This window comes from Gopherus evgoodei, chromosome 3 (genome assembly GCF_007399415.2).
Source record: "Gopherus evgoodei ecotype Sinaloan lineage chromosome 3, rGopEvg1_v1.p, whole genome shotgun sequence".
Lineage (NCBI taxonomy): Eukaryota > Metazoa > Chordata > Testudines > Testudinidae > Gopherus > Gopherus evgoodei.
This window is the reverse complement of record NC_044324.1, coordinates 107,480,317-107,606,366: the sequence shown is the minus strand read 5'-3', so window position 1 is coordinate 107,606,366 and position 126,050 is coordinate 107,480,317. Positions and strand designations below refer to the sequence as shown.

At 43.3% G+C, this 126,050-nt stretch overlaps 1 protein-coding gene and 1 pseudogene across 4 annotated transcripts; one reads left to right on the top strand and one right to left on the bottom strand.

Annotated features, from left to right (window-relative positions):
• The first annotated feature begins 17,396 nt into the window (after window positions 1-17,396).
• Window positions 17,397-108,284, top strand: ECHDC1 (ethylmalonyl-CoA decarboxylase 1). 4 transcript variants are annotated; one of them, XM_030556257.1, is made up of 7 exons: window positions 17,404-17,435; window positions 23,166-23,277; window positions 78,042-78,263; window positions 83,961-84,103; window positions 88,065-88,117; window positions 93,160-93,240; window positions 107,179-108,284. In XM_030556257.1, exons 3-7 carry the CDS (start codon window positions 78,044-78,046, stop codon window positions 107,582-107,584), a joined length of 903 nt encoding a protein of 300 aa, XP_030412117.1. In that variant the 5' UTR covers window positions 17,404-17,435; window positions 23,166-23,277; window positions 78,042-78,043; the 3' UTR covers window positions 107,585-108,284. The 4 variants fall into 4 exon arrangements, with proteins under 4 accessions (XP_030412118.1, XP_030412117.1, XP_030412116.1 ...); XM_030556256.1 differs by lacking the exon at window positions 17,404-17,435 and adding an exon at window positions 20,948-21,033; XM_030556258.1 differs by lacking the exon at window positions 23,166-23,277 and having other exon boundaries at window positions 17,397-17,435.
• Window positions 52,440-55,885, bottom strand: LOC115649392 (annotated as a pseudogene).
• Window positions 108,285-126,050: the final 17,766 nt, after the last annotated feature.

Genomic DNA, 126,050 nt, shown 5'->3' with positions numbered 1-126,050 from the left:
CATTTCTGAGGGGAAGTCTTGGGACTGGGAGTTTGCTGGTGTTGCCCTGCAGGGTTATTCATGGGTGGCTGGCTGCAACACTCATACAGTATAGCTGGGATTAATTGACATGTTAGAGGCATGTGTGGGTAGATCAGGAGTGGTTGCCCTGAGAGCAAAGCAATGTAAAAGGCACTCCAGTTGGAGAATGGAGGGGGCACAGCTGTTCAGCAATTCAGTATCCAGGATAATGTCACAATAAGGCTCTAGCAACATCCATCAACAGTTAAGGGCAAGGACTGATGGAAAAACTGGGAAACACTTCTGAATCTACACCTGTGGCAGATTAATAGGGGTCTGTCATCTGCCAACTCCATTCTGTTTTGTGAACATTTGACTGTAAGCTGTTCTCTGCCCTTCACTTTTGCACTGTATCCTCCAGCTTGTGCTGGGACACCCAGGAGATGTCAGGAGACACACTAGCAGAGGGCCTAACAATGGGAAAGCCATCTAGAATGATCAACTCTCAACCTGGTGGACCAGAGGACTGCTTTTGATGTGGTCCCCGTTCTTGGATTTGTCCAGCTTGAGTAGCCCATACAGGAGTTTAAAACTGTTGCTGTTTGGGGCCTGAAATTTAAATTATAGCTTTCTTGAAGATTAGGTATTTCCAATAGGACTCAAAAAGCACATATTAATAGAATTGGTAGATCTGTTGAACAAAAGATATTAGGCAGTCCATCTAATTTCAACACTACTTAATCATCTGATCAGCACCTGAGACCTTGTTAACAAGCCCTAGAGGTCTTGCAGAGCTAGTCCACACTGTGGGATGGTTTCCCTGTTGTACAAGTCTCATTATAGCCCACTTAGCTTTTATATTTTGTTTCTCTAGAAGTTCATTTAACAGGCAGCAAAAGTACCCTAGCTATTCATTATTTATATAGTTAAAAAAACATTCATGTGAAAGGACACGGTCTTTTTTGCTTTAAATAAACTTTCATTTCATTTTGTATATCAGCAAGCAGTGAGTGCTAATGAAACTCTAAGAACCACATTATATATTAAATGATACAGTTCTTCCTTGAGCCTCATTCTGCTTCCATTAAAGTCCATAGGAGTATTGCTGAAGACTGGTAGAAGTAACATCAAGCCCCCTGACACACAAGCAATAAAATATACATGGGGAAAATAAACTGAAAGCTACACTTGAAAAAACAACTACTATTTAAACAATTAGCCCTGTTCATAAGGGATGCAATGTGTCTTCAACTAATTTTAAATTGTTTTTGTTGAACAAGTGCTTGATACATTTCAAAACAAAATAAACAAAACAAAACGCAGTAAACAGCATCTAATTACTTAGGTCTTGATCCTGCGAGGTGCTGAGGACTGTGGTCCCAAGCTAGCAAAGCACTGAAGTGTGTGTGTGCATTTAAGCATATTAGTGCTTTATTGGATCGGATGAGAGCACTTAGCACCTGCAGGATTGAGCCCCTAGAAATGTAATACAAATCAAAATGGTGTTTTTTGAAACGAATAAACTCTCATATTTGATATGACAGATTGTCAGAAAGACAAATATAAGTCAATAATGCTACGCTGATTTACAGCATCCGAGAATCTAGCCCAATATATACGTGTGTGTATATATACAGTGCAGTTAAATATTTTCTGCCATTTCACAGGTAATAAATAGGAGTTGAGCGTATTCAGCATTGCCCAGAAGCAGATCTTACAGACACGAACAATACAGAGCAATAAAATGGATGGAGAGAGGAACGGTCTTGTTCCAATGCTGAAGGTTTGCATTCTGGGCAGAATTAGATGAAAACTATCCTTGTGGAAGACAAGAATCTGAAAATATAAATCTACAATATGTATAACTAACACTTCCACCAAGTCTACAACATATGATTACACCAAGAGGGATCCTGTATCCTGGTCCTCTTAATATTTTGTTTTCATAATTGTAAAACACTTTGATGCAAAGTGAGATTAAATTTCTTCAAAATTAGCTCAGACTTGACTTAAATTCAAGAGCTCAACAATATCCCATTTGGGATGACCAAGTAATAGCAGATGTATTGAGAGTGTCAGGTGTGATCACCTCATATTCTCCTGGATTTACCTATTTACCTTAGTGATATTGTTTTAATAGCTGTGGATGTTCTGTCCCCAGAGTACCTATGCAGGCCTAGGTACTGCATGTGCAACCTAAGTTTATGCATCAAACATATTATGTGCCATCATTTAATGTCATTGATCCTTTATAGTTCCTGGCACTTACATGGCATTTTAGATCTCTTAATATACTGTGCAAATGTAGTTTAAAAGTTAATTAACATTAGTTAATGTAGAAATCTCCATTGTTCGACACTCAAGCAAAGTGTAATGGTTGCATAGCAATACGTAGCTTTCATAACTATATAACTACTACTAAGAGTTCTCTGAAGCAAAAAGTTAAAGTTTCTGCCTCTCAGTGTGGCTGCAGTAATACCTAAGTCTGACTGAGGAGCCAAAAATATATCCTAGCTGCGCAATTCAGGCTCAGGCACACCCTAGGCTAACATGGAACACAGAATCACAACTCCCACGTATATCCTGCACTCTCAGGTGTGGACTAATCTGCCCGTCCCCTGGCTTATGATGGTTATAGTGCTTGATCTACTTTTATCCATAGGCTAACAATGTCTAGGAGACAAATGATCTTGTGCTTTCATCTTTGATTCTACCTCACATCTTGTGTCCAGAATCCACCCGTGATGTTGGCAGACCAGTGCCTGCTCATGCTAAGGTCCATGGGCCTCACAGACCATTTACAAATGTCTTGCTTATCTGTGTGTTAACGTTATCAGAATAGATTTTAGAGTTATAACAATGTGTTTAGTGTTTATGGAACACGTGTAGGATACAGCATGTATTAATCCTACTTACAACATCAGTATCTCATGGAATAAGGTAATGTTTACATGTTTGCTCTGTAACTATAAAAATGTTTGTAAATTCCCCACAGTCAGAGGAGAAGCGTTACCAAGTGTGAAATATTAGTTTACCCCAAGAGGCGTTATTGCCTGTCTATCAGGAAGGACTGTAGAAATCAAATGGGTCATTGTGGAACAAAAACTTTGTCGATTGCTTCCCCTCCCACCACCAATGAAAAGGTTACTTGCAGGAGCATGCGTCGCATCATCTTAGATTCGGGGAGTGGGAGATTAAATATCCCTGACAGGGAGAAACTGGATCTTTTATGCTGTCTGGACTCTGAGGGGCAAAGATTCCTAAACACAAGCAAGAGATCCCCATGCTGCTTGGCATGGGTCAGCCCTAAAGGACACACAGAGCTGCTTATTATAGAAGCTTATATTACATTTTTAAATCCAAAACACATCTCATTTGTGTGTGTGGTTCATGTCTTAACCTTGTGTTTCATGTCTTAACTGTCATTTCTTTTCTAGTTCATAAATATTTAGTTTGTTACAGGATTAGCTACAGGCGTTGTCTTTGCTTTGAGATCTGAAGACAATTGACCTGGGATTAGTGACTGGTCCTTTGGGACTGGGAGTAACCTGAATATAGTTGTGGCTTTGGTGTAAAGTAACCATCTATCATAGTCCAGCTTGCAAGATAGACTGGAATGCCTCAGAGGACTATCTGTGACTCCATGGTAAGACTGTTACAGAGCTTTAAGAGTTCACGCTTGTTACTGAGTTGGTGAAACCTAAGGTACACAACATATGATCAATTTGGGGTTTCTGGCCTGCTTTTTGATATTCTTCCCTTAGGTTGGCACTCTCAGTCATGACTCACATCAGACAGCGTAATACTACCTTCCTTCTCTCTTTTATTTTCTTTGTCTTTACCTTGTAGAAGACAAAAAAGTGAGGGCACAAGAATTGTCTTGGGATTTGCCACATTATTTCTTTTGTTTTCATGTACCATTAGTTGTCATAGCAACCATCTTATAACTGGCCATGCTTTTCTGTAAGAGAAAATACATCCTGGCTCCTTACTACAGTTGGTCAGAAAACGGATTTTCCGGCCAGCAAAATAAATATTGAGATCTCAAAAGAGAGTTGTCACAAATCATGAAACAGGCAACATTTTTAAAATTTTCACCAGATTAAATTATTTAAAAAAATTCATTTGTGGTCAACTGAAACATTTAGTTTCAATTTTGACACTTTAATTTTTATTTTAAATATATAATCAATTAGATTTTGAAAGTCATTAAACAAAAATCAACATTTTTAATTCCAGAAGTGTTGAAATGGGAACTTTTTTGACATTTTTCTAATTTCAATAACAATATCAAATCTTATGCTGAAATCAGTATGATTTTGCCAACAATTTTGATGTGGTCAAAATGGCATTTTCTGACAGAAAACAGTCAACTAAAATGTTCCACCCAGCTCTACTCCCTGCTTCCCTCACCCCCCAACAGGCAATTGCCGGAGCAATGTGGTCTTTAAGAACCACATACATAAATGGTGCTATGCAAATATGCAGAAATTACATAATCATAATAATTGTTCATACTCACTGAACTACAACTCATGTTTCCAACTTGTACCTACCTCTTCATGAAGCTGATTTTTTTTATACATTTAAGCAAACTCCCTTAAGCTGTTTGGAAGCTAAACAAAAAAAATAAATTTTCCCCAATGTTAAATAATTCTAGATGCATTTCTGATGAAGGATGCAGCAAAACTGGCTGGAATTTGAAACAAGTTTTGGGGCATGGACCTCACTAACGACTAGTGCCCTTGTTTGGCTTGCTATAGCAAAGTGATGAGCATTTGAAAACTGCACACTGAGCATGTACACTTGAGGAAATTTGCAGTACAAGTGCATATTTAAAAATAGCTGCATTAATTGCACTAGACAGATTGAGTGACTGTGTCACTGCACTGGGAATCAGGAGACCTGGTGGGGGGAGGGGGTCTCATCACAGCTCTGCCACTGACCTGTTGTACAACCTTGGGCAAATTACTTGACCTGTTGTGCTTCTGTTTCCCCTCCCACCTCTTGTCTGTCTTGTCTTTTTTGAGTATAAACTTTTCAGGGCAGAGGCTTTGAACACTGTTTAAAACAATTGGGTGCTGCTTTTTGCAGGAGTTCCTAGGCGCTATCATACAAATTAATAATGAGGCATGTATGTGCATGTAGTTGTGCACCCACATGGTTCAAAGACCTCAAACATATCCCAGGGAAGCCAGCAAACCTTGTAAACTACACAAGTAGCTTTGGAGACAGGTACCTACTTATTGTGCCAGTCACCATTGTTGCTGTAACGCCTGTGTACAAAGGCAGGCCTTTAAAAACAGTAGCCATTAGTATGAAATATTATTAAATAAATTTGATCCCTAACTGAAACATTGCTATAAATAGAGCCAGTTCTGAAATATAAAGACTCCTCTGTCAGATATAATAAATGTAATCAGAGACAGACTGTTGATTAGAATGCATTACATTAGAAAGCATCCTTTTTATATCTATTTATAGGGTCTATATCATGGGACAGTCTATAAAGCTTTTCCAAGCCAGTTACACCACAGTGAACAAAGCATTAGAAACACATTCCAGTAAGTGCACTAATGCCTGCCTCTAAACAACAGGGAGTAAAAACACTCACTAGGAAAGAGATTCTTTCAGATATGCTAACTGAGCCTACAGAAGCAGCAAAGAATCCTGTGGCACCTTATAGACTAACAGACGTTTTGGAGCATGAGCTTTCGTGGGTGCATCTGGGGAAGTGGGTATTCACCCACGAAAGCTCATGCTCCAAAATGTCTGTTAGTCTATAAGGTGCCACAGGATTCTTTGCTGCTTTTACAGATCCAGACTAACACGGCTACCCCTCTGATACTTGAGCCTACAGAGTGACATAGGGTTTGCAGTGTTAAGTTATATAGCTAGCTTTTCTGCGAGGTTTTTGCTCTTACTGTATGGCATATGAATTTATATTGACAAAGACATTTTTAGGGCAGATGGCCTTCAATGAGTCTCTTACTCTTGCAGAAATGACTCCTTGCCAAGCTCAGCAGTTTTCCCTACAGCAACTTGAGGGGAAATATTTTTGAAATATGATTGCAACAGAAACAGACTTGTGCTTTGCCATATTTGTTACATATTTAACTCTAACTAGGAAATATGGAAACAAATATTGTTGACTATTGTGCATGTAATAACAGAATGCATAACAGCTAAGTACCTTTAGGCTAAAGTAGTGTGACTATTGACCAATTCATGTCCTCTTAAGGTAAGTTCCCTATACCTCAATTCAAGTGCTATTGAGGGTTTCATTTTTAAAGCAGCCTTAACTGGGGCAGATTGGTAGTCCAGTGGCAATGCTATGCCAGTGGTTTAGATCCTACATGGAGAGATCGTGAAGTTCAGTTCCTGAGCCTGGTAGTTCACACCTCCAAGTGCATGAATCAGCCAGGTGTGCTGCCAGGGCAGTGTGCACAGTACCTAAGGGGAAAGAGCACCTTGAAATGCTCTCTAGCAAATCCCTTTGGGGTACTGCTTACAGCAGTTCTAATTGGCTCCAGAGGGAGGGCTAGAGAGACAGTATAATACAGAGAAAGCCCTTTCTAGTGATGATGGGAGAGTAAAGGGTTAAGGCCTCAGTTCAGCAAAGCATGTGACTAGCTGTTTAAAGGGCTTGGCTGAACTGGAGTCAAATAGATGTCAGCAGAGCACTCAACGAAAACACTGTCATACCTTGCTGGATACAGTTAAGAAAACCCTTCACAGTTCCTAAGCTTAGATAAAGCTTTCTTCTTACCGTTCTGTCCTATAGCATAGCCGTGCCATCTTGGGACTCATCTTACAGGTGTCTGCATTTGGTAAGAGGGGCTATGTACGAGTATGGGGCATTATGATGATGATTCTTAGTCACAATATCTTTCAGACAGATCTGAATTTATTAGATGATGACTGGACAACGGCAGAGGATAAGCGATACTGAACAACAAGTAAAGTCACTTGCTAAAGGAATGAAACTTGCTCCAGGTTTTACAGGTCCTTCTGCTGTATTAGAGTCCAGTCGTGAAAGTATTTCTGAAGCACAGAGCTCTCTGTTGGGAGTAGCACCGGGAGGTTAGACAGGGTGGGAAGCAGCACACCACTTGGTAGTAAATGTTTTTAGGATCAGGCCCTTCATTTGGCCGTTCATGGTATTATACATTATATTTACATGAAATATAGTTTGACATTTTAAGCCTGGTTCTTATTTACACTAAAACAGTCCTCTGACCATAAAAGGGCCTGACATTTGGCATAAACATACATCTACTTCAAGGCCTTTTTATACTGCCAGAGTTTAAATGAGACTTGGACTGTTGCTATCAGCGTCCACAGGTGTTCAGTCACATTTCTCATCATGGCTTTGTCTGCTTGACACACCTGATAGACTCCTTATTTCCCAGTGTCCTCACTCATGTTTGTGAGCAGGGCCAGTCCCTAGTGTGCACTGTCTCTACGGTATGTTTAATGATCGTGTTGCATTTTGAGTTTCTGGTTAAGATGGCTCTAGGGTCAAGGAAACAGATACATTCAGATGAAAGAATGCATGTCATTCCTGATTCACACAGAGAAATGGGATATACCCAATAGGATTGCTTTCTATGGATGCTGGTGGGGGAAGGGTGAGAGCCAGTGTACACATTCCCACATCACACATACATTGCTTCCTGTGAAGGGTTAGAGCACAGGCATTGCCCCTGTGTAAAGGGCAAGCATGGACTTGCCCTGCTCCCGGAAGAGCCCAAGGAAGGATTGTGCCTCAGGATAGCACCCTCTACTTTGGCTAATTCACTTAACTCACTTCTGGCCTCATTTGAGGCAATATGTGCTAGTGAGGTGTGATGAAGCAGTTCTGGCGGGACCCAACTGAGAGTGCCAATTCAGGACCAATTGCTCAAACAGGGCAGTCACAGCCCTAGGCTGGGGTTTTTCCACCTCTAAGGCAAACCAAACCAGCCAGACGAAAAGGATTTTGGTTTCACCCCACTGGCTAACCACAAGTCACACAAGCAATTTCCTTAGACACTCCAGTCTCCCAGTATTACCACCAGTGCCGCCCCTCCTGGGGATGAATGGTTATGAAAACCAACACCCCAGTAAAAGAAAAAGGTTCTCTCGATCCCAAAGGACCAAGCCCCAGACCCAGGTCAATATACACATTAGATCTTACCCACAAATCACGCTGTTGCCAATCCTTTAGAATCTAAAATCTAAAGGTTTATTCATAAATTAAAAAGACAGAGATGAGAGCTAGAATTGGTTAAATGAAATCAATTACATACAGTAATGGCAAAGTTCTTAGTTCAGGCTTGTAGCAGTGCTGGAGTAAACTGCAGGTTCAAATCAAGTCTCTGGAATACATCCCCAGCTGGGATGGGTCATTCAGTCCCTTGTGTAGAGCTTCAGTTTGTAGCAAAGTCCCTCCAGAGGTAAGAAGCAGGACTGAAGACAAGATGGAGATGAGGCATCAGCCTTATATAGGCACTTCCAGGTGTAAGAACACTTTGTTCTTACTGTGGAAAGTTACAGCAAAATGGAGTCTGCAGTCACATGGGCCAGTTTCTGCACCCCTGCTGAGTCACAAGGCGTATCTGCCTCCTTTCAATGGGTCAGTTGTGTAGCTGATGGTCCTTAATGGGCCATCAAGCAGGCTAAGCAGAGCTAACACCCACTTGTCTGGGATCTTTCCCAGTAACACAGCACAAGTTTAAAATATAGACAGAATAAAGCCAATACTTATAACTTCAACTACAAAATGATACAGACATACAGACAGCATAATCATAACCAGCAACCCATAACCTGGTCTTAGACACCTTGTATGACTTCCTTTACCTAGGATTTGGTGCCACTAAGGACCTTGGTTGCAACCCATGTTCTATATGATCCCAGTTTATATCAATGACGTCATATGAGGTACATCAAGGGAACAGTTCCTGTCCTCTCCAATCTAAAGGGACTGCAATTACTCCTGGTGTCATGGGCAATCTGGTCCCAAATAAGGACAGGACAGGTTGGCGTTGAGCAGCAACAGGAATCTTCCATTGGCTCCAAGCCTGCAGCAACTGGAGTCAATGGCAAAACTTCTATTGGCTTTAGTGGGAGCATGACTGGGTCCTTGCTAGGCAGCAAGCTCCTCTCTGGGCCCAAACTCATGGGGAAAAAAAGGTGGGGGGATCTGTATTTGTTAACAAGACAGGAGAACAGAATATCTCCATTTTACTAGTAACTCCATGACACCCCAGCAAGCTGTCACGAGCACTAGCAGCATCCAGCAGTTGAGTAAAGGAAAAGATCACTCAGGAAGGCAGCCAAAGGGACAGACACAGTTCCAGATGCTGCCGCTGATATCAAGCGCATTTCAGCTGGCATATGAATCCCTGCAGCTGCCAGACATATCCCATGTGGAGCTAAGGGTGCCTTCCACTACTGGACCAGTGAAAGAGAAAAAAATCAATAGTGGCAGCAACAGGAGGAAGCATTGCCAAGTTAGGATAAAAATAATGTGTATGAGCCAATTTGCTTTGTAGTTTCTTTTTTTTGTAGATGAAGCTACATTATGCCTTCAAGAAAGGAAATCCATATATCCGAATGCCGAAAGCAAGATGCTGGTATCATTAGCACTGCTGTAAATCTGGATTAAACTCCATAGAACTCAGATGAGTTACTCTGGATTCATGCTGGTTTAACTGAAAGAAGAATTTGGCCCATGGTGGTAATCTCTGACAGTTGTAGCTTTACCAGGTGGGCAGTTAGTGAGAAGGAGGTTGTTGATTTAAATGTTCACTTCGGACTACACTAGAGAAGTAAGCAATAATCAGGAAGTACCTTTTATAGATCCCCTATTAATCCAGGATCCCAGACTTCTGGATCAGCCCAAAAGCTATAATTCACTGGAGCAAGTTGTGGTCTGCTTCACATTGCTACAATATAAGCTTCCACTTCTTAAATTATACACTCTTGTCTAAGTAAAGCAGTTTGAGAAAGCTCAAAGTCTATTTTTATCTTAACTAAAACCTTAGGGATATTTTGCAATGAATTTTAGTTAGAACACTTAAGATTTTTCCACTTCTGCTCAATATAACAGCAGGGTGTTTACCTTCACCTGTCTTGGTGTAGGGGTGACTATGGTGTTGAAATAAAAGGCCCCTCTTCCCTGGGCAGAGCAGTTAGCCAAACTTTAAAGCTTTGCTGAGCTGCTTCTCTTAGGATAAGAAATCAGCTATATGAGTCAGGTATAATCTTAAATGTAATCTTTTTTTATTTATAAAAAATGTACACATAGTCCTGTTTCCCTGAACAGGGTAGAAATAGGGTGACCATCCATCCCATTTTGGCCAGGACAGTCCCTTTTTTAAGCCCTGTCTGGGCCGTCTTGACTTTTTTGGCAAAACTCTGCATTTGTCCCGCTTTCTCTTGCTAACTCATGATCTTTTGGCAAAAGCAAATGGGACAAATGCAGTTTTGCCAAAAAAATGGGGTGTGTCCCCTAGCAAGGCACAGAGGAACGTGGGGGTGGGGGGGCAGAGAAGCAACGCCAGCCCTGTACGGGAGGAAGGGCTTGGGAGAGGGGCTGGGACAGCCCTGTATGCAATGGGTAGAAGGGGCCTCAGGCTGGCCCCACATGAGGGGAGTGGTGGGCCTTTGGCCAGCCCCATGTGGTATCCCAGTTTCCCTTTGGGAAAATATGGTCACCCTAGGTAGAAACAAACAGCAGGCAGTTTCCTTGCTCAGAAATCCCCAAATCTGTCACTCTAATGAGGTCTGTGTCCTGCAAATCTTATCTCTCTACTTCCTCTCAGGACCACACTCAGAACTCCTCCAGCACACACTGCGGCAGCTCCAGGCACCAGGCTCCAAGCACGTGCCTGGGACGACAAGCCGCGAGGGGCGCCCTGCCAGTCCCTGCGAGGGCGGCAGTCAGGCTGCCTTTGGCGGTTTGCCTGTGGGAGGTTCGCTGGTCCCGTGGATTTGGCGGCAATTCGGCAGTGGGTACGCCGAAGCCATGGGACCGGGGACCTCTTGCAGGTGCACTGCTGAAGGCTGCCTGACTGCCGTGCTTGGGGCAGCAAAAAAGCTGGAGCCACCTTGAGCACACACAGCCTGCAATTGATATCCTAGTCCCTATGACTGCAGTCAGGAAATTCCTGTGTCCACACAGCTTAGCGCTGACCTGCCATGTAGCGTATTGCCTTGGGGATGGGGGAGGGTAGCACTTCCATTGTCTGCAGCTGCTTATACTACATAATAGGGCTTCACGCTTTTGCTGTTGAGCCAGCAAGAGTTTGGCATACCCTATGTCCCAGAAACATCTTCATGCCAGCTGGCAAGGGGGCACAGAAGGGATGTATAGGGGTCACAAAGATCTCTTATGTCTGGTATTCACAAGGCACTCTTTTGGTAAACTAGAGTATAAAGTCTCTAATAATAGCCTGTGTCACACTGGTTATTAGTATGAACTCAAAACACATGTAAGGATGTTGTGTAAGGAGTTAAGTATATACACTGAAAATCACATTCTTAAGGTCTATGTCTAGAGACTGGTCACCAGGAAAGCTGAAAAACAAGCAAGAAATGTTTATCTTGCTGTTTACATGCAAGTATTGTATGGCTTACAATCGGCCTCCAGTCACCAGTCTGAACCAAATGCTGCTGGACTGTGAATTTCTTCTCAAAGTTAGGTAAGAGGAAGAATTAAACAGTGGAGGGGTTGGGGAGGGGAGGAATGAGGAGGACTCTCTCTTGAGGTGCATATGAAAGGTTTGTTCTGGTATATTTAGGGGATGAAGACAACCTAGGAAGTAAATGGCCAGCCTGTCTCCTCCAGGCTTGGTTGAAAATGCTGGTGAGAACTTTGGGTGACACAAGCTTCTTTATACAGGAGGATAACTTGTTAGTTAAGTTTAGTCTTTATAACAGTGGATGGCAACTGCAGCCCGAACCACTTCTCACAGCTCCCATTGGCCGGGAACAGTGAACCACGGCCATGGAGAGCTGCGGGCAGCCATGCAAATGTAAACAAACTGTCTGGCGGCCTACCAGTGGATAACCCTGAGGTGCCGCAGGTTGCCCACCACTGTTCTAGAAAGTGTTATGATTTTTGTTTTATGTGTAACCGTTGCTTTCCAATGCTCTTACTCACTATCAGTTGAATATCTATTGGGTTTTTTATTTTGTAACTTAGATCTAATTACAGTGAAAAACAATACTAATCTGCTGGTGTGTAGTGTTCCTTTGGGAACAGCAGGCCTGCTAATTCTGTGAGTGTTCTGTGGGTAAGGGACTGGACACTACAGAGAACGCTTCAAGGACTCTGAGTTTGGTGTGTGTCTATCACTAACCTGTAAAGAGCATAAGGCCTGGAAGGCAGTGCTTGTCTTGCCAGTTGCAGGTGATTTGAGGGAGCTGACCCCTGACAGGCACAGACACTAAGGGCAAGTGGTGGTGAGGGCCTCACAACCATGGGTGCTCCTGGGGAGTGTTTCTCACCCAGTGGTTTTAATCTGTGATTGTCTTTGGATCCAAAACTCCTTAGTACCTTTCATCCTATCGATACATTTTCCAAGGATTAGCCTGATTCCTCTGAAAATAAATGTCAAAAGATTGATTGAGAACTTTAGGATTTGTATTCCCAAATGGATCTACAGTTAGTATCAGTGCAATAAATCCCAGATCTAAGCATAGCTCAAGGCTCTAGGGCTCAATTATTTAGGCTCCTAACTTCTACTGGTTCCAAAAACTCCTGTTGAGGATCTGGGCCTAACTGTTTGTCTGCAACAGCAGATATTGCACTTAATCCCGTGTACTTGTATCAGCTTTTGGACTTGTACATGCCTCTTATTTAAGGCTGCTCACCTCCATAGCCAGCTGCTAGGCGCCACCAAACATAGCCCTTCTCTGGCTCCTCTCTTCTAACTTATGTTGTACACTTTTGTCTAATTGTTTGTAGTTTTTTCTGTATTATGTTTAATGTTTCTTTTCAATCTTTGTTTATGGGTTCCCAGCTCTCTTTTTGTTTGTTTGCTAGAAACAATTGTCTCAATTCCCCTTTATTACCATATTAACTTTGTTAGCCATCCTGTGCATAATGACAAACTGCTTTCAGGGAATTCATAATGGATTCCAGTGGAAGGAAGACAACAGATTGGTGGATGTTAAATTGCCAGTAACGAGGGGCACTGGCCAAAATCTTTCCCCAAAACTCAAATGGACTCTGAGCTAACAGCTTTTAATAATGCTTTATAAGAAAAAGAACTCTTGATATTTTAAAGCTTTTGATTAGTTTGTTTTTTCCATTATTTTCATTGTTCTGTCTAGTGCCTGAGGCTCTGTCTGCTTCTGCCCCTCAGGTATTTGTAAAGAGTCCATCACTTAGCATTTAGGCATCTAATGAGTAATTTCAACAGATCATTGATTGCTTGTCTGTGAAGCAGCTATTCATTCTGATTCTTCTGGAATATCGAGGGTGCAGGTCTTCAGAGAGTGAAATCTCACATCTGCATGTGCACGTACGCACTCACACCCTGATGGAGTGGAGGGAAACAGGCTTACTATTGGGGCAGGCCTTCTCAAAGCAATTCAGCTTATCGATTTTTGCTTTTAGATTCAGTTTTTGAAAACTGAAAACCTTAATACAAAAGTTTTCAGGTTTCAGCTTTTTGTCACAATAAACCTCCAAAATCTGCTCTGGAAAATACATTTTCTGAGCAGCTCCCTCTACTCCCCTGTGTCCTGCTTCTTTGCTCACCAAGCCTCATTCTGACTTGCAGGGCCATGTCTCCTGTGTGGAAAAGACTTGAGTAAGGCTGATGTGTGACTTTAGGAAGATCAGTTCCACACTCTGTGCACTAGATGTTACCTGATGTGAAAAGATGATGACACTACCCACCTCACAGGAGTGTGCTGAGGATTAATTCATTAGTGTCTCTACAGCCCTTTGAGCTACTCAGACGGAAGGCACAACAGAAATACAAAGTACTATTATTATACCCACTACAGTCCCCCAAAGCAGCCTGTTTCAAAATGCTGCCAAAGAAAAGCCTGACTGGATCAATGGTTGAATGGGATGCTCTGCCCTCTAGTGTTGGGCTAACAACTAAGAAGTTCAAAAAAGATTGCAGTGGGTGTGTAACATTTGCCATTCTTCCAGATCTGATATTGGATCTGATGTATGTGTTGGAAGAGGCAACTTCCCCTAATCCAGCAGTATTGTTTTCATTATGAACTGTCTTCCAAGAACAACACTGCAGCTTGCTCTGCTTTGAGATGGCTGGCTCTGAAAGCTTTTGCACAGTGCAATAGGAAGGTGGAAATAATACAAATATAAAAATGAGCAAATTTCATTTTGCTCCAGAGCTTCGGGATTTCGATACTATAGCAATTCTACTTATATAGCATTAGGGCTAAATGGCCTCTACACAAACAGAGTGCCACATCATTACAAGTGTTGTGTGAGTGAGAGTTAGTGGTTAATACTATGGGACAGCAAATCACGTCCGCTGGGTTAGATTCCTGGTCGTGCCACTGACTCAAAGAAACAGAGCCATTTGGACTGGTATAACAGGGGAAGGGGAAGCTGGATGAGTGACCAGGGAAAGGAATAACCAGAGGAAAGGAACAAACAAGGGAAGATGGTGGTTGTTAGAATGGGGTTGGGCAGGGGGAAGGGAGAGAATTGCAATGGCAGAGTGGGGGTGGAAGGGACAGAAAGAAAATGGGGCATATGGAAGTGGAGAGAAGAGGGAAGGATTTGAGAAATGGCTGGGAAGGAGGTCTGACCTAGGAAGGAAAAGGGTGGAGGGAGGAATAGGGAGAGAGAATGATTGGACTCAAGGGAAGGATATTACAGGTACAGAGAGGGAGGGAAATGGATTGGGAAGGAAAAGAGAAAGGGGTCAGATGTCAAAAAATGGGAAAACAAACTCATTGAGGAAATTGCATCATAGGCTTAAAGATATTGGGGGGGTCAGATGGAAATGGATGGGCAGAAGAGAAACGGGGTTATAGCTAGAGTAATGGGAGGAGAAGCATAGAGGATGAAGAAAGATGGTGGGGACAGAAAATGGGAAAAACAGGAGAGAGGAAATGGAGGGAGAGAAAATGGAGAATTAAAGATAAAGTGGAGGATTAAAGAAAAGGGAATAAAGACTGAACCAGAAAGAGCAAGGGAACACAGGCAACTTTACAACAGTTACATCTGGTATTTATTCATATTCATTCCTGCCCATTTCTTACAGCTAGCGCTCAGGATATTAATTTTCTGCTCCTAGCACTCCAGTGCTCTGTGACAGATGAGCCCTGCTTGTAGGAAAGTTTCCTCTAATATGGAGCAAAATGCCTGCAAATTGGCATATTTCCTGGGAGACACTGGAGATATGAAGAAAGGGAAACAACAAATTCTTCTGCAAATACAATAATTATAACCACATGTCCACACATTAGTCAAAGGCATTTTAAAAATTATTCTAGTATTTGTCATTTTAACTGCCACTGCGGAGGAAAAGGAATTTATTATTGTAATGAACTGGATGGTGTGTATTTGTACCACTGGCCTATACTGCATGGAATTACAACTGCTCGTTTGTGTCATATGCCTTATACTGCTAATAGCAAATTGAGAGTATTCTTTACCTCATGTAGTGTACAGGTCTGTGCATCAAGGGCCTAATCCAAAGCCTGCTATTGAAGTCATTTTGGACTAAACTCTGAGTTGGAGGATCTGATTTCTATCCTTGCCCACTGACATTCCAAGTGCCCATGCTATGCAATGCACTGATAGCTACTAAGTTCTTAAGTGGTTGTGGGTTTATATTATGAATGCAATGAGCAGACATAGTGAATTAGAAATGACAGTTGACCAATCCAACAGGCCTGGTGGGGCACTGCGAGTAGGAGAGAGCAAGGGCATATGTGAAACAAGATATTGAAGGGATTCAGTTTGAAGACAATTACTGTGAATCAGGGAGACAGACAAGTTTAGGCATTTTGAATGCTTAAAAGAGTCGAGCAGTGTATGTCCATTCTCGGTGCGCTCCACTGAGGTCCTGCAGTGGAGGACCATGTTGGCAGTGGATCTGGCTGAGAAATGTCAAATTTAGAACGTTTCCAACAAAAAACTGCACACATTGTTCATGAAAACATTTGTGAAAAATGTATCCCTTTTTTCAACCAGCTGCAGGTGTCAGTGCCTCTCCTCCACCACTCAGAGAAACTGTCACCCACCCAGTACCCTTGAGAACAAGGTCCTTCTCACCTCCTTAGCAACCCTGCTAAGTGCCGGACTATCTCACCACTTCCTTCATCACACTGAGAGCCTCATGCTCCCCAGCTATTTCTCCTCTGCCATCATGTCAGCCCTATTGAACTGAGTTGCTCCATTTCACTTACTTCTCTGCCCCAGGCCAACCTGCCACTCCAACCTACCTGCCTACTGTAAATGAAGATGAGAGGACAGGCTGGGGAAAGAGGGAGTTCTAAAAAGGGAGGAGGCTGGAACAAGAAGGCACTTACCGTGTCTTCATTAAAGCCTTGACCTGCCTTGCATCTCACTCACTAGAAGTCCTCCTTTCATTTCATCCCTTCCACAGGGTCAGGCAATCTCCCATCTGTAAATAAATTAGCTTGTTCCTAGGTGACATTCACCTGGAAATTAACTAGTTTCCAAAAGATTACGGTTCCTATTTGGCATCTCCCATTTCAAAAGTCTGAAAAAAGTAAGGGAAATCAGAATAAAAAGGCCCCAAGTTCCCCTGTCCCTAGCTGAGATATTGCCGCATTCTCAGAGAACACACCCTGTAGATATCGTCAGTGCTTAAGAAACTAATCACCATGGCGCAGCTTTGAATGTCCCACTTTGTGAGTTTTACAAGTTCCCTAAATGCTATTATTTTAACATTGGTTTTAATCTTGAATATGCTTTAAAGCACTGAGTGGTTGATCTTCAAATGTTTAATTCATAATTTATCCTATGAATAGAGTGTGGGAAAGAAAGATCACATAAAAAGACAAATGTTTGTGGCAATTTTTATGGAGGATTGGTTCAGTTCTTCAGCCACTGTCTAGAGAAATACTAAGCTGAAATTCCATTGGAAAAATATTGCAAAGAAATAGAGAATAGCTCTGTGTGTGTGTGTGTGTGTGTGTGTGTGAGATACATAACAAAGAGATGACAAGCTTATCTGAGTGATTACATTGCAGAAAAAACTCCCAGTCATGGTAGAGCATAAATGATCCATAACCTTTTCGCATAACCATTGTATTGTGGTTTTCCTAATGGCTACAAACAGGCATATTGCCAACACCACCAATCATACTTTAGGACTTTTGAGTATAGGCTGTTTACGATGCCTGGAATGAATGAAGTCAACAGATGGTACCATCAGCTGACTTGTACTACAAGACACAAATTGCTCAAAGGCACTTCTCCAGTGAGTAGAATTATACTGCTATGGAATTACTGTATGTTTGATGTGTTGAAATGATGATTTTAATAAGTACTAGCAAATTTTATAGATAATTACTCCTCTGTATTTAGAATGTTGTTTGTTTTATGCTGCAGGTAGTATATGGAGATTCAAATTTTAATGTTACCTCTGAACCTCATTTTCCTATTTTAAGAAATATATAAATAAATATGCATTGAAATATATGACATATGCTGTGGAAGAGAATATATACAATGACAACATTCACCAAGGCAGTAGTTAGAATCCACTTTCCAAAAGGAAAGAGGTACAGCTAGAATAATGCTAGCGTGAGGACCCTGGGATAAATATCTTTGTAGAAAGGGTTTTATATTGTAAAATTCTGCATTTAGCAATCACTTGTAAATCTTGTTTGAATGTGTGTTCATGGCTGTACTTGTATTGAGTGTACATTTGGTAATAGATGTAGCAAGTAGGCTAGCTGAAAATTTTCTCTCAAACTTCTATTTGTGTGTTTGATTAAATGAACACTTTCATAGAAATTGTCTGATTTCCTTGAAAAAAAAAGTTTAAATGGAAATTTGAAAACCTGAAAGGAAAAATTTTTTCAAGAGCTTTTTTTGGTTTAGGACTGACCTCTTTTTGACAGTTAGCCAAAATTCACAACCGGTGGGGGAGAGTCCAATTTTTTGTTTTTCAAGCAGTTTTCAATAAGTTCTAGTACCAAGTATTGTGTAATTCAGGACTATGAGAATAACTGGGTTTTTTTTTTCCCATCCACAGTTCCAAAAAACTGGTGGGGAGTGTGTCACTTTGGGGTGACCCAAAACATTTTTTAAAACCTTTTTGTTGAACTGAAATGTCAGGAAAATTAGGTTTGGATTGAACTAAACATTTTGTTAAACCTAAAATGAAATGTTTGCTTTTGATTTCAAGTTTTTTTTACATTTTTTTTTATAAAAAGGAAGGACATCTTGAAATAAAAAGTTGGCTTGAATTGAAAAACAAAAAGGTTTCACTTAGAAAATGTCAAAACAAAATGATGATTTATTTTTCAGAATTTTTTTAATGAAATAATTCAGTGAATTTAACATGAATTTGCAAAATGTTTCAGCTGACTGAGAAAAAGTTTCAGTTTAAAAATTTCGTCCATTGAATGAAAGTGTAGGAATGGCAGCTACCTCTTTAAGAGAGGGTGAGGCACTTTTATTGCTGATGAGAAATCCAACTGCCTCCCTCTCTAGCACAGGGAAGCTCCAGCCTGTAGGAAGCTCCATTAAAAGACCAGTCAGAACTCACATAATAAAATTATTGTTCAAGGGCCAGATTTTCAAATGGCCTCAGCACTTCATACTTCCCAACGTGAAATCTGTGGTCAATATGCTGAGCTCCTTGAAAAAATCTCTGAGAAACAAAATTTCTTCCTTGAAGGTGTGACGTTAAGCCACTTCCCAGCATATAAACTGTACTAAGTGAATTATAGCTGAGATCAGGGCCGACAAGAGGGTGAGGGGAAGCCGGTACAAATTACCGGGGCCTGGCGGTCCGGAAGGGAGCCTGGGGCCTGGCTTCCTTGGCCCTGTTTAGCCGGTCTGCCCTTGCTGGGGGGCCTCCAAAAAATTTTTCACCAGGGCCCGAACCCGCTCTCGGTGGCCCTGGCTGAATGGGAAAAGAATGCTAACAGCAAAGGAGTAAGGTTAACAAGAGGGGAGGGAAGAGGGAAGAACTTTACCCTTTGATCATGTCATCTGGGTCTGTTTGGCTCCTTAGAATCACCTCTGTTTACTGACTCAGAAATAGAAATTACCCCACCACAAGATTTCATCCTGGTCTTCTGGATCTTTCCTTAACAATGTCAGCAATGTTAATAAACCATCTGGGCTACAGTGCTACATTAAAAATAAAGTTCGCCTGACTGTCTGCTGACTGTAAATAAACCTGACTGTACTCATGCTGTCTCTTATCCCCAGATCCTCACAGTGAAGTACATGCTTACACCCAGTCACGTGCACACACTTGCACCTACACAAAAATGCACACTTACTCACACACACATCCATGAACATGCAGATGCTGTCTCCTAGCAGAGGCCCTGATGCTGACAGTGGATGCGTGCCCATGTATGTACACGTGTACATGCGTGCACATTCAAGTGCACACAAGTAAAGAATGAAAGCCATATGGGATGATTCCCAGAGGTCCTGAGTGCAAACAACACCCATTGACATGAGTAGGACTTCTGAGGTTTCAGAACTTTCAAGAATCAGGGCACTAATGTGTTGCACTGAAAAATCAGTCAGCCTGGCAAAAGTAGCTCTCACCTGACCAACATCCACTTTCAGATTACATGGGCCTTCCATAGACCTTTACTTCCAGTGATGCGTTCAGAATTTGAACCCACTCTGTACTGCAAAGACATGCATTTTCCTACTCTGATGTATCTGTGCTAGTCTGGTCATCACATATTTATTGATTATTTGTATTGGGCTGCTGTGGAATTTGCCCTATTTCAATACTTCTCATGCCCACTTATGCCTCTCTGCAGGCTTGCATGTCCAACTATCATATAGCTTTTGTCATCACAAACTGACCTGGCTGTATGCCACAACTGCATCTTCTTTGCTTGTACAAATCGCTGACTTGAATGGGGCTACCTATAAGTCACAAATGTGCTTAAGTGCTTTGCTGGATTGGGGCTCGGGTCTGTCACTGCCACATTCCTTCCGCCCCAGGCTTTTAGTGCTCCTGTTTCTGCACAGGACATGAAAGCATTTGGTCCATAGCATACAGGAGGCAGTTTGCACAGGAAATCACATGAAACAGGCAAACTATGCCTATAACACCTAGACACTATAATTGCACCACGTTGGATCATGGACCACTTGTCTTTTAGCTGAATGGGGGCAGAACTTGGTGCAGTAGTAAGTTTGGACAAGAAGAAATTGTTCATCATCATGTTAGCAAGCTGAAATGAAACCTTCAATGTTAGCAAGAGAACAAATAAAACTAAAGAGGTCAGATGAATTTCACTTTCCTAGTTGCAAGCACACGATAAAACTGGCAAAAATGGTGGGGCAAAGCAGAAATTCTTTACTGAGGCAATTAACGCTCTTATTGGGTTTCTTGTTGAATCACAACAAACTTTCATGGGTTAAAGAAATAAGAAGGGACAGTGTAGCAAAAATATTTGGAGCTCGATATTACTGGCTTCCTTTCTTGGATTTTTATGGAACTGTGCGCATAAGTATGTTACCTGTCATCAACACATTGGGATGTCTGAAACAGATGGGAACAATGTGACCCTAATCATTCCCAACCAAAGCTGATTGCAACACACATGGTCTTATATATTTCAAAAGTGTGTTTGGCTTCTATAATTCATCCACGGGAAAGAGGAGCATGCAGCCTGAATGGATTAATCTTCGTTTTCAAAGGGAGATCGTTCAGATTTTAGATTTATTTGACAATCTGAAAATCATTAACTTGGTGAAGATATTTTTTTCTGGATTCTAAATCTTTGGTTTTCTGTTTAAAAGCCCATCTCTAAATCATTTCTGAGAAAAATTTTAAATGGCAAACAGCTTTTCAGGACCTACAAAATGTAAGAGTGTGCGAGCTCTCTTTCTTGGTTCTGCAATATTTAATTAACCAATATAAGCCCCAGTGCTATGCTGACATCATTGGGTACATTGGTGTGCGGGGAAATAATAATAGTAATTGGTTTCTGGATGCTGGAGGAATTATGGGATTTTGCAGGAGGGATTGTGGGAGAGTTAAGAATTTGACATTTTCTCCTGCAGTCCCTGGGAACGAGTGCAATACTCCAGTTGGAAGCAGTGCTAGGCACTCTGGGATGCATGCCCAGAAGGCATTCCCGCTTAAACAATTGAATGGAGCATGAGTGTGAAACTGCGCATAACATAGAGGGTTAATACAGTATGGGCTTGTCTACATCAGAAAGTTGCAGCGCTGGTGAGGGAGTTACAGCGCTGCAACTTAGGAGGTGTACACATCTGCAGGGCACCACCAGCGCTGCAACTCCCTGTTTGCAGCGCTGGCTATACTCCCGTTTTGTCTCGGGTGTAGAGGATCCAGCGCTGGTGATCCAGCGCTGGTAATCAAGTATAGACACTTACCAGCGCTTTTCTTGACCTCCGTGGAATAAGCAGGTATCCCAGCATACCTGAGGAAGCCTCTGGTAATCAAGCTGGTCTCCTTCCCCAGCTTGCTCTCGCGTTCCCCGAACCCCCGAGCAAGCAGGTCTCCTTCCCTGCGGTTTGCAGGGTGGTTCGGGGAACGCGAGAGCAAACCGCGGCGAAGCTGGTCTCCTTTCCCGGTTTGCTCTCGCGTTCCCCGAACCCCCCTTGAAGCCGCACAACAGCGCTGCAGTGTGGCCACATCTAACACCACTTGCAGCGCTGGTTGCTGTAAGTGTGGCCACTCTGCAGCGCTGGCCCTATACAGCTGTACTAATACAGCTGTAACAACCAGCGCTGCAAAATTTTAGATGTAGACATGGCCTATGTGTGTGCAATGACTGCTAACTAGCACAATTTAAAAACCATCAAGGTAATTCTAGAGTGTGAAGAGACACTTTCATGCACAAACAAGGGGGTTGGATTGAGCATTACTTTTGAGTATGTACTAATGGGGGTGGGGGTGAGGTTTCTTGGTTACAATCTGTCCCTGCAAGCTGCATAACAGCTCAGAGTGCAGCAGCTGAAAGAGCAATAAATACATTCTAAGTTGTGGTCGTTCTTTAATTTCACTTCTGTCTTCTTTGCTTTTCCCCAACCCTGTTCTGCTAGTTCACATACAGCAGCATGTGACAGGGATGGAGGGGGGTAGAAAAGTGGAGCAGCTGAAAGTAGAAGAGTTGAGCAGGGGGAAAGTGTGTGTGTGCGAGGGGGGTGATCAGAGGGAAAGTGGAACACACATTAGGAGTGGGAAGTAATCAGGAAATAAGGAGGGACGGGGAAGAAAAATGAGAAGCAGCCAGGAAATAGGATAAGAAAGGGGAGTGAAGATGAACCAAAGGATGGGAGAGAAGTAGTTAAAATTGATGATGAAGAAGAGAAAACATAATACTTTGTAATGTCACAGTGGCTGTCATCCGAGGATCTCAAAGCACTTTAGAGATATTAATGAATTAAGACTTATAACAACCCATGAGGAAGGTAAATATTATTATTCCCATATTACAGATAGGGAAACGGGTGCAGAGAGGCTAGGTGATTTAGCCACCGTCACACAGAAAGCCTGTGGCCATGGTGAATACAATCCACATTTCCTGAGTCCTAGTTCTGTCTCTTAACTCAGGAATACTGCCTCTAGTAGGAAATGAGGATGGGAGCTTGGGGAGTGGTTATCTCTTCTCTCTACTTCCCTCAGGGTTGGGCAGATCAATTGTTGGTTGGTGAATGGGGGGCAGGGGGAGCCAGAGTTGTGGGCATGGGTTGAGAGGAGAGAATATAGAAAAGGCCAGAATTGGTAGAATAGACTTCAAGTTTTGGGCCTCAAGGGTCACACCCAAAGCTTATGGCAGTCACCGACTTCCATGGGCTTTGGATCAGTATCCCTAAAGGGGAATTAGAAACAATGGAAAGAAAAAAACCTTCAATTCTCTTTCTAAAAGTACATGACAGTGTTCTGTTAAAGGACTTTGCCCTCATAATACCAGGAGCTTGAAGTGCATGTGAAACTATTTTTCATTTTATTTCCCTTCTCTCATAGAGTCTTTGTCCTTCATTTTTGTATGCAGAGTTGAGAAGTTGCAATCTGAGTACAAAGGAGGCCAAGTGCAAAAAGAACAGCTGAATACATCAGTAAAATAAAAATAGACCAGGTAACAGCTTGGTGCGGGGGGATACTGAAACCCCCCAGTCTTATTCCTGGAACCTCTTAGTTCAGAAAATCGTAGACATTTGAGATGAGAGGGAAATACTTCTGTATATTCTGTCTTACAAACATCATGCAGCGAAAAGGATACTGTTTCTTTAGAAATGTGTATCTAGTGAAAAAGGAGCCACTGCAGTAAATTGTGTGTCGTAGAGATTATGAAGTTTTGTTCAGTTTTGTTTTCTTGAAAATGTTATGATATAGATGTACCAGTTATTTCTCTTGCACACTTATAGCGTATTAGAGAGAGAAAATACCAGTGAAGTCACTTACTCCATCCTGATGGCAATGAGGTATATTCTATAGTGCTCTCCAGTGCTTTGGTTTTACATTTCAGGCCACTGAACTTCCACCATGTGCAGTTGAGATGAACTGACCCAGCTGCATCCAGATTTGGATCTGTATGTTGCAAAAGCTAGGATTCAGGGCAGGAATTTTTATCTGAATCCCAATAGCAGAGTGGATTTGAATCTGGCAACAGAATGAAAATGATGTAATCCCTAGCAATTGTGCAAGGGCTTCTGGAACTTGTATTTCCCACAGGCAGCAACTGTAATGATTCCTGCCCTGTGGGAGGGTGTGAAGGAGGACAAGGTGAAAACAGGTATGTGTGTTTAGTAGGCTACTAGATCCCAGAATCTCCCTATGTAATGGGACAGCCCTGACTGGGACTAGAACCTCTTAAAGCAGCAGGCAGTTGGGACCACTGAATAGTTCTGGAGATAAGTGGTTTCACACTTGCATGCCCAGCTTTTCCCAGTTTGATCTGTGTGCCCCATCTTAGAAGATAAAAATGGTGAATGAGGATGAGAGCAATCGTGAGAGAGGGGCCTGAGTAGGGTCTTTTTCTGTTTCTGAATTCTGGAGGTGAAACTTGTCTTTTTCCAGGTTTTTAAATTGATTGTAGTTAAACCTGGAAGATGGATCTGGTGTTTCTGATCCCAACCCCCCAAAGTAAACATTTTTAGATTAGAATTCCAGGACAGGCTTTACTTGGGAGATTGTTCCAGGGAATGACAGATCTGACTGTCAGGAAATTTTTCTTAACTTTCAGCCTGATTTTCTCTTTTTTTAATTTCATCTCTTTATTTCTGGTTACATTTTTAGCTGTGTTACATGTTGTTAGTATCACATTGTTGAAAAGAGAGAGCAGGGGATTTCCTTCTACCACCTCCTGGATTACGCAGGAGGACAGACAAACTTCCTTGAGCAGGAAGAACATGTCCCATCATGAATACAGTGCTGTTGCAGGTTAAGAACCAAAATCTGTCCCTAATCTTGCCATCCCAGCCAGTATGTACAATATTGCTTTGCTAGGCATGCAAAATTATAACAGAACTATCATTGCATACTTTTTAGAATTGGGAGTAATACACCTTGAAAGAACAAGCAATGGGAGTGTGGTTAAAATGAGGATGGAAGGAACTGGGTGGGGGGGCAGGATGCTGATAAAATCAGGTTTCCATGTTAGCTTGTTTTTCATTACAGCTCTGGGAATATTGCTCTAGTTCATTCCTGCAGTCAACAGGAAGACTGTAAACATATTTGTTTGGGGCATGGAAAAATTATGGGGAAAAAAAGCCAAACAAGTATATATTAGACCAAAATATATTAGTGGGCTTCCCACTAATCACCCTTTTTGGCCTATGACAACGGACCACTTCACCTTGAATGGTCCCTATTTATGCTAAACTATCTGGTCGGTCTTGTTTTCAGCTGTGACATTCCTGGTATCTTTCCTAGACCTGAAGAAGAGCTCTCTGTGGAGCTTGAAAGCTTGTTTCTCTCTCACAAATAGAAGTTGCTCCAATAAAAGATATTACCTCACCCACCTTGTCTCTCTAATATAGATCAGGGGCAGCTGACATTTAATTTGTCTAAAGAAAATGACCTTGAAGAAAAGAGTTCTCTTGACGAGGGAGGTGTGATGGTGGCAGACCAGGTGCCAGCTCTTGCCAAGGCTTTAGGCCTCAGCCGAGCACTGGCAAATTCATTCCTGGAAACCAATCCAGTTCTCCTGTACATTAGTATGGTTAAGATGGATATTGGAATTATAACAATATGTTTAGACTTCGAGAAATGCTTGTAAGTTGCTACAAGTATTAATTCTACTTATAAGGTCTGTATCTCATACTATAAGATAACATGTAAGTGTTTCCTATATAGCTGTAAAACATTTGTTCTGAACTATATAACCAGGGCCCTACCAAATTCATGGTCCATTTTGGTCAATTTCATGGTCATAGGATTTTAAAAATTGCAAATTTCATGATTTCAGCTATTTAAATCTAAAATTTCAGTGTTGTAATTGTAGGGGTCCTGACCCATAAAGGACTTGTGGGAGGGAGGGTTGTAAGGTACTGCTACCCTTATTACTGCACTGCTGTGCTGCCTTTGGATCTGGGCAGCTGGAAAGCAGAGCCACGGCCAGCAGCAATGTAGAAGTAAGGTCCATGGTATGGTATTGCCATCCTTACTTCTGTGCTGCTGCTTCCTTCAGAGCTGGGCACCCAGTCAACCGCCGCTGTTCTCCTGCTGCCCAGCTCTGAAGTCAGTGCAGAAGTAAAGATGGCAATACTATGATCTCCCTTAAATAATCTTGTGGCCCCCTGCAACTCTCTTTTGGGTCAGGACCCCCAGTTTAAGAAACGCTGGCCTCCCCCCTGAAATCTGTATAGTGTAGGGTAAAAGTACACACAAGACCAGATTTCACAGTCTGTGACACATTTTTCATGGTCGTGAATTTGGTAAGCCCCAAAATATAACTCACCAAACAAGAAAAAACTTTGCCTAGTGCTAAATGCTAAATTCTTAGGAATTAGTATTTTCTCTTGCCCATCAGGAAGGACTATCAAAACTGAATGGGCCACTGTGGGACAACACATTACAAAGACTTTTGCACGTAGCCTTTGCACGGGCAATTAGCAAAGGGCTTGTCCCATCAGCTTGAATTCTGGAAGAAGGAAATAAGATAGATGGCATGAATATTTTTCTTCTCTTTGCTGCTTGGACTCTTTCAGGGTTGGTGCTAGGAAACAGAAGCAGAGATCCTTAGGGTCAAACTGGGTTAGTCCTAAAAGACATTCAGTGCTGACAGATTGCTACAAGTATGTGACATTTTGGGACCATAACGTGTAACTCATTTGTGTATACATGTTTGCCTGCTTTAACCTGTAAATAACTATCTCATTTCTTTTTTCCTAGTTAATATATCCTTAGTTGGTTTACTGTAGGATTGGCTACAAGTGTTGTCTTTGGTGTGAAATCTGAGATACAAATTGACCTAGGATAAGTGACTGATCCCTTGGGACTGGAAGCAACCTGAATCTTTTGTAATATTTGGTAGGTGGCAACCAACAATTACCAAGTCCAGCTTGCAAGGTGGCAAGATAGAATGGAATGCCCAAGGGGACTGTCTGTGACTCCATGGTAATACTGTTATAGTGCTTCAGCAGTTCACACTTGTTACTGGGTTGGTGAAATCTAGTTATAGAACATACCTCCAGTTTGGGGTCTTTGCTCTGCTTTTTTGACAGTCTGCCCTGAAACTGGCACTCAGAGTCATGAGCCCCTCCAGAGAGCAGTACAGATGTTTGTGTGCTCTGCTGGGCAAATGTATAAAACAGGCCACATCTGTGGGCAGGGGACATGGGCCTAGCTTGGAGGAGCTCTGGGAGTTTTACTGCGTATTTATGTTCCCTCATACCTAAAACTGCTCCTTTCTCCTCTTAATGGCTACATCGTCGTTTTCTTGGTAACATTTATATTACAATGGGCATTCCACAAAACAATCACATGCTCCTTACTCACCTTAGCACTCTTCATGCCATGTTTTACTCCTTTGCCCCATAATGCTAGCTGCCCCCTCTATCTGCCACACTAATTTGCTCCTCTAATATGTAGGGCTTTTCTATAGCATGCTGATACTACACTTTAAGGTTTCCTCTTTCATTCATCCATCTCTAGCTCTGCCAAACCTAAACAACATTCAACAAACATCTAAAGACCTCTAAAACTATCACAGAATATCTCTGCCCAAAGTCTCAGCTGGTATAAATTGGTCCATCTCCCTTGAAGTCGATCACTTGCACCAACTAAGGATCTGGCCCCTTCTCTTTACCTGTGTGTGGGGCAGTGAAGAGGCTTTCCCCCATTTCCTCCCCCCTAAAAGGATTTGATGGATGGGGGTAAGTCTGGGCACCACCCTCCCAGGATTCCTAACTCCCAGCAGTATGATGAAAACCATTTTCTCCTGGTCACCTGGTAACATCAGTATCTGACAATACCTGCTAGCCAGGTACATGGTGGTCACACCTGAGATTTTCTGACACTTTTACTTAGGTCTTATTGGGGCCATTCTCTGTGTGCTTTTCTCTCACTTAGGGATGAGATCACTCTGAAGCCTCTTCCTTCGTTCTACTGAAAGCTCAGCCAAGACAAAGACACAAAGTTTACAGATGTAACCTGTCTATGGTAAATGACATCTCTATTTAAAATCAGGTGATTTATCTAGTCAGACATTTGTGATTTGGAATTATACTGCACATGGATAAATGCCAAGTAGAATTAACCACTCAGAGTACAATAGCTCCCTGAAACAAATTGTCTAGGGTGTATTAGTGATATTATGACATACAGAAATATAAATACATCATATGAGGTGCACTGTCTCCCTCTGGGTATACCTAATAAGGCTGTAAATCCGTCAGAGAATGATGGTGTTATAACAAGCCATGATGCAATGTCCCAAGGACCCCTGAGTAGAATCTCTGTGTATTTTGAGGCTATATCTTTAATTTATGTCTTTTGTCTTCCTCCTCTTTCTCCCTTGTCTCTTTCCCCATTCTTTGTCTCCCTCACACATTTCTTATTCTTGACAATCTAAATTATAAACTTATTTAAATTCCAAAAAAGTACATAATAGGCTTCTTGGGATACCTTTATCATGCCAGTATATATGAATAATAATGTTAGAAGCAGATGTTTTTACGGAGTCGAGTGCAACCTTTTGCTGCGGAACTGAAAGACGGTCAGCCAGCACCAATTGTGTCCTAAGGCTGAAAACCATTTCATAACTCATATTTAAGGACTGATGGCTAAAAGTGAGGAGAGTCTTCATAGCCTTCCCATGCTGAATATAGGGCAAGCAGGTCAGTTTCTATGAACATGCAAGCATGCCTACAAATTTCATTTTGTTCCCAGAATATACCCCCACATATGTCCATACATGACTCTGTATGTACTGAAAGAGGCCAAAGACGAGCATTTGTTCTGATTGAATATTTGTCCCAGGACCTGATTCCTGTGCAACTATTGCTAATGCTATTGGTAAAAGTCCTGAGATTTATTTAATAGATTCATATAAGTTTAAGGCCAGAAGAGGCCTTTTGATCATAAAAACACAGGCCATTAAATTTCACCCAGTTTCCTCAGTATTGAGCCCAATAAGTAGAGTTTGCTTAAAGCATATTTTCCAGTGTGGCATCGAGTCTTAATCTGAAGATATCAAGAAAAAGTCACTTGATAGTTTATTCCAACAGTTAATCACCCTCACTGTTAAAAACTGCACCTCAATTCTAACTTGAGTTTGTCTGGCTTCAACCACTGGTTGTTATTATGCCTTTCTCTGCTAGATTAAAGATCCCTTTAGTATTCAGCATTTTCTCCTTAAGAAGGTATATATACTCTGTGATCAAATCACCTCTTAATCTTTTTGGATGAGCTAAAAAGATGAACTCCTTATGTCTCTCATTGTAAGGCATTTTCTCCAGCCTCAAATCATTTCTGTGGCTCTTTTCTGCATTTGCTCCAGTTTTTCAACATCTTTCTTAAAATGTGCATGGCAGAACTGGACACAGTATTGCAGTATTGCTCTCACCAATGTCATATATATAGGTAAAATCACCTCCGTACTCTTACTCACTACTCCGATGTTTACATCCAAGGATCACATTAGGTCTTTTTGCCACAGTATTGCACTGTGTGATGGGAGCTCAATTGTTTGTCCACAGGTATCTCTAAATCCTTTTCAGAGTCACTACTTTTCATTCTGTAGGCATGACCTATATTCCTTGTGCCTACATGTATAACTTTGTATTTGGCTGTATTAAAGCTCAGCTTACGAAGTGATCCAGATCATTATTTACCACTCTGCTAATCTTTGTATTATCCTCAAATTTTATCAGTAGCCATTCTAATATTTATTTCCAGATCATTAATGAAAATGTTGAACAGTGTTGGGCCTAGGACTGAGCCCTGCAGGATTGTACTAGAAACCCCTTCACCTGCCATTCAGTGACTAGTTCCCATTGACTCACAACTTTTTGAGAACTATAAGTTAGCCAATTCTTAATGCATTTAACATATGCTTTATTGACATTGTATAGTGTTCATTTTCTAATCAGAATGTCGGGTGGTATTAAATCAAATGCCTTACAAAAGTCTAAGTATATTATAACTACACAGTTACCTTTATCAACCAAATGTATAATATCATGAAAGAATGAAACCAGGTTTATTTGACAAGACCTATTTTCCATAAAGCTATCTTTGCTGGCATTAATTATATTCCTGCCCTTTTCATTCTTTATCAGTTGATCATATATCAGCTTGTCCATTATTTTACCTGACATTGATGTCAGGTTAACCATCCTATAGTTACCTGGGTCATGGTTCTTGCCCTTTCAGAATATTGGCACAACAGTAGCACTCTTCCAGTCTTCTTGACTTTCCTCAGTATTTCAAGATTTATTAAAAATTAACATTAGAAAGCTAAAGGTCTCCTTAGCCAACTCTTTTAGGAATCTTGGACGCAAGGAAACTTAGTCTCAAAAATACACCCTTTCGTGTGGTAAGATGGAGACATTTTTGTTTTACTAACACATACAGCAGCAGGTATATCCATACAGCAATCCATGACTGCAACTACAGAGCAGAGAAATGTGGTGTGTGTGTGTGTGTCATTTGTTGTTTGTGAAGTCCTAAAAGGTAGTCCCCGGCATGTATCAGCTTTAAAACCAAGGTGCAGCCATAGCTGTAAATTGTTCCATTTTTAATTAGGTATTGTCTTTGGTCCTCCTAGTGTGGAAGAATTCTTGGCTGGCATCAAGGGTGTGATGGGATGGCATGAGACAAGGAGGCATGTCAAGGATGGGAGATGGTGGGACCAGAGCACAATGTGCTTCAGCAGTTCTGATTGGAGGAGTGGCTCAGGGCTGCCCAGGGTGGGGGGACAAGTGGGGCAATTTGCCCTAGGCCCAGCAGGGGCCCCGCGAGCCCTGGCCCAGCGGCGGTCTGGGTCTTTGGCCAACATTTCGGTGGCGGGGGGCCCTTCAGTGCTGTCGAAGACGCGGAGCGACTGAAGGGCCCCCCGCCACCGAAACACCCCGCAAGCCCTGGCCCAGCAGTGATCTGAGTCTTCAGTGGCATTTCAGCAGCAGGGGGTCCTTCAGTCACTCTGGGTCTTCGGTGGCATTTCGACGGCAGGGGGCCCTTCAGTGCTGCCAAACACGTGGAATGACTGAAGGGCCCCCCGCCACCAAAATGCCCTGCAAGCCCTGGCCTGGCGGTGGTCTGGGTCTTCAGTGGCATTTTGGCAGCAGGGGGCCCTTCAGTTGCTCCGGGTCTTCCATGGCATTTCAGCGGCGGAGGGCCCTTCAGTGCTGCCAAAGACGGCAGAGAGACTGAAGGGTCCCCCACCGCCAAAATACCACCGAAGACCCGGACCGCCGCTGAGTGAGTACAAGCATCGCAGCTCCCCCGCTTTGCCCCAGGCCCCCTGAATCCTCTGGGCAGCCCTGGAGTGGCTCACTGAAGATTCTTAGTGCAAGTTAGAGCAGCCCTGAGGCTGCTCTGACCAGTGCCAGGAGCTCCTCCCACAGCCCTCAGGATCGTGGGGAGAGGAAGATAGTAGAAAGTGCTGCTCTGACAGGCCTGTGATTCCAGCCCACAGGTTACACCTTTTCAGGGCTGGCTCCAGGGGTTTTGCTGCCCCAAGCAGCCAAAAAAAAAAAAAAAAAGCCGCAATCGCGATCTGTAGCAATTCAGCAGGAGGTCCTTCGCTCTGAGTGGGAGTGAGGGACCCTCTGCTGAATTGCCGCCGAATACCTGAAGGTGCCACCCCACTCCGGAGTTGCTGCCCCAAGCACCTGCTTGATAAGCTGGTGCCTGGAGCTGGCCCTGTACTCTTTTTCAGACAGGGGAAGCCATAGCTGAATTTCTGCCTTAATTTCATGACGAAAGTGGTCAGATCTTTGTACAGCTTGTTTAATTGCCTCTGTTTCAGGATTCTGCTGGGGCTTTTGAGAGTCTTGTCCCGGTGTTGTGCCAAGCCATCTCCCATCCCATATATCACTTCCAGCATGAACACTAAAGGGTGAAAGCTTACATTCTCTTTTCAGAAGTATTCTTGCAAGTAAAACTCCATCAGGTGAATGCTCTTGGAAAGTGAACCCTAAAGTAGCAGGAGCATGGTTGGAGTTAATCCATTTTTAAATTCAAGCAAATACTCATGGATATTTTTTGCAGTATTAACTCGACTCTAGTTACCTACTGAGATGAGAAACATTTCAGATTGTCTTGCCCATTTAGGCTCCAATAGCCTATTCATTTCCTATCACCTTAAATTCAGTGCTGCTTATTTTTTCTGCCTCTGCATTCAAACCATTCTATCAGCATCTCACAGGAGTTTGGGAATGTATTGGGTTATTTCAAAGTAATTTTGCTCACAGCATTTCATTACTTTGACTGAATTGAACTGCTCAGCTATCCAAGAGCACCCAAATTACAGTTTCATGCAAATACATATTTTTATCAAACCAACAACATAATAACAAAAGCATACACAGCATTTGCAGCTAATGGATTGCATAGTTGTTATTCTAGCTACACTATTATGCAGTCTTGGATTTGGCTGATGAACTTTTTTAAAAAGGAAATCATCACAGCATTAATATTTTACTGCTGAATTTTATGCTAGCACTCAGAAAAGCTTTCTTTAATAACCAAACTCTGCTACTGTTTTTTTTTTTAAGATCTTGAAATTTGTGAGTCTAATGCTCACTTACACCATGGCCCTTTACACTGCTACATAAGTGTAAAGGGACGTTAATTTAAATGAGAATCAGTCCCTATGAGACTGTGGAAACCTTTACTAAGATTTTGTCATTAGACCCCTATGTCACCCCTGTTCTGTCTCTTTACACTGATCTGCCATCAAAATCAATGGAATAATTGTCCAAACTGGAGCTGTACCAAAACTTGGCACAAACCTACTTAGTTGTATGAATTGGCACAAACGGTAAACTCTAATCAGTTCTCAAAGAGTAAACCTATGCCTCGGCCTGTTTTTTGAGTGAACTCAGGTAGATTTACGGTTTTGCACTGAAATCACACAAAAATTATCAGTTTCCCTCATCTTGATATAAAACTCTGTGAAACTTGAGAATTTGAATGACTTTTCCTTTGATCCAAACAGACCCTTATCTCAGTCTTTCCCTTCCTCCCCATTCCCATTTTTGGTCAAAGAATATACTGAGCAATAGCATTTTGATCTGACTGAATTTTAGCAAACAAAATGGTTGTATAGGAATGCCCTAATGCAAATAATCTGTTACTCCTCTGTCATGGCATCTCCAGCAAAATCATGATTGTGATACCTTCAGCATCCATATTTTGAGATTCCTAAAAATGCAAATCCATTCATGACATATACAGATATAGGGATCCTCAGCTACTATAAAATGCATGCATGTAGCACTGGAGGCAGAACACGGATGTTTAGAACATAAGAATGGCCATATTGGGTCAGACCAAGGGTCCATTTAGCCCAGTATCCTGTCTTCCAACAGTGGCCAATGCCTGGTGCCCCAGAGGGAATGAACAGAACAGGTAATCATCTAGTGATCCATTCCCTGTCGCCCATTCCCAGCTTCTGGCAAACAGAGGCTACGGTCACTATCCCTGCCCATCCTGGCTAAAAGCCATTGATGGACCTATCCTTCATGAATTTGGCTAGTTCTTTTTTGAACCCTGTTATAGTCTTGGCCTTCACAACATTATCTGGCAAAGAGTTCCACAGGTTGACGGTGCGCTGTGTGAAGAAAGACTTCCTTTTGCTTTTTTAAAATCTGCTGCCTGCTAATTTCATTTGATGACCCCTAGTTCTTGTGTTATGAGGAGTAAATAACACTTCCTTATTTACTTTCTCCATGCTGTCATGATTTTATAGACCTCTATCACATCCCACCTTAATCGTCTCTTTTCCAAGCTGAAAAGTCCCAGTCTTTTTAATCTCTCCTCATACGAAAGCTCTTTCATATCCTATAATCATTTTTGTTGCCCTTTTCTGTATCTTTTCCAATTCCAATATATCTTTTTTGAGATGGGGTGACCCCATCTCATGAGGTATTCAAGATGTCGACATACCATGGATTTATACAGAGGCAATACGATATTTTCTGTCTTATTATCTATCCCTTTCTTAATGATTCCCAACATTCTGCTAGCTTTTTTGACTGCTGCTGCACGTTGAGTGGATGTTTTCAGAGACCTATCCACAATGACTTCAATATCTCTTTCTTGAGTGGTAATAGCTAATTTAGAAGCCATTACTTTATATGTATAGTTGGGATTATGTTTTCCAATGTGCATTACTTTGCATTTATTAACATTGAATTTCATCTACCATTTTGTTGCCCATCACCCAGTTTTGTGAGATACCTTTGTAACTCTTCACAATCTGCTTTGGACTTAACTATCTTGTGTAGTTTTTTCCAGATCATTTATGAATATGTTGTCAAAGGCTTTCTGAAAATCCAAGTATACTATATTCACTGGATCACTTTTCCACATGCTTGGTGACCCTCTCAAAGAATTTTAGTAGATTGGTGAGGCATAATTTCCCTTTGCAAAAACCATGTTGACTCTTCCCCCAACAAATCATGTTCAAACACAAGTCTGATGATTCTGTTCTTTACTATAATTTCACCATTTTGCCCTTTACTGAAGTTAACTGGCCCACAATTGTCAGGATCACCTCTGAAGCCTTTTTTAAAACTTGGCATCACATTAGCTATCCTCCAGTCATCTGGTACAGAAGCTGATTTAGGTGATGGGTTACACACCACAGTTAGTAGTTCTGCAATTTCACATTCAAGTTCCTTCAGAACTCTTAGGTGAATGCCATCTGGTACTGCTGACTTATTACTGTTTAGTTTATCAATTTGTTCCAAAATTTCCTCTAAACACACCTCAGTCTGGAACAGTTCATCAGATTTGTCACCTAAAAAGAGCAGTTTGGGGTTTGGGAATCTCCCTCACATCCTCAACTGTGAAGGCCGATGCAAAGAATTCATTTAGTTTCTCTGCAATGGCATTATCGTCCTTGAGTGCACCTTTAGCATCTTGATCGTCCAGTGGCCCCACTGGTTGTTTAGCAGGCTTCCACTTTCTGATGTACTTTAAAAAAAATGTTGCTATTACTTTTTGAGTTTTTGGCTAGCTGTTCTTCAAAAAAAATTTGGCCTTCCTAATTATATTTTTACATTTGCCGGAGTTTATGTGCCTTTCTATTTTCCTCACTACGATTTAACTTCCACTGTTTAAAGGATGCCTTTTTGCCACTCACAGCTTCTTGTACTTTTTTGTTTAGCCACAATGACACTTATTTGGTTCTCTTACTGTATTTTTAAATGTGGGGTATACATTTAAGTTGATCCTCTTTTGTGGTGTCTTTAAAAAGTTCCTGTGTAGCTTGCAGGGATTTCACTTTTGACTTTGTACCTTTTAATTTCTGTTTAACTAACTTCTTCATTTTTGTGTAGTTCTCCTTTCTGAAATTAAATGCTACCATGGTGGGCTGCTTGTATACTCTGGGGGTGAGTTTATATCAGCAAAGCTACACTGGAGTTTGAAAATGGTGCAAGTTATATTTTTTACACCAGTGGCAGAGTATCTACACTAGGGGGATGCCCTGGTGAAGACTGTAAAAAGAGGCTCCATGGTGTAGCTTTGCCAATGGCTAAAACCCCAATGTGTACTAGCAAGCCCTAGGACTTGTGGCTCCAAAGTGGTGGTGCAGCAGAATTCCCAGAGGCCATTTTGGTTTCTTGAGACACCTCGCCTCCTTGTGCTCCCATACAGGCCATTTAGTTCCATTCAGCCCTCAATGAGCACAGCAAATAACTGCTGCATTTTGTCCCTTAGGGTAGATGCACTCTTTTTAACATCCTGATATACCCATTTCCCATGTCATTCATTTAAATGGCTTCAGTGTGGCTCAGCTGGGGCGCTGACATTTGATACGCTGTCAATGAAATGAAGATAGAATGTCTGGTGGGAGTTTGTTCATCCTCTAACTTGCACCTGTAGTGACAATGGCTGCATTATTCATCGGTCATTAGAGAGAGCCTGGAAAGATTAGGGAGATTGTGATTTCAGAGGAGCGGCAAGTGCTTTCAGTTTGTAATTTGGTGTAGTTCATTTTATGTGGTTACCCAAACACAATTCTTAAAAAATGCTTTTTTTTCCACTTCTTTTTCCTGTGGTGGCCTGACGTCATAAATTGGTATGACACACAATTTTATTTCTCAGTATTTGTCATCACTGTTTAATATCAGTGTCTCACATCATGCCCTTTCTATATTTGTTTGAGCTTTTTTGGGTAGCTGATCAAAAAGGAAACAGACTTCCTGGACTGGAGAGGGAATGTTCTTGTATCATGTTGCTGTGGTTCTGTTTGGCAGCTCTGGTTCTTATTTCACTCCCAGCACTTCTCCAAGCCCCAAAGTGCTATTCAGTGACACTTCGGTGACCTTGTCATATCAGAGTGCAGCTGTCATGGTGGCATAATAGCCATCAGAGGTGGTACACAATAGACATACCAATTATTTAACACTTTGCACCGAAAAGAGAAGCACTTAACCTCTCTGTAATGTCTTTGTGAAATCTTTTATCTAGCTAGAGTGATGATCTGATGAGCTGGTGTCTCCCCACTATGCAGCTTTCACTTCATATTGTTAGCATAGCAGGGAACACATCCCACCTCGTTTCCTCCCGTTTTAAGGATTAAGGCCCCAGAACCATGTCTGCTTCTAATAGTATGAAAAAGGCTTCAACAGCTCTTTGCTGTCTGTTCCATAGGCTGCCCCCAAGCCTCCTTGCGAGCTGACTCTAGTGCACCACACCAGCACTTTTGTTTTTCACTTCGGGCCTTCCAAGGGAGAAGGGTAGCAGCTTCACATTTGATTTTCATGGTGACTGTATGGGAGGGAATAGAATATTCCCCTGTATAGGTACAGTGATAATAGTAACTGCTGACTTTATGCTGAGCAAACTCCCTGCAATCTCTGCCACTGAAGCTCTCGCACAGATCCTTTCTCACAGTAAGACTTTTTCACTCTTTCCTTGGATGCCCACACAGACCTAGAATATCTGATTAATTCTTTGTTCAGATTCACCAGTATGCTTGCAGCCACTTGGAACTGCACCACCCACACACAGGAGCTATAAACCCTAGGCTCAGTGTACAACTGCTTTGCATTGCTGGAGGTCTCAAGTCCTGAACAGAATATACCTGTACAGACTTTGAGGCTTGGGTTTGGATGCCCTGGGGCATAGAGGAACATTCAGGGACCTGGGCCAGCCTCAATGGGAGACAGGGAGGAAGCACCACTCAGCCCCATTCTGCCCCCAGATCTGCTTCTGCCCCAGTCTGGGCCCTCAGCTCCCGGCCCTGACCACAGCTCCTCTCCCAGCCCCAGATATCAACCACGACTCGGCCCCTGGCTATGGCCGCCGCTTGGCCCCCGACTCCCAGCCACAGCTTCCAACTGTGGCTCCTGAGGGACCCAGATAGATTCAATTACTACTGTGTGTAGGGGGGCACTGCATTAGACAGCTTGGACGATTCTTAGCCTAAAATTACAAATAAATAGATTTTTAATGTTTGAAACTAAGATTGTCATTCATTTCCCAGCTAAAAGCACAGAATTCAGAGATCTGTGTTTCTCCAGCCATAATAGCATATCGCATCCGAAGCAGTTACAGTGATCCTGCTGTCTTACAGTTTCAGGTTATGAGTGAAATAATCAACAGAACCTTGAACTCGGATCTTGGCAGGTAAAAAGCCTTCAGTCTGTGAACCTGAATATATCAGCATTGGAATCCTGGACATGATGCATCTTGGGCCCAATCCTTACTCGCCCAAAATCCCCACTGACTTCTTTGCAAGATTTGGTTGCTCAAAGAATGTTTGATTTGGCCTCCTTGAATTAGTTGCCAAGTTCTTCAGAATTGATTTATAGTGCTTTGCCTGTAAGTTACCACAGTATCATATTATATCAAAATGTCATGTGTGTGTAACTGCTGGGCATGGAGGGTCATCAAGAAACAGTAAATATTATACAAGTAAATTATGCAAGTGAATTCCTGAGACATTAAGGTGTTGATAATTCCAATCGTGGAAAGAACCGTACACCTTCTTTCTGTCCCTTTCCTGTGTCTGTTAAATTTGTTATTTTATTTCAATAAGGAACAATGGTTTCCCTGAATTCCAGTTCTCATTCTAACAGTAAACATCTAAACTGCATCTGATGTGCTTGTGCTGATTTATAGATTTTTTCCTTTCTCATCTTCTAAGAAGGGCATGTTGCCAGCTGTTGCAATTTTAACACGGCTTGTGATATTTGGTGTTTTCCATAAAACCTCAGCTCCTGCAATCATGTGATTAAAGTCAGAAGCTCAGATTTCTATTTTCTTTTTAAGTAATTTTCTAGCCCTTAGGGTTGCAGACTAAAACTTGAAAACATGTACTCTAAAGGCTCAGAAACCAAAAGGCAAACACAAAGAACCTGGCATTTATTATTTTCAAGCCAATCTCATGATTTTTGAGGTCTCAGTCATGAGTTATGAATGTTTGGGGTTACCAGTGCTGAGAAGGTAAAGATTATTGTTACACAGTATTATGATGGACAGAGACAATCTGCTTTGTGTAACTGCAGGCATCATGAATACTGTAACAGTTAATAACATAGATTCCATATTGGTTTTACAGAACACCAGAAAGGAGAATACAAAAGTTTCATCATGTGCACAACAGGGCTTCAATTCAGAAGCTATTTGTGGATATGGGTCTGTGCACAAACTCTCTCCTCTGAACATGCCTGAACTTTAGCAATGTTTGTTGCTCAGCCCTGTCACAGGTATTGCTGCATAATATCATCCTACTCAATGCCAAAGGCAAGACAAATGAAACTAGGAGTTAACTATGTATCTGAAGTAATGGAGCATCAATAAAATGCTTTCGTGGTTGTTAACTTCGAATTTATACTTCTCCTTCTGCCTGAATATCTTTCGCTTACCTCCCAAGAACAGTACCTTGGAAAAGTAAAGCACTGTTATAAGCACTAAGTGGAGTACATATTCTAGTTTGGCACTGTGAGCTTTACAGACATATTATCTTCCTAATTATTATCTCCCCTCCCGCAAGGTATTCCAAAACACCTGCATAATTGGTGTGCTGAGGGAAGGCTAATTTTAGAGCAAACTCATCGTAAAACTATCAGATACTGTTTGGATTGTCTCTACCATTCCTCTTCACATGGAGACTCAAAGTAGCCATTGCTGCATTATGTAAGTCTACAGCATCTTTGTACCCCCAGGTTATTTAATGGGTTGGTCTCCTTTCCAGCATAGTGCATACTGGAAATAACTGGCCATGAACTAGTTTTTGGGCACTGTTGGGACAATACACAAGAAACATTCCCCCAAAACAGAAATAAAGACCATTTAATGGATCTTCTATTGGATGGCATCTGAGATCCCTCTGAGTATGGACTGAGCTATCAGCAGTCTGATGATTACACCCAGACCAATCCAATTATGCTGACTTAATGCTTTGCTGTCCAGCTGCCTGACTGTGACTGCAGGAGTGAGTCAGGAACAGCCAACTAAAGCTCAGATTTGACAGGTGAGAGATACTATCCTGTATTACTGTTGACTGCAGAGAAATATTGGATGATTCTCACTTGTTTGGTGGCTGCTTTATCTGTTGATGGGATTTGCCCTTGCCAACTTAAGACAATGCTTATTGACTTAGGTTTCATTAAAAGTAACTCTAGTCACATGTGCACACGCACATGCTTGCACTGAAATGTTCAGAAGTACCTGCTTTTTCTCCTAGACTCACAATATGTTACAGAGATATGTGCCTTTTGGCCTCTAGGCTGGACTACTGTAATGTGCTCTATTTGGGCTTGCCCTTGGAAAGCACTCACAAATTCATAAATTTTAAGGCCGGAAGAGACCACTAAATCGTCTTGTCTGAGCTCCTGCATATTCCCGGTCACAGAATTTCATCTAGATAGCATTGTACTGAGTCCAATAACTTGCACTTGGCTAAAGCATATCTTCCAGAAAGGTATCCAGACTTGCTCAGAAGACATCAAGAGATGGAGAATCCACTACTTCCTTGGGAGTTTGTTCCAGTGATTTATCACCCTCACTATTAAAAATATATGCCTTATTTCTAAATTGAATTTGTCTGACTTCAGCTTTCAGCCATAGGTTCTTGTTCTGATTTTATCTGGCAGAGTGAAGAACATTTTATTGCCCCAATATTTTCTCCCCATGAAGATACTGATACACCATAATCATGTCAAGTCACTTGTAGATAGCAGCTAGTGCTGAATGCAGCAGTGCAACTTTTCAAGAGATTTCACCCATGAGTCAGTGCTGGCCAAGCTTCACCACTTGGACTGGCTGCCTATGTGTTCAATGAGGCTTTTCAACTAGTATTGAAGCCTTAAGTAGTATAGAACTAGTCTGCCTGAGGAAATTGCTGTTATCCTAATTGTCCTGACAACTGAACTCGATGGAAATCCCACAGTATAATCTGGAGAGAAGAGAATGGGAGGCAGGGCCTTTTCCATCAAGGGTCTGCATCTGTTGAAGTGTATAGCAGTGTAAACCTCTGACTTCTTTCCATGTAAGATTTTGTTATTTCCCTCTTACAATGTGTCTGTTTTGTGTGCACTGGCCTAGATTCTGCTGTATATCAGCATAGCTCCATGGGCTTCAGTTGTATCAATATACACCATCTGAGGGTATCACCTAATGTAATATTTTACTTTGTGCGTTTACTGTTGTATGGATACCTGGGTTTCCAGTTTCTTTATTTCCCCTTTGGACATATGTTTGGGCTTGTTGCTGTATGTAATTTATGTTTCCGTTATGTTTTGTTAAGGCATTGATCAGAGACTTTCAGGTGCCATACATTAACATTTATTATTATTTATTAATAATTATTATTGTTCTGCAAGAAATATTGAGCCATCAGGCAATTCCTCCTTTTTTTTAAAAAGTAACCAAATATTTATTATCACAATGATTCAACTACTGGCACTAGTGGAATCTGAGGTGCTCTCTGTTTCTTGCCTAGCTAAAGTGTGGGCAGTCGCACTGGTAGCTTTCCCACACTGTCTGCAATTGCTGTAGAGTGGTCTCTCTCTGAAGCTGAGGGGTAATGCAGTCTCCATGCCAGATAAGATTTAGGCTGTGTCTAAGATGAGACTACATGGTGCATTTAGCAATGAATCATCTTGTTTATATGATCTGAGAGGCTCTGGCATCAAACTGAGCCTTCTCAACTCATTTTCCTTAGCATGGCAGGATGGCACATAAAGGACATAATCAGTAACATTAACTAACTGTGTGTTCTATTCTGTGCATCCGAAGAAGTGAGCCGTAGCCCATGAAAGCTTATGCTGAAATAAATTTGTTAGTCTCTAAGGTGCCACAATACTGCTGTTCTTATTAACTAAGTGGATGCTTTTTAAGTCTATCTATAACTAAATCTAAGATGATTCTTGAACACTGTAAGTCTTTCACTTCTATCCTGGAGCTGGCCTAAATGGGACAGGGGACTCACCACTATCAAAATGTGTCACTCTCAGGAAGAAACATACAAAGGCACAGCTGGTCCACATTTCTGTTATATTTTTATCAGTGATCACATCCTATTGTGTCCTCTAGGCATTTTGAGAAGAAATGTGACATGCTAGGTAGGTTCATTTTGGTTTTCTTACGTTAGTGTCTTAATTACTGACCTAATTCAAACAGTCATCCCAATGAGAAATTGGCATTGATAGATGACAATGATATTATTAAGCTGTAAAGATGTGCTTGGGCACACAGATTCAGCCACTGCAAACCTTAGGATTCCTTTTTTTGCCATGGATCCAAACTGATGATTTGTCAAAAACAGTGGCAAATGGATTGGAATATCTCATTTGGCCAGGCTGAAACAAGCACTGTCTGCACAGCACAGCACAGCAATTCGCTTTCATCCCCCACTCCTCCTCCTTTTTTTTTCTTTGCTCTTCTGACACTTACCTTCTGCCTTCACTACATAAACTTGCCATTATTATTAATGTTTCTTGCTCCTGTTCTTCCTTGGCTTTACTATATATGGAAAGAACAAAGAAAGAGTTCCTTGGAAAAAAAAATGTTATTACTCTTCAGGGATGAAAAACTCACTGCTTCCACGTTGCAGCCCGAACAGTGCAGCTGTACTTCCCAGGCAAAGAGAGGTCAAGTGCAGGCGTGTCATGTGAACCATAAAATCTGCTAAAGCATGGCAGGAGTTCAGAGAGACAGTTCTGAATGTCTTGGACAAATGTTACAACCATAAAACTCCTCCATGAGCACATCCCGCTCATAGGCAACAGCTATGTAACAATTGTATGCTGGTCTTCTGTGTGGTGGATCAATGCTAGAAGGAGCTGCTTATTCCAGAAATGGTGCAAGTCAAATACATTATAGAAATGACTTTGTAGCAAAAAGTCTCGGTGCTGCCCTTGGATACAAATAGCTGTAAGCGACAGATGCCTCTAAGCTACAAAGCTTGGATATGGAAATGAATCCCAAAGTACCCGGGGATGTGAATAAGCCCCTCCAAAACACATTGCCACATCATGGAACTCAAGTGGCAAAAACTGTCCATTAATATGTGAAAGAGGTTGGCTTTGTGTTAGCTTTGGTTTCCCCCTTTAATATGTTTTCTCATTAAGAGTTCTTAAAATGTTGTTTTTAAACTGCTATGTTTCTTTAACAGACCAGGAAAGAAGAAGATTTTTGTTTGTAACCCTGGCTGGCCATATACTCGTATGGAGAACACCTGTAAACTCTATAAGCAATGGAATAAGCTGTCTGATGGAGACGCTAGTGTAAAAAATAGTAATAATAGTTGTTCCGGGCAGAAGTGAGCAGGATCGCCAGCTTCTACTTTAGCGAGGCTTAGTGAAACCTCCTTTTTGCAGCCTCCTTTGAACTTATGAGTGTATTTCTTACAGGTTTACTACTACGCAGAGTTGACATTTTTTGCAAATTTGTCACATGGCTCCTAATATTTCCTTTTGCTTTGCCTGAAAGCCCCAGCTTCTGCCATCTAGTTATGTGAGAATCTCAGCTTTCATTTTAAAAAATAAGTTTCTATTGCAGAGAAAAGCTTGAAAATGCCCTGAGTATGACCTCTGGGCTCAAAAACCAGAAGAGAAATAAAAAGCATTCAAGATTTATTATGTCTAACATAATCTCCTGACTCGGGGGCCTGCCCCATGATTTTTAAACCATTGGGACTGATAGTACTATGGCAGCCAGGGTTATAAAACCTTCTTTTCTCCTAGTCTGTTACAAAGCCTTAATTAAACATTACAGTTCAGTGTGAATGGGAACTTCAGCAACCTTTATTAAACACCATTCTAATCACCCCTCAAGGCCAGTATGACAAGATAAAGGCACTGCAGCCTGTAAAGGGTTAACAGGCCCCAGCTGGTCTCATGGCTGCTTGAAGGCAGAGTATAAAAGGAAGGGGAAGCTGGCACAAAGGGAGGCTAAGGGGTGGTTGGAGCAAGGAAAGTCTGTGGCGAAGCATTGCCTGGTTGTTTTTCAGTTGATTTGATTTCGTTTTTTGTTGTTGTTTGGTAGATATTAAACAAGCCCCGGGGAAAGGGCCTTAAAAGTACTGAGGCTTGGAGCTTTATTTCCAATCCCTGGCTGGCGAAACTGCCCACCAGCTTCCAGTCATGCAGCTATCTCACGCTCATGGATAGGAGCCCTGCTAGTGGATGCTGATGTGAAATAGGGTGATTCATATTACCTCCCAGGTGCCCCACCCAGTCTCTGCCACTTTGTAGGCTCATTTGAGGTTTTTGGCCAAGCAGGATGTTCAGGCCGTTGGTGTTCCAGACTCCGGGCAGATTTCTACCCCTAGGGGGCCACAGCCTAGCTTCTATCAGTGTAACCCAAGCTGTGTATCTGCACATGGTTTGGATTAAGATGCATTTAAGCATGTTTTAGTTTGCAGTTTTCTTACGGAAAATTTGATTAAGCTCCCACCTACCTATTCCTGCTTGAACAAGAAAAGAACGAGTTCAGCACAGCATGACATGCCTGAGGCACAGAGCTGTATCAATGCAAATATATTCCATGAATATCTACTCCGATTTTAGTTTTAACAATACCTATCTCTTATATAGTGCTTTTCCTCAAAGCACTTTACAAAGGAGGTCAGTAGCATTAGCGCCATATTACAGAAGGAGAAAATAAGGCACATTTTAAATGAATTTGATTTAGTTGTGCTCTCCCCTTGGGAAAAATCCTTCTATTCACTCTCTGTGAACATTTATGTATTCTAGTCTTATTGGTATAAACGTCATCAAAAGCTCAGAACCAGATCCTCAGCTGGTGTAAACTGGCATAGCTCCGTTGGCTTCATGTGGATTTACACCAAAGGAGGATCTGCCCCCCAAACTTCAAATTTGCAATTAGAAGCACTCATGTCAGAATCCCTGGTATGCTCACGCAATCAAGCAGCAGAAACAACACTGTAATTTATCTGACCAACCACAATGAACCAACACATGTTGGATAAAAAAGAGAACTTGTAGAAAAAACTTTGCCCGACCCCTCTCCATCAAATCTCTAAAATGATGAATAAATTAATGGAAATTGCAATCTGCTCACAGATTTTCCATGAGTAGAAAAATAAGTTAAATTAACTGGATGCATTATTCAGTGTGAATTATTTGTTCACCTCCACAGAGTTGTAAGAAGCTTGTGAAAATTGCTTTCTCGGTTTGATAGTGTGAAATAAGTGTTACCTTAGAATCAGAGAGACATTGCGCAGTGAGTCTGGATGCAGTTCTTAAATGACCCTGTTAAATTCTATTTTGTTTACGTCTGTTTTGAGAATTTATGGCTAGATGTGTTAAAGCAACATGGTAATCTGCGCAAATATGTTTATGCTATATCTGTCCGCTGTGCTGCTAGCTGCCATCCCTAGGCTAGCAGTGTTTTGAGATGGAGTCCATGATAAAGCCCTGGGAAAGGCCATTCAAATGCAGAGCCAAAATCACCCTTGACATAAGTAAGAGCAACCCTCTGTGTGGCACCTGCTTATGCTAGGGCTCACTTTGGCCCACAGTGTGAATTATTCAGTTGATGCAGCAGTGCTTTTGTGACAGTGATAAGGGAAGACCAACCAGTTACATATACCACAATTAGATTATATATGCTTGGACTGTTGTTATCAAACAGAATCAGAATGCCCAGAAAAACCTCACAGGTACAGGATCTAGTTGTAATCCTCTTTACTTACTGTTTCATCTTGGAGCGTCTACCTCCAAAAGTTCCATTTGATTTTGTATATCAGTCATCCATTTGTTATCCCTCACACAACAATGAGACACAGGACAGCAAGAGAAATAAAAGTATAATCTACTTATATATGAATGGCACTCACAGGAAAAAAGGTTTGTTCTAGCTACAAAGGCCTTCTGCTCTTGGTTTTATTTCACAGCTACAGACACTGAAAGTTGTGACATCATAATCATAGTAACCAGTTTGGAAGTCACAGACCTATAGGATTATAATTTCATTTGAGGAACAAATTGCAGGAGCAGATTAATTCCTAAACAAAAATATTTTAATGTTATTGAGTTTTAATACGAATAACCAGGATAATTAATAACCAATTTGTTTTCTCGTGCAAAACCAACAACAGGGTAGGAAAATACAGCAAATATGCCTACACTGATTTGTCTCTAAATAAAACCTTTTAGAAAGTATTTCCTGGGATGTCAGCAATTCTTTAATAGTATTAAAAACATTTTTTAACTCTATACCATAGGGACAGTTAAACCTATTCCTATTAACAGCATGCTCCTTTTAATACTACAACATTTCCAAACACTGGGCTTCTACATAAAAACTACTGCATGATAAGCTTGGAGCCAAATCCTCAGCTGGTGTAAACTGGTGTCACTCCATTGAAGTCACAAAGAGAGGGCTACAACAGTCCATGGAGCTTTGCTGATTTACACCAAGTGAGGATCCAGGCCTACTTCTTTTCAAAAAATGAAGCAACATGTATATCAAATGATATATACAGTATTGCCAACTTCAGGAGATCAAAGATCATGAGATTTTTTTTAAAAGTTGATATTGTGTTTTTTAGGTCAGTCTCTTGATTTCTGAACTCCCCCACCCACTCTCCCAGATGTACTGGGTAAGGTGATTTTGACCCTTGCTGTAGGAGCTCTCACTTCCACATCTACCTGTCTCCTGCCCAGCAATGAATTTTGTCCCTCATCATTTCTGTCCCCACCTAATCCCCCTCAATTCAGCCCCCCATCAGTTCAGCCCCCCACCCCATCAACCCCCACCACCCTCAGTTCACCCCCCCAGCACTCACCCTGTCTGCTCAGAACCCACCATCAATACAACCCCCGCTCCCTGCGTCAGCTCCCACCATACTCACTTCAGCCACCCTGCAACCCCCAGACTGTAGTTCAGCTCGCCCAGCCTCACCTCTGCTCCTGAGGGTTCTTCACCCTCTGCAAACCCAGAGGGGCTGCAGTGGGGTCCTCTCTCCCACTTCCAAGGCTGGCAGTGAGAGCCCCGGCTGCCCCAGAGCTGTGGCTGACAGTGGGAATTCCAGCCAACTGGGACTGGCTGACAGTGGGAGTCTCTACTCTTGTTGCCCAGGGATCCCACTGTCAGCCCACCATGCATGGAAGGGCTCCGTGGTCAGCCCCAGGTAGCTCTGGCTCCTGCTGTCAGCCCCAGGGTCAGCTGCGTCTGAAAAAAAAAATCCTGACATTTGAGAGTTCTATCGTGCAATCATAAGTCAGGCTTTATTTTACTTAGAAATCGCATCTCTCACGATTAATTCATGAGAGTTGGCATGTCGGTATATCGTGAAAACATCTTGTTCAATTGCAGGGGCCAAACAAGAAGAACGATGAAGCTAACAATGTTACTTGTTTCATAAGAGCCTGTTGACATTGTTTCCTTTTTATAAAATTTGAAACTATGGAGATAATAGAAACAAAATAACAGTGAGCAGAAAAGAAAGGAACATAGAACACCAAAGAGGTAGAAAACGAAGGGGATATGTTAAGGGATTTTTCAGTTTTGTCACTGTTAGCGACCATCTCAGTATCATGGAATTTTTTCTTTTACCATTTTACCTGGAATTTCTGAACCTGGCAGGGGAGTAGGCTAGCACAATAAAGCTGTATGAAAATGCCTCAGTTCTTAGTATTAATGTAAACACTTTCCTGCTGCATCCCAAGCAACTAGCACATTCATATAATTCAGTCATATGCCATCTAGTGACCTTTCTAGAAGTTACAACATATCATTTATTAAAAACGCTTACATTAGACATGTAGCCGTGTGGGTCCTCAGATATTAGAGTGACAAGGTGGGTGAGGTAATACCTTTTATTGGACCAACTTCCCCTGGTGAGAGAGACAAGCTTTTTGAGCTACACCAAGCTCTTCTTCAGGTCAGGGAAAGGCACTCAAGAGTGTCATAGCTACATACAAGGTGGAACAGATCGTTTAGCATAAGTAGTTAACATATTATAAGAGACCATTCAAGATGAAGTGCCTATTCACACATCTGCAGTCATCACACAAAAAAATGAGAGCTAGAGGATTACAGATTGTTGTAATAAAGTACAAATTCCATGTCTTTATTAAGCCCATGATTTTTTGTATCTAACAAAGTTATGAATTTAAGCTCTTGTAGTCGTCTTTTGAAGGTGTTGACATTAGATATGAGAATGTCTGAGATGTTCTTCTCTGCAACAGCTGATATAAAACTTTAAGGGTTCCACTCAAAATTAGTCGTAGAAGAGGAGATCCATATGCTAAAAGCTCTTATTGTAAAATACATTTTATTTTTGTTCATGTGTTTTAATATTGTTCATGCAAATGCTATAGCACTGGTAATGTTTTGTAGAGCTCCAGATCACCAAGGCCCCACACCTACAATGAGCCTACCCCAGATGGACCCCATTGGGGATTGGGACCTAAAACAACATACAGATAACTGTAATAACTGCTCATTAAAAATATTTAATAAGCTACCAGGAAAGGAATGGGGTATGAAGGAAGAACATTTAGCAGGCAGAAGGGCCTTGATTCCAAAAGCACGTAAGTATATGCTTAAATTCCACCAGAATCAATAGGACTATTTATGTGCTTAAGTGTTTTGCTGAATCAGGACCAAAGAGAGCAAGAGAGGATGGGTAGGTGGTAGGAGCTTTATATAACTGTAGTCTGGAGCATCTGGATCTTCTGTCAATGCATGTGCACCCCTTAATAAATAATTGAGGCTCATGAAGATTTCAAAGGGAGAGCATTTCGTACTCTATATCCCTGACACTGTAAATGCTTAAGTCTATGGGCTATGTTACTCACAAAAGTAGTCCTATTATCTTGAGTGGAGCTACTTGTAAGTAAAGTAACACACTTCATTAAGTGTTTGCTGGATTAGGGCTGTAACATGCAGTGTTTGTTCATTTTTACTAAGGTTATATAATTTCTATGAACATCTGGATCTGATATTAAAGTGTTCTCTATTGTAACGATGTTTTTTATATTTCCAGGGTAACTTATTTATTTTAAGTACCCTTTACCGTTAAATGACAGAACAATGTCTTTGGTGAGTTACAGAATGTGTTAGCTTTTTTCAATTGTGTTTTTTATGTGCAATTTAGAAAAAAAAAATCAGACAAATCAAAAATTGCAAATGAATCGACATTGTTATTGATGCAGGAATGTCTGCAGCAGTTATGATCTTATTTACTGGTTGGCCAGAATGCATAAAGAGGATCTGTACTTGCCCTAATTAATGGCCTATTTTCAGGGAATGCTTTTAATTAAAAAGTGACATTTATGCAATGGAGCAAAGTGATGCATGATTATCACTTGGCCTATTTCTGTGTGGTTCTAATGCTCTTGAAGAGAAAGGTGGGGTGCACTTTTTTCCCTGAAAGTTTTGTAGAACACAGAAGAAGTGAGGAAGGAGGAATGAGATGCAGGAGACACAAACTTGGTGTATACGTTTGTATGTATTTTAATGTGCTCAATATATTTCCATACAGAGTGATGACAGTCAGTGTCATCCCTAGTGAACCGAATATGGTAATGTGACTGGACTCCAGAAATTCCTGAGATCTAAGACATCTTAAAATGTCATTCTAAATGTTGAATCCTCATTGCGTGGGTGTATTCACAGTGGGCTCCTGCAGGGATTGGTTCTTTGCCCTTGTCATAAACAAATAGTTAAGGGTTAATAGAACAGGAGTACTTCATGTCTCTTTTGACTGTAAAGGGTTAACAAGTTCAGTGACCCTGGCTGTCACCTGACCAGAGGACCAATCAGGGGACAGGATACTTTCAAATCTTGAAGGAGGGAAGTTTTTGTGTGTGCTGTTAGTTTTTGGTTGTTGTTCACTCTGGGGGCTCAGAGGGACCAGACGTGCAACCAGGTTTCTCTCCAATCTCTTTGATACAGTCTCTTATATGTCCAGAATAGTGAGTACAAGGTAGATAAGGTGAGTTAGGCTTATGTTTGTTTTCTTTATTTGCAAATGTGTATTTGGCTGGAAGGAGTTAAAATGTGTATTTTGCTGAAAGGATTTTAATTTGTACTTGTATACTTAGGCTGGGAGGGTATTCCCAGTGTCTATAGCTGAAAGACCCTGTAACATATTCCATCTTAAATTTACAAAGATAATTTTTACTGTTTTTTCTTTCTTTAATTAAAAGCTTTTCTTGTTTAAGAACCTGATTGTTTTTTTATTCTGGTGAGACCCCAGGGGACTGGGTCTGGATCCACCAGGGAATTGGTGGGGAGAAAGGAGGGAAGGGGGAGAGAGAGGTTAATTTTCTCTCTGTGTTAGGATTACTTTCTCTCTCAGGGAGAGTCTGGGAGGGGGAAAGAGAAGGAGGGTGAATTTTCTTCTCTGTTTTAAGATTCAAGGAGTTTGAATCACAGTGATCTTCCAGGGTAACCCAGGGAGGGGAAGTCTGGGAGAGGCAATGGAGAGGGAAAGGGTTTACTTTCCTTGTGTTAAGATCCAGAGGGACTGGGTCTTGGGGGTCCCCGGGCAAGGTTTTGGGGGGGACCAGAGTGTACCAGGCACTGGAATTCCTGGTTGAGGGCAGCGCTACAAGTACGAAGCTGGTAATTGAGCTTAGAGGAATTCATGCTGGTACCCCATCTTTTGGACGCTAAGGTTCAGAGTGGAGGTTTATACCATGACAGCCCTATTTAACATTATGACTTGGAAAATATGAGATCATCGCTGAAAGTTTGCAGATGACACAGAAATTGAGGGAGTGGAAAATAATGAGGAGGACAGGTCACTGAGAGCAATCTGGATTGATTGGTAACCTGGGCACTATCAAACAATATGCATTTTAATATGGCTAAATGTAAACGTATACATCTAGAAACAAAGAACATAGGCCATACTTACAGCATGGGGACTCTATCCTTGGAAGCACTTTTGAGAGTTGTGGTGGATAAATCAGCTGAACATGAGCTTCCAATATGACATTGTGACCAAAAGGGATCCTGAGATGTTTAAACGGAAATCCCAAATAGGAGTAGAGAGGTTATTTTACTTCTGTATTTGCCACTTGTGCAGCCACTGCTGGAATACTGTATCCAGTACCTACACTTCAAGAAAGGTGTTGAGAAATTGGACAGGGTTCAGAGAAGAGGCATGAGAATGATTAAAGGGTTAGAAAACATGCCAAATAGTGATAAATGCAAAGAACTCAGTCTATTTAGATTAATAAAGAGAAGATTACAGGATGGCCTGATTAGTCTGTCGGTATCTACATGAGGAACAAATACTTAATAATGGGCTCTTCAATCTAGCAGCGAAAGGTGAAATATGATCCATTGACTGGAAGTTGAATCTAGACAAATTCTGGTCTTGGAATCGCTGAAGCTAAGCCTGAATCTACCACTGTCTTGCTTTGTGAAATAAGGTTCTACTCTGAAAAGTGACTACAAGGAATAGCATTACAAAGTTCCATGTGTTTTGTAGTTCAATAATGTTTTTAACTGGCAGCCTGCAAATCCCGCCTGGGATCTGAAAGTCAAGCTTTGTCCTTTCTGGCTGGTATGCCATCAGCACTAATAATGGAGATGCTCAGGTGTAAGTGATGGTGAATTTGGCCCTGCAGTTGGAATTTAGTTAATTGAGATGATGACCTCACTCCCATAATTGTATTGGTTTTGCAGTGTGAAAAGGAGAAGATGGGAGTATTGAAATCAATGGGGCTACTTGCATGAGTGAAGAGCTACACACACTAAGGTTAGACCCTCATCCTGCCCTATCTGATGATTTTATTGTTTTAGAGTCTCTCTCTTGTCATAATACAATGTACGGAAAATAGATACAAACCTGCTCAAGGGACTCTAAACCTGAAATACATCAATATCTTAAATTCCCAAAACAGGAGTGCCATTAATTTCTATCCATGTTCCTCCATTCCTAATTCCATTATCTGCCACCTAGTTCTGTACGTGACACAATAATACCAGGACCTACCAGACTACCACAGAGTATTGTTTATGAAGCAATGGTCAGGTTTGTGCTACTTACCCTAACTGCTGCTAGGTGGCAATATGCTACCTAGAAAACCATGAGATTTGCAATTTTCAGTATCTCTTTGCTTAGGCGTAGCTCTCACTTTGCCGTAGATCCTGTCCTATTTATTTATTCCCTTTCCCATTAGCAGGACCTACAGAAAGCCACATCCCACTCAGGAGATTTCTAAATCAGGAGAACTGTTTTCCAGAAACAGATGTAGAACTTAATGCTGTAGCTAAGTATATATTAACGGGGGGTGGAGGAGAGAGAATACCATCAGAATGGAAGGGGAAAGGCTCCCTGAAAACAAAGAAGGGGTCATAGGCCCACTGCAGCAGTATTACCCTTTCTACTACCAGAATTAATAGGAATTAACCCTTTGGTTGTTGGAGGTTATTACAACTTGAGACTGGGCTATTTCATGATTCTACTGTTCCCTTTAAAATTTCCTAAGGGAATTCTATAGTGTTCTCACCAAACCTAACTGGTGCTTTTTAACAATACAAAGGCTTTGGGGGTATCTATTCAGATGAGAAAAAAATTCTACCCAAAATGAATTAAAAATGCACATTTTCACTGAAGTCCCTTATGATTTGGCCATTTTGTGTCTCTTCTCTGCAACATCCATTCAAACTTTACATTACTCAAATCAACATTGAGGTAATATTCAATGCCAAAGTATCATCTACGTATTTGTTTTAAATCGCCATATTTTAGTTAACAAGACCAATGTCAGGAATGTTTGTATTTGACACCTGGACTGAAAAACTCTGTTAAAAATGTGAAGATAAAGTAGATGCAAACCTTCCACCACAACAAACACATTAAAATTATAAGGAGAATGGGGAGTTGGAGGGGGGCGGATATTGGTAGTGTGTATTAGCACAGCTATAAAGGGCCATTGGGAGAATTAGTTCATGTTTGCTCAACACTTCGAAAATGTAAAGTACTATATAAGAACTAAGTATATGTATTTTCATCTCCAATACACACACATCTGAATACAAAAGGATTAGATTGTCTCTTCACACTATGTGTAAATCATGTGAATTGAAGTGAATGGAGTAACACCGGTATTAGCATCAGAATGAGAATGAAACTCTAACATCCCAGTGGAGCAATACTGTAGTGACTAATGAACAGTTGTTTCACTTCTGGGCTGTGTTCTCCACGCTGAAATAAGTATCATATTCTGAGCTAGTTGCACTATTGTTCTGGAATGAAAGAGAGATTAACCCCTTTAATTAAATTGACTTTGTATTGAAATGTGGCTATATTTAGTAACCCAGATTGCTAGAGCTGCAAAAAGTATTTCCCACCTAAATGCTTATCAATCTGGGATCTGGTAAATGTCTGCTTTTGCTGAAACGTTTTATAATGCCTGTGGGTATCTGTGTTCAGATACCATTATTGGGATTATATAGCCTGAGCAATGTCAATTTCTCTTGTTGATGATCTTGCCACCTGTTTGTTTTATACATGTGTATACTTCTGTATTGCACTTTGAAAACTTTTTGGGATTTAGAAGTATTTTTATTGAAAAAATACCTTTAGTCCTCTCCCCTGCAAATATGAACTGAGAAACAGAAACATTAAACAATTAGATCAATTAGATTTTCTATTAACTTCAATGCAGACAGGATTTCACCCCAAAAGTTATTTTAGAAAGCAATCACCATCATTATGCCAAAACAGATGTGCACAAGTCAGTGAGAAGATAGGGGAGAGGGAAGTTGCAATAACGAGGCAGAAGGCTAATCTACACTGTGTTAGAACATGCTAACTAGCATCTAAGGTTTTGCCATATGGGTATATTACATGGCAGTAACTTTAGTTAGAACTTATCTACTTTTAAAATGCAACAGTTGCACTGTGCTGCTGTAGCGCTTCAGTGTAGACAGTACCTCTGCCAATGGGAGCGATTCTCCCATTGCGGTAAGTAATCCACCTCCTGGAGAGATGATAGCTATGTTGACAGAAGAATTCTTCTGTTAACCTAGTGCTGTCTACACAAGGATTTAGGTTGACTTAACTGCACGATTCAAGGGTGTGGATTATTCGCATCCCTGAGTGATGTAGTTATGCCGCCCTACAGGGCCAGCCTTAGGATTTATGGTGCCCTAGGCGAGATTATTAAACTGGTGCCCCTGTGCCTGATCTGCTCTTAGCAACAGAAACATAAGCTTACAGTATTGGAAAACTTGCCACATTCACGTTATTAAAACCAGTTTAACTTAATTAAGCACACTGTAATGCTGATGGACTAGCACTAAAGAAGCAGCACTATAGAAAAAAATTCTGATATGACAGAATGATGCAAATAATATATTTTTTTAATTTATCAAAATGTTATTGGAAATTTATAAGAAGAGGTATTGAAACGAAGATTTGTTTTTAATTAAAAGCAATCTTTCTGGCTTTTTTGGCTGCAAAATCAGTAATAATGTCATCGTATGACAAAGACAAAGTCGTGTCTTGTTCGATTGCAAGAATAGCAAGACCAGTTAAGCATTCCTGACTCATTGTAGAGCAGAGATAGTTTTTAATGAGCTTTAGTTTTGAGAAACTCCGTTCTCCTGATGCTACTGTTACAGGAATTATCAGTAGAATACGAGTGGCAATGTACACATTAGGATATATGTCAACAAGTTTGCGGGTATGAATAAACTGTACAATGTCCATCACCGATTTTGCATGTGGCAACATTGATGACAGTGTACTCAATTCTTCATACAGTTCAAGTCCATTTAAATCAAAACTATCACCGTGCTTCAGGAGGCTCTCTAGGTTCTTGCACTTTGTCATTAGTTGCTCTTGTTTTCCTATTTCGTTGAATTTAGCTGTCATACAAAAATCCAAACTGTTCATGGTGTACTTGCAAGGTATTAATCCTTTCATCAACAGCAGATACTGCTTTATCCATCACAACATTAAAAAATTCAACCTCAAATTTCTTTTCTGGATCGTCTATGGGCTCATCTGCTCCTTCATATTCCATTTGTCGTTTTTTCCTTGAAACTCGTGTCATATTCGCACATGGAAATTTTGGTTCTACACCGAGTGCCTGTGCAAGCTCTCTTGCTGTAACCTGTGCTTCTTTGAATCCATGTTCTCTGTATTTCACTAAAAAGTCTTGTGTGTTGTTTAGTAAGGTAAGTGTTGAATCAAGCTGCATCATTGGACTCTGCATTATTTTGCTTACACTTCAGATTTTAACAAGAATGTCATACCAGATTACGACAGATGTTAGAAACTTGAAGCTGGATATTTCAGAGGCCGATGACTGTGCTTCACTTTTAGCTTTTGGATCTCTGGCTTCTTCCGAAATAGCAACCAATGCTTCATAAACTTCCTCAGATTGATATCTCAACGTTTTTACACTTTCTCCTCTGCTTTCCCAGCGTGTCTCAGATAGAGGCTTAACGGTAATACCATTGACATGTGCTTTGAATATTTGCCATCGTTGAGTGGAAGCTGAAAAGAGCACGTAAATGCGTTGCAGCAAACCAAAAAAAAATATAGCTTCTACAGAAGACTTGGCCATATCATACAATATCAAATTAAGGCTGTGGCATGCACATGGAACAAAAAAGGCTCGTGGATTTTCTCTCAGCAATCCAGCTTGCACGCCAGAAATGCATCCTTTCATATTGGTGCCATTATCATACCCTTGTCCTCAAATGTTCATTATGGACAATCCCATTTGTTTTAGTTCATCAAGGAGAGTTTGAAGAAGTCCAAAACCTGTAGTGTCTTGTACTTCTAAAAATGTGATAAACAATTCCTTAACTGTAATCTGTGCTGAATCACTAATGTCGACAAATCTCGCTATTAATGACATCTGTTCTTGATGACTTATGTCCGGAGTGCAATCTAGAATTACGGCAAAATATTTTGCCAAAGTAACCAATGAAACAATTTTGTCTCTCACTTTATTACTCATTAGCATGATCAGTTCATTTTGAATTCTTGGTCCCAAATAGCGGTCATGTATTTCATTTTCAGTTACTCTTCGGAGATGTTCACTCATCACTGTGTCAAATTTTCCCAGCAGTTGTACAAGGCCCCAAAAATTTCCATTTTGGGGCTGGAATAATTTCTCAATGCTTCCTCTAAAAGCAAGATTGTTTGTTGATAGATATTCAACAATAGATAATAGACGTCCAAGAACACGACGCCAATGCTGCTTTTCTTACTCCAGCAATCTTTGATTTTGGGCATCAAGAGTTGTCTGATTTTTTAACCTTACACTCAGCTCACACCATTTGTGCATACTTTCAATGTGGTATTGTGCCTTTTCATGTTGTGGTAATATGTGACTAAGATTTTTCCAATCATTAATACCCATGGTTGCTATCTTAAAATTGCAACTATTGAAAATCTTGCATGGGAAACAAAATACAGCATCCTTGCATTTAGAGTACACAAGCCACCATCTGTTGACAATTTCACCATTAGAAAGTCTTTTGTAGTAATTGTTTTTTGTGAATTTCCTACCTCTAATGTCTTTAGGATATTCAAGACCTTTTATTCTCACAGGGCCTTTCTCAAGTATAATGGCACAGTATTCGTTGTTTAAAGATTGCAGCCATGTGCCAATGTCATCTATATCCTATGCTAGTACAGTTTCAACTGTTTCAATTTCTTGTTTTGTGTCTGCATCTGTTTCAAATGATTGTTCTGTGTGTTCTTGTGTTTCTTGAGCTTCATCTGCACAAAAATTTTCTTGGGAAGTTACATGATGATCTTGATCAACTTCGTTGTTTTCATGATGTACAAACTTAAGTATAGAACCCTTCTGTGCTTCTACAGCTAATCCTATTTCATTTTTCCGTTTTCTTTTTTGTGACCCAGAAGGTTGTTTTCGATAGGACATAACTTATAAGGGTGTTTTTTAAAGAATAACTGTTTAAATTATTGTTATTATCAGAAATATTATTTAAAATAGCTAATATACGATAGCCGTGAGCCTGTGAACTTGAGCTAGTGCGAAGACTGAGACACAGTAGAGTTGGAAACCCATGTCATTTTTACAAAGCCACTTTTTAGTTTTAAATGTATAATGGGCATCAGTCTTAACGTTAGTTACAACTCTATATCAACTTTATACTGTAAATAGATCAATGGCATTATCCAGTTTAATAAGCTGGGTTTCCAAACAGTGGGAAAATATAACCCTAGTTTTACTCCGAGGTAAAGCACAAAGTGACCAAAATGAAGTCAGCACAGAATCATCTCATCTAGATTAAGGTAGCACAGAAATGTTACAGAAGTCCTGTTGTGCCTTATTTTTGTTTGGAAAGACATTAGCAATAGCAGCACATTCACATGATAAAATACATGATAAATCACTGCCTCTAAAGTTCCATCAAAAACTGGTATTTTCACAGCTCTAGCATGATCTGCTGTACAGATTCTTCACAAAGAAGTGTCCCTGGCCTTTTTAACTCATATTAACTATGTATTTACTTTATGAAAGTTGGAGAAAACATTGTGAAAAAGTAAAACATTGGCTGCCCAACTTCTGGGCTGGCAAAAGTTATACTGACTCATAGGGAAAAAAAAAGCAGGAGAATCTTAGTACAACATATGGTCACTCTATTCCATGGGTTGGCAACCTTTCAGAAGTGGTGTGCCAAGTTAACTGTAATTTAAGGTTTCTCGTGCCAGTAATACATTTTAATGTTTGTAGAAGGTTTCTCTCTATGTCTATATTATATAAATAAACTATTGTTATTATCTGAGGTCTTGGCCACTGGTCCTGCTCAGGCCACTGCCAGCTGAGTAAATGAAACCCCAAACCGGCAGCGGGCTAAGCGGGGCTGGTGGCTGGAAACCTAGACAAGGATCCCAGGCCCTGCTCAGCCCGCTGCTGGTCTGGGGTTCTGACCACCAACTCCTGCCAGCCAGGATCCCGGCCGCCAACCCCCCCTCAGCCCGCTACCAGCCTGGGATTCTGCTCACCTAGGCTGGCAGGAGGCAGAGTGGGGCTGGTGGCTGAGCTCCTGACTGGCAAAGGCCGGCAGCCGGAACCCTGGAGTAGCAGTAGGCTGAGTGCTGCTGGCACCCAAGACTGGCAGCAGACTGAGCCACTCAACCCCCCACCGGCCCTGCTCAGCCCGCCACCAGCCCACTCAGCCCGCTGCCGGCTGAGTGAATGGAACCCCAGGCTGACAACAGGTTGAGTGGTTCAGCTGGCCTGCTCAGCCCACTGCCAGCCTGGGGTTCCTTGGGGGTCCCCAGGCCAGCAGCAGGTGCTGAGTGGGGCCGATGGCTGGTATCCCAGCTGGCAATAGGGCAGCAGCCGGAACCCCAGAGCAGTGATGGACTGAGCCGCTCAGCCTGCTGCTGCATACCATCAAAAATCAGCTCACCTGCCACCTTTGACACGTGTGCTGTAGGTTGCCGACCCCTGCTTTATACACTAGTAAGGAGATGAGTATATTACAGTTGTTGGAGGGCTCTTATCCGGAGTAACAGGCTATAGGAAAGTCAGTCAACATTTTTTGTTTCTCTGATGAAAACTGGCCCACTCCCTGCCTCAAACCAAACCTGTCACTAATAATTGTCAACAACTTAATTTTCTGTTTTTGGCTAAGATATTCATTTAAAAAAAAAAATATTGAAATTGGATTCAGGATTGTTAGCAAGAATTTTTGGCAAACAAAGTTGTTAAATGACAATCTAAATGACAACACAGTACTGCTTTCATGCTTGGCTCACCCCCCAGCCTGCTGGTCCAACAGCTGCAGTAGAGGAGGAGATAGGTGGAAAACTGCAGGACCCCAAAATGCACCTCTTGGGGTGCAGAGTGGCAACAGCAGCAGCAAACCCTCAGGTCCAATCACACACCAACGGGCACCACCACCAGCCTTATGGACCATGGTGAAGTTAGCACAGCATCTAATCTCAGGGACAGGGCACCCATGGAGCCACAGCAGCTCATCCTGCCCTGTGCAGCTCCCCCCGGATGAGATGGATCTCTGGCAGCTGCCAGCCTGGGAAAGAGGCGCTCCCCAGCTAGGGTGGCCAGATCCAGATGTCCTGATTTTATAGGACCAGTCCCAATATTTGGGGCTTTGTCTTATATAGGCACCAATTATCCCCACCTAGAGTGACCAGACAGAAAGTGTGAAAAATCAGGATAGGGATGGGGGGGGGTGTAAAAGGAGCCTATATAAGAAAAAGACCCCAAAATTGGGACTGTCCCTATAAAATAGGGATATCTGATCACTATACCCCAATCCCCTATCCTGATTTTTCACACATCTGGCTAACCCCAGCCAAGCCCTGTGTGACATTCCGATCCTGGCTGCCTGCCGAGGAAGTGAGTTACTTTCACTTTCATTCCTCAGCAGGCAGGCAGGCAGCCTCCTCCTCTCACTTATCCTCCAGCACCTCACCCAACCCAGCCCTGACGGAGGGGAGGGAGGAGAGAGAGAGGGGTGCTCCTGGGGAGGAGGGAGAAAGGAGGGGGTGCTCCATGGGGCAGGGGGGGAGAAGAATGGATGTTATGGGAGACAACAAAGGATACTGGTTCCAGAGCCGCAGAGCCTGCCTCACCTCACCTCAGCCGGGGGGAAAGAGTCACACTCACAGGTGAGCTCCTTCCCCAACCCCTACCCCCTCCCTTTCCCAGAGACCCCAGCAGCCAATCCATTCCTCAGACTGTGCTGCATTTGGCTCTCTCTAGGACCCAGCAGCCCTGCTTCTACAATGTCTGGGCTGCCAACAGAGTGGTGCCCCCAGGCAGAGTGAGGCCCTACGCGGCTGCCTATTCTGCCTATGCCTAAGGACGGCCTTGCCGCCCTAATTTTCTAGTGTAGACCCGGCCTTAGTTGCCTTGAAGTACCTTGCATCCACACACCACTTTTTTTTTTTAAAGCAAATTATTTGGCCTCTGGGGTTGCAGTATGTAATCCTCCTTGGAACAGGAGTAACTCAACTTTGCAGTGTGTTTGTTTGCTTTAAGGCTCATGTTGACCCATTCTAAATAATTTAGCTTCTGGCAGTCCTCCAGCTACAATCACTACAGTGCATTGCTTCAGACCTAGATCTTTGTATGCCCTCAACTTCTCTGGAATCATCTTAACTGAATGCCATCTCTCTGTTTCAATCCTGGCAGGCAGCCAGGACTGTTCCTTTTTGATATCAGGCACTAGTGAATTCACATACCCATTAGAGTAGCCATCCCCCCATCCCCCGTACCTCCACGTGGAACCCTTCAGAGGTCCTGGACTTGATGGCTATCTTTGGAGAACTGCACGTTCAATCCCAGCTGTCATCAGAATGTAAATATCTAAAAGTTGAAGTCAGAGCACATGAAGGAGAGGGATCACTCCTGAAGCTGGTCTCGGTGCCAAAACAAAGCAAACAAGCTCTGACACAAGTATCTGTGGAAAAGTGACCAGAACAAGGCCTCAGGTATTGCAAAAGTACAATCCAGGTAGTGGGAGCAAGTGATACTACCACCAAATCAAAGAATGATGTAGATAGTTTTCCACAAAGCCCAGCAGACAACATGGCCAGCAACCCAAACCCTCTTGACCCAATGCATGCTATGGGGCCCAACCAGAAGGAGATTTCACAGGGCAGCCAAGAACAGGATGAACCAGGAGATGTGGAGATTATGCAAGAGTCCCAGCAGCCAGCCTCTGAATGCTGCAGAGGAGATCTGTATGTGTAAGTATTATGTGCTGGATTATATTACTACTGCATAGGGGAAATTAAACTACTTTTCTGGGTATATGCTGTCCACTGCCACGTTGGGCAAAGCCAAGGGCTTCTCTCCACCTTTTTCAGCATTTAACAATCCCCCAGTGTGCTCAAAATGGAATCTGTTTTATTTCCCTGTCATATCAAATCCCACAATGTGATGGAATGCACCCCAGTATTCACTCCCTACACACTATTGTAGTAACCTTTGTACAAAATAGGCCTTGAGGTATCATTTGAAAACTAATAACTTGCTGGTCAATAATCATGGTGAAATGTATGTAGCAAGATTCTATGTAAAGTTATGAACATAAGCTGAAATTGTGACTGAAGTGTGTTTACCAGAAAAGTCTGGGAAGTGGGTAAACCTGTTCTCAAAGACAAAGGACAAGTTGACGCCCCTAGCCAGGTGACCTATCAACTTTGATGAAATCACCTATCAAGTGGCCATTCTTTGGCATGGAAGGGAGGTAAGCCAAGTGACAAGGGAGGTCAGCATTTCTGAATGCACAGGTGAATGGAACTTCCTCTACCAGATTCCCCGTTTCTTTGCTCTCAGCTGGAGAGAACTTTATCTAGGGGTCACTCTCAGGAAAATGTATTTTAAAGGGGAGCCGGACCATACAAGTGAGGGGCAAAACCACCCCAAGTTCTCTACCCTTATCTCTCTCTCTTTTTCACATAAGAGGCCAAAAGATGCAGCCATTGGACCTTGGGAACACATCCTGGCCTGAGAGTTTGGTCGGCAATGTTACTTCAGCATGCGGCAAGAGACTTCACTTTGAACCAAGTCTAACTGGTTATGTTCAGAAAGCATTTTATCTTTATTTTTCCTGTAACTATTTCTGACTTTAATGCCTTATACTTGTACTCACTTAAAACTTATCCCTTTGTAGTAAACAAACTTGTTTTATTCTTTAATCAAAACTAATCCAGTGTTGGACTATGTGGGTAACTCCATCTGTGGTGGAAAACTGTTGTATCTTGAGCCCCTTAGAGGGGCAATGGACCTAGGAGAGGGCTGGACAGTGCAGAACATATGTATTTTTGGGGAGGGGGGGGACTTGGGACTGGGAGTGTGTTGTGGCCACCCGGCATATGGTAACCAAGTCTGTTGGAAGCCAGAGAGTGACTGGAGTGTTTGCTAACAGGTTGCTGGCATCAGAATTGCTGTACCAGGGCTGTGGCTATACAGACACTCTTAGTGTGACCTGCATGCCGTTTGGTTGTTTGTGAAGGGCCCAGGTTGGGGGCCATAGCAGCAGAGAATTGCGAGGCACCTCAGGTTGCAGGGCAGGTGGTGACAGAGCCCCTCACTGGTCTGGATTGCACCCTGGAATGTCATATACAGTCACTGGATATACTTGCCACCTCCATTCTTCCCCAGCCCAAATTGCGGCCTGCTCACTCTCCCTCCCTCATCCCCTTTTCCATGGCCTTCTCCCCTTCACTCCAGATGTCAGCACTATGGAGTTTAAAAAATCAAATGTGCTGCATGGCAAATGTATAGCAGCAGATACAGAAAGAGAAAAAGCAATAGAAAACAGAGAAGTTACCTTGTCTAATGGTTTCATTAATGCGCTCAGTTTTTAGTACAGTTGAAATTTCATTAGGTAAATGGCCCAGCTGAGGCTACAGAGACATTTCAAGCGGCATAGAGATCTTAAGCTATTTGGGTTTAGGACAGTTTTTAGGACAGTTTAGGACAGAATTGTATTAATTTTGCAGTGAACTTTATGCTGATCTATAGCATAAAAGAGAACTTAAAGCAAAGATTGTGGTGTCTTTTTGGCACATGCACTGGAAGGCAAAGTGTCTTGGGACTGTCCACATAGCTAGTGATTCCTTTTCACTCCTGCACCAGCTGGGTGGACACCATCCTGGTGTATAGCAGCACTGCATATCTTGCTGGCTTGCCCATTGCCTTTTTAAACAAGACCCCTCTGTCTCCAGGGGACGTGCCTTTGGGTAACACCATCCAATGAAAAGGCAGATTGCTGGGGGCACATGCAATTACTAACCTGCAGACGGCTGCCTCTCACCCACCTAAAATCAAGACAGACAACCAAATGTCCATCCACTCTTAGCCCTCAACCATCTGAAACCAACATAGCTACCCAAACATACATCCTTTGCTGCAGGGACCCTATGCAAGGGGGAACTAATTTGGAAAACATCTTACCATTGCAAAGGGAGTCCCAGCGTGTGAAGAGCGGATGGGAATGGTACTCCAAAATGGTGGGGAAAGAAACATTATATCATTGTTGGCAATGGAGACTGGTTTTGGGACAATAAGTACTTGTGCTTTTTCTGATTTCCCTTATTTGTAATGCCACATCCCATGAGCAAAGAAGAGTCTGAAAGCTCTCTGATTAAACAATCAAAAGGCAAGAAAAGATATGCTCCAGGAACTAGTGAACTCAATCTAAAAGACGGTCATTAAGGCAGACTTGTGGAGGGATGCTTTCCTAGAGCAATCTCAAAGGACTGAAATGGAGTGCCTGGCTCTGGAAAGGAACATGATGCAGACAACTCAGAAGCAAACAGCTGTGATAGAGCACGTTGTGTTACAAAGGCCAAGCCTCTGGCCAGTCTGATGTCCTGCACATTGTACAGAATACACCACACTGACTACCATTTCACTAACTCTAATGACAAGCCCTTCCCACAACAATCAGCCCTCCAGGAAATGAAGGAGAACTCTTTCAGCTGTATCACCTGCAGGAGTTTGTGAGCACTCCTTAAGATGGCCATGCCATAGTTCCACTGGTTTTATGTTTGCTCCACATTCTTGTTTAATTGTTTTTGTTTTTATCCAAGAAAAAACGTGTTACTTATGTTTTTTGTTAACTCAGTACATTCATTTTGGTACAACTCTACTGAAATATGTCATCCAGGGTATGTCTACACTGCAAATAAAAACCTAAGGCTGGCCCATGCCAGCTGACTCGAGTCCAGCTGTGGGGATGTTTCATTGCAGTGTAGACATCTGGGCCCAAGCTGCAGCCTGAGCTCTGGGACCCTCCCACCTTGCAGGGTACTAGGCCCCAGTATTTGCAGGGCACTCCAGTCCGAACTTGCAAGCCTACACTGCAATTAAACAGTCCCTTAGCCCAAGTCCCATGAGCCCAAGTCAGCTGGCACAGGCCAGTTGCAAGTGTTTAACTGCAGTGTATTCATACCCTGAAATACCATAAATGACAACAAATTCCCCTCTCCCTCCCTCTCCCGCCGCAATTCCCCATAAAAATCAAACCAACACATTTCCTTGGTTACAGTACATTCATTTCCATAATTACCCCCCTGATTTCACAGAAGGAGCACAATACATCCATGACCCTCTTTCCTTGACCACTTGAGACATTTTACAGAAGCACCCTCTCTGGGTGTCCATAATGTTCAAAAGGTCTCTCCACTCCACCATCTGCTCCAATCCAGCCTTCATGGCCTCTGCCGCCAGCTTCCCTTAGGTCTTCCAAAAGAGTCCCCTGACATTCTGCAACAACTCAGGATAAAGTTAAACTGCTCCTTTCTCTTGTCCAAGCAGCCAGTGAAAGGCTTCATAAATCAGGGAAGCAGAAAGTAAGTTGGGTCTCCCAGACTGACCGGAGGAATCATAACTCCATTAACAGCCATAGGAGTCTGGGGAGCACACACTCCCTTGCTCATCAAGCAAACAGGTGTGAATTTCTAAATATCCTGACATTAGGATTGCCAACTTTCTACTCACACAAAACCAAACAGCCTTGCTCCGCCCCTCTTCCGAGGCCCCACTCCTGCTCACTCCATACCTCCTCCTCCTGCTGCTCGCTCTCCCACACTCACTCAGTCGCTCATTTTCACCGGGCTAGGGCATGGGGGAGAGGGTTCCAGCTGTGGGTGCAGGCTTGGGGGTGGAGCCGGGAATGAGGGATTTGAGGTGGAGGAGGGGGCTCTGGGATGGGGTAGGGGTGTGGGGAGATGTGAGGCTTCTGGCTGGGGGTGCAGACTCTGGGGTGGGACTGGGAATGAGGGGTTTGGGGTGTAGGGGGGTGCTCTGGAATGGGACTGAGGGGTTCAGAGGGTGGGAGGGGGATCAGGACTGAGGCAGGGGGTTGAGGTGTGGGGGGGATGAGGGCTCTGGTTGGGGGTGCGGGGCTTTGGGGTGGGGCAGGGGATAATGGATTTGGGATGCAGGAGTGGGCGTCCTGAGACTGAGGGGTTTGGAGGGTGAGAGGGAGATCAGGGCTGGGGCAGGAGGTTGGGGTGTAGGGGCAGGGATGAGGGCTCTGGCTGGGGGTGCAGGCTCTTGGGATGTGGAGTTTGGGGTGCAGGAAGGTGCTCTGGGCTTGGACTGAGGGGTTCAGAGGGTGGGAAGTGGATCAGGACTCGGGCAGGGGGTTGGGGCATGGGAGGGATGAGGGTTCTGGCTGGGGGTGTGAGCCCTGGGGTGGGACTGGGGAGTTTGAGGTGAAGGAAGGTACTCTGGGCTGGGACTGAGGGCTTCAGAGGGCGGGAGGGGGATCAGGATTGGGGCAGGCGGTTGAGGCGCAGTGGGACAAGGCAGGCTCCCTGCCTGCAATGGCTTCGCATGGCTCCCGGAAGCAGCGGCATGTGCCCCCTCCAACTCCTACGTGGAGGTGTGGTCAGGTGGCTCTGCGCGTTGCCTCATCTGCAGGCGCCGCCACTGCAACTCCCATTGACCGTGGTTCCTGGCTCTTGCAGCGGGGGCAGCACATGGAGCCCCCTAGCTGCTCCTACGCGCAGGAGCCAGAGGCGGGACATGCCGCTGCTTCCGGGAGCCATGCGGAGCCATGGCAGGCAGGGAACCTGCCTTGTCCCACTGTGCTGCCGATCAGACTTTTAATGGCCCAGTCAGTGGTGCTGACTGGATCCACCAGGGTCCCTTTTCGACCAGGCATTCCGGTCGAAAACTGGACACCTGCCAACCCTACCTGACATTATGGACCTTTCCAGACCACCGCACATTCATCAAGATTAATCTTCCACAGTGATCAACCTTGCAACACTATACGAAATGCATCTTCCTGTTGATAAAGTCTTTGGCCTGGTGTGGGGGGCAGAAAATAGGCATGCATCCTCTGTCATTAGTCCCTATGGGAATCGCATCCTTGGCAAGCCATCGGTAACCTCCTGTGCATTACTGTACTTTGTGACACGATGGCACCCTCCTCATAGCATCACAATCCTCCATGATGACAACCCCGACAGTTGATCTTCTACCACCAAGTTGGTTAGCTACTGACTGGTAACTTCCACCTGGGGATGGCAACATGCTGCTCCATGCTGAAAGGAGCTCTCATGTTGGTGTTCTGGTGCTGAAGCTCCAGGGAGAGCTCTGTGCAGGTTTCCAGGAAAGTGTTCTTTGTCATCCTTAAGTGCTGATCAGTCCAGTTTTGAATCACTACACTCACACTAGTCACTTCTAGTTGATTGAACCCAGAAGCAGTGCTCCACTGAGTAAAGATGTTCCAGATAAATACCTTGCAGAACTAATTGCTCAATTTTCTCCTCCTCCTCCTCTATTAGCCATATCCATAGCATCAACAGCCCTATGAAACCACTGAGCCTCATCCATCCATCAGTCCGACTGCAAATGCGTGTGTATCATCCTGTTTGTATTAATGATTGTCATGAGCACAGTGCTCAGCACTGGATCCTCCATGCTGCCTGACAGCAGTTTGAAAATGGTAATGTCAAAATTAACCGCTGCCAGGAGAGGAATCATGGGAGTTTGCTAGTCTGTTCCCCAGTTGCAGAATTCCTGTAATTCCCAGTAGGCATCCTGAAAATTCATTGCATGAAAAATCACAGAGCATAGAGCGAAGTGACACTGTGATTCAACCAGTGACCTGGAGAGATAAATGCATAAACTGCTAAAGCTTGAACTAAAGAGTCAAATATCTATAACAATGCACATTCTCGGCAGAGGCAGATTGACACAGAGGAGGCCCTGTAACACACATTCACAAGTGGGTTACGATTGTAGCAGGGGATATCTGTCCAGGATGCTGAGTGGTTAATTTTAAAAAGCAGAGCTGTGTAGATGCAATGATTAAGAAGGAAAGTACTTTAAACTGGTATAATACCAGCATTGCCTAGTGGATAGAGTTCTGCAGGGGTTCTATCTTTGGTCTGTCACTGGCATGTTAGAGTGGATTGACACAGCAATTAAACACTCATGACTGGCCCATATCAGCTGGCTCTGTCTGTTTAATTGTGGCATCGACATTTGGGCTTTTGCTGAAGCCCGGACTCTTGGGTCCTCCAGCCTCGCAAGCTTGAGTCAGCTGCTACAGGTATTTAATTGCTGTGTAGACATACACTGAGATGGCCTTGGATAAATCACTTCTCCCGTCTACCTCATGTTCCATATCTGTAAAATGGGGATAAATAAAAGTGATTTCTTCAGTAGATCTCAAAGTGCTTTACAAAGGAGAAGTGCTATCCAAGAGCTAGGTATTATTCAGCTTTATAAAGTTAAATTGCACTTTAGAGCTAATCTAGTGTAACCTCCTTATGTAGACATGGCCCCTGTGTAAACAAGGACTGTCATGTTTAACATTGTATTCCCACCTTGAACCACAATCATTTGATATAATGGTGAGCACAGGAGTTCCTCTCTATACTGAGTGATAAATCACATTTAACATCATGTTAGTTGGGTCCCATCTCACACTGCGAGAGATAATTGAGCAAGGAGATTTAAAAACAAAATGATGTGTGAGACTGTAAGTGTCCACTTAAATCAGACACAGAAAAATGTCCTTTTTCCCCAGCAAGACACTGTAAAAAACTATAGCAAAATGCCTCTCACTGCCTCCCAAACCTCAGTCCCAAAAAGGGATGTGAATACATATTGCAAAATCCTGGTGGGGAGGGGAGAAAGATGGTAACACAAAGAAAACTGACATCCCTGTCACATATGTGCACAACAAACATGTGCAAACTTATTTAAGCAAAACTACTTACAGATAGTGTTATATTTTGAAGGACTAAATAACAGAATAAATGAATAACCAAAACTAAGGAGGGAGTCATTTCTATTAAGCCGTACTTTACCGTAAATTTTCATACTTAGCCAAACTTACCTTTGGTCCTGACAAAATACTGCATGCATATTGAGTATCCCGCACACAATTCAGTGGGCGAGGGTGACATCACTGATGGAGAGTGGGTGTCCCATATGTCCCAGGCATATTCTCACTAAGCAATTAGGGCTTTGAAAATATGTCTCATTTGGGGCAATCAGGTCTCTCTCAAAGGGAACATTATTGCTCTCCAGAAATAGTGTGATGAGCCCCATATTTAAGCTCTCTCGCGCAGGGGTAGCTTAGCAGCATGCACGGAGGAGCAGGATGATCAAGCAGAGGCAGGGTGATCAGCCCAAGTCTCCCTGTAGCTGGGTGGCGGCATTTTAACACCTCTCCACGCCAGATCACGAGTGGGTCACAGGCTCCCGCCCTGCGGCATTGACCTCCTCCTGCCTTCCCCTTACCCCAGCCCTAGTCCCTGTGCCACACTCAACATCAGCAGAGTCCCAGCTGCTCTCTGCTGACCTGACTGGGGCCTTTTACACACGGCGCTGGTTTCCGGGAGGGCCTTTCCCCGAAGCACCCTGTGCTGTGCTTGTGCTGTGCTGCTTGTCCTGGAGCTGGAGCAACAACTTGCTGCAGGGAGCAGAACTAGGTCAGTGACTCGCTGGGCTGGAGCTAATGCACCCTCTGTTAACCCAGGAGTAGGGAATCTGACCTCCCCCTCCTGTGGAGTGGCTCCTCTCCTTACATCCCCCAATCTCTCTCCTCTTCCTCATGATTATTAATTAACCCTGGGACTGTAGGTTCTCATCTGTCCCACCCTATCCCTGATATTAACCCCCTCCAGGCTGGTGTCTCTTCTCTCCCAGTGTGAACCCCTGGAATTTGGGTTCTCCTCTCTGTCTCGCTCCCCCTTGCTCCAAAGTAAAATTAATACCTCGTCTCTTTCTCCCCAACTCCCCCTCATATCATATTGTCCCCCCAAATCAGTTTGCTTTATCTTTCCCCTCCTTGGCTATATTTGTATATATTTCCCCGTGGAGTTTTAGAAAGTACTTTAGTTTGTTTTTCCTGCTTTTGATAATTAAAAAGGCAATTATAAACGGTGATACAAAATGAGGGGGTGGGTCGGTTGGTTTGGTGGTGGGTTTTGTTTGTTTTTTTTGCCAAGCTGTTTGGAAGACTGTTGTAAAAGCCTATAGAAATCTGACACGTGATTTGATAATGAAATGGGAATGTGCAATATTCACAGAAAATTAGGCACTTTCAGGCACCATTTAAAAAAAAATCAAACCCATTGTTTTGGTTCAAATAAATCTGTGATTATTCTAAGACTTGCCACAAATCTTTCTTTGTTTCTCTTCTCCCATCTTTACAAACTGCAGGTTAAAATGGAGCTAAGGTAGTAAATATCTCTTCATTATTTAAGAGAAAAATCCTTAAGAGGAGCTCTAGTTTTCACAGAAAGTGAATATTACCTGAATAAATTCAGAGCTAAGGTTACACTTCAAATCAAACACTAACAATATATGCAAATACACAGTCAGGGTCACCTAGACAATCTTAAACCTTCCTAGTGTTAGGATGGGGTTATAATCTTAGTTGCTGGAGTGGATCAAATGCTGTGAATTTTGAAATGCTAGTGACCTTTCCTTTGTTCTCCCTGCCCCAGGAGATTCTCTGGTATGAAGCTGTCTGTAGTCTCATGAGGCTGCTTGTTTTCTGTCTGCATGTTACTGAATAATGTTTGAACCCTGTTCCTTTTTAATGCTAAGCTCTGTTGATTATTAACACCATGTTTAGGAGCTCTTGCCACAATATAATATCTGTATCACTGGCTGAATTGCTACTTCACATACACATTAAATGCAAAACAACAATCTTTTGAAGAAGGAGGATTTGATAAGGATTTTAAGGTGTTTGCAGGCTGTAGACATTTCAAATCCACTTAGAAGGTGAGGAGTTCTGGGGTACAACGAAGTGGGTTTTAGCCCATGAAAGCGCATGGGTGCCACAAGTACTCCTGTTCTTTTTGGTAATACAGACTAACACGGCTAGCACTCTGAAACCTGGTATAAAACAAGTGTATCTAGGATACCTAAGTGTAATCTCACCTTGGTATGCATCTGGCATGTGAGTTATTAAATTTTTGTTAGAGGCTTGTAGTTCTAGATATAGCAGCTACATATCTATACTAAGTGTCATAACAACATTTGAAGAAGAGTGTCTTTTTCATCAACAGAAGTTGGTCCAATGAAATATATGACCTCACCCACCTTGGATCTCTAACATTCTGGGACAGGGCCGCTCAGACAATTCAGGGGGCTGGGGTCCTCGGCGGCGGGGGGTACCTGTTGCTGAATTGCTGCCGAAGACCCGGCACTTCGGCAGCGGGTCCCAGGGCGAAAGGACCCCCTCACCGCGGGTCTTCGGGGCACTTTGGCAGCGGGTCCGAGAGTGGAAGGACCCCCTGCCGCCGAATTGCTGCCGAAGACCCGGAGCGGAAGAAGCTCCAGGGACCTGGGCCCCGCGAGAGTTTTCCGGGGGCCCCGGAGCGAGTAAAGGACCCTGCTCCAGGGGCCCCTGAAAAACTAGTGGGGACCCCTGCTAGGCCCGGGACCTGGGGCAAATTGCCCCACTTGCCCTTCCTTCCCCCCCCCCCCCCAATGGGCGGCCCTGTTCTGGGAACAACGCTGCAAATAGCACTTTTACATTTGATACTATGTGGGGGAATTGTCCTGAATTATTGTCTGGAATCCAGTAACTTTTGGTGAAAAGTTGTAAAACTTGTCACTTTTTCAGAAATGTGTGTTGTGTTAACAAAGGCAGGAACAGTTTGGTGTATCTTAAATAGGCAGATGCATTTAGGATTAAAGGGACACTTGTCTGGAAAATTACATTTCTATCTGAAAAGCTGTACCTACTGTTGTTACAGAACCTCTGAGATTAGTTGGGGATTGGTCCTGCTTTGAGCAAGGAGTTGGACTAGATGATCTCCTGAGGTCCCTTCCAACCCTGATATTCTATGATTCCTAGAACAGAGCATGAAGAAAATACTTATTTTTCTTTGGGTTTTAAATTTGTATACTTTGTGCAATTTGGCAGTGTCATTTTTGCAGATGATCAGTTGCATCACTGTCATGCACTGCCTGACAGTGGCTCAAGTGTATACTCTGCAGGCGACAGCCTTGCGTGGGGGTGAGGGGGACGCCTCCCATTTTCTCTTTTGGAAATATGGTCACCGTGCATCTCCCAGCCACTGTGGGCTGAGTGGGGAACCCTACAGCTTCCAGCCCACAACGGTGGTGGGGAAAACCATGGAGCCACAGTAGCAAAAGTCACAGACAGGTCACGGCTTTTGCTTATTGCCCGTGACCTGTGTGTGATTTTTACTGAAAATAACCATGACAACATCTTAGCCTTATTGATAACCCATCACCAGCCATTGGTGTAGATGTATGTTAGTAATCACTTGCAACATGCCAGAGCTCTGGCAAGTTTAAAAACATGCTAAAAAGACTAATAAGCCACAAAGCTAATTACTCCTGTGTTGACCATCTGTGACTTCTACAGGAAAGTTTGTCATTGAAAAAGTTATTCTATAAACTGATTATGGTACAGATAATAGTGGAGCATAGCATGCCCTGTTAGACTATACTTCCACTAACAAAGTCCTAGTCAATCTCATGTACTTCTGTGACCCCGTCATTCTGAGCACTTGCCAATCTTTAACGTAGTTGTCCCCATTTTACATATGGGGAAGCTGAGGCACAGCAAGTCTTAGTGACTTCGTTTACAGTCAGTGGTGGAGCAGGAATTGAACCTGGGTGTCTCAAGTTCTGTTGGGCCATTCTATCTTCTTGGCCAGTTTATTCTGTATAGTCGTATTATAATCTGAGAATTTAGCAATTTTACTTGACTGGTTTAACAGAATATTTATAATTAAAGAATCCATACAGCATTTGTTATATTTACTCCACTCTGTTGTAGTCTTACCATAAACAACCTGCAAAAATCAATTCCAGCCATTCCGTGGGCTGCAAGTGCTCCACGCTGACTGAAATTTTGCTTTTTGTTTGTTAGAGATCAACAAAAATCCCTTTGGTATGAAGGAACAAAATACTTAAATTCTGAGCTTGTCCTACGTGATCTCTCAAGTCCTATTGTCCTAGGTGTTTGTCTAAGTGGTTATCTTTCTCAGATTGAGTATTAAAAAATCTCTTTTCATTGAATTAATTATGGAGTATTATGGAGGATGGTGAAAAATTATTCCATGATAATACCTTGTCTTGTATGAGTCATTAATCATGACTCATGATCAGCAGGCAATGATGTCCAATTTGTTTTCTAATCCTTCACTTGCTGATGCTCTTTATTGCCATAGCAATAATAGTAAAAGAGCCTGTTAATGCATACAGCACACAGAATTTAAATTGTCAGATTTTTTTTCTGGAATAAAATTTCCACAGCTTGAGTCTATTTTGCTCTTAACTTATTTTTAAGAGGCAAAATTTAAGAAATATCAAACGTGATCATACAGGTATAATTTGGCAGTGAGTTAAACTAATAAAAAGAGAGGTTTGGGGGTTTTGTGTATGCTTTGGAGGCAGTCACTGACTGCACTGACAGTTAAATGTAGTGTATTGCTTTTTGTGGGGACTGCAAAAATTTTGAGTCTGTAAAAGTGGGGGACTAATAGCACTTGAGTAAGTCAAGCATAATAAACGAAAGCATAGTGCAAGCTATCCCACACAGTTCTGCTAACACACCTGGATCATCCCTGCTTCTCTAGTCTGTCCTCCTGAGCAGAGACTAACAGCTGTGCAGTAGCTTTTATTATGTGGTAGCATGTCCAGTATAGACTATAAAGGGTCAGAAGATTGAGATCATCTACCTATTTTCATCTGTGAGCTCAGGTTGCCATAATGAAAAGCTAGTGAATTAGTCCACTTTGTCGTTTACGTGTGTGTTATGTATTCTTCTTCTTTGTCTTCTGGTAGTCCTGAAAGGCCTATTATGCTTGGTGCTGTGCAAACAGAAAACAGATCTATCAAAAAGACCAGACAGAGAAGCAACTTAATTTAAAAAAAGCAGCTTTGGAAATCTGTTAAGTTTATACTTGGAGCAGAAAAACAATTTAAACAGTTCTAAAAGGTGATTGTTGAAATGTCATGGGCAGAAGGAGATGTGTGATTAAATAGAGTTTGGAGTTATAAACAGTATAAAAAGATTGATCTCAAAAGAACAAATACAAATGAATTCATCACCAACTTGGTAGCTTTTTTTAAAGTCTCTCTCTCTCTTACATTCTAACGTAAGATGGAAATAGTCTGTAATGGATGAAGATAACACCTTGTACTTAGCAAGTAGTTCTGTCTTTGGAGGTATTTTAGGGGAAGCTTTCCATAGCTATCTCTGTAAAATGTACCCTTTCCCTGCTGCTGTGTGTGTCATTACAGAATATACATGTGCGCGCACACAAACACAACCTTTTTTTATTTACGTCTCTACTCCGATATAATGCTGTCCTCGGGAGCCAAAAAATCTTACTGCATTATAGGTGAAACTGCGTTATATCGAACTTGCTTTGATCCGCTGGAGCACGCACCACCACCCCGCCCCTCCCCGGAGCACTGCTTTACTGCGCTGTATCTAAATTTGTGTTCTATCGGGTCGCATTATATCGGGGTAGAGATGTATTTAGGGTAGAAGATGCAAACACAAGGTTTATGGCCTCAATAATGATTACCAGTCTTACAGCTATTCACAATATACCATGAAAAGTCAGAAATCGACCGAGAGCTCACAGGTGAACAGGTGTTGGCCACTCAGTAAAGGGTGACATTGCTGGTTGCAAAACATAAAATCTTCATTGATATAGTTTGCGGATGATACACAAATTGGAAAAAAAAAAGTGGTAAATAATGAAGAGGACAGCTCGCTGATACAGGGCAATCTGGATTTCTTAGTAGTAAACTGGTCACAAGCAAACAATATGCATTTTAAAACAGCTAAATGTAGATGTACATATCTAGGAACAAAGAATGCAGGCCATATTTACAGGATTGGGCGGGGCTTTATCCTGGGAATCAGTGACTCTGAAAAAGCTTTGGTAGATAATCGTGGTAGATAATCAGCTGAACATAAGATCCCAATATGACCTTGTCACTAAAAGAGCTAATGCGATCCTGGGATGCATAAACAGGATATTCTTGAGTAGAGCTGGAGAGGTTATTTTACCTATGCATTTGACATTGGTGTGACATCTGTAGGAGCAGGATTGTATATTTGTACTATAAGAATTAATGTATGATTTGATCATCCTGCCAGCCACCCTTTTTGAATAGCAGAAAGGAATGACCCTCTGGGACATTGGTAGAAACACATCTGACAGACTGCCAGTGTCTATACTGATGTTAAGGCAGGGACAGACCAGAACAATCCTTATGACTGATTATGGTCACCCTTTTGTTTTAGGATAAGTTATAATGTCTACTATGGTTTCCTATATGTATTATAAATTAGGCACTGTAGTTAAATATACATTTCTTTGTTTTAAGGTTTAATAAGAGACAGGATCTTTTATTGTGTCTATGTTAAGGAGATTAGAGGAATGTTGAATGCCTGGGCCACAATGTGAACTGTTTTGATTACAAGATTTAGTAAGGTTTAATTTACAATGCCTTTCTTGCTCAATATAAAAACTGCTGTATACCTTTGAAGGTCTCTGTAAAAGACTGTTTGTGTGAATGAGGAATGCATGCATCAGGAAAAGATAAGGTGTGAAGGCCATTGTTAAAGTCAGATTGTCAAAGAAGGAAGAGTGAAGAAACTTAATGACACCAGAGAACCATCAACGCACATCCATAAGTGAGGAAGGGCAGATTGATGACCCTGAGGTGGAGGCTGGCACCTCTAAAGACAAGACAATTGATTAAATCGAAAACAGGACAGGATGACCCTCTCGGAGGTGTTGTGGAATGTTAACGTCAAAAGATAACACCAATTAATGTTCAAATAAATTTGTTAGTCTCTAAGGTGCCACAGCAGCAAAGAATCCTGTGGCACCTTATAGACTAACAGATGTTTTGGAGCATGAGCTTTCGTGGGTGAATACCCACTTCCTCACATGCATCTGAGGAAGTGGGTATTCACCCACGAAAGCTCATGCTCCAAAACGTCTGTTAGTCTATAAGGTGCCACAGGATTCTTTGCTGCTTTTACAGATCCAGACTAACACGGCTACCCTCTGATACTTAAGGTGCCACAAGTACTCTTGTTCTTTTTGCGGATACAGACTAACACGGCTGCTACTCTGAAACCAGTTAAGGAGTAACTGGTCACAAATCCATAGACTTCAACAGAGAAGAAAGACTATAAGAACAGTGTCCTGGGCAATGTGACTTTGGGTTTGTTTTGTCACAACTCCAGGAGCATCAGATCCCAACTGACAGAGCCCAGCACCCCTCTGCGACCAGTCTGGCTGGCCACTAGATTGATCCAGACTCTGGACTAGTAACTATAAACATTAACTGGCAGGACTCTGTGTGTGTGTGTGTGTGTGTGTGTGTAACTGAAAAGCATATGCTAACTGCTGTATTCTCAATAAATGCGGCATGCTGCCTTCTCTCCTGTAAAAGATCCTGTGTGCTTTGTTTAGCCATAACACATCTGCTGGAATACAGTGTTCAGTTCTGGTGCTCACAATTCAAGAAGGATGTTGGTATACTGGAGAGGGTTCAGGGAAGAGGCATGAGAATGATTAAAGGATTTCAAAACATGCCTTACAGTGATAAACTTAAAAAGATCAATCTGTTTAGCTTAAAATAGAGAAGGTTAAGGGGTGAGTTGATTACAGTCTATCGATATCTACTTGGGGAACAAATAATTGATAATGAGCTCTTCAGTCTAGCAGAGAGAGGTATGACAATCCAGTGGCTGGAAGTTGAAGCTAGACAAATTCAGCCAGGAAACAAAGTTTACATTTATAATGGTGATTCCAGTTAATCATTGGAACAATTTACCCACGGTGGTGATGGATTCTCCATCAATGGCAATTTTTAAATCAAGATGGGATGTTTTTCTAAAAGATCTGCTCAAGGAATGATTTTGGGAATGTTCTATGACCTGTGTTATACAGGAGGAAAGACCTAGATCAGGGTTTCTCAACCCATGGGTCAGGACCCGAAATTGGGTCGCCAAAATGTTTCAAAGGGTCATATGACAGCAGGTCCATAACCAGGGTAGGGCAAGTGGGGCAGCCACTCACAGTGCAAAGCTGGCCGGGTGAGAGGGAATGCCAAAAAAGATGCAATTGAGGTAGAGCCCTGCAGTATTGCCACCCTTACTTCTGTGCTACTGCTGGCAGTGGTGGTGTTGCCTTCATAACTGGCTGGGGAGTTCATGTTGTTTGTGGCACAGGAGGACTAATTTTTTAATCCCACTCCTGTCCCACCCATGCAATACCCACGCCCACCCGCTCCTGCATTGTGTGTTGAATTTTATCTCACTGCCATAATAATTCAACAAACAATGAGGGCGCAGGTGAGAGTGGGTATTACGGGGTGGGAGCTGGATTAAAAAAATAGCCTCTTGCAGGGCTCTAGTAGGGGGCACAAATATGCTTGCTTGCTGTGGGTGCTAAAATGCTTAGTTACAACTCTGCATGGCAGCTCTCATGGCTTCTGTCCTATAGGGCGGGCTGGGCTCGCCTCCCTACTCCAGGCACTGCAATCTCTCTGGTCCCACTGCTACTCAGGCTTTGCCCAGCCATCATGATGCCAGTACTCCAGGTAGGCCAAATTTAAGTATAGGGCAGTGCAACCTCATGAGCCAAGTCACAATTCCACTCTCACAAATTTTGTCCAGTGAGGGGGAGTGGGGCCAAAACTGAGTGGTGCCGCAACCCTGGAGGTTGCAATGCCTAGAATGGAGAGCTGAGCCCAGCCTCCACAGCACAGGAGTTGCAGGAACCACCACTGTGGGGTGAGTGCTGGGTAGGACCCCTGCCCCCCAGATGCAGGACTTGACTGAAACTGCCCCAGGGCCTCCACCCCCAGACTATTTACTGGGTCACAACAGGTCATAAACATTCACAAATGAGCCCAAAAAGGTTGAGAATCACTGGACTTAGATGATCACAATGGTCCCTTCTGACTTTGGAAGCTATGAATCTATGAAAGACAAACCTGCCAGTAGCAGAATTGTTCACTCTTCACTCTTTTTATTTAGGTTCTAAAAAGTATGTGCATGTGCATATATAATTATTAATTTGCTCTATTTTTAACAAACACATGTCCATTCATCCTACGCGTGACTTAAAAGCCAGCTATCAAAAATTCTCTTTATTATGAATAAATTTTGGTTCGGGTTCAAATCTGCTTTCCAGAAAGAACCCTTAGGATTGACAAATAGTTCCTTTGGCTTTTTGTCCTATTCTGACAACAGGAAAACACTGCAGAACGTCTCTCAGTGGTCTTTCTTAGGCTATGTCTACACTAGCACTTATGTCGCTCAGGGGTGTGGACAGCGCTATGTCATGGAGAGCTTCTCTCGCGGACACAGCTACTGCTGTTGGAAGTGGATTAATTAAGTCAACAGGAGAACTCTCTCCTGTCACCTTAGAGCGGTTACATGAGAGATTACAGCAGCACAGCTGCATTGGTGCACCTACACTGCTGTAAGCTCTCCAGTGTCACCATAGCCTTACTCTCTTATGGTCTTCTCCTTGTTCCCTTTATACTAGTTCTTGTCTAACAGTCATCTGTGGTTTTAAAGGCACTGGCACAAATGATATAAACTTGTATTATGTCTTCTGTGTGGCAACGGGACACTCCAGAGTTTTCTTGGACGGGACTGGGCTAGCAAGTAATAAAGCAATAATCATACTCAAACCCTTTCCTTAGATCTCCTGGGAACACTTTTCTTGACCTCATACAACAGCATGCAACAGACTTTTCCCTCAGGTTAGCTGCCTCCAGCTAACACAGATTCCCCACCCCTACCCCCAAGTCCTTGTGAAATCATTTGTGGACAATTATGCCTTGTTAGAACCTCTTCTTCGTGGGGAGGAACTTTCTGTAATTTTTAGATTTTGATCTCGGTCAGTTAAAATACAGGGCTGCAGTAAAGTTATGGTTGTAACTATCTGGTTATTTTTCACATACACGAACACAACAAAGTATAGCTCCCAGGAAGAGACACTCTGCATACCAAGATTAACTGGCAAAAACTCTTGCAACCAATAGGAAACTTGTAAAACTAAGGCCTTGGCTACACTGGCACTTTACAGCGCTGCAACTTTCGTGCTCAGGGGCATGAAAAAACACCCCCCTGAGCACTGCAAGATACCGTGCTGAAAAGCCTCAGTGTAATCAGTGCTGCAGCGCTGGGAGCTCCCACACTCACACTTCAAAGCGCGGCCGTGGCAGCGCTCCCGCAGCACTGCCACGGCAGCACTTTGAAATTTCAAGTGTAGCCATACCCTAAGTGTTCGTCACAGAAAGAGCTGATGTATCCATAACAATACTGATGCTTTTGTATGCCACTATAATACGTATATATGGTTATTCGTTGTTCTGGAAGAGAAGTTCTTTTCCTCAGACTGATGCAGAGTAAGCAGCTAGAAAACATCAGTAATTAACTATGTTTCTTGTTCAGGTCATTCCGGCCTCATCCTCAAACCCTCTTGGGTCTCATCTAAAGGTTTTTTTAATTACTTTAAGGGTGGAATTTCCAAACGTACTCAGCATAGGCCTAACCATTCTCCCATTGAAATCAGTGGTAAAACAGGAGTTGGGAGCTGAATTAGACCAAACCTGAGTGCTTTTGCAAATCTTATCCTAAGTATCCAGCTTCAGGTCTGTGGCTTTTCTGTGACTGTTACACTTGAAAGGTTAATCTTACAAGATCCCATTTCTCTGTTGAAGGACTGGATTGGGTCTGAAAGGGAGAAAATACCTGAGATGTGATCATTTTCTGCTGTGTGTTTCCTTCCAGAAATGTCAGTCGCTCTTTGGAAAAGTGTACTGCAAACCACAAAGAGTAGACTGTTCCTGCAAAGAGGTGTGTCACTGTATAACATTGCCCATGGCTTTGAGGAAGAAGAGATAAAGAAAAAGCTTCAGCAGTTTGGTGGTGGATCCATCAACCTTTCTAAGGAAGACAATGGCATTGGAGTCCTGACCTTGAACAACCCAAAGCTAATGAATGCATTCACAGGTACTGACAATGTGTGAGGATTATATATAGAGAGAGAGAGTGTGTGTGCAGTTGCCCTAGATTTTTGCTGGTCTAATTTACTTTGATCTTGTTTCTGTTGTTGGATTTAGTGTGCAGGTGCTGGGGGGCTTGGTGGCCTGTGATATACAGTAGATCTGACTAAATGGTGTAGTGGCAAATAAAAATAATGTCTTTCAACTCAAAACACTTTACAAATGTTGGCAGATATCATGATGCCCATTTTGTAAATTGGGAAATTGAGGTGCAGGAAGGGCTTGAACGTAGTTCCTCCAACTTGCTTTCTACTCTCCATCACCCAGCACCTTATAGTTTGGCCTTTTCCAACCACATATACCAACCTGTCCACCCTTTCTTCCTCCATCAGTTTGACACCTTACATATCAACTTATTTACTAAAGGATGAACATTCTCAGCCCAGTTAGAAACATCTTAAGAGTTATTTTCATATATTCTTATGGTCTGTCTGCCCCTACTCTATCGTAGAACTCTGGATTCTCCTGTGAGGAACTTTCCAGTTGGGCAAATTAATTGCAGATTATACTCTTTATTCTTAGATTAGTTAATAGAGGGAGTTTTCAGACTAAAACCTACAGTTCTCGGTATCTCCAGCCTACATCAGTCAGTACCTACAACATATATGGTATTATGCCCATAGTATGTCTGACATCATATGAACAGATCTATATGTCTATTTACTTGATCAATTTAAGCATATTTAAAAACAGGACATTCTAGTGTTACTGCTGTAGTGGATAATGCAGGGAACTGGGTTAAAGATCATGGACTTTATTGTAATCCCTGCCATTGACTTGCTGTGTGACCAATGGGCAAGTCATTAATCCTCTGTGTCTGAATTCCCTATTTTTAAAATGGGGATATAAATCCTTACAGACTTACTGTATCTCTTCTGTCACTTGCATTTCCTGGGAAAAATTTGGGTACATGCCAGAAAAATAATAATCACATGAACATTCTAAAGGCGGCCCACATCACTGCAGAAGCAGTGCCATAATTCTGGGAATGCCTGGGAGCTGCTGAAGGATCTCTAGTAGCAGGAATAGGTGATAGAGCAAGAAAATTAGGAGAAGTTGGGAAATGCCAGTTTTAAGGTTGTCTGTGCAACCTTAATTCATGTCAGGATCCTGACACGGGCTAATGGTCAGAGCAGTGTCAAACCCAGGCCTGAGAGTGGTGAAGGAGTCAAGTGCCAGGCTGAGGTTGATATCAAGGGTCAGAGTCCAAATCAGGGTCAGGAAGTGAGGTCCAAATTAAGCTAAGGTCAAAACCAGAAGTTAAGAGCAGAAAGCAATAATGGTCATCGCAGCTACAGAAGATCCGCCCTGTTGTCTGGACACTTCCTGGAACACCATTTGAGTTTACGTAAGGCAGGGAGTCAATCAGGAGACATGAAGCTACTGCTTGTCAAATCCCTTGAGGCAGGACTTCCTGTGGCTTGTGTATGTAGATAGTCATGGATAGTGGAGCGAGCAGTGACTGCTGCTGCTGGGTGGCAGCGTGGAGGTATTTGCTGCCTGACAGCTCTGTAGCCTTAGTTTTGAGACCTGCTGAGCCTTACAGTTCAGCCCCCTTATGTGTACACATCACGGTACAGACTTTAATTGCACAATCATGTGCTGTTTTCCACAGAATCCCTGCCTCATTCCGTACATCCAGGATATACAAGGTGGCTGAATTAAGGTTGTACGGGTACCTGTAAATCTGGCATTTCCTAATATTTGGTTCTCTTTATTTTTGTATGTAATATATCAATGTAGGCACATTATGTCTATTTTTAGCCAATGTAATATGCATGAAAGGATATAGACTGACAGCCTTGGAAATTTGTATTCATCCATGAAACAGGCGCAGCTAGAAAGCTTCCCCACCAGTGTGCCTCAAAATCTTCATCTCAAGGAAGACCCTCTAGGAGATGAGATGACAGTTAATTCATTCTCTGTGTTAATTCAGTCCTTCACCTTCAGCTGAGTGGAATATGTTATTGCAGCACTTTAATTCACTAGCTATTTGCTGATCACTGCAACGTATTATTATAATAGGCAGGGCTGGTTCTTCTACCTATTATTAAGTTTGCCAAACATTCCCCATTATAAGACTGCATTTGGTTGCTTTTAATTTTCCTTGTCAGCCTCAGGCTGAATTATTATTATTATTAATTTTATATCTGAAAATTTCAGTCAAAGCAGTTAATCAGTTTCCAAGAATGAAGCCAGGGAAAAATGTTGTTTTGTTTACATTATTATTTATTTTTTTTTTACTTTTTATTTGAAAAGTTCTCATGCCTGCATGCTTTTGAGTAGGGACTTGAAATATAGAGGAGGATGTCAGGATATGCCTTTTGGTGTCCCTTTTAAAATTCACCCTAATTTGGCTAAGTTATAAACCTTTTTTAAAAAAAAGTGCAGTTTGCACATGCTCAGTAGGGCTTTCTTCGATTTTAGTATCTAAATTCCCCAAGGATTCTGTCCACCCTGGGCATGCTCCAGCCTTGAGATGAACAGAACTTTTCATACAATTTCAGCTCTGGGCATCTGAACTGAAGGCAACGGAGCCTTTCTCTCAGATGCTCTCAGTGAGACCCTTCTCCGCCTAGGCAACCTGAAGGAGCTGCATGATTTGGAATCAGGGGACAAAGATTAGGAGCTACGGAGGGAAACTGGAACTGTAGGCTGGGGGTGAGAAAAGGTGTGGGACACTGGGACTGGCTGCGCTAGGAGACTGGGACTTGGGAGCCAGGGAGGGAAATAGTGTTTGGAAGCCAATAGGTAGATGGAGAGACTGAAATCAGATGAGGAACTAGGGGGAGACAGGGATCAACTGAGCAAGGAGACTAGGACTGAGAACCAAAGGGAAGGGAGTAAAGAGGGGGGAGTGGGGAGGGGAGACATATCTGATGAGGAGCTGGGATACATAGGTAGAAATGTAAAAGCAGCAAAGAATCCTGTGGCACCTTATAGACTAACAGACATTCAGCCTCAGGTGCCACAGGATTCTTTGCTGCTTTTACAGATCCAGACTAACACGGCTACCCCTCTGATAGGTAGAACTGAGCCTGCCTGGGCAGAGACTGGATCAAGAAGCCATGTAGGGAGTGGGGGACACAGAAGTTGGACAAAGAGCCTAGGGGAAGAGAGTGAGTCTAGGAGCCAGTGGACATGGAGAGTGTGTGTGTACAGGAGCGTAGGGCATATAATAAGAGGTCAGGGTGGGCAGGAGAGATTGATCAAATGAGGATCCGAGAAGGAGAAACTGGGACTGGCTGGGAAAGGAAGCTGGGGACAAAGATCTAGGAGATGGTTGAGGGAATTGGGAATGGCTGGACAAATGGACTGAGATGAGAAGCCTGACAAATAGAAACTGGGCCTACCTAGGTGAGGAGAATGGGACCAGAGCAAGGAGTCAGAGATGGGGAAGAGAGAAGGCTGGGACAGGAGCTGCTTAGAGAGGACAGAGAAGAAGGGGTAGGAGGAAAATGGGCAGAAGAATCAATAGCCACTAGAGAACACTCCCCTTCAGGGACTAGAATAAAACCCAAGATTCCAGTGTCGCCATTCCTCTTGTATCAGCAAATACCGGTGAAAACCACTTTCAAAGTGTCCTGTCCCCCTCTAGTGCCAGTCCACGTAGAGCAGTGATTCTCAAACTTTTGTACTGGTGACCCCTTTCGCCACGTTGTTTGACTAACCTGCTCTGAGTGCAACCCCTCTTATAAATTAAAACACTTTTAAATATATTTAACACCATTATAAATGTTGGAGGGAAAGGGGTTTTGGGTGGAGACTGACAGCTTACGACCCCCTTCACATAATAACCTCACAACCCCCAGTTTGAGAACCCTGGATGTAGAGGATGACAACCTATTAACTGCTATCAGTTGCTCTGTTAGTGCAAGTGGCTGAAGTTTGTGTCATGGATCTAAAGGTTCCAACCCCACTGATGACCGCCGTCACTGGTAATGTGATGCCAGCATGATACCATTTCTGTGGAGGGTTTTTAAAAACTTAGGAAATTACACACACAAATCCACATTAAGGTTGATCAAGCACTGAAAAGTTGGAAAATGCCAGAATTCTGCTTGTCTATGTAACTTTAATTTGGCCCCTTTCTGCATAAGGATTATGATACATTCTTTGATAACATGCTCACATATTTTTTCCAAATTTCATTCCATTTTTGTGTGTGTCTGTAATTATTTATATTATGGTAGTGCATAGAGCCATCAAGAAACCAGTGCCCATTGTGCTAAGCAGTGTACAAACATAGTAAATTATAGTCCTTGCCCCAGAAAGGTCTTGTCAGAAAGAGCCTATTCTTGGATACCTGGCTTCTCTGAATAGTCATACGTGTGTGTAATATATATAAAATGCACACTTTTGTTAGAAAGCTTAAAAATATCACAAACAAACTGTAGCATAAAAACTATTTGCCAAACATTCACTTTATACAGCGAGTTTTGTCTCTTAGGAACAATGTTTATTCTATGCTTGAACAACTCATGGAACAGAAAGCTGAGCAAGAATATGTTGGCAAATAGCTGATGGACATTATGGATATAGTCTTGCCATGTTTTTTTCTAGTTATAATCTGATAGCCTCCTGTTTGAAATGGTCTTTGGAAACAAATGCTCATAACATCAGTTTAAGCCTGGTGAAACCAATTTCAGCAGCCCACACATCTTGTTGAATTCTAGTTTGACCAAATTGGAAAGGGAAAGGAGCCAACTCTAAGGACTGAGATAGTTTTTAACTGTCTAGACTCCAAAAATGGTGTCCTATTTGCATTTTTTGGTAAAGTTAACACTTTGATCTACTCTGCTGCAAAATAGGAGTAGGCCAGTGTTCACCAGGTGACTTTTAGTGCACAGTAGCAGGGACCACATGCACGGTTAGTGCACAACACGCTAGTGCTCTGTAGATTTACACCTCAACTTACTGCACATTAACTGTTCACCTAGGCAAGATCTGAGTTATTAAGAATGAATTCTGTTTATAACCTGGCCTGTGGATGTGCATTTACCACTTAAAACATATTTGCTGTATATAGGTGCTGATCTTGTTGTACGCCCATTCTAATTTCCTTAGGGAGGAAGAGAGGGTCCACGTTCACCATCACCTTCTTGATGATCTCCTTGACTTTGTCTGTGTGTTTCTTCTTTCATCTGTTGACTATGGCCCTAGTCCATGAAAGCACTTAAAAGCTTAACTTTAAGCATGAATAGTTCCAATGAAGTCAAATTATTCTTTCTGTAAATGCAGCATGAGCATTGTGGAATTTTCTAAAAATTCCTCAGGACGTCAGAAACTGAATCTTCCACCAAAAATGCTATGCATGTCATTACTACTTTGGGAAAGTGAGTATTGCTTTGATGTCATTTATAGCATGTGCTTAATATTAATCTCATAAGAAGTGCCTTACAAGTCACCACTCAAAGTTAAGCATGTGCTTAAGTTCTTTGACGGATGGGACCATTATGCCAGACATTGACCCAACATCTCAAGGTGTTGTTTTACTTTAAATGTTTCCAACAATCATTTACTACTTCCCTGTTAGTATAAAGTATTCTTGGTGATGCACAATTTAAATATCAAGCAGTGCAGTAAGATTATACTCTGATTGTGTCCCCATTGATACAGTTATGCTTTTCTCCCCTAATGACAGGGACTATGATGCTAGAACTCCAGGAGAGGGTAACTGAACTGGAAAATTGGAAGGATGGGAAAGGTCTTATCATCCATGGTGCAGAAAACACTTTTTGCTCAGGATCTGATTTGAAAGCTGTCAGAGCAATGTCCAGCCCACAGGCAAGTTTATTATTATATTATTTATTATTATTATTATTATTTAGCACATGGGAGCCTCTTTCATAGAAGAGCACCTCATTGTTCTAGGCACTCTACAAACACAGAACAACAAAATGGTCCCTGCACAAAGATCTTATAATCTTAAGTATATGATGAGACCGCAGATGGATACAGACAAATGGGTGAGCAAAGAAACAATGATAAAATATTAGCATGATCAGCAGTAGTATCAGCATATTAGTGGCCAAGTGATTAATATACATTTCATTTTTGGTAGAAGATGCAATCTTTGATGTTTTGAGGAACTCTTTTTTTTTTTTTTTCAACCACAGTGCTCGTGCTATGATTATACATAGAAATCTCCATTTATGTCACACAAGTGTTGTTATAATAAGTAAAAAGTAGCTGAGTCTTTGCAAACCAAATGTATGCCAGCTTGTTCTTGTAATTTGCAGATTAAGCTTTCCCTTTGAATTCCATGTTTCCATTCATTCTCGATGAAGTGTCTATTTCCATATAAAGTCTCTTTGACATTCAGAATTCTGTTTATACAAACTGGATCCACTGCAACAGGAGGGAAGGCTGATGTAAAATAATTCTCAGTAGACTTCCTGAGAGGAATGGAATGGATAGGTATTCATATGACATTGTTCAAAGAAAGTACTTTCTCTCCAAGAAGCCAGATCACATACAAGAACTAAAATAAAACCATGAAAGCCACAAGAAGTGGCCTGAGAACACTCCAAATACACTTTTGACCTTGGCTGTATTCAAACCAATTATTCAGATATGAGAGATTCTTTAAAATTGCCGATCCCTGAAACTTGCATCCACTGAGATTTAATATCTCTGACAACACTAAAGCTGTGTAGCATGAGAAATAACAATTTGCTTTTAATCCAACCTTGCAGAACTCTATTCTCTAACTCATTGACGGAGGGTGGAATATTAGGTTTTTGATCATCCTCATGGTGAAGGTCGCAGAATAGCTTTTGTGTCTGGGCTGGTACCTTTTCATTGCATTTTTGCACAGTGGCTTTTCTCCATGGCATTTTTGTCTTCATGCAATTATTGAAAAACACATTTTTATTTGACTAATTTGCTGATTTTTTTTCTGTGATTGTTCGTAAATCCAGCACAAATCTTGCATTTTTCCTCTGGGCCCATGTCCAGACTAACCCGCGGCATCGGCGGGTTAAAATCGATTGCTCGGGGATCGATATATCGCGTCTAGTCTGGACGTGATGTATCGATCCCCGAGCGCGCTTACATCGATTCCGGAACTCCATCAACCCGAACGGAGTTCCGGAATCGACACGGAGAGCCGCGGACATCGATGCCGCACCGTCCAGACGGGTGAGTACCTCGATTTTAGAAATTCGACTTCAGCTACGTTATTCACGTAGCTGAAGTTGCGTATCTAAAATCGATTTTAATACCCTAGTCTGGACGTGGCCTGGTACAGAAAGGCAGAAAGATGGCCCAGAAAACTGAAGGATTTTCATGCCCTCTAGTGGCTCCTCCTTCCTGCCTATTTAATCTCTTCTAATCTGAAAATAAAAAAGGATAGCACAGAGGTAATGCTGGCTAGGAGACAGCCCCTGTTCTTTCCTGGGACAAAGTGCTTTCTGCATGGATGTCATTGGCTTGTTGACCAAATTACAGAAAACAAATGAGCAGGAATGGTATGTTTAAAAAAAACTTGTTTTTCTGTGACTTTGCCTGCAGGAGCAGACCCTAGCTTATGAATAGCAATCCCCTTACTTTTCAGTAAACCACAGAGATACAGCTAACTGAAACAGAGGGGAAGCTCTAGCCAGGACAGATGAGAAGAATGGAGGAGACTCCTACCTCTTCTTGATCCCTCTCTAGAAGCTGTAAGGGTCCTGAGCTGCTATTTGTAGCCTACTGAGCACTTGCCAGTGGTCTGTGGAAAGCTTGTTGTAGCTGAGACTATAACCTAGGTTGTTTGACTCTTAAGAGGAGCAGTGATGTTCTAAGGCCATCAATATGGTTTCATATTCTACTTTATCTGTGAATGGGGTTTTCTTTCCCCCAACAAACAAACTTGTGTTTGTACCATCAGATGGTTCACTCCTATATATATATATATATATATATATATATATATATATATATATATTTTACTTCGTGCACTTTGATTAGTTTTCTTCTTACTCTGAGGATACTATTATAGCTGAAAGTGTGATTGTTCCTGAGTCTCCAAAGAACATGTTTCTTACTCTGATAAAGTACTGTGTCTGGTAACCTACTTTTTCTTTTCTTTCTGTCTTATCAGAAAAGCCTGTAAATATAATCGGTCAGAGCTGAGATAAGGTTTTTGAGAGTTCTTATAGTCTTTCCGTGTGAAATAGACACATCTTTCTACTGCCTGATAGTTATTCTGAAAAGCACCAGTAGGAAGAGATTTGTTTTTATCTACTGAATCACAGAAGTGTTTATCAAACTGTTCCACCCAATTAATCTTTAATTTCCATTTTGACTTTCAGCGTGAAATTTAAAGTGTACAAAAGTGCCAATTTGAATGCAAGGACTCCACTGTGGTGTGATAAAAGTATAAATGAATTCCTTCGGGACAATTCGTTTGGCTGCATCCTGATGATTATAGCATATAAAATGCAGCACTCTGGTCTGAGCCTGAACATTGTCATAACATAAATATCTGCAATCATTCTGAATTTTTCTTCTTGCACAATACTACCAGACATGATCAAATAGGGGCTTATTCCTGCACCAGCTGGGAATGGGAGAGCTGCCATTGACATCAGTAGGTGTAAGATCAGCCCTATAGTAATAGATAAAAATCTGATATTTTTAAATACTGTCATAAATACTGTGAAATGTCATTTCCAAGCAACCTTTGAGTTGATATGGGATAGAGCCACATAAATGGACTTAAACGGAGCCATGACAGTTTACACCAGCTAAAGATCTGTCCTAAAATATTAAACTGCTAGTTGGCTTCATAGCAGTGGTGTCATATTCTGCTCTCAGAAGCCCAGAAATAAATGGCAGAGAAGCTGAAATGTTCTTCCACCTAGTAGGTGGATTCATTCTAGTTACTAGTTAAGACATGTTGGCAGGGCGGTATGAAATAAGCTTGATCTGCTTGCACTATACTTGCTGTGAGTAGAAAACTTCAGTCAACACATCACCTTTAACTAGCACTAAAACTGAGTTTGCAAAAAATACATACGTAAGCAAAATGGAGCTGTTTATTCATCACATTAAAATTTGTTTTATCTGAAAGACTGAAGCAAAAATCTGTTTCCTTATCCACAGATTTGTTCCGGCTCATCCACGCAACTACAGGACTAACTAGCGTGCTCACTCTCTCTCTCTCTCTCTCTTAAGCAGAATTGAAACATTTGTTCTAGAAATACATATGTGCAATTCAATTAATAGACTTTGCAAGCTGATATAAAAGGGGAGACTAGTAGATGTTGTCAGAATTTTTTAGTTGAAACATTTTTAGACAAATAAAATTTTCAATACAAAATTTTAATCTCAGTCTAAATTTTCTGGTTTTTTGAAAAGCAAAAATTTATACTGAGAACTGAAAATTTACACTCAACATTGAATTGAAATCTTGGGTTTGGGTTTTATTTATTTTATGGAAAAAACAAATAAAAAATGTCCTGTGAAAGATAATTTGGCGTTGTTTGACTAACTCTAAATATTTTGAATCTATTAACTTTGACAAATATTTTGTTGCTAACTTTGATAAATATTTTGAGTACTAAATTTGACAGTCTCTTATCAACACTGTTCTTAATTCTAATCTCACATCAGTATAAATCAATAGCAACTCCATTGATATCAGTGGAATTTCACCATAATAAACTAGTTTGAGAGCAAAAGAATTTTCTTTACCTTTGCTGTATCTTAGGGTGGTTTAATCTGTTTTTTTTATATTTTTATTTTTTTTAATTGTTTATAGGATGGAATGAACATCTGCATGTTTATGCAAAACATCTTAACCAGACTCAAGAGGTAATATTTGCTCTTTCTTCTTCTCCATGAAGACTGCAGTGCATTTCTGGCTACTTTTTCAGAAGTGGCCTCTAAATTTACATACACATTTTATAATTGTGCAAGCTGTTGGAACCCAAAATCTCATATTTAGGTGTGCAAGTTGGGTAGTGATGTGTGTGTCTCTAAATCTGATTTTCACGAACAACTCTGAGTTTTAGGTTTTGCAAAAATTTGCACAGAATAAAATTGCAGGCCTAGATTTGGAGGGCAGGCTGAAGTCACTGGGCCTTCACGTTTTCTATAGTTAACTCAGTGGAGGCTGATGAGCTTTCAAAAGTGGGAAGGCAAAACTTACACAGACTACCCAAGTGTGGTATTATATTTTTTTAGGACAGCCACTTCATGGAAACAACATGTGCAGATGAGGGGTATATTAGTTCACTTTTACCATTGATAGGTTTTCATACTTGGTGTTTGTTCTCTATTGTTTGTAGCATCCCTTTAGAAATCAAGAGATAGCATTCTAATGAGTCGGTGCTGTGGATTGTTTCTGTCCTTTATTTGTTGTTAACATTTTTCAAGATGTCTGTTGGGGGCACTTGGAAGATAAAAAGGTTCTATATTTCCAAACGATATATGAGAGAGCATTGATATGGGTTAACTGCCAAGCTCCACATCTTTTTGTAAGCTTCCCCAGCAGATCATAGACCTGTTGTTTGTATAACAGTAGTGCCTAGAGGTCTCACTCAGAACTGGGACTCAATTTGTGTGGATGCTACCTAATACAATCAGAATAGACAGGACAGATGAACGATGGCATAAAGATATTATTTAACTGAAGAAGAGGGAGATTAAGTGTTTTACCTAAATTCTCACAGGAAGTTTGTGGTAGACCTAGGAATTGACCTCATATTTTCTGATTCCTATCTGAATGCATTAACAAGACCATCCTTCTTCTCCAATAAGCTCTTTGTGCCTTGTCTCTGTGAATGCGAGACATACAGGCATGAATGCTTCTCTAAGGGATGGCTCCTAGGCAGCGTTGGGGGCTGAAAATTGTTCCTGCTACTGTGTTTTCATTCCCTGTCTACGCAAGATGGAGAATTCTGAAGTTTATTTTTGAATCTAGGTTTCTTCTTTAACCTCACAATAAACTGCTCATCAACTCATTGAATTACCTTTAGTCTGGCAATTAGACACAACCTATTGTGTAGAAATGTAAACTGGTATTGACCAATTGCTTCAGTTTCCTGGTAGGCCTCAAGTTAGTTAGTGTGATTAATGAAAGTATTACTGACCTTGAAGTAACAGTGGGACTTGACTCCCTGCAGTGGGTACAGGCAAATACAGCCATCGCAAAGGCTACAAACTGCTTCTGCCCTTCAGGAGTTCTGCCAATGAAGGGCAGTTTCATTTATGAATGAGACTCTATAGGAGATGTGCAGGCAGAGGCTGCCTAGAAACCATTCCCAATCACTGAATTCTTTCAGTGTCCTAGCCACGCTCCACCTCATCCAGCCCTGCCCTTTGCTGGATGACTTCAGATCAATCTAGTGTTGCTGACTCTACCACTACTTCCTAAAGGGAGACCTTTTGCCACAGAGGCCCCATAGTCCAGGCTTCTGCTGGTGGAAAAGGGAAGTGGATCAAATTCAGTATTTAAAAAAATCATCCCAGGCTTCATGTAAAGCACCCTTAATCAAAATCCTCAGGATGTTGTGATAAATGAAAGCGGGGAGGGAGAGCTCCCTTTTATGGACACCCAGCCAGCTAATACCTATAAAAACCCTCTTAGTAGCTGTTCTCTAATTGCTCTACCTGTGAAGTCTCAGTGCAATGCATAGGTAAAAGGAACTGAATGGGCACCTGGCCAAAAGAGTCAAAGGGAAGTCTAGTACTTTTTAAAATTGAAACAAGACTTCACTTCTGTCTGTCTGTCTGTTCTCCCGGGGAGAGGCAGACAGGGAGCAGTTATGCTGTGAGAAGCTTGGGCCAGGTATGAAAAATTATCAGTATTATATCTAGAAACTACTCATCTAAAACTCTAGATGTGTAAGTAGATCAGGAAATGTCTAGGAAGCCACGATTAGGTTTATCCCTTTTATTTCTTTATGGCTTGTAGATTCCTCTGTGCTAACCCAGGTGCTTTTGTTTTGCTTGTAACCTTTAAGCTGGACCTCAAGAGAGCTATTCTTGATGCTTAATTCTTGTAGTTTTTTTTTGTTTATTTGTTTTTTTAATCTAGCAAAAGTCTAAGTCCGGGATGCATTTTCTTCTTTTTTTTTATTAATAAAGTTTACCTTTTTTAAGAACAGAATTGGATTTTTGTGTCCTAAGAGCAGGTATTCTCAAACAGGGATTGCCACTTGTGTAGGGAAAGGCCCTGGCGGGCCGGGCCAGTTTGTTTACCTGCCCCGTCCGCAGGTCCGGCCAATCGTGGCTCCCACTGACTGCGGATCGCTACTCTGGGCCAATGGGAGCTGCTGGAAGCAGCGCTGGCCAAGGGATGTACTAGTCGTCGCTTCCAGCAGCTCCCATTGGCTTGGAGCAGCGATCCGCGGCCAGTGGGAGCTGCGATTGGCCGGACCTGTGGACGGGGCAGGTAAACAAACAGGCCTGGCCCGCCAGGGGCTTTCCCTACATAACCGGTGACCCCTGTTTCAGAAACCCTACCTAAGAGGTTTGTGCACATGTTGTTTCATTAGCTGATGGCAACCACGGATTTCCTTTATTTTTCTTCTCAGCTCTTCCCTGGGGTGCTGGGGGAAGGTGGTTAAAGGGCTTGAGGTTACCTCACAGGAAGGAATTCCCAAGTGCTCCTTCCTGGGTTCTCAAAGGGGTTTTGCACTTGGGTGGTGGCAGCATCTACCAATCCAAGGTCAGAGAAAAGCTGTAACCTTGGAAGTTTAGTACAAGCCTGGAGTGGCCTGTATTAATTTTTAGAGTCTTTGCGGGCCCCCACCTTCTGCACTCAAAGTGCCAGAGTGGGGAATCAGCCTTGACAGATGTGCATGTTATTTTTCCAAAAAAACCCAGATGACCTTTCTCTTGTAACCATGTCCTCTGTTTCTCTTACCACCACTCCCAATGCTTGTAACCATCTGTGAGCACATTAGGTCTCCACTTAATCTCATTGAGATACTGGACTGGACTTTTATTTGTCTCTATGCACACTTATGTGGCTAGATAAATAATTAACAATATTTTGTATAATTCGTTAGCAGATACATTTCACGGTAGAATAGTGGGTTGTTTCACTAATGAAGGTGACTTTCATATACTTTAAAGCCAGAAGGAACCATCATGAACATCTAGTTTGACCTCCTGCAAGTTCTAAGTCACAGAACCTCACCCACCCACTCCTGTAATAGACCCACAACCTATGGCTGAGATACTGAAGTTCTCAAATCATGATTTAAAGACTTTAGATTATAGGGTATTTAGTTTAAACCAGCAAATGACGCATGCCCCAGGCTGCAGAGGAAGGCTAAATCCCCCCAGGATCTCTGCCAATCTGACCTGAGGGAAAATTCCTTCCCAACTCCAAATATGGCGATCAGTTGGACCTTGAGCATGTCAACAAGACCCACCAACGAAACACCTGGGAAAGTATTTTCTGTAGTAGCGCAGAGCCCTCCCTATCTAGTGTCCTATCACCAGCCACTGGGGTTATTTGCTACTAGCAGTTGTTGATAGGCCACATGTCCCTGAAGGCAATCTCATCATACCACCCCTCCATAAACTTATCAAGCTCAGTCTTAAAACAAGTTGGGTTTTTTGTTCCCACTGCTCCCCTTGGAAGGCTGTTTCAGAACTTCACTCCTCTGATGGTTAGAAACCTTCGTCTAATTTCAAGCCTAAACCTGTTGATGGCCAATGTATATCCATTTGTTCTTGTTTCAACACTGGTACTAAACTTAAATAACTTCTCTTGCTCCCTGGTATTTATTCCTCTGATACATTTATCCCTCTGATATAGTTATAGAGTTCAATCATATCTTTCCTAAGCCTTCTTTTGGTTATGGTAAACAAGCCAAGCTCCTTGAGTCTCCTCTTGTAAAATAGGTTTTTCATTGTTCTGATCACTCTTGTCACCCTTCTCTGTAGATGTTCCAGTTTGAATTCAACTTTCTTAAACACGGGAGACCAGAATTGCACGCTGTATTCCAGATTAGGTCTTACCAGTGCCTTGTATAATGCTACTAACACTTTACTGGAAATACTTCACCTGATGCATCCTAGGATTGCTTCAACCTTTTTCATGTCCACATTGCATTGCAAGCTCATAGTCATTCTGTGATCAACCAATACATGCAGGTCTTTTTCTTCTATCACGACCAACTGATACATTCCCAGGTTATAGTAAAAATTCTAGTTGTTAGTTCCTAAATGCATGAAATATAAAATATCATCCCATTTCTATTACTCCAGTTTACAGGGTCATCCAGATCTTCTTGTATGATATTCCGGTCCTCCTCAGTATTGGCAATACCTCCTAACTTTGTGTCATCCACAGATTTTATCAGCACACTCCTACTTTTTGCACCAAGGTGATAAATGAAAATGTTAAATAAGATTTGTCCAAAGACCAATCCTGGAGGAACTCCACTAGTAAACTCTCACCAGCTTGACAGTTCACCTTTCAGTATGACCTGTTGTAGTCTCCCCTTTAACTAGTTCCTTATCCACCTTTCAATTCTCATATTAATCACGATCTTCTCCAATTTAAGTGATAATTTCCCATGTGGAACCATATCAAATGCCTTACTGAAATCAAAGTAGATTAGATCTACTGCATTTCCTTTGTCTAAAAAATCAGTTATTCCATTAGATGCTTTGTTCTCTTGGTGTTCCAGCATGGTATAAATATTGCAGCATAAATGCAGTGATTAGTTTTGTTCTGTTTACATGTATAGATTAAGAGATTGAAGGCATTTGAATGATATGACTTCTGTTTACTTCAGAAATATAACGCCTGAGTCCTTTCATTATTTGTACATTGATATTAAAAATATACACTCTGGGTATAAAAATCCTCTCTGTCTTTCTCTCTTGTGTAGGCTGCCTCTGATTAGTGTTGCATTAGTTCAAGGAAAAGCTCTGGGAGGTGGAGCAGAATTTACCACAGCATGTGATTTCAGGTAGGATTAAAATCTTGTTGACTAGACTCCATTCAAGTGACAATGACTGGATGTCATGACTGGGACATGTCATGTTTAAGGTATTATATTCCACTGCTGATCACTGTCCTACAACCCATTGGGAAATGGCTTTCTACTTGCTTGCTTAACCCACCAGTTATTATAGAAATCTGAGGAATTAATAAAGTCATGACATCTGCATACAGATTCCTATATTGCACCAGGACTCATATCTGTGAACCCCAGGGCATTTATTATTTTGCCCACTTGCTGTGTAAGTGTATTAGGGTTACCATATTTGAACATTCAAAAAAGAGGACACTCCATGGGGGGGTGTCAGCCCTGCCCACAGTCCTCTCCCGCTCCGCCCCCACTCTGCCCCAGAACCCGCCCCCTCCCCACTCGGCCCCGCCACTGCACCCCTCCTCACCCCCTGGCCTGCCGCTGGCTTGCTGCGTCCGTCCTCAGTCCCTCACCCACTGCTTGCCTCCTCCCTCCTCCAACTCACCTCCTCACTTCCCTGCCAGAAACCCCCATGCCTGCCTCGAGGACCCCACCTTCTTCTGACTCACTGCTTCTTGCCTTCTCACCCCCGCCTGCCCACCCACCACTGGCTTCCTCGCTGCTCGCCTCTTCAACTGCCACTGCCCACCGCTGGCCTTTTCACACACCCCGCTCATCTACTCACCCCTCACCTACTCAACCCCTGCTGCTCACCGCTTGCCTCGTCACCCCGCTCTGCTCGCCTACTCACCCTTTTTGCCACAGGCCCCTCTGGCTCCTAGGATCAAGGGCAGCCGAGGGGTCTCCATGTGCTGCACCTGCCACAAGCGCGAGCTCCGTGGCTCCCATTGGCTGGGAAAAGCACCAATGGGAGCTGCTGGAGCCGCGGAGGGTGGCTTGCAGGCACCGGCAGCGCGCAGAGAGCCCTCCGCCTTCCCCCCCTTGACCCAACCCTAAGAGCCAGAGGGACCTGCCGGGGGGCAAGGTGAGGAGTCCCAGTGGTGCTTACCTGGGGCTGCTCCTGGGAAGCATCCAACAGGTCCCTCTGGCTCCTAGGGTTGGGTCGGGTCGGTGGGGGTGGCGCAGAGAGCTCTGCCCACTGCCTGCGCAAGCCCCACCCCCGCAGCTCTGATTGGGCAGGAGGGAGCCAGTGTAGCACGTGGAGACCCTCTCTGCCTTTGTGCCTAGGGGCTGCCCACACTGCAGGCTCCTGCTGGCGGGCGGGCTCTGGGAGCTGCCCCAGGAAGCACCGCCAGCCCTAGGACTTTGTCAGGGTTACCATATGTCTGTATTTTCCTGGACATTTTTAGATATTTAAAAATTCCTCCCAGACGGTGATTTAAGAACTAAAAAGCCAGACATGTCTGGGAAAATATGGACGTATGGTAACCCTAAAATATACCATGTGTGAAAGAGAGGTTTGGGTTTCCCGACATTAGAAAGAGGAGAGATAGTTTACATAGTAGTTCCAGACTGCAGATCCTGATGTGGGGGAAGAACATAACCACTACTGAAACCAAGCATCCCCCACTGGGCAAACAAGGGAGCACCTCTTTATTCACTTGATGGGATCAGATATCTGCGAACAGGATAGTATGCTACCTCAGTGTTATGCAGACTACAACACATTTTGGGGTAAAAAGAGCTCAGCTTTTAGTGCTGCTTCTGCCACATGACCTCTCTCATCTGCACTCTGGGCTCTGGTTTGTGTCTGTTACTCAGTGAATACCCTCAGATACGCCACTGCAGTGACTTTAACCATTAATTCTCTACGTTACAGAAGGGTTAGCTCTAACTTCCTGTTAGGGGCTTATTCCTTCACCTGTTCACTTCCCTGGTCCTTCTCGCATGAACAGAGAGCAACAATACCCGAAGTCTGAAGGTGCAAACAATTCAGTGTTTATTGGGTGAACTTCCAGCAAGCATGATTCCAGTTTTTCTTCAGTGTTCCCCTTCCCAGCTCTGACACCGCAGAGCCTTGCCTGTGTCCCTGTTCCCATTCCTGCCCCCCTTAGCAAAACATGATTCCAATTCCCCAACCCTCATTCCCTGTTACCATTCCCCTCTTTACTTCCTGATTGACTGCAGGCTATATAGTAAAACTTGAGCTCTGCTTAGCTGTACCTTAACCAATCATTTTACTGAAATTTAACTAACCAATCCTAACATATTGTAACATGATTATTTAACCAATTAACACTTCCCCTCCCTGATTTGTAAGTGTGGTGAGTGCCACATTGCGTATCACCTTATGTTCCTACCTAGCTGCTGAATTTTTGTACTCTTAAAATGTACCCAAGCTGAGGAATCCAGTTGCCATAAGTAAAAGGAATTAGCTAAGTTTCCGTTTCTTTGTAATGTTATATGAAAGGTTACATCCAGGGTTGTTTTATAAGCACTTGTTTCCTGGACTGTTCTATTGGGGAGCTGCATACAGTTTTTGGTGCATCATTATTGGAAAGATGCCAGCAGCTGGAATTCAGGGGATAGCAAATGAGGCTCCAGTCCTGCAAGCTGTTCAGGGGTCTGTCAGCATGAAGCAGTCTGCAGGAACAGGTCTTTAATTATTAAGAGGCTAAAGGCAGAGTGGGGACTGAGAGACTAAAATAATGGTATATTTGTCATTAAGTTAAATGAATGTTTAACAGGGATTAGAAAACAGTTTGCTGGCACAAGGAGCAAAGGGATAACACAGGTGGCTTCCTCTGAAATCAGTGGGAATTATCCATGTGCAGCTAAAGGGAGGAAGACATAAATGCCTAAATGGAGGGGCTTAGGACAGTCCAGAGAGATACTTAAAAGCAAAGGTGACGGTATAAAAATGAGCAAAGGAAAATATATGCTGGATATTAGAAAGCACTTCCTGGCAATCAGTTCTATAAGAATTTAGAATAGGAAAAGGTGGAAGCCATTTCACTTAAGCCACTTGAAACTAGAATAAACCATGTCTTTATAAGTATCTTTACAGCTCTTAAAAAAATGAGTCCCCAGTTCTGAATATTTGACATATAAAACATTAACAAGAGCATATACTTAAGAGGACCTAAGATGAGGTTTTTTCGTTATATCAATGGAATTATAAATGTACCTGCTTTAAATATCCTTAACATTAATTTGGCACTCTGAACAATATGTAATAGAAGTCAATCCCATCTGGTAGTACAGAACACATCTTTTGGCTTTCTAAAAACAATTTAATATTCTTTAGTGTTACTGCAGCGATGCAGTTTTGACACACTGTACAATTATAATCACTGTCAAGTAGTTCCTGTTTATATGAAGTGAGCAGCTGGAATTCCTTTCATATTCTGCCATAATTCTCCTAATAGCTGTAACTGTGGATCCATCTTCCATCACTTTCCAACACCCCATCCAGTACAACTAAATAACCAATGCAGGAGCACCAGGTGGAATTTTAATTAATAACAAAGGCAAGATCTTGATTGGGGTAGGGGTTTAGAGAGAGAAACAGAATCTACTGCAGATACTCCTCTGGAGTTCTCTCATGGGAAGAAAATCTAAGGGAAAAAGTGGTTCAGTAGAGTTGGCAGTTTCTCTAAGAGACAATATGAAAGGCATAACTGTAAGCTAGCCCGATGTAAAGGAAAGATAGGAAAAACAATAAGAGGCCAATGTGGCTCCATCAAGAGCTCTTTCTTTACCTGAAAATCCAAAAGGAATCATACAGAAAGTGGAACCATGGACAAATTGCTGAGGAGGAGTAAAAGAATAAACATGTAGGGACAAAATCAGAAAGGCGATGTCACAAAATGAGTTACACCTAGCAATGAACATAAAAGGCAATGAGTTGTTTTTTTTAAATATGTTAGGAGCAAGAGAAAGATGAAGGAAAGTGTGTGTCCTCTACTTAGCTGGGAATGAGAGTAAATAACTGATAACGTCAAGAAAACTGAAGATTTTAATACCTGTTTTTCATCAGTCTTCACTAAAAAGGTTAATACTGATCAGATACTCAACAATTAATATTAATAACAAGAGGAAAGAACACAAGCCAAAATAGGGAAAGAACAGATTAAAAAATATTTATATAAGTTAGCTGTATTCAAATTGGTAAGACCTGATGAAATTCATCCTAAGGTACTTAAGAAACTTGTTGAAACAATCTCGGAACCGTTAGCACCACTGAGCTATCCCTCCCTCCCAGTGCCTACAGAAAAATAGGATTATAAGGAATAGCCAGCATGGATTTGTCAGGAACAAATCATGCCAAACCAACATAATTTCCTCTTTGACAAGGAAACTGGCCTAATGGATTGGGTGGGGGAGGGTGCACATGCTTTAGGAAAGATGTGGACAAATTGGAGAGAGGCCAGAGGAGAGCAACAGAAATGATAAAAGGTTAGAAAATCTGATCTATGAGGAAAAGTTTTTTAAAAAAATGGGCATGTTCAGTGTCGAGAAAAGGAGATTGATGTGAGACCTCATAAGTCTTCAAATGTATTAAGGGCTGTTATAAAGGGGGTGGAGATCAATTGTTCTCCATGTCCACTGAAGGTGAGACAAGAAGTAATGGGCTTAATCTGCAGCAAGAGGAATGTAGATTATATAGTAGGAAAAAATCAAGGGTATTTAAGATCTGGAATAGGCTTTCAAGGAAGGCTGTGGAATCCCTGTCCATACAGGTTTTTAAGAACAGGTTGGCCAGACATCTTTCAGGGATAATCCCCATTTATGTGGTCCAAGGGGGCTGGATTTGATGATTTCTCAAGGTTCCTTCCAGCCCTAAATTTCTTCACTAAAGTCAGTGGCAAAACCTGGGTCAAAGAGGAGCTTAAGGACATTAAAAACTAAGAGCTTTATTCATTTTCTCAAGTAAACTTCCTGTTCCTTCTTTCTTTTTTGTAATTAAGTTATAGCACTTGGCATTTGTGCAAGCTAAACCTGAAAGTTGCAAAGCTGTTTCCATTTTCAAAGTTACTGAAACATTCACTACTCAACTAAATTTTTCTCTGTATGTTGTCTGTCCAAAGGCCTTGTGTACACGCACAAGTTGTACCACTTAAAGTATACCAGTATAGTTAATGTGGGACAACCCCCTAGCGTGGATGCAGTTATAGCAGTATAAAGGTGCTTATGCTGGTATAGCGTTTGCCAGTAGGGAAGGGGAAGAAGCTATGCCAGTATAAGGCACCATTATACTGGTATAACAGTGTCCATACTAGGGCTGGTACAGGTTAACTATTTCAGTTAAACAAAAAAATCACACCTCTAACCAACGCAGTTATATTGAAACAAACGTAGTTTTTAGACCAGGCCTGAAGTTGGTTTCTGATGTTTGAACAAAATCCCTTCATCTTCTTTATGTAATGGAAACTGAGGAAAATAAATACTTTTATCACTGTCATAAGAAACAAAATTCTAGTGTCCCCTCACTATTATTTTAAACTGAATTACCTCAAATATATATGTGTATGTGTGTGTGCACACACGTGCTCATTGGGCATCAAAGATTTTTAGTTTAGTCTAATGAAGCTGGACTTTCTGTGACATTATTGCGCATTTTCTCCAGCCAATTTGACAGGCCTGGAAGTTGCTGTTCCCAAGCCCTAGCTGAGTCAACGTGCATTTGCAATTTTACATGAGATTGTAGCACTCATTCAAAAACACGAATGATTATCTATTGTCGAATCACCTAAAAGCCCTGATCAATGCATTTTACAAAAGACATTCAAAATGAAGACAAGTCCCTGTCCCAGCACTGCAGAGACTTAAGCGTATGCTTATTATAAGCGCTATTCATAAAGTAAAGCACAAACTTTACAGGACTGGGGCCCTGGAAAGCGAATGATCGCTGTTTATGATACAATGCATCAGGTGAATAAACAGACAAAATGGAGGTAGGGTGAGGGACAAGCTAATACTAAAGACATGACAATTTGCACAAATTAGTAGCCTCTAGGAACATAATCGCTGCCTTAGGCAGCTACAGCGAGTAGCAATTTGTAAGTACCATAGTTCCTGTTTTTCATTGACTTTAATGGGAGTTAGGAGTTTAACCTGCTGAAGAACTTTTGGAAATTCCAGTAGCCATCTACCTGCATCCTTAGGCATGTTTGGAAATCTAGCCCTAAATCGCTTTTGAAAATAGGTTCCTATGTCACTTAGGCATTTTTGAAAATTTTGCCCCATCTTATCTCCTTCCCTAACACACACACCGCCCTCCAAAGATACTGCAGTCATTGTCATAAACAGATAGTTAAGGGTTAATGTCTCTTTTACCTGTAAAGGGTTAAGAAGCTCAGTAAACCTGGCTGACACCTGACCAGAGGACCAATAGGGGGACAAGATACTTTCAAATCTTGGTGGAGGGAAGTCTTTGTTTGTGCTCTTTGTTTTGGGGGTTGTTCACTCTTGGGACTAAGAGGGATCAGACGTAAATCCAGGCTCTCCAAATCTTTCTGAATCAGTCTCTCATGTTTCAAAATTGTAAGTAATGGCCAGGCAAGGTGGGTTAGTCTTATTTTTGTTTTCTCAACTTGTGAATATTCCTTTTTGCTGAGAGGATTTTACCTCTGTTTGCTGTAACTTTGAACCTAAGGCTAGAGGGGGTTCCTCTGGGCTATATGAATCTGATTACCCTGTAAAGTATTTTCCATCCTGATTTTACAGAGATGATTTTTTACTTTTCTTTCTTTAATTAAAAGCTTTCTTTTTAAGAACCTGATTGATTTTTCCTTGTTTTAAGATCCAAGGGGATTGGATCGGGACTCACCAGGGATTGGTGGGGGGAAAGGACGGGGGGATGGTTAATTTCTTCTTGTTTTAAGACCCAGTGGGTTTGGATCTGTGTTCACCAGGGACTTGGTGAAAAAGCCTCTCAAGGCTGCCCAGGGAGGGGAAGGTTTTCAGGGGGACAAGAAGTGATCCAGACACTGAAATGTCTAGATGGTGGCAGAGTTACCAGATCTAAACTAGTAATTAAGCTTAGAAGTGTCCATGCAGGTCCCCACATCTGTACCCTAAAGTTCAGAGTGTGGAAGGAACCTTAACAGTCATAATATAGATAGATGTGCCAGTGCCCTGTTAATCCAGCCTCAGAGAAACTGTCTTCAGATAGATGATAGCAACAGCAAAGGTTGGAAATCTCCCATTCTCATAACATTGACCTGAATTTGGTATAAAAGTCTAATTGTAATCATTTAAATGCAAACATTACTAGGCACCACCAAATTCTTTTCATTTTGTAAAAGAAATAAAGGAAATTAAACAAAACAATTGTTTAATATAACATTCATATTGCACAATTAAAATTACAAAGAGTCCAATTGTAGTACCATTACTTTGGGTGAGCAGTATCTTACCTCGTAAATGATACCGTTGATTTAAAGAGGGACTTACTTGCCGAGTGATCCGTCTCTTCTGTATGAGTGATAGTAGCAGAATCTGACCTAGAGCAGGAAAAAAATAATGCTAATATCTTATTAACAATGTTAAATCAGCCAAGTTCCATGTATATGGTGTTTTTTATTCCTGTATTGTGAAATATGTAGCTTAATATATTATTGTTTATGGTATAAAATGTGCACCATAAAACATAATTCTTTGCTCCTAAGAAAGCTATAAAGACATTAGTATTCTGAAGCAAGCTTTTCCAAGAGTTAGGTTTCATAGTGTTAGAACACACTAAATTAGCTTCTTTGGAAACTTTTTGCCTTGTGTAAGGATTTCAGCTTGTATTTCTTTCAGTATCAGCGTTTAGGTAAAGAAGATACTTTTTATTTGAAATAGTAGCTCTTTTCACAAGGCAGAACATGACATGAATTTAACAGAGGGTATTCATATATTCATGAACTCCTCTTGGGAGTCCAGGCTGACAAAGTACTTTTAACCAGATTCAGTACATTTCCAGGGTGACGGTTGGGGTCCAGAAATATCCAAAAAATCAGTGGACATTTTCAGGAAAAGGAACTTTGGTTAAATCTAGGCATGGATTCTGGTAACTTTAGCTATTTGTTTAGTATTCCATAGGTCAGCTGATTTATTTTAACCATGTACATATTCTTAAAAAGTCAGTGCACAATTTTAAAATTTCACTGAACATCCATGCATCACAGCACATTTTTTAAAAAAACCCGGGAGCTTTGTTAGTACAATTTTCTGACAGATTTTCAAGGAGCCAGTTTATAGTGTTAGAAGTTTCAGATTCTTCAGAGTTCCAGGAAGCATTTCCCTCAGACTGTTGTTTTTTTCCTTGGTCTGGTACATTTGACTGCTGCTTAAACAATTACAGCAGTATTAAGAGTGGGATTTTTTTCCCCCCTGAACTACCAGTCTTCATTTAATTTTATTGTAAGCAGGTTAAATGCCCATTTTGCTTGGAACAGTTTATACACGCATTGTCTAGAGTTCCAATATATTCCATTCTCAGAGTTTGGTTTTACTTGGGATTTAAATATCAGCAAAACATAAGCTTCATTCTACATTTTCGTTCCCAGCTTGGTTGTTCCTTGTGGCACCTTAGAGACTAACACATTTATTTGGGAATAAGCTTTCGTGGGCTAAAACCCACTTCATCAGATGCATGAAGTGAAAAATACAGGAGCAGGCATAAATACATGAAAGGATGGGGGTTGCTTTACCAAGTGTGAGGTCAGTCTACAAGATAAATCAATTTAACAGCAAGATACCAAGGGAGGAAAAACTTTTGAAGTGGTAAGAGAGTGGCCCATTACAGACAGTTGACAAGAAGGTGTGAGTAACAGTAGGGACAAATTAGTACTGGGGAAATTAAAGTTTAGGTTTAGGTCATTACATAGGGGTTGTAAGAACAGTTAACTTAAACTGTAACATGAATGTGATTTCTCATGTTGGCAGTAAGCCTAGCACTTTGACCTGGATGTTTAGAAGTACCCAAAACATTCTGTACTTGGGACTGTAAGGTAGAACTTTCTTTTTTCTTTTTTTCTTTTTTTTTTTTCTGGTTCCTGGATATCATTTTAACTTATTTAACTTTTGCTAATGAGGCTATTATTTTAATCACTGATAGAATTTGAGGACTGTACTGTCCTGTTGGTTTATTAAAATAATAGCTGAGACCTATCCCTTTTTTTTTTTTTCAAGACTCTAGATTTCAGCTGCTCACCTTTGTGAGTTATATTGTAAGCAGGAGAGAACCTGAGTTTGTAGAACCTTTTGTTCATTGACCTAAAATTTGGTATTGTAGAACTGCTTGTGGAGCTTGCAGTTAAAAATATCCCTGGGCGTGAGGTAGGTTTGCTGAAGGCTTTTAAAAATGTATATCTTTGTAAATTAAATTTTTGGCATAGTTTTATTTTGAGTGGTTACCATTATCATTTTCTGCCAAATGAATATTTGTGACCAGAAGATTTTCAAGAAAAGCAAAGTTGGTTTTGCTTTGTTTCTTTAATAATACCAGTCTTCTCCTTAGATAATCAGCAAAACTCTGTAGCAGAAACCTTTTGTATATCAACATTACAATATTTTCACAGTAGAATTCTCACTTGAAGTTGCAAGTAAAATGGACCTGCTTTGCTTCCTGTCATCCCCAATGGTGAAGCAGCAATTGTTGTAATGCATAATTTCCTTATTCCTTCTCCGCACTGAGCAGAAACACAAAGGACTCTCCATGAGACAGAAGAGTTAGGGGGTTTATTCATATAGGTGAGCATTTGTGGGAAAGAGCAGGGAAGTCAGACTGACAGACATCCGTAGTATTGCTGCAGTTTGAAAACCTGCTAAATGTTAATAAAGGGGAGCTGTTGATTGGCCCATAATTTGAATGTATAATCAAGGCATTTGTATCCCTTTAGAAACCTATCTAATTATGCAATTAAAACTGAAAAGAAGGTGAAATTGTGACTCACTTTCTTTAGGATGAATCTCATGCAGTTATCTGTTGTGAGAAGGGTCAATCTTGATTGATCGAGTTTACGGTTATATGGACAAATTTCAGCAAAATCTGTGGATGGTTAGATAATCTCTGTACAGAATACCAGGATAATGAACTGAAAGTTCAGGTAGGAGAAAGAGACTGAAGGAACACAGCAACACGCACGTGTAGAAGGAATAATTAGTCCCAATTTGCTTTTTAAAGGAGACTCTTACCCTGGAGGGTTGAATTCTAACAGCATCTCAACCTTTGTCATTAAAATCAAAGTGAAGGTTTCAAGCTGCTGATGAAATGCTTTGCTGACTAGATGAATTATTTTAGTGTAGTACTGCATATTTGTATAACCTGTTTCCTGCTGCACACAGCTACTTCAAAATTGATCAAAGACTCCAAAAATCACTGGATTATAAATTTCTGTCCTGAGGTTAAATTTCCTATAAAACATTCTAGGTAATGTAACCTCACAGGGCTTTTTAATTGTTTTTGTAAGTAAACAGCTCCAGTAATCTAAGTATAGCATTCCCTGGGCCAGCTATATGACAAGAGAAGCATTACCAGGTAGACCAGCATTCTAATGCCAGAGTATCTTGCTGTGATGCAGGGGAGTCAGATTTAGTACTTAGCTGGACTACTCCCATTTTGGATGGGCAGGGGCTTGGAATACTCACTCAACCTATGGCAAAAGAAACCTCTTACACAGCTCTTGAATAATCCCAACCCACTTGGCTGATGCTCACAGCAGCAAGAGGAATGCCATTGCTTTAGAGGTAAGGGCTGACTTTGTATGAAAGTTTTCAACTCCAGCCTTTTTCCCTTCTGTACGTGTGATATGTGCCCCTGCAGCAAGGGAGATATGTTGACTCCAATAAGAGCATGACCTCACAGGGAAGCTGTAGTGAAATAGCTATTCTTATTCCTCATATTCCTCATCATTAAGCACCTTTTTGCTTTAGCTTAATCCACTTCCAAATTGGATTAACCTTTGTGGTTATGACCTGCTGTCATATCCTCAGGTATCTCCCAGACCAGGAACAGTGGCTCCAATTCAAATGAAAGCACCTCGGAACTATGGGATGACTGAAGCATAGGGAAACCAGACCAACCAAGTTTCTCTGCAGAGCTGAAATTTGAAAAGAGGAAAGTCCCCCAATGAGTGAACAAAGGATTCAGGTGTTAACACTGGTTCTTAAAAGCCACAGAACCTGAGGCGTGGTCAGCGTTACATCGGCGCAGGTGCACGTCTGGTGAAGTCACACTATGCTGATGGGAGAACACTCTCCCCTCAGCATAATTACTTCACTTCAGCGAGAAACACAAGCTATGTTGGTGGTAGAGTGGCACTGGTGTGGACAGCACAAAACGTGCATCACTTGGGGACGGGGGTGGGGGGCTTTTTCACACCCCTGAGCGACATAAATTAGATCAACTTAAGCGGTAGTGTAGACCTCCCATACTTACTTTGGTATAACTGTGTCATTTGGGGATGTGAAAAATCAACCTTAACTGCCTGGCTTCTCCTGCCAAAATAGCTACCGCCTCTCAGTCCTGCAGGATCCACGGAAAAAAAAAAAGAGGGGTGCTCAGCACCCACTCAAAGCCCCCTGATCAGCCCCTCCCTTGCCCCCCGAGCACCTCTTGTCCACCCGCAGCCCCACTGATCAGCACCTGCCCCTCCTCCCCAGCGCCTCCTGCATGCTGGTGATCAGCTGTTCAGCGGTGTTCAAGAGGCACTAGGGGGAGGAGTGAGAGTGGGGTGTGCTTGAGGAAGGGGGAGAACAGGGCAGGAAGAGGCAGAGCAGGGGTGGAAAGGGGTGGAGTGGGGGCAGGGCCTAGGACAGAGCCAGGGGAGCACCCCCCAGCACATTAGATAGTTGGTGCCTCTGTGGAAGAGCTGTCTCCATTCTGCTTCAAGTGGCTTCACCAGACGTGCTACAGCAGCACAGCTGCACCAGTGCATCTGCTCTGATGTAAATTTGCAATATAGACATGCCCTGAGATACTCGGAGGGGCTGACAGACGCACGGGCAGCTTGGGCAGAACAGAGGAATTGAGCAGCATGCTTTTGTAGTAGAGGGGTCTTTTTATCTCTAGGGCCAGCGGAGGAGGAAGGAAACAGGTTGCAGAGCAGGGGGAGAGAGACTCCATGATTCAGAGGAGAAGCTTTGAGCAGGAGTGAGGATCCTGCTCCTTAGAGAACCTGAACTAAGCCTGAAGAATGTAGGGTTACCATATGTCTGTGTTTTGCCAGACATGTCCGGCTTTTTGGTTCTTAAATCGCCGTCCAGGAGGAATTTTTAAATATCTATAAACATCTGGGATTTTGCCACATTGGTTGGGACGCGCTTTGTCCCGATATCGGGGACTGCTCACCTCACTGCGCGCACCAAGGTCCCGGGGCTGGTGGTGCTTCCTGGAGCAGCTCCTAGCGCCTGCTCACCAGCAGGAGCCTGCAGTGTGGGCGACCCCTAGACACAGAGGCAGAGAGGGTCTCTGTGTGCTGCACCAGCTCCTCCTGCCCAATCAGAGCTGCGGGGGTGGGGCTTGCAGGTGCTGGCTGCGGGCAGAGAGCCCTCTGCCTCCCCCCCCCCCCGAACCGACCCAACCCTAGGAGCCAGAGTGACCTGCCAGATGCTTCCCAGGAGTCATCCCAGGTAAACACTGCCGGGACTCCCCACCTCACCCCCCAGCAGGTTCCTCTGGCTCTTAGGTTTGGGTCGGGGGGGAGACCAGAGGGATCTCTGCACGCTGCCGGTGCCTGCAAGCTGCACTCCGCAGCTCCAGCAGCTCCTATTGGCACTTTTCCAGGCCAGTGGGAGGCACAGAGCTTGCGCTTGTGGCAGGTGCAGCACGTGGAGACCCCTCGGCTGCCCCTGATCCTAGGAGCCAGAGGGACCTGCGGCAGGAGGGATGAGTAGGCAAGTGGGGTGAGGTGAAGAGGTGAGTAGTGAGCCAGCAGCGAGTGGGGGGATGAGTAGGCGAGCTGGGGCAGGTGGTGAAGAGGTGAGCGGCTAGGGAGCCAGTGGCTGGCTGGTGGGCGGGCGGGGAGGGTGAAGAGGCGAGCAGCGAGCCAGTATCAGTCGGGGGCAGTGAAGATGTGAGCGGAGAGGGAGCCAGCAGCAGGTGGGAGGGTGAGGAGGCCATATCACTTTTTCTTATATATTCTCAATATAGATGACATTTAGTGCACAGCATGTATAACAGTATAACAACACATTAACACAATGCAAGTTGGGAGATACTGGTGCAAATACCCGCCTGTGGATTTTCTTCTCTTTTGGATGTTCAGCTATGGTGACCCTAAAAGAATGCTGAAAAGTGGTAAGAAAACTGAGGCAAGGAAATGCATCCAGAAGTTTCGTTGTTTTGTCTAGATCAGAATATTCCTTGTGCTAGCTATAATAAAGATTGATTGTTTTTAATTTTTACAGAGCCTGTCTGTTTGCTTCAACTATCATGTGTTTCTGAAGAGGTGACTTATAAACCCAGAGTTCCCATGAGGTTGGAGCTCTGGGAAAGGGTGAACTCAAACTACTGGGGAGTCTAGGGGGTCAGCACTGGTCCTGGGGAACTGGGCCATGTGGTCCCATCTGCAGAAAAGGGTAACAGTGAACATGTAACCAGGAAGTGTGCCATAGAGGCCAAGAAAAGAGACAGTGCTGTAGTCTAGTTAGATCATGGGAAGCATAAGAGCAAACAGGCTGAGTATGGTTGGACCCAAACACAGTAGTCTGGTGAGTATCCAGCAAAGGGAGTTTTACCAGGGCTGTGTGACAGCAGGTAAAGGATATAGGGTCTGATTTCCAACTTTCAGAGGTGCTGAGTGCTCACAACTCCCGCTAAAGTCAGTGGGAGCTCAAGCCCATGGTGCTTAGATAGGTTTCTATCTGGCATTGGGATATTCCAGGTGCAAGAGGCTTAAGCAGCTAGGCAATATATGTAATTAGCACGCTATCCAGTTGTACTTTACTGTTGGGATAAAAAACAGTAAACGTTGCTCAACTCTAATGTGGGTCATGTAAATCACATGTAGAGATTAATACTAAATATTTTTTTCTCACTGATAGGTTAATGACTCCAGGAAGCGAGATTAGATTTGTCCACAAGCAAATGGGTTTAGTACCAGGCTGGGGTGGAGCTGCCAGGCTTGTACAAATCGTTGGCAGTGGCGCTGCCCTGAAGCTGCTCTGTGGTGCTCTCAAAGTGGATCCTGAGAGAGCAGTACATATTGGGCTGGCTGAGGAAACTTTGCCGTCTTCAGATGAAACCAGATCTTTAGAAGAAGCCCAAGCATGGCTAAATCAATATACAAAGGGTCCGGGCGAAGTGATTCAGGCTGTGAAAAAAGTGATCACAGCAGGAAGAGAGCTACAGTTAGAAGCTGCTTTACGGGCAGAGAAGGACATTTTTGGAACCGTTTGGGGCGGGCCTGCCAATTTGCACGCCGTCGCTCAAAGCACAAAACACAAATGATGAACTGTCAATGCATAAGAAAAATATTTTTCATCTTTTGGAAACAAAGCCTCTGCTAAAGCAGGCGTTTATTTGAACCATTTTAGAATTTTTTCATTTAAACTGGCACTAACATTCCTAGCTTGCATATCATGGAACCATATTTGGTGTGCTACCATAGAGAGAAATCCCCAGTGGATCATTTGCTGGTCTAATCACAGGTAGAATGGAGATCAGTGAAATTAAAGGTAAATTCAGTGTTGGGAATTGAACTGTTACCCTCTCAGAATGGGGTTGAAGACTATATTCTTGTTTTGTTTTGAATTATTTGCTTGTGAAGGTTCTAGGTTGACTGCACTAGAAATAGAGTCTATTCATCAACCGAACAAGTGCATCCCAGGCAGGAAAGTACACTTCCTCCCAACTTGCTGCCAATGTGCCTCAAAGCAGTTTTGGTGGGACCACCACTAAGGTGACAGGGACGTTTATTTTCCATCTTCAATCAATTCTTGGCCTCTCTGCTGAGAATGCAAACCAGGATGCTAATTGTGGTGATGGTTTTTAGAGGTGAAGGACTCCACTAGCACCAATAACTTCAAATAAGACAGCAATTTTTGCTTTCTGTTGGCATTCTTTGAAATTCCAGCATTTGCTTTTGGGAATTGTTTGTTAACTTGCCCCTGTTCATAACTTTTTTGTGATTAATTTTGCATTAATTTTAATAAAGAAAAAATAATTAAAAATACAGAATTGTAAATGACTTACAGCTTATATACATTACCCAATACTGCACATTTCATTGGATTGCCAATAGAATTATGCAGTTACACAACTTTACGACTTGTCAAAGCTGCAATACAAAATCAGACAATGTTACACAGAGATAAGATGTTAGAGTGGAGGTAATAATAATAATAATTAATAATAAAAGATGTACACAAATGGGGGGAAAGAGAGGGAGGAATGTGGAGGTGAGAAATGGGAGGGGAACAGTGGAGACAGGTGGAAAGGAAGTCTGATATTTGAGCTATCTCAGTATTCTTTATCCAAATGTATCTAGAAATGGGGGACAAATTTCAAATTTATATAGTTGCTCTCTACATCTATAAGCTTTCTTATTCTTTCACTACTCAGCCGGTTCAAAATATCACTGCTTTAATCTGGGCATAAGCCTACTCTATTTTTATAAAACCATCTGCTTCGTAATCATTGCGGTTCTCAAGAACCAAAGTGTTTGTGGTGGAGTTCAACCCAGCATAGCAGGTACATAACCTAGGATATAACTTTCAGCTGAGGTTTGGTTGCTGAAGCCAAGTTCTGTTTTCACTCTTGTGTCCACCTCTTTACCACAGCTGCCTGACTATTGGACAGTCCCATAGCATGTGCACTAGGGTTCCTTTCTCCTTATTTACAGCACCAACAACATCAGAGGACAAAGCCCTCATCTTGCACAACGTTTGTGACATCCCGTACATGCTGAATAGAGTCTTTTGCTGTATCAGATGTAACCTGAGTTCCCCAGAAACATTTTTAACCTTCTGTTATATGCTTTGCCACTAGGATCATTTTGAGGGCTGTGATAACCCATTTCTCACTCTTTCACAAATAACCCCAGACCAGTCAAGTTCCTCTTCATTAGTAAAGTGGACATGGGCCTGGGGAGTTTATGAAGCATTTCCAAGATTCCCAATCACCCTAGAGCCTCTGACAGTCCTAGGGCATCTGGACCAATCTGATAGTTAGCAAGTGTTTTTGTTGTGTGAACACTGCCACTCTGCTAAGGGTATCAGGTTATAGCTTTGCTTTAGTGTTAGAAAAGAGGCAAAGCCCTCATCCATGACAAAATGGGAAATAATGCCCTTGCTGAGACTGTTCTTCCACATTATATCTTTTTTCTCAATTTGTTAGACTGGATTACGCTAAACTGGTGCTTTTGCATGATGGTGAGGTTGAAAGACCTGAAGACCCAAAGAGCTAGATCCTCAGAAGAATTTAGGCACTACAGTGCTGAGTATTGCAGTATGTAACTTCAGCATGTGGCCTGCTCCCCAGTAGAACTCCCAGCCCCAAGTTAGGAGCCCAGGCTTCTCATGCATTGTGCTCAGTACCAGATTTACCATGGCGCTGTGCCAACAATCCAAAGGGGCCCCGACCCACTCTTCTAGCCCCCCACCTCCGCTCTCTCCTGTGGGGGCAGAAGCTTGATGCTGCCAGCTCCTGCTGCAGCTGGGCAGACTGCTGGCAGCCAAGATCCTCCCCCGTCTCTTCCCCCAGCGTGCTACGTTCCCTCCTCTCCCTGCTGCCGATCAGCTCTTTGCCCACAGGAGGGAGAGGGAAGAGCCTCAACATACTCGCCGCTCCGGGGAGGCGGGGAGAAGGAGGAGAAGAGGTGGGGCCTTAGGGAAGTGGCTGGAATCGGGGCATACCCCCTCCAGCCCCCTGCCGTGAGCACCCCCACGACCCCAGCCTACACTGCCAGCCCGCTACCCACTCTATGCATCCCCCTCACACACCTCCACCCTGATCTCTGCACGCCTCTCACATCCCCAACCCCCTGCCCTGACCCCTGCACCCCCTTACATCCCCCTGCACCCCATCACACACACCATGCCCTGACCCCTGCGCTCCTCCCACACACCCAGCCTCCTGAACCCCCTCACATCACCAGCCCCCTGCCCTGACCCCTGACCCCCCCTCACACCTCCCAGCCCCCTACCCTGACTTCTGCATCCCCACACACACCCCAGCCCCCTGTCCTGAATCCTACATCCCCTCACACCTCCCAGCCCCCCACCGCCTGCCCTGACCCCTGCACCCCACACACACGCACCCCCAGCCCCCTGCCCTGACCCCTGAAGCCCCCCACACACCCATCCCCCTGCCCTAACTTCTGCACCCCCCACACCCCAGCTCCCTGCCCCGACTTCTGCACCACCTCACACCTTCCAGCCCTCTGCCCCCCACCCCCTGCCCTGACCCCTGCACCCCACACACACACCCCAGCCCCCTGCCCTGACTCCTGCACCCCCCCCACATCCCCACCCCCACCCTGAGCAAACGGGAGCTCCTGCACTGCCCCCCATTCCCACCTGCACCCCTCGCACCAAACAGGAGCTGTCCCAGATAAGTGCTCCACACCCCAACCTCCTGCCCCAACCCTGAGCCCCCTCCCCCACCCTAGCTCCTGACCAGCCCCCGCACCCCAATGTTTTTTTACATTTTTTAAAATAAAGCGCTCTTATCCAAAGCGCTTTACATTAGTTAACTAACGGTACAAACAATATTTGGAAAGATCATTAAGTGGTCCGTCAAGATCCTCCATGATTTTCAAGTGGTCTGTGGAAAAATAAGTTAGACTCAAGAACAATCAAGGTACCTCACTTTATTTTCATTTACTTGCTATTACTTATAGGAGGAAGATGAAGAAAAAAAGAATGAAAAATGGGGGTGGAGGGAGATAAGAGAGAGTGTTATTTTTCTTGTTTGGGTCCCAAGTAGGGGCCCCCAAAATGAATCTGAATACAGGGCCAGGGGCTCCCACTAACTCTAAATCCACCACAGGCTGTCATGTCACCTGGGCTGGGGATACTGTGTTGATTGATCCCCACTGTCTCTAATCTACCTGGGCAGCACAGCAGATATGGTCCTGCCCACTAGCTCCTCTCCACTCCCTAGCCCACCCACTACTTCCCCCCACCCTCCTTAAAAATGATTGCTTCTTCTCCCCCCACCCCCCACCCCAGCTTTTCTGGCAGCCCTGTTGCCAGGTATCCAGTTTAAGACTGAAAACTCCAGTAGAAAACAGGACTTGAGTGTCCAGTTAGCAGTGCTGACTGGAAACCAAAAGTCCGGTTATAGGAGCAACCACATTAGCCTCCGCTCCTCTCACTCCCACCACACACCCCAGAGGGCTGGAAGAGAACCTCTTCTGCTGCTGCTGCAGGAGGAGGGGCAGCTCAGTGCAGAGAGAGATTAAGGGCTTGTCTACACTACAGAGTTGCAGCGCTGGTGAGGGGGTTACAGCGCTGCAACTTAGGATGTGTACACACCTGCACGGCACTACCAGCACTGCAACTCCCTGTTTGCAGCGCTGGCCGTACACCCGGTCGAGCCTCGGGTGTAGAGGATCCAGCGCTGGATCACCAGCGCTGGTCATCAGGTGTAGACACTCACCAGCGTTTTTGTTGACCTCCATGGCATAAGCAGGTATCCCAGCATACCTGAAGAAGCCACTCTGGTAATCAAGCAAACTCCATTGCCCTGTGCTCACCTGACCCCTCCTTTAAATGCCCCGGGAATTTTAAAAATCCCCTTCCTGTTTGCTCAGCCAGGTGTGGAGTGCAATTAATCAATCACTCAGCGACCATGCCTCCACGCCCCAAACGAGCCCCAGCATGGACCAATGCAGAGCTGCAGGACCTCATTAGTGTTTGGGGAGAGGAGGCTGTGCAAACACAGCTGCGCTCCAGAAGGAGAAATTATGATACGTATGGGCAGATATCACAGTCCTTGATGAGAAGGGGCCATGAACGGGACGCCTTGCAGTGCAGGGTAAAAATTAAGGAGCTGCGCAGTGCCTACTGCAAAGCCCGTGAGGGAAATCGCCGCTCAGGAGCTGCCCCCACAACTTGCCGGTTTTACAAGGAGCTGGATGCCATACTTGGGTGTGACCCCACTGCAAATCCTAGGAGCACGATGGAGAGTTCAAAGCAGGGAGAAGTGGGGGATGTTGTAGAGGACGGAGACAGTGAAGCTACTGGCGTGGAGGGAGACACCCCGGAGTCCCAGGACACATGCAGCCAGGAGCTCTTCTCAAGCCCGGAGGAGGCTAACCAGTCGCAGCAGCTGGAAGCTGATGTTGAGGAGGAAGCTGAGGATCGTGCTCGTGGTAAGTAGTGTGCTCCTGTGTTTCCCACCCCCCCCAGCACATAGGCAGCCCCGCGGTGTGCTCAGGTGTTCCCCGTCCCCCACTCCAAGCAGGCATCCTTCCCCGCGGTGTGCTCCGGTGTTCCCCGACCCCTCCTCCAAGCATGTATCCTTCCCTGTGGTGTGCTCAGGTGTTCCCCGACCCCCCCTCCAAGCAGGCATCCAGCCCCACGGTGTGCTCTGGTGTTCCCCGACCCCCCCTCCAAGCAGGCATCCAGCCCTGCGGTGTGCTCTGGTGTTCCCTGACCCCCCCCTCCAAGCAGGCATCCAGCCCCGCGGTGTGCGCCCGTGTTTCCCACCCCCCCTCCCAGCACGTAGGCAGCCCTGTGGTGTGCTCAGGTGTTCCCCCTCCCCCACTCCAAGCAGGCATCCTGCCCCGCGGTGTGCTCAGGTGTTCCCCGTCCCCCACTCCAAGCAGGCATCCTGCCCCGTGGTGTGCTCCGGTGTTCCCCGACCCCCCCTCCAAGCATGTATCCTTCCCCGCGGTGTGCTCTGGTGTTCCCCGACCCCCCCTCCAAGCAGGCATCCAGCCCCGCGGTGTGCTCTGGTGTTCCCCGACCCCCCCTCCAAGCAGGCATCCAGCCCTGCGGTGTGCTCTGGTGTTCCCTGACCCCCCCCTCCAAGCAGGCATCCAGCCCCGCGGTGTGCGCCCGTGTTTCCCACCCCCCCTCCCAGCACGTAGGCAGCCCTGTGGTGTGCTCAGGTGTTCCCCCTCCCCCACTCCAAGCAGGCATCCTGCCCCGCGGTGTGCTCAGGTGTTCCCCGTCCCCCACTCCAAGCAGGCATCCTGCCCCGTGGTGTGCTCCGGTGTTCCCCGACCCCCCCTCCAAGCAGGCATCCTGCCCCGTGGTGTGCTCCGGTGTTCCCCGACCCCCCCTCCAAGCATGTATCCTTCCCCGCGGTGTGCTCTGGTGTTCCCCGATCCCCCCTCCAAGCAGGCATCCAGCCCCGCGGTGTGCTCTGGTGTTCCCCGACCCCCCCTCCAAGCAGGCATCCAGCCCCGCGGTGTGCTCCCGTATTTCCCACTCCCCTCCCAGCACGTAGGCAGCCCCGCGGTGTGCTCAGGTGTTCCCCGTCCCCCACTCCAAGCAGGCATCCTGCCCCGCGGTGTGCTCTGGTGTTCCCCACCCACCCTCCGAGCAGGCATCCAGCACCGCGTTCCCCCCCTCCGGTCAATTCCCACTCCCAAGGGGAAATCAGGGCAAAACCACTCACCCCATTGCTCGCCATGACTTAGCTTGCCTGCCCTCCCTGTGTTATGTGAGGTATGTGAGAAGGATGCTACCAAAAGTCTAAAAAGTCCTTCAAACTGTGATAATAAACAATGATGCCTCTGTGTATTACATGGTTCTATCTCTCTGTTTTCTAGGGACCTTGACTACTGCAGCCGTATCACCGGCCTCACGTAGGTTGCAGAACTTGAGACAGAATCCTAGGAAATCAAAAGAGGAATTGATCAAGTCTGTAATGAGCCACTACAACAGAGAAAGTAGGAAGACAGAGGAATGGAGAGAGAAGACCTATGAATGGAGAAGCAGTGTACATGAGTGGAGGCAAACAGAAAGCAGGAGAAAGGAATTGTCTGCCAAAAAAGCCACAAAGCAGATGATAAGCCTCCTGTCTCGCCAAACTGAGTCTTTCGAGTCTCTTGTAGCCTTGCAGACAAATATGTACCGTGGTAACCCACAGCCCTCCCAAAGCCCTCTTCCTTGTTCCCCAGTATTTCCACAAAACAACTTTCTCCAGCAGCCAGTTCCGTATTATCCCCAGCTGCCCCCAACACCTATAAGATCACCTACCAGCCCTGATAACTATAATTCTTACCCTGTTCACTCCACCCCCATTATTCTGCAGCATAGTAATCCTGAAGTGCAGCAGACAGTGAATATTGATCAAAATAGGACATATTAAAACCTGTAAATGTACAGTCCACCACCCCTACCCCCTTGCCTGTTATGTACTGTATGTTGAATAAAGTTTTTTTTTTTCTATATCTTTCACTACGTTTTATTGTTGCTGGAAGTGGTAAATATTACACAGCAAGGTAAAGCAAAGCACATCAAATGCATCAAACATTACTGTTGGCTCTCAGCATCAAATTGCTCCCTTACAGCATCCCTAATCCTTGAAGCCCTTTCCTGGGCCTCCCTATTAGCCCTGCTCTCTGGCTGAGCAAACTCATCCTCTAGGCGTCGAACCTTGGAGGTCCATTCCTCACTGAATCTTTCACCCTTCCCTTCACAAATATTATGGAGGGTGCAGCACGCGGATATAACAGCGGTGATGCTGCTTTCCACCAAATCTAGCTTCCCATAAAGACAGCGCCAGCGAGCTTTCAAACGGCCAAAAGCACACTCCACAATCATTCTGCACCGGCTCAGCCTGTAGTTGAACCGGTCCTTGCTCCTGTCAAGCTTCCCTGTATATGGTTTCATGAGCCATGGCATTAAGGGGTAAGCGGGGTCTCCAAGGATCACAGTGGGCATTTCGACGTCCCCTACTGTGATCTTGAGGTCTGGGAAACAGGTCCCGGCCCTCAGCCTCCTGAACAGGGCACTGTTCCGAAATATGCGTGCATCGTGCACCTTTCCAGGCCATCCTGAGTAAATGTCAGTGAAATGCCCACGGTGATCCACAAGCGCTTGCAGAACCACGGAGAAATACCCCTTGCGATTAACATACTCTGATGCCAGGTGGGGTGGTGACAGAATAGGAATATGCGTCCCATCTATTGCCCCTCCACAGTTAGGGAACCCCATTTCTGCAAAGCCATCTACAATGTCCTGCACGTTCCCAAGAGTCACGGTTCTTCTTAGCAGGGTGCGATTAATGGCCCTGCAAACTTGCATCAGCACCATTCCAACGGTAGACTTTCCCACTCCAAACTGGTTCGCCACCGATCTGAAGCAGTCTGGAGTTGCCAGCGTCCAGATTGCAATAGCCACCCACTTCTCCACAGGCAGGGCAGCTCTAAATCTCGTGTCCCTGCGCCGCAGGGTAGGGGCGAGCTCAGCACACAATGCCATGAAAGTGGCTTTTCTCATCCGAAAGTTCTGCAGCCACTGCTCGTCATCCCAGGATTGCAGGACGATTTGATCCCACCACTGAGTGCTGGTTTCCCGAGCCCAAACGCGCCGGTCCACGGAGCTGAGCACGTCTGTTACTGCTACAAGCAATTTACTGTCTTCACAGTGAGGCGATTCAATATCATCGTCTGACTCCTCACTGTCACTGTCACTCTCACTGTCACTCTCACTCTCATTTTGCAACTGAAGGAATAGCTCCACTGCCAAGCGCGATGTGCTGGCAACATTCATCAATAAGGTCGTCAGCTGCTCAGGATCCATTTATAAAAAAAATCGCAGAAAAAGGGCTGTACAATCACAATGCTGCCACACTGCTCAGAATGTGTACCAAAGCAACACGGGGCGTTGGAACAGGAAGCGGAAAGACAATCACACTTCCTTCCCCTTCCCACAAGCCACAGTGCCGAAATGGGACGAGGTGCTCTGTGGGATAGCTGCCCACAATGCACCACTCCCAACAGCGCTGCAGTGTGGCCACATTTAACACCACTTGCAGCGCTGGTTGCTGTAAGTGTGGCCACTCTGCAGCGCTGGCCCTATACAGCTGTACTAACACAGCTGTAACAACCAGCGCTGCAAAATTGTAGGTGTAGACATACCCGAAGAGAATGGGCTAGAACCAGGTAGGTAACCGCTCTGTGTAGGCATGGGCTGGGGGGATCCTGGTTACCCCCTCCTTAGCCCTGCTGCACTTGCAATTTACCCCTGGCCACTCTCTTGCTCCAAGGACCAACCCTAGCTCCCACCCCACTTTTGCCCCTGGCCCCTTTTACAATCATTCCCCAAGGGGGCCCACAAATATGTTTGGCTGCAACGTATTGGGGGAGTTAGCAGCCTAAGAAAGGAATTCACAGAAGCCAGTAAGCTGAGCAGAGAGCCACCTAAGCTAGCCAGAAGTGAAAAAGTGAGGAGAGGGGTCAGCACAGATGCTGAAGCCCCATTTCATTTTAAGAGTGATGTGACTGTTGGCATGGCATTATTCATGAGGGGCTGTTGGGTAATTAACTGTGTATTGGTATAGAATATAGCCTGAATGTGTGGACCTGCAGGGCATGCTGGAAAATCACATCTCTTCCCGCCCCCTACTAAAGTTTTTGAAACAATGGGATGCCGGATGGTTGGGGTATTTTCAGTCTTTTCTGTTTATAGTTGGATGGTTAATTCATTCTTGTTACTGGTGAAGACTGACAACTGGATTTATTTTTGATGTACGGTTTACATTAGTAAATAAGTGTGAAACTGCATAGACCTTCAGACTGGCATTCTTTGATTTAGGTTTACAAAAAGGAAAATAATTATTTTGACTTTCAGATGTCAGGTGGTTGTTGCGGGGCCATCAGTTACAGTTCATGTGGAAGTGATGCAAATAAGATATAGATGCAATTGAAAAACAAACATAAAATCCCAGGATACCATATTTTATTAGCTTCAGCAATGGATCCCTGCAGAAAACTATATACAAGAAACTCAGAGATCACCACAGAGCCCATAACCACCCCAGACAAACCAAGAAATTTGTGGTCTACACCCAGATACTCAGATACTACAGAATATGCTCCAAGGAGAAAGTCCAGATAACACACACTTAAAAAACATCTTTACCAAACAAGGACACTTCACTAGAGAAGTAGAACTTGTCATGGAATGAGCCACCCAAATACTGTAAAAGAACCTGCTTCAATATGAGGAGAAGGAAACCTCTGACCAACACCCCAAATTGTCCAATGCCACCTCAGGCTGGAACCTGCACAGCATATTATTAAAGAGTTACAATCCATACGCAATGGGGGCCACATCCTGAAAGAAATCTTTCCCAAACTCTTTCTTCTGGCCTTCAAACAACCCCCAAACCTCGTCAAGCTCATCAGCTGCAGCAAACTCCCCAAAGACCAGGAAAACACCAACTCAGGCGGTACCAGACCCTGCCATAACTGCAGATGCAAAATCTGTAGACGTATCGCCACTACTATGACAATCAATACCTCCCAACAAGATCCAGGGATCCTAGATATGCTTATTACATGTGGTGCACCACATGCACTGCATTGAATACCCCAATAATTATGTGGCTGAAACAAGACAATCGCTACACTCTGAAATGAACTCAAACAGAAAAATGACAACAGACAAAAACGCCCATGAGTGAAAACTTTTCACAGAACGATCACTCCATATCTGACTCTCAGTCCTTGCCCACAAAGGAAACCTGCACACCTTCAAAAGATGATCCCAGTAACTTAAATTCATAAGTTTGTTTGACACTAAAAATCATGGACTCAGTGAAGACACTGGATTTATGGCTCATTACCACAATCTATAACCCACTAACTCTCCTTTGGCCTATGACTGCAGAGATGTTTGCCCAGTTCACTTTGAGTTGTCTCTTACAGCATGTTAATTCCTTATGCTAGACAATCTTTCACCTTGTACTTAGCTGTGACACTGTGGGCACCTGTTCCAGACCTGAAGAAGAGCTCTGTGTAAGCTCGAAAGCTTGTCTCTTTCACCAACAGAAGTTGGTCTAGTAAAAGATATAATCTCACCAAATATTGTATTTAGTCACTTTTTAGACTAGTGCTCTGCTATAACAGTAAATTGAACATTATTAATCCCCCCAAAATCTCTTTCTATTTGAGAATACAGATAATCAACTTATTCCTCATTTAAGCAGGTACAAAAAAGGGTGTGGTTAGCAAAAAGTATCAGAAGCCACAAATTTATTCTAAGAGTTGAGTGAATATCTACAAATATATGAGTAATTAGGACACTTTCAACAAAGGTCTACCAGAACCCCAAATTTACTGATCAACAGAGTAGACTGCAAGGCATCTGCCTCACCTTGACTTTGGGCTTTGCCTTACTTAAGATAGGATGGGGCAGCATAGGGAGACGAGTTTGTGCTATTCACTGTGAGCAGCTTAATACGATATATTTGATCTACATTCACGCACTGTTGTTGCCAGCCTAAGATTGAGTGTGAGCCTTCAGTGAGCATTAGGATACAAAATAGCCTACCATACTAAATTGCCATAGATACTCATAGATTCCAAGGCCTGAAGGGACCATTGTGATCATCTAGTCTGACCTCCTGTATAACACAGGTCATGGACATCCCCAAATCATTCCTAGAGCAGATCTTTTAAAAAAACATCCAGTCTTGATTTTAAAATTGTCAGTGATGGAGAATGTTACAGTTAAGGGAAACTGCAGGGCTCAATCCAGCATGAGTGTGCAGAGGCTGCCTACTCGATCAAGCACAATACCATATAATTTTTAGCTCAGTGGTTAGAGCCCAAGTTGTGAGAGCCCCATGTTCACTACCCCCTCCCGCCCCCTCACCACCTGACATGAAGAAGAGTGACCTCTGGGTGATGCTAAGAACCCCCTCAGTGCCAACTGGTGAAATATTCACTGTTCTGTAACAGCAACCCTTATTGGGCCTGCCGAACTCATTACACCTAACATACTGCTTTCATAGCATTTATCCCTAAAGAATATAATGTAAGGTATCACATAAAAGCTTATGTCATACTCATCTTCCTAATCCTTGCTAGATGTAAGTATGGATGATATTTAAAGAATTGTGTATATATACTGAAATCTGTGTGCAAGGTAGAGCTGACAAATAAGATTTGGGTCAGACGAAGGACATTGATTCACCTGTCTGTCTGTTGGCTATATATTGTAAGCCCACACCCTGGGAGCCAAATCTGCAAACATAGTAAACAGGAATGGGAATACACCAGAGGCTAACCCACAGGGGGTTGTCCTGTCTGTAGGGTGCAAAGATAATGAACTTTGGGGATATAACTAGAAGAAAAAAAGGACACCATGTTATCCTTCACTGAGGAAGCAAAAGGGACAGTGTTTTTTTGCTTCCATGTAAGTAGGATCCTAGCCACATTGGTTAGCGACACAGTGAGAAACTACTTTAGACAAGCATTTTGGCCTGTTAAAATTAAGTTCATATGTGAAGTATGTTACACATTTTGTTTTATATGTAACCATTTCTGTCTCCAGCTGCTATCCTTGTATACTGTCACTTACATCAGGGGTGGTCAACCTGAGCCTGAGTAGGAACCAGAATTTACCAATGTACATTGCCAAAGAGCCATAGTAATATGTCAGCAGCCCCCCATCAGCTAACCAGCCCCCAGCACCTCCTGGCAGCCCCCACCAATCAGCACTTACTCTCCCCTTCCATTACAATCAGCTGTTTCGCATGTGCAGGAGGCTATGGGGGGGGAGGTGGGAGGGGTGAGGGCATGCAAGGCTCAGGGGAAGGGGCAGGGGCCTTGGGATAAGAGGTAGAGTGGGGGCAGAGCAGGGGGTTGAGCAGTGAGCACCCCACAGCAAACGGGAAAGTTAGCACCTATGGCTCCAGCCCCAGAATCAGTGCCTCGGTCAGGAGCCGCATATTAACCTCTGAAGAGCTGCATGTGGCTCTGGAGCCACAGGTTGGCCACCCCCGGCTTAGATCTTAGTCTTCAATCGTAAACTTATGATTGTTGTCACTATAAATATAGCTGAGTGTTGTGTGTTATAGAGGACCTGTTCCTGAGTACACAAACCCAAGCACCCTTGTCCCACCCCCTGCCCTGAGGCCTTGCCCCTTCTCTGAGGCCTCCCTCCTCCCACCCGCCCTCATTTTTACCAGGCTGCAGCAGCAGGTTGAGGTGTGGGAGGGGCTGCGGGCTCTGGGCTGCAGGGTGGGACCAAGAAGTTTGGAGTGTGGGAGGGGGCTAAGCCTGGGGCAGAGGTGCAGGAGGGAGTGTGGGGTGGAGGCTCTGGGAGGGGGATCAGGGCTGGAGCAGGGGGTTGGGATGTGGGCTCTGGAAGGGAGTTTGGGTGCACAAGGGGGCTCAGGGCTGGGCCAGGGGGTTGGGGGTGTGGGCTGTGGGATGTGGCTCGGCTGGGGCAGGGGGTTGGGATGTGGGCTCTGGAAGGAAGTTTGGGTGCACAAGGGGGCTCAGGGCTGGGCCAGGGGGTTGGGGGTGTGGGCTGTGGGATGTGGCTCGGCTGGGGCAGGGGGTTGGGGTGTAGGCTGTGGGAGGTGGCTCGGCTGAGGCAGGGGGTTGGGGTGTGGGAGAGAGTTTGGGTGCAGGGGGGTTCAGAGCTGGGGTTGGGGTGCAGAAAGAGGTTTAGAGTGTGGACTCTGGGAGGGCATTGGGTCCAGGAGGGGGCTCAGGGCTAGGGCAAGTTGTTGGGGTACATACAGGAGGGAGTGAGGGATGCAGGCTCCAGCCAGGTGGTGCTTACCTCAGGTGTCTCCCAGGAAGCAGCCAGCATGTCTGGCTCTTAAGCTCAGGGGCAGCCAGGTGGCGCCGCACATTACCCATGACTGCAAGCACCACCCCTGCAGCTCCCATTGGCCGCAGATCCCAGCTAATGAGAGTCAGCGCTTGGGACGAGGGCAGCGCGCAGAGACCCCTTGGATGGCCCTGTGCCTACAGGCCACTGCCGAACATGCTGGTCGTTTCTGGGAGCCACACAGAATTAGGGCAGGTAGGGAGTCTGCCTTAGCCCCACTGGGCCGCTGGACTTTTAGTAGCCTAAAATCTCTGATTGGCTTCAGTAGCCTCCAGGAGATCAAGCCCAATTCATGGAGACTCCTGACCAATCTGGGTTGGCAACCCTAGCTAGCTATGTGTATATTGTTCCCTTAGGGACAGCAAACACGGTAAATGCCCAATGCTTAAAAAGCTGGGTACTGCAGGGGTGGGGGAGGCTTCAGAGGAGCTCAAAGATGGGGATCACCTAGTGTTAACCTGCTAGGCAAATTTAGGACTGGCATATACCCAGAAGAGCGTGAGTGGCTGAATGGCTGGTAGTGTCAGGGAGCTTTCATCCAGCTACAGGAGACTCCCCGTTGCTGGTGGGTAACAAGATGAATCAGTCCTGGGCACCCTGAGAAAGCATCTCGCCCTGTTCAAATCCTACATTTCAGGGGAGTACCTTACCTAGGGGGATATGGGACAGTCTGATGGGAGAGGGCAGTGTGCTCTCAGAAGGTCTACTGTTGAAGCTGTTTCACTAAGGATAAATAAAAGGGTCACTGAGAGAGAGGCCAGAGAAGAGTGAGAATGTCTCTATAACCTTGTGGTTAGGGAGGTGGAAGACTGAGGATCCAGTCCCCCTGCTCCAATGACTAATCATTTATCCAACGCAGAACATTGTCAAGAGGACATATTGAGAAAGACTTACTATCCCGTAGCTCACTGGTTAGCAGGCTCTTCTAAGAGGCAGGAGATGCCTGTTCAAATCCCTTCTCTCCATCATCCAGATGGGAGTGGTGCTTAGGAAATACCTCTGGCATCATTATCAGTTCTTGGCTAGTTTAGGTAGGAAAGTGATTTTTGTGGCTCACATTCTTAGGCACTTATCTCTCCACATTCCTTGTCTAAGAAGATTGGGCACCTACTAAGGCTTTGTGGAGTCTAGTGATTTTTTTTCCCCCTCAATGTCAGGTTTGATATAGCATTGCAATGTCTAAGTAGCTTTGTGGATCTGGGCCTCATGAGCTGTATTGCTCTGCTGTATGAAAAGAGCCAACAGGCACCTTCATGCTCATTGTGTTTATAGCAAACTGTAAAATTCACTTTGGGCTAGATTCACAAAGCTACTGAGATGCCTAAGGCCCAACATTTAAGGGCCACTGACATTCTCAAAGCCACTATTCAGCTGCTGCCTAACCCAACAGGGGCCTACCTTTCCGCTGGTACACAGGCACAAAGCCACCCAAGGCCTGTTGCTGCCCTACTCCTAACCAGCTACTCTGATCCCTAGCAAGTTTCTCAGGCTAGGTCTTTCCCCCCGTCCCTGTAAGAGGTCTCACAGCATGCCTATGGGACCTCACACAAAAGGTGCCCGGGGGTCGGTGGCTGTGTCCCATACTACCTACTGGTTTGAGTTCTCCCCTCTGCCTGTTTTGAAACAGAGACTTGAACACAGGAATCCCCTCTCAGCGGTGAATGCCCTAATCACCATGTGGGGCTGGGTCACATCCATGATCTCCTGCTGAAATTTTTTCACTAAACATACATAAAGCTAGAGAGAGCCTCTCTAGCCTAGTGGTTAGGGTGCTCAGGTGCACAGCCTTGCTCCAATGAATAGTTATTTATAAACAATGGAATAGCACTAACAGATGAGCTTGAGAAAGCCCCACTAACCTAGCCAATAGCTTGGTGGTGAGGGCACACCCCAGGGATTTGGGAGACCTGTGTTCCCCTCCAGATAGAGCAGTGATTTGACCCCAGGGTGTTCCCCTGCCAGATGAGTAGTACCCTACTAATACGCTGTAGGAAGGCTCTCTTTTGCTTTTCCTAAGAAAAGGCATGGGCTACCTATGGTGCTGACCTGGCTTAAGTGTCCCTAACAATCAGAGATTGAAACACCTTGTGATGTTGCACCCCATAATGCTTTATAGAAATATGCTTAGGAGTGTAAATATGACATAACTGGAATATGTTTTATGCTAGATATGCCATGTAACATCTCTGCAAAGGTTATGATCTACTAAATATAATCATCCTATTTGTATGCATGTATCATTTTTGTAGTCAAAGTTTGGATATTGGCTATCCATAGCCTCTGGCGAGAAAGCAAAGTGCAGCTGGTGGTCTCATTAGGCTCTGTGGCTTGCTGGGAATATCACAATATAGGCTGAGAACTGTGCAGCCTGGAAAATTCCTGGTCAGAAGGAAGAGAAACATAGGTCTGTGCCCAAAAGAGGTAATGGGGGCCAGGATCCTAGAGTGGGTGCCCTTAAGGGACCATTGAGAGGAAACACAGGCGCAGTTGTCCTGAATTGTAGCAGCCACCATCTTAGGTATCACAAGTCTTTCTCATAGCCCAGAAGCTTCCCTTCTGATTTACTTTGCCACACAAAATTTAAGGGTAGCAATGTCAGAGAGAAGTTGTAGTCCTTTTTTTCCCCTCTAAATTGCTGTATGTGCATCTTTCCAATCTTTCCTTACAAGGTGAGAATCTCTTAATTCACTCAGCTAGAGATAAAGAGTAATACATTGTGGCTGCAGCTTAGCTAAAATTGGCAGGAAAAATAGCCTTCCCCCTAGGGTAACCAGATAGCAAGTGTGAAAAATCAGGATGAGATGGGGAGTAATAGGTATCTATGTAAGAAAAAGCCCCAAATATCAGGACTGTCCCTATAAAATCGGGATATCGGTCACCCTACTTCCCCCAAAAGGGTACTTGTTGTGGTAACCAGAAAATCCACCCCCTCAACTGCAGGGGAGGAACCACTGAGCCCAGCTCACAAATGACTTCTTGGGATGAGTGAACAAACAGAAACAGGCCTCACCAGTTAAAATCAGGGATACAGAAGGGGACACTGACCAGAGAACACTCTGGATAGTGCCCATCGCTCCTCAAAGGTGTCTAAGAAGTCAATGGACACTACTCAGAGAGACTCTTCCAATTCCTTGTCCAGTCATGCCTTCAGGCAATTGGCCTGAGAGTCACAGAGCACCCCTTCATCAACCTTAATTAAAAATGGATCAGTTGATAAGCCAACAAAAAAATTGAACTTCCTTACTATCTCCTCTGACGAAACTCCAGGCCATATCCCTTAAAAAATATATAATCAAGGAACCCTGTTTTGTGCCACGTGGTGCCCAAATTAGGGAAAAAATACACCTTCCCCAGTCCACTCTACCACAGGGGTCCTTTTGCAATTCCTTCCTCTTCTGTCAGTCTCTGGAAACTACTCACTGGTGTGCTCAGATAATTTTAATCATATCCATCAATTTTTGGTACAGAGAAGAATGGAAGGCAAATTAGTTTCTACAGGAGGTCAAATTCTCCTTTGTTTCATGTTCTACCTCAGTTTCCTAAACAGAAGCCAGACAATGCAATAGAGACCTGCATGGCCTTTGGATCTCTTTCCCTCACAAGTGTGCACTTCAATTATGGCTTACAGAAAAACAGAAGGATTTGAGTATGTGGGATTCAGTCTTACGGAACAATTCTAAATCAGAATGGACCTCATTACAATCAAAGAACTGAAGTCCTAGAGAATAAAAACAGCACCTTTCAGCTGAGGATTTTAAGTGTTGCACCCAATTTCTGTACAATTCAGGTATCATATTTCTATCATAACTTTATATGAAGTGTGTGGTTTGTATTCCAATGACTTACATTAAGAAGCCGAGACACATGTTAATAAATGCTTTCTTGTAATGTCTTAGTCTGTACATTTTTATTGCAAATATGGCCATGTCCTTTCCCTCCCATCAAAGTCTGGACTGAATTAACTGAAGTGGTTTCTTAATGAATTTGGAAAATTAAAAACAAATGCAGTACTTATGAGCTCAAGTCAGCTCAAACTATTGTAAGCTTTTCTGAAGCCATGGGGGGAAAAAGGTTTATCCTGTCTTTTAACACTGAGGCCAGCAGTAGAGCCACATCTGCCACTATGGCCATGTCTACGCTACAAAATTATGTTAACCTAACTTTCATAGGTATAAAGCCGCCGGAGTAATTACAGTACATCACATAAAGAACAAGGAGTACTTGTGGCACCTTAGAGACTAACACATTTATTTGGGCATAAGCTTTTGTGGGCTAAAACTCACTTCATCGGATGCATGCAGTAGAAAATACAGTAGGAAGATTATATATACACACATAGAGAACACGAAAAAATGGGGTGTTGCCATACCAACTCTAACAAGACTAATCAATTAAGGTGGGCTATTATCAGCAGGAGAAAAAAACTTCATGTGTGCATCTACACTTTGCTCCTTGTGTCAGTGGTGCATGTCCTCACCAGGAGTGCTTGTATGGGGCATTGTGGGACAGCTCCTGAAAGCCAGTAACAGTCAACATAAGCAACACAGTTTCTACACTGACACTGTGTCAAAATAACTACATTGACTCTTAGCTGCTTGTGGAGGAGGAGTTATTAAGTTGACATAAGGGTCAGTTATGTCAGCAGAAGCGAAATTTAAGTGTAGATATGTCCATTATTAGGTTGATGTAAGCTGCCTTGCGTCAACCTAACTCTAATATAGACCAGACCTATGACAACCTCAGGAGAAGCATGCCCCACCCTTTGAGAGCATAGAATTAGATTTCTAATGGTATATAAACAAGTGGAAATGTACTCCCTAATATTTGCATACCTTAACTTTGCCACAGCCAGGGCCAAACATTTAAACTAATTGCTTGTCTAAGATGAAATACACCCAGACAAACATACTTGCTCCAGTACTGGATGTAACAGCTATAGATCACCTGCAGTTTTCTCCTGCAATCCTTTATTTCCCCACCACAACAGCAAAATGAACTGAGCAGCCTTGAAATCAGAATGCATGGCTTCTGACACCACATTCAGTCAGCCAGAAGGATGTGCTCATACCAGTCAGCACACTACATGATACTGGTCTGGGAAGCGAGAATTTCAAGATCCCTCAAAGCCAACCCAAGACTCCCTTTCTGGCAAGACTCCCTTTCTG

Excerpts from the sequence above, each read along its gene's own strand:
- ECHDC1 (XM_030556258.1), top strand. The coding sequence starts at position 78,044 with ATGTCAGTCGCTCTTTGGAAAAGTGTACTGCAAACCACAAAGAGTAGA. Across the intron at positions 78,264-83,960 it reads GCTAATGAATGCATTCACAG|GGACTATGATGCTAGAACTC; the intron begins GTACTGACAATG and ends CCCTAATGACAG. Across the intron at positions 93,241-107,178 it reads ACCACAGCATGTGATTTCAG|GTTAATGACTCCAGGAAGCG; the intron begins GTAGGATTAAAA and ends TCTCACTGATAG.